General features: G+C 50.2%; 10 protein-coding genes and 1 pseudogene across 12 annotated transcripts in view; 5 read left to right on the top strand and 6 right to left on the bottom strand.

Annotated features, from left to right (window-relative positions):
- Positions 1-6,905, top strand: part of PAK4 (p21 (RAC1) activated kinase 4) — a gene marked incomplete at its 5' end in the record, with an annotated part of 10,065 nt that extends 3,160 nt beyond the window's left edge. Inside the window, 7 exons of one of the 2 annotated variants that reach the window (XM_079723599.1) lie at positions 1-260; positions 453-893; positions 2,206-2,339; positions 2,616-2,742; positions 3,884-4,009; positions 5,287-5,421; positions 5,942-6,905. The exon at positions 1-260 is cut by the window's left edge and continues 202 nt beyond it. In XM_079723599.1, the coding sequence (XP_079579725.1) occupies positions 1-260; positions 453-893; positions 2,206-2,339; positions 2,616-2,742; positions 3,884-4,009; positions 5,287-5,421; positions 5,942-6,097 (1,379 nt within the window). In that variant the 3' untranslated portion in view covers positions 6,098-6,905. The remainder of the gene's footprint in view (positions 261-452; positions 894-2,205; positions 2,340-2,615; positions 2,743-3,883; positions 4,010-5,286; positions 5,422-5,941) is intronic. The other variant, XM_079723600.1, reaches the window with a different exon arrangement.
- Positions 6,906-19,260: 12,355 nt separating this feature from the next.
- Positions 19,261-22,499, top strand: NCCRP1 (NCCRP1, F-box associated domain containing; the record flags this gene model as incomplete). Its single annotated transcript, XM_079723670.1, has 6 exons — positions 19,261-19,552; positions 20,159-20,221; positions 20,307-20,358; positions 21,003-21,098; positions 21,679-21,817; positions 21,944-22,499. The coding sequence occupies 6 exons, from the start codon at positions 19,261-19,263 to the stop codon at positions 22,082-22,084; spliced, it is 783 nt and encodes a 260-aa protein (XP_079579796.1). The 3' UTR covers positions 22,085-22,499.
- A 1,907-nt stretch (positions 22,500-24,406) lies between these two features.
- SYCN (syncollin) lies at positions 24,407-24,829 on the bottom strand (the record flags this gene model as incomplete). The annotated part of the gene is made up of 1 exon (XM_079724082.1): positions 24,407-24,829. The coding sequence occupies one exon, from the start codon at positions 24,827-24,829 to the stop codon at positions 24,407-24,409; it is 423 nt and encodes a 140-aa protein (XP_079580208.1).
- Positions 24,830-40,941: 16,112 nt separating this feature from the next.
- LOC307066858 (interferon lambda-3-like) lies at positions 40,942-43,088 on the bottom strand (the record flags this gene model as incomplete). Its single annotated transcript, XM_079724083.1, has 7 exons — positions 40,942-41,040; positions 41,129-41,212; positions 41,321-41,464; positions 41,734-41,811; positions 42,087-42,331; positions 42,905-42,986; positions 43,074-43,088. 7 exons carry the CDS (start codon positions 43,086-43,088, stop codon positions 40,942-40,944), a joined length of 747 nt encoding a protein of 248 aa, XP_079580209.1.
- Positions 43,089-45,870: 2,782 nt separating this feature from the next.
- LOC307066219 (interferon lambda-4-like) lies at positions 45,871-47,300 on the bottom strand (the record flags this gene model as incomplete). The annotated part of the gene is made up of 5 exons (XM_079723314.1): positions 45,871-45,969; positions 46,097-46,171; positions 46,403-46,546; positions 46,634-46,705; positions 47,133-47,300. 5 exons carry the CDS (start codon positions 47,298-47,300, stop codon positions 45,871-45,873), a joined length of 558 nt encoding a protein of 185 aa, XP_079579440.1.
- Positions 47,301-54,508: 7,208 nt separating this feature from the next.
- On the top strand, positions 54,509-55,938 carry LOC307066859 (interferon lambda-4-like; the record flags this gene model as incomplete). The annotated part of the gene is made up of 5 exons (XM_079724084.1): positions 54,509-54,676; positions 55,104-55,175; positions 55,263-55,406; positions 55,638-55,712; positions 55,840-55,938. The coding sequence occupies 5 exons, from the start codon at positions 54,509-54,511 to the stop codon at positions 55,936-55,938; spliced, it is 558 nt and encodes a 185-aa protein (XP_079580210.1).
- A 2,782-nt stretch (positions 55,939-58,720) lies between these two features.
- LOC307066861 (interferon lambda-3-like) lies at positions 58,721-60,867 on the top strand (the record flags this gene model as incomplete). The annotated part of the gene is made up of 7 exons (XM_079724085.1): positions 58,721-58,735; positions 58,823-58,904; positions 59,478-59,722; positions 59,998-60,075; positions 60,345-60,488; positions 60,597-60,680; positions 60,769-60,867. The coding sequence occupies 7 exons, from the start codon at positions 58,721-58,723 to the stop codon at positions 60,865-60,867; spliced, it is 747 nt and encodes a 248-aa protein (XP_079580211.1).
- Positions 60,868-64,468: 3,601 nt separating this feature from the next.
- LEUTX (leucine twenty homeobox) lies at positions 64,469-65,053 on the bottom strand (the record flags this gene model as incomplete). The annotated part of the gene is made up of 1 exon (XM_079724086.1): positions 64,469-65,053. One exon carries the CDS (start codon positions 65,051-65,053, stop codon positions 64,469-64,471), a length of 585 nt encoding a protein of 194 aa, XP_079580212.1.
- Positions 65,054-80,502: 15,449 nt separating this feature from the next.
- LOC307066863 (interferon lambda-3-like) lies at positions 80,503-92,905 on the top strand (annotated as a pseudogene). The gene is made up of 6 exons: positions 80,503-80,621; positions 81,615-81,666; positions 91,264-91,323; positions 92,382-92,520; positions 92,626-92,710; positions 92,807-92,905. The product of its transcript is annotated as an interferon lambda-3-like (transcript).
- Positions 92,906-98,941: 6,036 nt separating this feature from the next.
- Positions 98,942-105,231, bottom strand: LRFN1 (leucine rich repeat and fibronectin type III domain containing 1; the record flags this gene model as incomplete). Its single annotated transcript, XM_079723273.1, has 2 exons — positions 103,649-105,231; positions 98,942-99,854 (listed from the first exon to the last, which is right to left on the bottom strand). Exons 1-2 carry the CDS (start codon positions 105,052-105,054, stop codon positions 98,942-98,944), a joined length of 2,319 nt encoding a protein of 772 aa, XP_079579399.1. The 5' UTR covers positions 105,055-105,231.
- Positions 105,232-116,283: 11,052 nt separating this feature from the next.
- On the bottom strand, positions 116,284-120,983 carry GMFG (glia maturation factor gamma). Its single transcript, XM_079723363.1, has 7 exons — positions 120,939-120,983; positions 120,457-120,553; positions 120,310-120,359; positions 119,811-119,860; positions 117,133-117,215; positions 116,581-116,654; positions 116,284-116,407 (listed from the first exon to the last, which is right to left on the bottom strand). The coding sequence occupies exons 1-7, from the start codon at positions 120,939-120,941 to the stop codon at positions 116,336-116,338; spliced, it is 429 nt and encodes a 142-aa protein (XP_079579489.1). The 5' UTR covers positions 120,942-120,983; the 3' UTR covers positions 116,284-116,335.
- Positions 120,984-140,860: the final 19,877 nt, after the last annotated feature.

A 140,860-nucleotide genomic window follows, 5' to 3' on the forward strand; every position in this document is an offset into this window, starting at 1 on the left:
GCCGGGTCGCTGGTCGCAGCGAGGCGGGTGGCAGCAGTGGAGACAGGAGGCGGGTGGGGCCGGACAAGAGGCCCAAGTCTTCCAGGGAGGGCTCAGGGGGGCCCCAGGAGTCCTCCCGGGACAAGCGCCCCCTCTCTGGGCCCAACGTCGGCACCCCCCACCAGCCTGTCAGTCTGGCCAGCGGGGCGAAAGTGGCAGCTGGCCGGCCCTTTAACACGTACCCGCGGGCCGACACGGACCACCCATCCCGGGGCACCCAGGTAACTGCTCCCCCTGCCCCAGGACCGCCCCACTGTCCCCTTACCCGGAGCTTCCCCGTTGCCACCCACCGACTCCAACCCGTGCCCAGCCCACCGTCCATCTGCATCCTGACCACCATGTGTCTGTCCCACAGCCGGGGTCTCTGTCCCTCTGGCCCCTCCACTGACAGCCGCCTCTCTTTTCTGTTGCAGGGGGAGCCTCACAACGTGGCCCCCAATGGGCCATCGGTGGGGGGCCTGGCCATCCCCCAGTCCTCCTCCGCCTCCCGGCCCCCCGTTCGAGCCCACGGCCCCCCCAGCCCTGGAGTGCTGGGCCCCCACGCCTCCGAGCCCCAGCTGGCCCCTCCAACCCGCACCCTCACTGCACCCCCTGCACCCCCTGCCCCCGGACCCCCCGGACCCCGCTCGCCACAGCGGGAACCCCAGCGAGTGTCCCACGAGCAGTTCCGGGCTGCCCTGCAACTGGTGGTGGACCCCGGCGACCCTCGCTCCTACCTGGACAACTTCATCAAGATCGGCGAGGGCTCCACGGGCATCGTGTGCATCGCCACCGTGCGCAGCTCGGGCAGGCTGGTGGCCGTCAAGAAGATGGACCTGCGCAAGCAGCAGAGGCGCGAGCTGCTCTTCAATGAGGTGGGCCCGCTGCCCCTGCCCCCGCCCTTCACCTCTCCTCCTGGGGCTCCTCCGCCCCGTGGTTTTTGAGGGCATGTAGGGGTGAGGAGGGGAGAGGGCCTTTGGGGATGGGGTTCCCCAGGGCTGGGTTCTGGGCCCGGCTCCTGTCCTCACGCGTCACACCTCCCCAGGCTGTCTTCTCTGTCCCCACGGCCACGGCTGTCCTGTTCCTGGCTAGGCCCCGAGCCCCAGCTCCAGGCTCCCTCAGCCCCCTGAGCCCCACCCTCTGCGTGCCTTCCAGGCCCCTCATACCCACCAAGTCCCATTTTGGCCCCGAAACATGTACTCCAAACCTGCCTCTTCTGGTTCCCTGTCTCAGAGAGGCCCCGCCACTCCTGTCCCCAGGCCAGAGTGCTGGACCTCCCTGGCCCCCACCCCGGCTTGTCAGCCCTGAGCCCTTTCACTCCTTCCCCCATTTGCTGCTCGGCCCTGCCCCCTGGGCATTCCGCACACCGCAGCCAAAGGGCTGTCACACACCCCTTTACTACCCTTTGCAGCGCCCCCTGGTGCCCTCAAGACAAAGGCCTGGCCTCTTGGCCGTGCATCTGAGATCCGCCCCCATCTAGGCCTCGCTTCTGTCTGACCTCAGGCTTTGGCCCTTGGGGGGCTCATTACCAGTGAGCGTGTTGCAAAGGCAGACCCCTGGCTCCTTCCCGAGAGGAATCTGTTGGGAGCAGCCCCCGGCCTCTGATGCAGGAGTCCCAGGAGGATGTCACATCCCGGGTCGTCCGACTCTAGCTCTTGCCTCCTGACCTCTCCACACTCAGCTTTGCCCCAGTGTAACGTGGCCCCTGTGAGCATCGTGTTCCCCCAGCTCCGTGAGGCTTTGCCTTGCTAGGCCTTCCTGCCCCTGAAATCTCTTCCCCCACCCCCCACCACCGCCTTTTATCTGACCTGCCTAGTACCTGCTTGGCCTTCTGGTCTCAGCCCTGTGCTTAGACGCCCTTGTCCCAGCTCCCTCTCCCAACACCAGCCTGGCCATCAGCACCACTCGCGGCCCAGCTCAGGGCTGGTCAGAGACCAGCGTCAGAAGTGTGGGGTGTGTGCGGGGCGGGAGCACCCCTGGAATAGAGTGCAGACGTCAGGCCCACGCTGCCTTTGAGGTCTCTTGACTTTGGCCGTGGGAGGACAGCCCAGGGGGACCCCGATGAGCAGGAGTCGGACCCGCAGTGTGGCAGGGCCCACACCCAGGCTGAGAGGGAGGCGGGAGGGCTCCGGTGGCAGGGGCTGGCGGTCCTCCCTCCGCCACGCCGACCCGGCCTCCCACGCCCAGGTGGTGATCATGAGGGACTACCAGCATGAGAACGTGGTGGAGATGTACAACAGCTACCTGGTCGGGGACGAGCTCTGGGTGGTGATGGAGTTCCTGGAGGGAGGCGCCCTCACCGACATCGTCACCCACACCAGGTACTGCTGGACAGCTGGACCCTGTGACAGCCGGCCTGCTGTCTCCCCCGGCTCCCCAGGGTGGACCTGGGTCCCCTCAGACCTCTCCCACGATAGGACTGGCCCCCTCCAGACCCCTTGGGGTGGGGCCGTGTCTCAGAGCCAACGGGCTCTGTCCCCATCCGGCCCCCAGGGTGGCGCCATGTCCCCCTCAAAGCCCAGGGCAGTGTTGTGTCCCCCTTAAACCCCAGGGCGGGGCCCTGTCTGTCCCCGTCACTCACCCACCCACCCCCGCAGGATGAACGAGGAGCAGATCGCCGCCGTGTGCCTGGCCGTGCTGCAGGCCTTGTCCGTGCTCCACGCCCAGGGGGTCATCCACCGGGACATCAAGAGCGACTCCATCTTGCTGACCCACGATGGCAGGGTGAGGAACGGGGTGGCTTGGCCTTCCCCCGCCTCTGCCCAGCTCTCCCTCCGCTGGTAGGGGGCGCTCTGACCCCCGCGTTCAGTCTCATGAGGAGCAGTAAGTTCCTTCGTTCCTCGTGCAGCAGTCCAGAGTCGGGGGTCCACGCGAGTGGGGCCTCTGCCCCTGCGGTCAGGGGCTCAGGCTGGCGGGGGCTCTGCCGTCGTCACAGGCCGTTGGGAACTGTAGTCTAGCCCTGGGCCCAGAGAGGGGAGACTCCATTTGGGTGACCAGCCTCAGCTCTCGGCCACGTGAGAACCTGCTGCTAGCCTGGCATCCAGGCGTGGGCTGTGGACTCCAGTCCTGCCTCCCGTCTTCTGGACTGAAGTTCTGAGTCTGAGGTCCATGGATGAGCCTCACAATGACCAGAACCTGCATTTATATTCCAAGAGTGAACATGATTTTCAGTAGGAGGGGGCCCTTGACTTTCACCAAATTCTTGTTGGTGGTTTGCCCGCCCTCCCCCAGGAAAATTAAGCCAGTCAGCAGAGGCGGGGGGTGGGGGGAAGGCTCAGTTTCACCGGGAGTCTCCGTTGGGGTCCACAAACACCTAAAGATGTCTGCAGATGTGTTTGGGGGACTGTGTGAGCATGCTCTCTGGGGGTAGGAGGATCCATAGACATCCTCAAGAGTCCGAATAGGGCCCACGGTTCCAAAAAAGGTATAAATCCTTGGTCTGGGGACGTAGCTGTTGCAGAGGCAGGCTGTGTCCCCTTGTACCCACCTTGGACAGGGTTGCATCCCTCTCACACCTGCCAGCTGAAGGTGTGCTTCCTGCCGGGAAGCAGGGGCCCAGGGCACAGCATTGGGAGCCAGCCCCAGTCTGAGCCCCCGCCCAGCCTTTGGTACCCCTGGGACTCGGGCCACTTCCCCCGAGAGCCCCAGCACAGACCCTGTCACGGAGGCAGATGGTGCGACCTTGGGCAGGTGACACGGCTGAGGGCCCCAGCCAGGAGACGGCAGAGCTCCCCAGAGGCTCTAACCTCTGGGCAGCATCGTGGAGACCCAGGCGCGTCTGAGGCCGAGGGATCAAATAGGAAATGCCTCTGCTCAACCTGCCCCCACCAGCACCTCTGACCCTACTGCCTACGTCCTACTGCAGGTGAAGCTGTCGGACTTTGGGTTCTGTGCCCAGGTGAGCAAGGAGGTGCCGCGGAGGAAGTCCCTGGTCGGCACACCCTACTGGATGGCCCCGGAGCTCATCTCCCGCCTCCCCTACGGGCCAGAGGTGAGTCAGAGGCGGCCGGTCATCCCACTCTCGGCGCTGGTTTATGCTGTGACAGTCCGGAACAGCCAGAGTGCTGGGGGTGAGGGGGCTCGGTCCCTGGGGTCAGTTTGGGGGAGAAGTAGGCATGCCTGTGTGCACTCGTTGCTGACTGGGTTCTAGTTTGGAGCCAGGCCAGTGCTTAGCAATGGGAACAGAATGCTGAGCAGAAGTGGCCCTGGCCCTGGCCCTGGCCCTGCCTGTCAGCCTGGGGCAGAGGCCACAAACTGGCCGATGTGCTCTGAAGATGCTCTTGCAAGCATTTTAAAAAGAGAGCTCTCACGTGAAAGTCTGAATTTTATCCTCTGTCAGAAAACCAAGAGCTCTGGCCACGTGGAGGCCAAATTCCCACACGGCAACAGTCAGCAGGTGCTGAGGGGCTGCTCCACATTAGAAAGTGCAGGGGTGCCTTCGTCCTGGCCATAGTCCCCACCCATCTCTATTGCCTACACTGACCTGCTTCACTCCCTGCCGTTACCTGCCTGGTCTTTGAGCTGTGGCCTGTGGCCCTGAGGATTCCTCCACAGTCAGTCAACAAGGCTTGACCCAGGGCCTGGCCAAGGTACCCTTGGAAGCATATCTTGGGGGAACCTCAGGCAGGAGTGGGATCACACTGGGAGGGGAGGCTGGGAGGAGATTCTGAGGGACCGTCTCAGTCAGGACTGCCTGTGAGTGACAAAACCATCTCAAACGGATTTAGCAAAATGGAAAGCTGTGGGTCCCTAGAATTTTCCCCTTGTAGTCTTCAGTCAGGCAGGTGCTCCCCTGGTCAGAGCAGACATGACCCTGGCAACTCGAGGACACATCTCCCTGCCTATGAGCCCTACTGTTTTCCTGAATATTTTGGTTGAAGTCTCAGGGTTGACTGTGACTGGCTCAGCTTGGGTCCTGTGCCCGCTCCTGAACCAGTTACTGTGTCCGGACTCTTGCTGATGAGGCTACCTGGTCATGCTCCATGGACTGAAGTCGGGGAGAGGGGGTTCTCCAGAGGAGCCCAGGGGGAGGAGGGGGGTTAGCAAAAAAGAAGGGGGTAGATGCTGGGTGGGCAGAACCCTTCAGAGGGCTCCCTGGGTGAGGAGTGCATAGGGTCCGGCAGGCTGGGTATCAGCGAGGGTGTTCAGGGCCCAAGGATTCCAGGAGCGAAGAGGCAAAGACAGAAGCAGGGCCATCCCTCTGTGGGTGTCCCTCGAGCACTGGCCGTGCCTGCACAGCTCAGCCCTGCTGCCCCATCCCCACCGCAGGTGGACATCTGGTCTCTGGGGGTGATGGTGATCGAGATGGTGGATGGGGAGCCCCCCTACTTCAATGAGCCACCCCTCAAAGCCATGAAGATGATTCGGGACAACCTGCCACCCCGACTGAAGAACCTGCACAAGGTGGGCCCCTCCCGCAGGCGGCAGGCAGGTGGGGGTGGGGGGACAGGGCTCCACCCAGCCCCGAGCCCAAGCAGAGCGCTGGGTGCGGGCCGCACTGGGGTGTGGATGGCTCCCTCCCAAGGTGGCGCTTGCTGTGTGCTGGGTCACCCCTGTGTCCCCCAGGCCTCGAGTGTCTGTGTAAGCTCTGTGCCCTCACCACCCCACATCCTAGAGGTTGTGCTTAGGCTGGCCTGGCTAGACTCACACAGCATAGCCAGGTCCAGGAGAGGGGCCTTCGTGGTGGAGGAATTGCCTGGTGAGAAAGGGGCGCCTCCAGGGCCCAGTTGCTGCCAGGGTCCTGCCGAACCTTGGAAATGGGGAGGGAATGAGCCCCTGGGGCCAAGCTCCTGGGACCTCTTTGCCCTCTCCTTAGGCAGTAGATGTCAGCCCATTTGACAGAGGAGGAAACTGAGGCCCCACAGCGAGTGAGCAGTGGAGCTGGCTCTCAGACCCCCTGACCCTCTCGTCCTCCTCCTGACAGGTGTCGCCATCCCTGAAGGGCTTCCTGGACCGCCTGCTGGTGCGTGACCCGGCACAGCGGGCCACGGCGGCTGAGCTGCTCAAGCACCCATTCCTGGCCAAAGCGGGCCCGCCCGCCAGCATCGTGCCCCTCATGCGCCAGAACCGCACCAGATGAGGCCCAGCGCCTTGACCCTGAACCAAAGAGCCCCTTGGGTCACCCCTGCCCTGCCAGAGGCCAGTGGAGGGCCGGCCCCTGCCCCTCCCAGCCCAGGAGACACTCTGTATGGCACTGCCCTCCTTGCTGGGGGGTGTGCGGGACCCTACTACTGAACTGCCGTTTTGATTTTGTGACTTTTAAAAAAACGCAGGGACTTGTGGGAGCACACGAGGCTCCCAGGACCCGCCAACCCTCTGGGACAGGCCCGCCCCAGTGTTGTCCTGTCTCCAAGAAGGACGGGCGGCCTTCCCATCACTGGAAATCTGCAGTGGGGGCCGCCAGGGGTGGAGACAACACTACGAAAGAGGTGTGTGTGCGTGTGTGTGTGTGTGTGTGCGCGCGCGCACGTGTGTGTGTGTATACACGCATGTGTGCATGTAGAAGGTCCAGCTCCTCTGTCCTCCAGCCTGCGAGTGCGTGTCTCTGAGACCTCGCCTGATCCACAGCCCCTCCCCCCTGAGCCATTGCGGGGGTTGATCATGAATGTCTGAAGAGTGGCCTTTTCCCTTTGCCCCCCACCCCTCTCTGTGGCTGGATGCAGGGACGGGGTTCAGGGCTTCCCACCCACCCCCAGCCTCTGCAGAACATGACTACTGCACCTGGAACAGCCTCCTCTTTTCTAGAAGTCTATTTATATTGTCATTTTATAACACTCTAGCCCCCATCTGGGGACGGATGGTCCCTGTCCCGCGGGGTGGCACCAGGGACAGGACCACTGCTTGAAGAATCAGGTTCCTGCCCCCTCAGCGCAGCCCCGCCCGCCCCTCCCTCAACTTAGTTTTACAATTAAACCAGTTTCTTGTTTTGTGTGTGTGCAGTGTGCATAGAGGCCCCCCAACCCCCGTCCAGGCCGTCTTGGGGGGAGAATTGATGGGGAGGGGCTCTAGGGTTGGGAGGGAGGCCTGGCTGACCCCAGGATTCCAGCCCAGTTCAGGGCCAGGGCCGTGTCTGTGGGTGGGTGGGAGTTCCCGGTCCAAGCAGCCAGTTACAGGGCTGGATTGATGCCCCACAGGCCTGGAAGCGGCCAGTTTACCAGTCCATGTGCCATGATGACCAGTTTGCCAAATCTGCAGTTTGCTGGAAGCCTATTTTAAAGGTGGTCTGGAGTGCGTTCAGTGGGTAGGAACTGATCCTTGGTCAGCTGATGTTAGGAAACTGGTCAACAGGCAGATGGGCTGCTGGGGCATCGGCTAAGACAGATGGACCTGGAGCTGCCAGCCTCAGAAATATTCCACTGGCCATGTCCTGCCCTCCAGGCTGAGGCTGGGTCTCAGGGAGAGGAGAAAATCCGGCCGGCAGGAGACGGCACTGCTTCTGCATTTTGGGCAGTGACTGCCCCAGGCCAGTGTGGGCTCGGCGTGTGTCCTTCCCAGCACCCTGGGAGGTGTCAGGGCAGCAGCAGCCTCCTGGGGACACTGAGAGACCAAGGAGGGGACCCCCTTCCCAGAGCCCTCCGGAGTCCCCGGCATCAGGGACCTCAGTCTGGTTTGTGGGCTGGAAGTGTGTGGAGAGGAGCCAGAGAATCCGACCTAGTCCTGCCTCGTCCCCATTGTCAGCCCCCACCCCACAGCACCCCTCTCCACAGGCCCTGAGTCCCCCAGGGATCCGGGCACTGTTTCTGTGACAGCCTGGCCAAGTACACACATGATCTAGATGGATAAACACAGATTTAAAGCATAGTGCAGGACGTCCCTGGTGGCGCAGTGGTTAAGAATCTGCCTGCCAATGCAGGGGACACAGGTTTGAGCCCTGGTCCGGGAAGATGCCACATGCCGCGGAGCAACTAAGCAGGTGCGCCACGACTACTGAGCCTGCGCTCTAGAGCCCGTGCTCTGCAGCAAGAGAAGCCACCGCAGTGAGAAGCCTCATTCTGATGCCCCCTCAAGTTTGAGAACCACTGAGATCTATAGTTGCTCTCAGTAAGAGGCCAAGGAGTGGGGGACTCAGTCCTGCCCAGTTAGCAAGGTCCCAGCTTCCTTCCATCTTGCTGCTCCTCCATCCTAGGATTGTTACCTCTCCCACGTGAATAGGAGGACACACCCCTTCCTTTTAAAGGATGTGACCCCAAAGCTTTCACCATTGCCTCTTTGGCCTGAGCTTAGTCACGTGGCCACACCCAGCAGCAAAGGAGGTTGGGAAATGTAGTCTTTATTCTGGGCGACTCTGTGTCTACTTAAAACTTCTATTACTGGGACTTCCTTGGCGGTCCAGTGGTTAAGACTCCACGCTCCCAATGCAGGGGACACGGGTTCGATCCCTGGTCGGGGAACTAATATCCCACATGCTGCATGGAAAAGCCACAAAAACAAAAAAACACTTACGTAGAATCGTGATCCTCCATCCCTGCTATTCACTACATTCGCCAGGCTTCACCCCAGAGAACCCAGAGGCAGGCCCAAGTGTATGCAGGAGCAAATTGATGGGGGAAATAGATTGTTTAATAATAGTGTTGAGGAAATTGGTTCATTTTATGAAACAGAAAAAGAAAACAATCCCTACAGAATACAATGAAAGGGAACCCGAGATCAGTGCTGTGCAGGACAGTAGCCACTAGCCACATGTGCCTATTTACTTTTAAATTAAATGAAATAAAATTAAGCATTTGGTCCCACAGTTGCACTAGCCACGTTTCACACGTTCAATTGCTGCTTCTGGCCAGCGGCTGAGGATTAGACAGTAGAAATACGAAAACCTTCTATTATCTCAGTTCTGTTTTGACAGTGTTTTTCTCTAGCTGGATTAAATATCACCGTGGGGACTTCCCTGGTGGTCCAGTGGTCAAGAATCCGCCTTCCAATGCAGGGGACGTGGGTTTGTTCCATGATCGGGGTACTAAGATCCCACATGCCACGGGGCAACTAAGCCTGCACGCCGCAACTTAAGGTCCCGTATGCTGCAATGAAGATCCCGCGTGCCGCAACTAAGACCCGACACAGCCAAATAAATAAATAAACAAATATTAAAAAAAAAAAAAAAGCCGTGAAAGGTAAACTATACAGTTGATAGAGGAAAATAATTGATGAGCTAGGGGCAGAGAAGGACTTATGAAAACTCCCCCAAAGAAACAAATTATGAAGAAAAAAATCAATTTGATTATACCAAATTAAAAGGCCAACAGGGATGTGCGCAGGTGCTCAAACCCATTAGTAATCAGAGAAAAGCAAATTCAGCGATGAGCTGTCATATTAACAGTACAAATCTGGTAAAAATTAAAGTCTGGCTTAGTCAGATGAAGGGCTGCACATACGTATCTCTCAGTAATTCCGCTCCTGGGTGACTTCCCAAAGAAATTCTCCCTCTGGACCATGCAGTATTTATGCAGGATCTGAGGGTGGAAGGCAAGGGCTCCTGTGAAGCCATCAGGAGCCAGGTACCAAGTGTGCCCATGGGAATGTGGAGCCAAGCCAACCAAGTCTGTAAATCAAAACTGGTGGATGTAAAAGAATAGTCCTCATTTGGCAAGACCAAAAAAAGAGACTCATTTACGGAACAGAATGGCTCGCAGTGAGGAGAATGGAAGAAGGAGTGGGCTAAAGGGAAAGAATGAGAGAGGGGTCTTGGGAGGAATAAAGGCCTTGAAGGCCATGCTGAAGGTCTGTTCTGTGAGCAAAGGGCAACCCCCTTTGGTGCGGATTGGAGTCTGGTCATAGGTATATAAAATGAGAATTATCCAGGCAATTCTAACATGCAGCCAGGATTGAGAATGGCAGTTTATCTGCCACAGTAAGTCACTGGTGACCTCAAACTCGTGCCTGCCTCCTGCCAACGCCCCACAACGAGAAGGGCCCTGGAATCATCTCACACCTTCCCACATTTCACAGATGTGGAGACTGAGGTCCATGGAGGGGAAGGGCCTGCCCAGGGTCACACATCCTACGAGGGCCAGGCCTGAAGTCCGGGGTCCCTCACTGGCTTTCTGAGCCAGGCCTCAGGCTGGGCTGTGGGGCTGCAACAGTGAGCAGGACAGATCTGGTCCAGGAGGCTCCAACTCTGATGCCCCAGGGCCAGGCAGGTGACACTGGGGACTGGGGAAGTGGCCACACACACGCCCCTTCGAAGGTCAGTCACTTCTCAGGGCTCCTTGGCCTTGCGGGGGTTTGGTCCAATGATGCAAAATGTTCTGATTTTCCTCAAGAGATCCTCATTTTCATGTGAAAGCTCTTGAATCTCAAAGGTAGGCAACTTATGAAAAACATTTAACAATATCATGTGGGCCAAGCAAAATCAAGGGAATAGTTAACATTCATCAAAACCTTACTGTGTCCAGCGCTTTGCTGAGCTCCTACTTTTACCTCATTTAATCCTATAGTGGGTTAGTGTCCCCTCCCCACCCCCACCCCCCCAAAAAAACCAGACGTGTCCCCGTGGAACCTGTAACTGACCTTATTTGGAAAAAGGGTCTTTGCAGATGTGATTAAGGACCTTGAGGTGAGGTCATCCTGGCTTATCTGGGTGGGCCCTAAATCCAGTGACAAATGTCCTTATAAGAGAAAAGCAGAGGTAGACTTGACACCCAGAGAAGACCTTGTGAAGACAGGCAGAGATTAGAGTCCTGTGGCCACGAGCAAAACCGTACTGGGAGCCACTAGAAGCAGGAAGAGGCAAAGAAATCTTCTCCCTCTAACGCTCTAGAGGGAGCAAGTCCTTGCTGACACCTTGATTGCAGACTTCGGCTTCCAGAACTGTGAGAGAATACATTTCTGCTGTTTTAAGCAACCCAGTGTGTGACAATTCATTATGGCAGCCCCAGGAAACTAACACAACCCTCCTAGCAGCCCTCCGAGGAAGTACCTTCCTTGTCCCATTTTATAGCTGGGAGACTGAGGAACAGAGACTTGAAGTCACCAGCCTGAGGTCACACAGCAAGAAAGTGGTAGAGGCAGGGTTCAAAGCCATCACCATGCCACAGCCTCCTGAAGACTGAGCAGGACCTCCCTTTACAACCACACCTGAGGGACCACAGGTCTCAACAGGAAAGGGTCAACCTCTGTCTTCCAGGGCCACCAGTCAACTCAACTAGGCCAGACCCCAAAAAAGGAGACTCCGGAAGAGAGATGGCCACTCCAGGAGAAGACTGAGAGGTGTTAGACCTAGGGGGACAAAATGGGGCAGCAAATAGGGTCCTGGCCTGTCATTTGGGGAGGTCAGGACCCCTCACAGCCTTTCCCCGGATGACCAAAGGCATCTACAGAAGTTTGGGGACCACTGGATTAAACAGAGCTAAACTCTCTGTCCCTTTCTTCCTCCATCCCTGTCTTCCCCACAGCTTTATCCCCGACTTTCTGTCTCCCTCTGTCTTTCTTATTCTATCATTTAATCTTATTTAGTGTTTGAACAGGTAACTGAAGCCCATGGCACAAAATATAGAAGATTCCAAAGGGAATAAATTGCAAAGTCAACCTCCCTTCCTCTGCATCCCCAGCCTCTCGGTCCCCGTCCCCAGAGCCAGCCACTGATGCAAGTTTCTTGTATCTGCTTTCAGAAATGTATGCATATACCAGGAAATACCTACGTGCATATACTGATATATGTTCCACTTTGCGCAAATGTTAGCATACTGTACACATCCTTCTACACCTTGTTTTTTTGCGACCTAACAATGTATTCTAGTGGTTGATCCCAGTTGGTACATAAAAAGCAGCCTCGCTCCTGTTAATGGCTGGGTAGTATTCCGTGACGCATATGAACCTTGATTCACTGAAACAGCCTCTGTGGATGGATGAATTCAGGACGTTCAGCCTGCGGCTGTTTGCTGTTCTAAACAATGTCACAGGAGAGACCTCGCACGTACTTTCTATTTGGCAAATTTATGTGGTGTGCGCACGCCTCGTCTCCCCTGCCTGCCCCTGGACTCCCACCTGCCCTCTGTCCCAGGTAATGTTTTGTGGGTATCTCTGACCCTCTGGATCCTTCCCTGGATCTGATCAACTCCATCCCAGTCCCCATAAGCATCTCTCTTTTTGTCTGCCTGCTTCAGCCTCTCTAGATCTCTCTACCTCTCTTTCCTTCTGTCTTCATCTTCATCACTCTGTCTCGATGTCTCTTTGTTTTCCTCCTTACCAGCGTCCCTCCTCCGCCTCCTCTCCTCCCACCCCTTCTCATTTCCTTCCACCCCAACTCATCCCCACCTCTCTGTCGCCCCCTACAGGATGAAGCTGGCTCAACACATATCCCCTCCTCAGAGCCCAGTGGTTTATATTTGGGGGATGCGGCACCCAACCTAGCACACCTTTCTCCCACCCTCACCCCACACCTGACCTGGCTGGGCTCTCCCATCCCCTGCAGCCCTGGTGGAGAAGCCACCATCTGCTCCTCCAAGCCCTGATGCCCGCCCTCCAGGACATCCCCCCCCTTTCTTTCTCTGTACCAGCAGGACTGGGCCCTGGGATGCGCCGATGCTCCCGGGGGTGATACTGGTTTTGCAGCAGGAGCCGTGGGAGCTAGACTTGCGCAGGTTGGATGTGGTTCTTGGGCTGGACAGAGCTTCATCCTCCTGTTCGGGACCGGCCTTCTCGCCCTCCCTGCTCAGCACATAGAGCAACCAGTCAGTGTCAACCCTGAGCTGAGGACAAATAATAAACAAACCCACCCAAGGCCCTGCCCCGGTGAGGTTGACATTCTCACTGGGTGACACAGTTCATGACCAAGTGAACATACCCATGTACTCACAGGTATTTACAAACCACACTCAGTTCAAGAAAGAAAGAACAGGGTGTGGCAGGGGGTGGAAAATTGACCTGGTTGGGGAGGGCCCAAGTTGCTTTATATGAACCAATAGGGAACAATTACGGAGATGTATTGTTAGGTAGAATGAAGCAGGAAGGGTGTGTGCCTTATGAAGAGATGACATTTGAATGGAGATGAAGGCATCCACTGGAGGCGTGGAGTGGAAAGCCTTGTAGGCAGAAGGGGCAGCATGTGCAAAGGTCCTGAGGTGAGAAGGAAGTTGGAGGATCAAGGCCCACAAAAATATGGGACTCACAGTGGGTGAGGAGGAAAGCGTGGGCCACCTCAAGTAGCACTGTGGGGAGGAGAAGATAGCCCCATTTTATAGACTAAGCTTTGGAAAGAAGGAAAGTCCTTTGCCCAAGGACACACGGAGTAAGGGTGAGGACTGTTGAGCTCAGGCAGCCTTCTGCTTCTCACCACCAAGATCCCAGATCTGCAGCAGCATCACCTCGCGGGTGAGTGCAGGGGTGTGGAGCCCAGAAGCCTGCATTTAACAAGCCATCCAGAGGATTCCAACACACGATCTTTTTTTTTTTTTTTTTTCCTGTTCTGACACACAAACTTGAGAACCACTGAACCAGGCTCTCCTGCCTCCCCCAATTTTGCTCTTGCCCTATGAGGGATCCCTGTCCATTGTGTGTTGACCAATGGTCCCCCCAAAAGATATGTTCACATCCTAATCCCTGGAACCTGTGAGTGCTACCTTTTTTTGGAAAGAGGGTCTTTGTAGCTATAATTAGGTTGGGGACCTTGAGATGAGATCATCCTGGATTATCCGGAAGAGCCCTAAATTCAATAAGTGTCCTTATAAGAGTGAGACAGAGGGAAATTTGAGAGCAAAGGAGGCAATGTAACCACGGAGGCAGGGACTGGAGTGATTCGACCACAAACCAAGGAATGCCGGCTGCCACCAGGAGCTGGGAGAGGCGAGGAAGGCTTCTCTCCTAGAGCCTCTGGAGTGAGAGCTGCCTGCCAACTTGATATCAGACTTTTAGCTTCTAGAACCATGAGAGAGTACATTTCTGTTGTTTAAGCCACCAAGCGTGTGCTAATTAGTCACAGCAGCCCTAGGAGATGAATCCACTGCCTGATTGGCAGACTGAGCAGCAGACTCCAGCCTGACTTCCCACCTCGGGCGAAACACTGAGCCCACCCAGGCTTCCCTGTCACTGTGCCCGGCACTGGCTTCATCCTGTCATTTTCCCGAGAGCTCTGAGTCTTCTTATGAGTGGAATTCAGAGCTGCTGGGATGTAAAGAGAGGAGCAGGGGTGGGGTTGAGGTACACTGGGACCAGCTCGATGACTTAGAAATGGGGCTGCAAACTAGAATATGATCTGGGGGGGGTGGTCTGAGGAGCCGGGAGGGGTTTCAGGGAGAGCAGAGCCATGGTCAGATGGCTGGTGAAAAGGATCATGATGCTGGGAGTTGGACACTAGCATGAGGAGCTTGGACCCTAACCTGGGCCACCCTCCCCTCCCTGGGGATGCAGACTCTGGGGCCAGACAGCGGGGGTTCAAATCCCAGCTCTGCCACTTTCTGGCTGTGTGACCTTGGGCAGGACACGTCACCTCTCTGTGCCTCAGTTTCTTCATCTGTGAAATAGGTTTAATGATAATACCTACCTTAGAGGGTGCATTTGATTAACAGACATAGAGCACATAGTGCCAGGCACACAGTAAGTGCTCCATTATTGCTATTGTTTGTTTGTTTTGTTTTGTTGCGGCCTGTGGGATCTTTGTTTCCCAACCAGGGACTGAACCCCGGCCCTTGGCAGTGAGAGCTCGGAGTCCTAACCACTGGACCGCCAGGGAACTCACATCACCCCTTTAGATGTCCAGTATTGACACCTGAGACAGAATACTTGATTTCCTGCCCACTCTTCGCCCTCAATCTGTTCTGACCTCGTTTTCCCCTCTCTGCAAATGGTGCCACCTTCTTCTGCCCATTGCTCAACCCTCAAGTCCAATCAAGCCTTTCCTCTCTGTCAAACCAGCAAAGATATTAAATGTGTCCTCGACCAGTCACCCTATGGCCCCACCCTGGTCCTGCCCACCCCCATCTCCTTCCTCATTGTTTCCTTGCCCCCTCCCTGCCCTCACTCAGCCAGAGATCAATTAATTCATCACTTCCCAGCTAAATACTTCCCCATAGTTTCACTTTGCATTTATTACACTTAGATAAATCCTACAAAGCTGCCCCCCCATCCTCTCTCTGATCTCATCTCCCTGCATTCCCTCCATTCCAGCCACACTGGCCTCCCTCCTGTTCCCCAAATGCACCATGCCTGGTCCCACCTCAGGGCCTTTGCACTTGCTGTTCCCTCTTCTTCAGGTCTCTGCTCAAATGTCACCTCCTCCGAGAAGCCCTCCCTGACCACCTCAGCTAAAACAGGCTTCCCACCCACTGCTCTTCCCTGTCATCACAACCTTTTTCCACCATCAAAGCATTCCATGCTGCTTGTCAATTAGTTACTTGTTGAACTGTTGAAGCCTGTCCCTCCTCCCACGAGGAAGCTCCACGGGGACAGGAATCTATCTGTTCTTTCACCATTATGTCCCTAATGCAGAGGGCTCGGCCACTGTGGATGCTTAATAAGTATTTGTTAAAAGAATAAAAGGTAGAAAGGACAATGGGAAGTTATGGATCCTTGTTTTCTTCATATATATTTTTTGTTCACACAAATAGTAGCCTATGAGGTCCACTATTCTAGATCTGGCCTTTTTCACTCAATAGGCTTGTTGCTATTTCCTTGTTTGTACATGGTGAGAGTTACCATATCCTTTTTGCTTTGTTTCTTATTGAGGTATAATTTACACAGAAGAAAATACACCCATTTTAAAGGTACAGTTTGATGAGTTTTGGCAAATGTATACACCCATATAACTACCACCACAATTAAGATAGAACTTTTGGGAACTTCCCTGGTGGTCCAGTGGTTACGACTCTGCACCTCCACTGCAGGGGGCATGGGTTCGATCCCTGGTTGGGGAACTAAGATCCCTCATGCCCTGAGGTGCCACCAAAAAAAATTAAAAATAAAAAAAATAAATATACACACACAAAAGAAAGATAGGGCTTTTTTTCTCAATCCAGAAAGTCCATGCCCCTGCCCCGCAGCCCAGGAAACCGCCAACCTGTTTCTCTGATTCTAGATTACTGTTGCCTTGTCCAGAAATTTCTAGAAACAGAATCACACAGTACGTGCTCATTTCTGTGGGGCTTTTGTCAGTCTGTATGAGGATTTTTAGGTTCATCCATGTGGCTGCATGTTTGGCTAGTCATTCCATTTTCTTACTGAGAGCATCCCACAGTGTGGACATAGCACGGCTGGTTTATCCACTCGCCTGTCGACGGGCACTTGGGTGGGCTTGCTCTGGAGTCATCATGGGAAAGCTGCATTGGGTGTGGATCTTTTGGTGGCCATGGCTAAATCCCCAGGAGTGGGATGGCTGGGTTGTAGCGTGGGAGCATATCTGGTTTTATAAGAGGTTGCCAATTTGTTTTCCAAAGTGGTCACACCATTGCTTGTACTTTTTAATGTTTCATGACACATGAGAGGTGGCTGTGGGGAGGCGTGCTGTGTTGGTCATCCAGGCCTTGGCCCTTTTGAAAAACAGCCTTTCAGAGCTTGAGTCCCTACACTGGGACCTTTACCGCTCAGAAGGTGGAGAAAGGAGACGTTTGAGATCTAATGTTGAAGACACTTGGCTTTGTATGGCCCTGGTTGTGCCCCTGGATCCTGCAGATTTAAGTAAAAATGTTTCTCATAGTATGGAATGATGGGGTGGGTGCTTCTAAAATTTTAGATTCTGGGGCCCAGAGGGACTGAATTAGACTCCTGGGAGTGGGGCTTGAAAATACATATTTAAGGGCTTCCCTGGTGGCGCAGTGGTTGAGAGTCCGCCTGCTGATGCAGGGGACACGGGTTCGTGCCCCGGTCCGGGAAGATCCCACATGCCGCGGAGCGGCTGGGCCCGTGAGCCATGGCCGCTGAGCCTGCGCATCCGGAGCCTGTGCTCCGCAACGGGAGAGGCCACAACAGTGAGAGGCCTGCGTACCGCAAAAAAAAAAAAAAAAAACCATTTAAAATAAGCTCCCTGGGTGAAACTAATGAGCCCTAAAGTTTGGGAACCACTGAGTATGGGTATATGGGTGAGAAGGAAGGGCATTCTGGGTGGAAAGAACTTTCTGAGCAAAGTCCCTAAGACGGGGGAGAATAGGGAGCGGAAATCCAGGGTCTCTAATGCTGGCAAACAACTGGGATTTTTCTCCCGCACTGGGGAGCCATGGCAGGTTTAAGTGGGGGAGTGATTTCTTGGGTTTAAGCTTTCATAAGACCCCTCTGGCTGTGGCATGTGTGCGTGTGTGTGTGTGTGTGTGTGTGTGTGTGTGTAAGAGAAGGGGGTGAGGACCCCAGGAGGGAGATAATGTGGACACCATGGCAGGAGGGGTGCAGACAGAGGAGGGGTGTTGATCCCCATTCTATAGACTTGCTGCTTTTTTTTTAGGTTTCTGGCTCCAAGCCACTCCCTGCCCTGGATTCTGACCAGGGGACAGCTCTGAGTCCACTAGACAGACACTCCTCCTTCTCTCTCTGTCCTTTCCTCCTCCCCCTCCCCCTCCTCCCCCTCCCCATCCGCTCCCTCCTCCTCCTCCAATGAAGACAGGTGGTCAGGCAGCCCGACAAGGCTGTGGGTTTGTGTGCTTGTAGTGGCCAAGGGAGTATTTCCGGTTGTGCGTGTGTTGTGGGCTCTGCGCGTGTTTGTCTGGGTATCTCCTGGAGACGTCCAGGTGCAGTGGGGCTATTGCACATTAGTTGGTTTGCCCGCTTCCATGGGTCCTCCCTCCTCCCAGGGCCCTGGCTAATTCCCAAGTTTCCCAGGATAGGTCACTTCACCTCTCTTGCCTCAGTTCCCCAATCTGTCAATGGAGGTACTATTACCAGGGTTGTAAGATTTAATGAGTTAAAGACAGACAATAAACGTAACCCTTTTCTCCTGTCTGTTTCTGTGTTGAGCCAGTGTTTCTCTCTAGGGGCAGTATGAATCTGAATCCCCGTGTATCTCACTGAGACTCTGTGTCCAACTCACCACATACCAGCTGTGCAAACTTGGGTGAGTTACTAGACCTCTCTGAGTCTCAGTTTCCTCAAGCATCATCATTCCGGTGTGAGCTCAGTTCTGTATGTCTGCAGTATGTGTCTCTCAGGGTCTTGCGGGAATCTGAGGCAGGAAGCACCCGTGGAAGCATATGGGGGTATCTGGGGCAGTATGGGACCAGGCCTGTGAGGTGGGACTCTGTTCCCTCATCTGTGAAATGGGGATAACAACAGTTCCCCACTCAGGGTTGGTGTGCAGGCGGATGCTGGAGCGCTTGGGCCAACATGCAGCTCCACACACGTTCTCTATTCTTTCTTTTACCTATAAAATGCCCACAATAGTAGCACCTACATCGTTAGAGAATGAAATGAACTTGTAAGTGCTTAGGACAGCACCTAGCAAGCAGAAAGCGCTCACTGTGGCATTTGTTACTGGTAACCTGTGTGGGACTCTGAGCCTGTGCTTACCGGGGCCGGGTGTGGGAAGTGGCACGGGCAGAAAGTGGCTACAGGTTCCTCTGCCTCCCCACTTCCTCCACACCCCCACCTCCTACCCCTACCATCACTCCAGCCCTCACTCCAAACTCCCTATGGCCTCCGAGGGAGGAGGCTTTGGCAGCTGTGCCACCTGCCCCAGCCCCAGGAAGGGATGCAGGGCACCCTGATACCCAGGAGGGGTTGCTGCTTCCCTCTCTGGTACTATCTCAGTGTCTTCCTGATGTTCCCCATCTCTGTGACTCCCCATCTCAGGCTCCAGGTCTCTCTCTGACCTCCACTGCACTCCCACTATGTTTCCAGAACAGGAAATGTCAGGTCCCAAGGTTGTGTCCCATGTCAGGGCAGAGGAGGAACTGGCAGAGGCAGGACCTACCCTCCCACCCCCCACCCCTTACTGCCTAGCTGAGGGGGGTGGGAAGAGGGGGGCTTCATTAATTAACCTCTAATCCTGCCATGCGGAATCTTAAAGAGGTGGATGTGCCCCGGAGCCCTGGCATTAGCGCCTTGGTGCCACCCCTCTCCCAGGGCTGGTGTCTGGGTCCTCAACTGGCCCTGGGGAAACTGGGGCAGGAGGCTTGGGAAACGGAGCAGGGCGGGGACCCGGACTTCTACAGTCTGGGAAAAGGAGGCGCTGTGACCTGGACGGCTGGATCTGAGGGAGGAGGGCCTGGGGCCCCAGATCCTTCCCCCAACACACCCTTCGCTTAAATGCCAGCCGAGGCGCTCCGCCCTCTCCAGCCCTGGGTTAACCCCGAGCCCTGCAGAGGAGCCGGGACAGTCGCCCAGATCCGACGGATGGAGGAGGTGCAGGAAGGACCGGCGCTCGGTGGCGGGATGGAGGAACCCTCGAGCACCCAGGAGCTGCCGTCGCCGCCCCCGCCCCCGTCGCCGCCGTCGCCCGCGGCCCCCGAGACCCCCGGGCTCCCGGCGCCTGAGCAACCGACCGAGGCCTATGCACAGCAGCTGCTGCTACAGGAGTGGGCGCCGCCGGGAGGGAGCCTGGAGCTGCCCCCGCGCCTCACCTGGAAGCTTCTCTTACTGAAGCGGCCGCTCTACCGCAACCTGCTCCGCTCTCCCAACCCCGAAGGTGCGGGACAGAAGTCCGCGCGGGGCCGGAGACGTCTCCGTCTTCTTCCCCCAGGCTCGCTCACCCAGACCGTCTGTCTCTTCTTCTTTCCGTCTGTTTGCCTGTCTCTCTACTCTGTTTCTCCGTCTTTGTCTATTAGTGTGCCTCTGTCTTTTTATTCCTCTACATCCCTCTCTGTCCCTTTTTGTCATTGTGCCTCTCTCTGTCTCCTTGTGTCTCTTTGTCCCACCTGCATCTCTGTTTCTTTGTACGACGTCATGTGTCTCCATCTATCTCTCCCTGTGTCTCTTTGTCTCACCCTGTATCTCTCCCTCCCTCCCTCCGCCCATATTCTCTCTCTTTTTCTTGGTGCCTCTCTCTCTGTCCCTCTGTCTCTGTCTCACCACAACGCCCTCCCTCTCCGAGCATTGTCCCTCTGCCCCCAGGACATTCTCAGGGCTCTCCCAGGGCCATGACTCCCCACTCACCCCTGCCTGGCTGGTCTGGTCTGGCAGGCAGGGCACTGATTCCTGCTCTTCCAGCCCGCCCTGGGGTTAGAAAGTGGGGAGCATTCGGAAGGGGGGCAGCTTCAGCGCGCCTGAGGCTCTGCTTCCCTGCGCATTTCAGGCATCAACATTTATGAGCCAGCGCCCCCTACTGGTCCCACACAGCACCCCCTGGAGACTCTGGGTAAGCGCTTTGTGGCTAGTCCGGCGCTGAGGGGGTGGCCCTGGAGAATGGGCACATTCTAATCCTTTGCTTGTCCACCCGCCAGGCAATTTCCGCGGCTGGCACATTAAGACGGAGAAGCTCCAGCAGGGCCTCAGGTGAGTGGCCAGGACCCACAGTGGCATGCCTGTGATTCCTTGTTCTGGCCTTCCTCGCTGTGGGACCTGGAGAAACGGTCTTTGCCTCTCTGGGCCTTGTCTCCTGCTCTGTAAACAGGGTTAGTCATAAGAGCATGTCCATAAAACACACGCCATAGGGTCTGGCTGGGAGTAGCCTGCACATAGTAGGTGTTAAATAAATACAGTTAATATTGTTCCTATGTTCAGCCTCTTTCCGTGGGAGGGGGAGGGTCACCCAGGACACCAGCTATCTGCCATTAAACCAGGCCCTGCTTCTGAACGCTGGGTGGGATGGTGCAACTCAGAGGCTCAGAGTCACAGGCACCTGGGTTGGGATCCCAGCTCTGCCACTTCTTTGCTGCTCGATCTTGACAAGTCACTTCCCTTTGTGAGCCTCGATTTCCCCATCTGCAACACGGGGCTCAGGATGCATTACCCTCAGAGGAGTTCATGGGAACTGAGGCCGTGAGGTAGCTGAGTGAGCTCTCAGTGCCCTTATGCCGGTGCCCTTGACGTCACTTCCAGGGTGCAATGATCAGGGTGTCCTGCTTGCTGGGGCCAGGCTGGCCTGGGAGAATCCCGGCAGATGGCAGACCCCGCCTCCCCCGTGCTGTCTCTCACAGCTGGACCGTGAAGCAGCAGAGTGTGGACCTTCTGGCGGAGGGCTTGTGGGAGGAGCTCCTTGATGTTGAGCAGCCACACATCACGGTCATGGACTGGTATGTGCCTCTGCCCCACCGGCCTGCCCAGCCAGGTTGCACACAGGCGCTCCCCGTAGCGCAAGCCTCACGCCATCCTCCCAGAGACCCTCCTGCTACTGCAGGACCCAGCCCTGCCCACCTCTGTGGCCCCTTCTCTCTGAGTCTTTCCGTTCTTGCAGTGTGCCAGCCCAGAGGCTCTTCCTTCTTCCTTGGATGCTGGCCACCCTCTTTTCTTGAGGCAAAGTCCCCTCTCTCCTTCAGGAGTCGGTACATGTGGCTCCACCAGGAAGGCTTCCCCTGGCTGCCCCTAGGTTGGGTCAGATGCATTATCCTCCAGTGCCCTGGATTTCCCCCATCCCGGCCCTGACCATTCCTGTTTGTCACTGCCTGGTGACACGTCCACCTCCCCCACTGGATCGTGAATCCCATGAGGGCGGCGTGTGGGGCTGTCTTGGTCACTGCTGTGGTGCCAGCACCACCCAGCCCTGGTGCACAAAGTGGGTGCCAGTTAGTGTGTGTTGACTGGCGACTGAGCCAGGGTTAGGGGCTGGGAGGCAGGGGCAGTGGAGGCAGCTGAAGGCCTGGCCCCCACCCCCAGGTATGAGGACAGCCGACTGGACGTGTGTGTGTATGAGCTGCATGTCTGGCTGCTGGCAGCTGACCGCCGCACAGTCATCGCCCAGCACCACGTGGCCCCCCGGACCTCTCGGAAAGGCCCCCCCGGCCACTGGGTCCAGGTGAGACTCCCTACCCCGTGTGCCACCTGCACACATGCTTTCGCATCCCAAGACCTCACAGAGGGAGGAGAGCAGGGTTTATAGGTCCCTCATAAGAACTTCTTCCTGACCCCGGTGCTGCCCCAGGTGTCCCACGTATTCCGCCAGTACGGCCCTGGCGTCCGCTTTGTCCGCTTCCTGCACAAGACCAAGAACCGGATGGAGCGCGGTGGGCTGCTGCGGACGAGGGTGACCAACTCTTCTGTGTCTGTGCAGTTCAGGGAGTGATTGGCTGGCTCCGGGCCCATTCTGACCCCTTGTCACATCCATCCATCCCTTGACACCTCCCTGAGCCCTTAGCATCTTCTTGCTCCTTTATCACTTCTGACGTCTTAGCGTCTCTCTGACCCCACAGCAGCTCCCTGACCCTTAGAAGTCCCTAACCCTTGGCACCTCCTTGACCCTTAAGCTTCACCGTGTTCCCTGAGCACCTCCCTGCTCCCTCGAGACCTTCACGACCCCTCAGATGCTCTTGGATCACGTACCACCTCCTATGCCCCCGTAATCCTGCCTGACCCTTGGTTTCTCATTTGACATCTTCACACATCTTTGAACGTCTGACTCTCTGGCATTTTCCATGAGGGCAGTGGCCACTTCCTCCTGAGTCAGTGCTTGACAGACAGTAGGGGCTCAATAAATCTTTGCTGACTGAATGAATAAATACATGTGCCCAAGGATGCTGATTATTTCCGTGGTGTTTGATCCTTAGAACTTCACCAAGGGACTTCCCTGGCGGTCCAGTGTTTAAGACTCTGCGCTTCCACTGCAGGGGGCGCAGGTTCGAGCCCTGGTAGGGGAACTAAGATACCGCCTACCGTGCGTGGTGGCCAGAAAAAAAAAAAAAAACTTCACTGCGTTCATTTCCCACTTTCCAACTTGCACATCCTCTAATCCTTGATCCTCCAGTACCTCCCTTGACCTCTGATCTCTTCACATATCCCCGATTTATGGCCTCGTAGCCTCTTCACTTACCTCTTCTCCCATGTCTCTTAACTCAGAATCCCCCCAGATTCCCTTCCTCCTCCAATCCCAAGTTATCATCCCCCAGAGCTGTCCCCCTACTTCTTCTTCCCCCAAGACCCCTCATTTCTCTTCTCTCACTCCTCCAGAGCGCCCAAACCCAGGTACCCATCAAGGGCCCTTATCCTTGGGAATAGTAAATTGCAAATTCGAATTTTCAAAAATATACAAATTAGAACTAAAGTGTTCTCCATGTATTGGGTAGAGGGACACTGAAAGCACTTCACAACCCGTAAGTCCTGGGCTGTGGCCAGATTGCAAAACAGACCCTGGCCCTAGCCTGGAGCAGGGTCCTTGAAGGCCTCCTACTGTCCTATTCATAAATCCTGAGGGAGTCTGGAGGTCCTGGCAGGCCTGAACAGCTGGGGGGCATTCAGAGAAGTTCTATCCACCAAAAGGTGTGGGAAGCATTTCAATGTTTAACGATCACCCGGCAGTACCATGGCATGTCACCCAGATGTCCTGTGTGGGAGGGTGTGTCCACACTTAAATCCATGTCGGAATCTATGGGTGTGTCCCCATCCACGGCATTGTCCCAAGTATGGGCTGACCCAGGCCTGACCACCCTGCTCTCTCCTCCATCCTGACCCGCATCTGCATGGGCTTGGGTCCCAGGCACAAATAGATGGCAGACAGGGACAAGTTCATAACAGTTGTATTACAGGGAAGGCAGGGTGGTGGCGGCAGGCGGTGAGCTCTCTTCTGGGTCTTGCGGACTTCAGCAGACTCCACGGATAAGGCCAGGTGAGGGGCTCAGCACTTTGCAGGGGACGGAGATGAGGGATTGCTAAGGTATCAGTAGCACCTGCCACAGAATCAAAAATTATTACCAGGGGGTTCCAGGTGGGAGGGGTTCTAGAAGCCTGAGATGGGGTGGGGGTCCCGGGCTGGACTCCAAGTTCAGGAGCTAGGCATCCTGGCCTGGGAGTTTGGGGCTGGAGGCTCTTGGAGTTCTTGGGGGTAGAGGGACAGGTGGGGTGGTTTCAGAGGGTGCCCTGGCTACATTTAGGGCCCCCGGGTCTGTGAGCTTGGATATGTGAGTCCAGGGTGGGCTCAGGGGCCTCCAAAGTTGGGTCTGCAGGCTTCAGAACCTTAACAGGGGCTCTGGAACTGGTTTCTGGGGCCAAGGCTGATCTAGAGGTCTAGGAGAGTGGAGCATGGGGTATTCCTAGATAGGGTATTCCTAGAATTAGGTCTTGGGTCTTGAGGTCTGGGTCAGGTTTAGAATCTGGGAGTCACAGAGTTGGGTCTGAGAGCTCTGGGATCTGAGGTTGGAGAGGGTGCTCCCAGAACGGAGGCTGGATTACTGGGTCAGCTTCTGAGCCTGGGAATCCCAGAGTTGGGTCTGGGAGATCCAAGGGGCATGGGCTTGGGGGAGGGGGCGTGGGTGAGGAGAAGGGGGACCTTCGGGACTGGTTCTAAGGACGCCCAATTTGGGTCAGAGGCTCAGCGTTCTGGATCATGGGGCTGGAGCCCGGGTGCTCGGTTGGGAGCTAGGCAGGTGGATGTGCGGACTGGAGGGCCGGGTCCCTAGGGGCGCGGGCCGGCGGGCGGGCACCTGCAGTAGAGCGAGGAGATGCAGTTGGACCAGTCCCCGAAGATGCCGCGGCGGTACTCTTCCAGGCGCGGGTAGCTGCCGGACGAGAATTTGTGCGTCTTGCCGGCCTTGCCGCGAGAGGACCACACGGTGAGCTCGCAGCGAGGGGCCACCACGAGGGACGAGATGACGTTCGTCCAGCCAGAGGGCAGGTAGGGCAGGTCGGTGCCCGGCTCCAACGACAGCTCGGCGCCGCCGCAGCAGCGACTGTAGTAGGGGTCGCTCTTGTCGTAGACCTTGGCGCACGTGCGCGTCCCGTTGGCCTTCTTGAGGTCGGAGGGTTCCGGGCAGGCGCCTCGGACGCCGGGGACGGCCGCCAGGGCCAAGGCCAGCAGCAGTGAGCACAGAGGGAACATGTTGACACTGCAGGGCAGCGCCCTCCCGCCCTTTTATGCTCCTGACCCGTGGGAAGGGAAAAGCTGCAAGATAAGGACTTAGGGAGGGAAGAGGAGGGCGCTTAGGAGGGGGGCAGTCTTCCCAACCTAGGTCGGAAACCCACAACAGATGAATACAAGACGGACTTATTTGTATAAAACTCAGCAGCTTAAGATTTAATGTGGCAAATGACAGGACCAGTGGCTTGTAATACAGAGGGTAGCATAGAGTTAATAGTTATAGGGAGGGGCTTCCCTGGTGGCGCAGTGGTCGAGAGTCCGCTTGCTGATGCAGGGGACACGGGTTCGTGCCCCGGTCCGGGAAGATCCCACATGCCGCGGAGAGGCTGGGCCCGTGAGCCATGGCCACTGAGCCTGCGCGTCCGGAGCCTGTGCTCCGCAACGGGAGAGGCCACAACAGTGAGAGGCCCGCGTACCGCAAAAAAAAAAAAAAAATTACTATGTTATTTATAACTAATAGAATATTATTCAAAAACATTAGGAACAATTCACATAATTATTTATAAATAATACTTAATTGTGATATTGAATAAATACAACAATATAAATATAGTTATATTTATAAATGACAGTATAAATATAATATAAAAACAGTATAACTATAAAGCATGAAGTACAGTGCCTGGCACATGGTATGTGCACAATTAACAGGAGCTATTTGAACTATACTTACACTTTTTTTTTTTTTTTTTTTTGGCCACACCACATGGCATGCGGGATCTTAGTTCCTTGAACCAGGGATCGAACCCACACCCCCTGCAGTGGAAGCTCGGAGTATTAACCACTGGACTGCCAGGGAAGTCCCTAGAACTATTCTTATAATGATTCTGAGACCCTGGACTCTGGCCTGGCCCTGCCCCAGACCAAATCTGGATCCTTCTCCCTCCTTTCCTCTCATGACTGTGAAATCTTATCTCCAGCTGCTAACTTCCCAGTGGGCCTCCTTAACCTCAGGGACACAGAGTCCCCACCCTCCCAGCTCTGCAAGGGCCACCAGACTTGGGGATGGACACAACCACCTAGAGCCCCAGCCACATAGGAGGGCCATGAGCTTCAGATACAGAGAGCAACATGGAATGGTGAGGAGACCCTGACACGGAGGCAGACTAGGGACAGGAACACAGGATCCACTGAGCCACAGCACACAGCCAGCGTCAAAGAGAACCCACGGAGATCCGGGGCATGGGCACAGCATCCCCAGTCCAGAGACACACACATGGGTTCGGGGGGGTAGGGACACCCTTTCACACAGTCAGCCACTGATGGTCACTGATTCTCACCGGTGGATCCTAGAGGATTACAGGCATCAAGTATAGACACATGCTTGATACCACAGTGCCAGAGAAACACGGTCCCAGACAATATCCTGCCAACAGAATCTCACACCCACCATCATCAACAGAACCCCAGTTCTCAACCGCTCCCACCCTACGCCCCATGAAATCTCAAAATCACAAAACTCCATGCACACATCAAACATGCCCACGTGAGCACCCACCAGGCATCTTCCCCCAGAAACAGTTTCCTCGCTGTTGATAACACATAGTGGACAAATAGTAGAAAAATAAACATCTCCTTATTGCACATTTTTTTTTCTTCAAATGGAAGAATGTCCTGTCCTTGAGAAACCCATGAGCCCTTCAGAAAGTTAGATGGTAAATCAATAATTCGAACACAATGTGAAAAGAGCTATAACAGGGGCGTTGCAAAGGACTCTGGGAATGCAGTGGGAAGAACAACAGGTTTTTTAAAAAAACATCCACCGATGTATTTTGATTCATACAATGTGGGGGGAAAAATCCCCTTTTTAGATCTCACACCTTGATTTGACATTTTTCATCAGGCCATAAAAAAAGGAGGTGGGTATACACTTGAAAGTGCCACTAGAAGAAAAAAGAAAGTTTTTGTCTCAATCAGGGTAGAACCTGAACATAAATAACATTATAGGTGACACATAATTTAAATGAAAATGCTAAATCTGTGCATAAATACAGGAAAATTTTCAGATCAGTACTTAAATTTACACTGGATCATTGGAATAAATTACTCTTCTGTAATGACAGGTCACTGACTGGGATCATTTCTATATAATTCTCAAGGGCTAATACAACCCTCCAAAGCAGCCCTGACTCTGTGGTTTGGAAACAGTGGTTCTCAAAGCATGGTCTCTGGACTAACAGCATGAGTATCCCCTGGGAACTTGTGAGAAATACAGATTCTCAGCCTCACCCCAGTTCTATGAATCAGAAACTCTAGGGGTGGGGCCCAAGAGTCTGAGTTTTAAACGCCCTCCTGGTGACTTGATGCTAGAGTTTGAGAACCACTGGGTTAGGGCTTTGGTCTTCTAAGACTTCATATGTCACTGATTGTTTATCACATCTAGAATTTTCTGTATTGATACCTCAATTTGCTCAGCTCCTATAAAGTTTATTTCATATAATTTTCCAAACAAATTAAACAAAATTCCATTAGCAATAGAAAAAGGAACATCTCTTGGGGTCCACGATGGAGCCTTGTAAAACAGTGCCTGGAACCCAGATGCCTGGAATGCACTTGAATCTTCTCCAGCGCAGACACAAAATCAGTCACCGTCTAACTTCAGGACATGGCTGAAGACCATTTTCTCAGCTACACCTGCTCCCGGTGAGGGGCCTATCTGGAAGGCTCCCTGGGTCCCACGGTCCCCTTGTGGTCTAGGCCAGAGCTACTCAGCCTTCGCTGTGCCGCAAATTACTTGGGGGACGAGGTGGGGTGGGGAGGGTCAAGATACTGATCCTGATTCAGCAGGTCTGGGGTAGGATTTCGTTTCTGCATTTCCTACCAGCTCCCAGGTGATGTCAGGCTGCTGGGGGCCCTTGAGCAAGGCTGACACTCCCATCTGAGACAGATATAGCAATAATTCGGCTCCAAATAGGCAACCTGCCACCAGGAGGGCGTGGCAGGAATTCAGGTGATCAAGGCTGCAGGGTGGGGGCCACTGCAGGGGAGTGATTGAAACTGAAAGAGAAAATCAAATGAAATTTCAGAAGGAAGCCTGTGGAGTAAGCGGAGTCTGAACCTCCTAAGGGCTGCAACAACTTTGACCCGAGATTCCCGGCAGGTGGGCGGTAGAAACCCTAAACTAAATCCGGGGAGGGGGCGGAGTTTCGCGGGCTGCCGGCCGGGAAGGGGAGGCTGGACACTCTCGCGAGGTGGCGCCAAAGCACAGAGATTCGTGTAGCGGGCAGGTGAGTGCTGGAGCCTCAGGTTCAAATCCCGACGCTGCCAATTACCTGCTGCGTGAACTAGGGAAGATACTCAACCTCTGTGACCTTCAGTTTCCTCGTGTGTGAAGTGGAGACAATACACACAAAAGCTAGTTACCTCTTCTAGTTTTGAGACTTGTAAGGAACGTTTCCTTTCCTTTTATTTTACTTTTTATACAATTTTTAAGTTACACTCCTTTTACAGTTACTATAAAATATTGGCAATATTCCCCGTGTTGTACAATACATCCTTGTAGCCTACTTTACACCTCCCACCCTCCCACCTCTATATTGCCTCTACCCACTGGTAACGACTAGTTTGTTCTCTGTATCTGTGTCTACTTTATTTTTATTTTTTATTTTTTGGCTCCCAGGCTTGTGGGATCTTAGTTCCCCGACCAGGGATTGAACTCGATCTCCGGCCACGGCAGTGAAAGCACTGAATCCTAACCACTGGACCGCCAGGGAATTCCCTGCTTCTCACTTATTATACTCACTAGTTTGTTGTACTTTTTAGATTCCACATGTAAGTGATACCATACAGTATATGTCTTTCTCTGTCTGACTTATTTCACTGAGCATAATACCCTCTAGGTCCACCCATGTTGCTGCAAATGGCAAAATTTCGGAAGGTTTCCTTTTCTGTTGCTTATATTGGTCATTGATATATTCTCTATCTCCTTTTTTCTTTTTCCTTCTCTTTTCCAGTTTTATTGAGATATAATTGACATATAGTATTGTATATGTTTAAGGTGTACAACATAATGATATATGCATATATTGCAAAATGATGACCACAGTAAGTTTAGTTAACATCCATCCCCTCGAATAATTGCATTTTTTCCCTTGTGGTGAGAACCTTTAAGATGTCCTCTCTTAGCAACTTTCAAATATACAATACAGTATTGTTAACTATAGTCACCATGCTGTACATTACGTCCCCAGGACTTATCTATCTTATAACTGGAAATGTGTACATTTTGACCACCTTCATCCATCCACCAATCTGTTCTCTGTTTCTATGAGTTCAGTTTTTCATTTGTTTTTGGTTTTGTTTTTTTAGATTCCACATATAAGTGAGATCACACAGCATTTGTTTCTCTGTCTGACTTATTTCACTTAGCATAATGCCATCCATGCTCTCGCAAATTACAAGATTTCCTTCTTTTTTTAATGGCTGAATCTTTTTTTTCATCGATTTTGAGATATAATTGCAAGGGTTTTATTAGTCTTTTCAAATGACTAGTGATAACCAACATTTAGCTTTGTAGATCCTCTCTATTGCATATTTGGGCTTTTTCTTTCATTTGATCTTATTTCATTAATAATAATAAATAGCATTAGTTTCTATTGTGCATTTGGTTTTCATTCTTTCTTTGAGTTTATTGTGTTGTTCTTATCCTAACATTTGAGATTGATGTTTACCTTGCTAATTTTCAGTCTTATTTTTCTTTTCCCACATTTGTATTTAAGGCTTTCTACTTCCTTTGTAGGATTGTTGTGAGGCTTACATAAGATAATAAGTGTCATGTGCTGAGATTGTGTCAGGCACAGGAAAATGCTCAGTATGTTAACTATTAATGTTGGTGTTGGTTTTTTTTTTTTTTTTTTTTTTTTTTTTTGCGGTATGCGGGCCTCTCACTGCCGTGGCCTCTCCTGTTGCAGAGCACAGGCTCCGGACGCGCAGGCCCAGCGGCCATGGCTCACGGGCCCAGCCGCTCCGCGGCATGTGGGATCTTCCCAGACCGGGGAACGAACCCGTGTCCCCTGCATCGGCAGGCGGACTCTCAACCACTGCGCCACCAGGGAAGCCCTGGTGTTGGTTTTGATTATTATTTCTTTAAATTTTTTTTTTTTTTTTTTGCGGTACGCGGGCCTTTCACTGTTGTGGCCTCTCCCGTTGCGGAGCACAGGCTCCGGATGCACAGGTTCAGCGGCCATGGCCCACGGGCCCAGCCGCTCCGCGGCATGTGGGATCCTCCCGGACCGGGACACGAACCCACGTCCCCTGCATCGGCAGGCGGACTCTCAACCACTGCGCCACCAGGGAAGCCCTCTTTAAATTTATTTTTATTTATTTGGCTGCGTCAGGTCTTAGTTGCGGCACTCAGGATCTTCATTGCAGCATGCAGGATCGTTCATTGAGGTGTGCGGGCTCTTCGTTGTGGCACACGGGCTTCTCTCTAGTTGTGGCACACGGGCTCCGTAGTTGCGACGGGCAGGCATAGTTGCCCCGTGTCATTTGGGATGTTAGTTCCCCGACTAGGGATCGAGCCGGTGCCCCCTGCACTGGAAGGCGGATTCTTAACCACTGGACCACCAGGGAAGTCCCTTGATTATTATTATTAGTGATGGGCCTTAAAGACAGAAAGATTCAGGGGAAGAAGCCTGGATCAATTATATATTAGTTTTCTATTGCTGCCATAACAAATGATTACAAACTTAGTAGTTTAAAACAACACAGACATTATCTGACAGATCTGGAGGTCAGAAGTCTAAAGTGGATCTCACTGGGCTAAAATCAAGGTGTTGGCAGGGCTGCATTCCTTCTGGAGGCTCTAGGGGACAATCCATTTCCTTGCATTTTCTAGTTTCTAAAGGCTGCATACATTCCTTAGCTTGTGGCCCCCTCCTTCTTCAAAGCCAGCAACATAGCATCTTCAAATCTCTCTCTGAGTCTGACCTCCTCTTCTGCCCCTCTTCCATATTAAAGGATCTTTGTGATCACATTGGACTCACCCAGATAATGCAGGATAATTTCCTTATTTTAAGGTCAGCTGACTAACAGCTTTTATTCCATCTGCCACCTTATCTCCCCCTTGTCATAACTGGGGATTAGGACAGGGACATCTTTGGGGGGGGCCGTTATTCTGCCTATCACTAATTTGTATTTGATTTTACTGCAAGTGAGGAGTATTCTTCTCTCCTTCATGAAGAGAGGTGCCACCCAAGCTGTCTGGGGCTCCAGTGTCAGACTGTCTGGGGTTCCACAGTGCGAGAACCCAAGCTCCTTCTATGTTGTTGCTCCATCGTCAATATGTGGCTTCCTCTTCATGGTCCAAGATGATTGCTTGAACTCCATCCTTTGCGTCCATATCCCAGACAACAGGTGGAGAATAGGAGGAAGGGAAGAAGAAGAGAATGCCCCACCCTTTAAGAGTTCTTTCTGTCAGAACTTAACTACAGGTGAGCATATGATGCCATAAGAAGCTGAGTCATGACTCAGGTTAGCCATATGCCTAGTAAAAAATCAAGTTTCTTATTAATAAAGGAAGAATAGATATTAAGGTATTATCACAAAGCTTGGGTAAGAGGCAGGTTGAGGGATGATCAGAGAGTCAGATAGGACACAGATCTCTAGGGGAAAATAAAGGGAATTCAGTCTTTCCACAACCTGGGTACAGTAGAGGGAAGGCTGACTGTGGTAGGCTGATTGAAAATGGTCTCCTAAGATATCTAGGTCCTAATCCTGGAACCTATGAATGTGACCTTTTTTTGGCAGAAGAAACTTTGCAGATGTAATTGAATTAAGGATCTTGAGATGGGGAGATTGTCCTGGATTATCTGGATGAACCGTAAATGGAGACACAAGTGTCCTTATGAGAGGGAGATTTGACTACAGACGAGAAGGAGATGTGATGATGGGAGCAGAGACTGGGGTGATGTTCTATGAAGCTAGAGGAAGGGGCCACAAGCCCAGGAATCCAGGTGGCCACTAGAAGTTGAAAAAGGCAAGGAATCGTATTCTTCCCAGGATCCTCCCTAAGGAATCAGCCCTGCTGACACCTTGATTTTAGTCCTCTAAGACTCATTTTGATGCAAATGACCAATAACCACATGAAAATATGTTCACTGATCATTAAGGAAATGCAAATCCATTCCATTTCTTTCTTAGATCGACTGGTCAATTTTTCTTTGACATATATATCATTATTTTGTTTATTCATTCATTGGTCAGTGGATACTTACTGTGAGTGAGATGGAGCCAGGAGAGCACTCTGGGCAGGGGAGGGGACTGACCTGACTCAGGTGTTCACAGAGTCCCTCCGGCTGCATGTGGGGAACAGACTGTGGGCTCAGAGCAGGACTGGGGAGCACAGGGAAGAGGCTGCTGCCATGGTCCAGCTGGGAGAGGGTGGGGCCAGAGAGGGCGTGAGCAATGGTCCAATGCAGCATATTCTTTCAAGTAGCATCAACTGGACTTACTAACTGGATGTGGGAGATGACAAAAGAGAGGGGCCGAGGATGATTCCAAAGTCTTTGGCCTGTGGGTCTTGAAAGATGGAGCTGCCATTTACTAGGATGAGAAAAATAATAGAAGGAGAGGTTTAGGGTGGAGAAGGACAGAAGCTACATTTCCGGCACGATAAGTTTGAAAAGCCCATTAGACATCCAAATGAAGTTGTTCAGTAGTCAGTTTGATGTATGAGCCTGGAGTTCAGGAGTGAGGTCTGAAGAGCTAAATTTGGGAGGTGTATCAGTCAGTGTGTGCTGTGACTGATAAACAACCACAAAAATTTCAAAACCACAATAACCACTGACTTAGCTCAGCCATCCGCAGGTGAGCTGGGGATGGCTCTGCTGATCTCTGGGGCTGCGTGATGCAGGTCGGGTTCAGCTGGGTGGCTCTGATTCAAGCTGAGGGTCTGGCTGGCTCAGGTCTGAGGCCAGGCTGAAGGAGAGCAGCAAGCCAGGGGAGCTCTTCTCGTTGTCATGACAAAATCCCAGGAGGGCACAGGAAACCCATGAGGCCTCTTGAGGACTAGACTGAGAACAGGCACGTTATTGTATATCATTGCACATACATACCACTGGCTAAAAAAATGTCACATGGCGGGCTTCCCTGGTGGCGCAGTGGTTGAGAGTCCGCCTGCCGATGCAGGGGACGTGGGTTCATGCCCCGGTCTGGGAAGATCCTGCATGTCGCGGAGCGGCTGGGCCCGTGAGCCATGGCCGCTGAGACTGCGCGTCCGGGGCCTGTGCTCCACAACGGGAGAGGCCACAACAGTGAGAGGCCCGCATACCACACACACACACAAAAAAGTCACATGGCTAGGTCCAAAATCAAGGGGCAGGGAAGTAAACTCTGCCTTCAGTGAGGCCATAGGAAGGGTATAGATGCAGGGAGGGGGAAAATTGGCACCAAGAATTCAATCTGCCACAAGAGCCATGACTGTAGAGGTGGGATTGGGTTCTAAGCCATGAGAATAGATAAATGCATCACGGATAGATGAGAGATAAGGGCCAGGATGAGCCCTGGTATATTCGGGGGGAAGCAGAATCAGAAAAGAGAATGAGAAGGAACCACCAGAGAGGGAGGAAGAAAACCAGGAAAGTGGGAGCCAGCAAAGAATGTGCTTCATGGAGCAGAGGACGAACACCCATGTCAACTACTGCTGACAGATCAGGAAAAATTGGACTGAGACTCAACCGCTGGGTTTAGCAGCATGGAGGTCATTGGTGGTCTGAGCAAGAGCTGAATGTGGAGTGGTTGGGACAAAAGCCTTACTCAAAGGAGACACAGGGGAAGAGGAGACAATGACATAGACAACTCTTTTGACAAAGGTTGCTGAAAAGGGAGTGTGATGGTCAACTTTATGTGTCAACTCGATTGGGCCATTGGGTGCCCAGACATTTGGTCAAACGTTGTTCAGGGTGTGTCTGCGAGGGTGTTTCTGGATTAGATTACATTTGAACTGGTAGACTGAGTAAAGTATACTGCCTTCCCTACTGTGGATGGACCTCATCGAATCAACGACAGACCTGAATAGAAGGAAAAGGCTGAGTAAGAGAGAACACCACCTGCCTGACTGCTTTGAGCTGAGATTGTGTTCTTTTCTGGCTTTCAGATTCGAGCTGAGACATTGGCCCTTCCTGGGTCTCAAGCATCCTGGATTTTGGACTGGAACTTATACCATAGGCTCTCCTGGTTCTCAGGGCCTTGGAATTACACTGGAACTACACATTGCCTCTCCTGGGTCTCCAGATTGCCAACGGAAGATCTTGGGACTTGGCCTCCATAGTGCATGAGCCAACTCCTCGTAATAAATATATATGTATATACATATATATATATATATGGTATGTATCTATATCTGTATCCTGTTGGTTCTGTTTCTCTGGAGAAGCCTGACTAGTACAAGGAGGCAGATAAACGGGGTGGTAACTGGAGGGGGTGTGGGACTGAGATAGAATTTCTTTATGTTTTTATTTTTATGTATTTTTTTTGGCTACATCGCGGCATGTGGGATCTTAGTTCCCTGACCAGGGATCAAACCTGTGCCCCTGGCAATGGAAGCGTGCAGTCCTAACCACTGGACCACCAGGGAGTTCCCAAGACAGAATAAATAATAGAAATGGAAGGAATAGACAGGGGAAAACTGATGATGCAGGATAAGCGGTGAGGGGAGAATTATGAGTAAGAAACAGGTAGGATCCAGGGTCCAAGTGGAGAAGTTGGGCTTAGAAAGGAGGACAGCAGAGCATCCAGGCCCCGATGCTGGTAGGTAAGTGGATGTGGTAGTGGGAGCATATGGGATTTCTCTTCCACTGCTTCCATATTTTCAGTGGAAGAAGCAAAGCCATCTGTGAGAGTGAGAATGGGGGAGAGGAGTTGGAGTTTTAAGGAGAGGGGAGAAAATATGAAATAAGTATTGGAGGCTTGTAATAGATTATGGTGGCCTGAAATAACCCCCGTTTTGATCAGAAATCTACCATCTTTGCTGTGACCTGAGCTTTCAGGAGAAGTGGGCCCCAACCCCACTCTACAAAGCAGACCATCTTTGGTCTGGGCCAATTATAGTTGTCTCATGTCCCTTTCCAGTAAATCATTTGGGCTGAGGCATGTGACACAATGTGACAGTCATCCATTCTTTCAATAAGTATTGACTGAGCACCTACTCTGTGACTGTTTTGGGTGCTGGGACAGAGGTGAACAAAACAGACAATAACCTCTGAGTTGGTGGAGTTTATATTCTAGCAGAGAGAGACAGGTCATAAACAACAACATAATAAGTAACCACATTTCTTTTTTTTTTTTTTTGGCAGCGCCGCTTGTGGGATCTTAGTTCCCAGACAAAGGATCGAACCGGCACTCCCTGCAGTGCAAGCGTGAAGTCTTAACCACTGGACCACCAGGGAAGTCCCAATAAGTAAGTACATTCTTGGGACTTCCCTGCTAGTCCAGTGCTTAAGACTCCACACTCCCAATACAGGGGACCTGGGGTCGATCCCTGGTCAGGGAAGTAACTAAATCCCGCACGCAGCAACGAAGGTCCCATGTGCCACGACTAAGACCTGGCTCAGCCAAATAAATACATTTTTTTTAAGTAAGCACATTTATGGTGTGTTAGAAGGAGATATGTGTTATGGGGGGGGGAAGTTGAGCACTAGGATATCAGGAGCACTAGGGGGGGTTGCAATTATTAATGGGATGTTAGTGTGGGATTGAAGGAAAGTCTGCTAGGGGCTCCTGGGAAAAGTTTTCCTCAGTGATAAGAAAGATACATGGAAATGCTGTCCCTTTTCTTCCTCTGGACATTGCTCAGAGGATTTAATATCCGGAACTGCGGTAGCCACCGTGTGACCTGAGATGATCAAACTTGAGGATGAGGCTGAAATGCTGAGGACGGCAAGGCTGAAAGATGGAAAGGATTTGAATTATCAATAACATTAGTGTGATTTCCTGAATTAGCCAACTCCTTATCTATCTTCCCCTCAGGCTTCTTGGTATATGAGATTACAAATTCCTGACTGTTTAAGCAAGTTGAGTTGAAGTTTTCTGTTATTTAAGAAAAAATATCCCACAACCATATGTGATGTGACAATATTTCATTTAAAAAATCTGTAAGTGCTGAAGAAGTTAACAGGCATCCACCAAGGTCCCAGGGATGAAAGAAACCACCCTTCTGTAGCCAACAGTGGTGTTCAGAACCATGGAGAGTGGACAGTGGTCCTGCCTTCTCAGCACTGTGGACTAGCTCTTCTTAATGGGGGTTTCCACCAGCAAATCCCTTTCTACGGATCATTAGTCAGAAAATGGCATGGGAACTTTTAGGATCAGAGTCTTCATTGCTACTGGCTTATCAGCTAGTCCAGTTTGGATCTGAACTTGAGCTGGTTTCTACACACAATAATAAAGCTAATTTGTCTTTAAAGTCAGAGTTGGAGGGACTTCCCTGGTGGTCCAGTGGTTGAGAATCCGTCCTGCAATGCAGGGGATGCCGGTTCGATCCCTGGTGGGGGAACTAAGATCCCACATGCCGAGGGGCAACTAAGCCCGTGTGCTGCGACTACTGAGCCCACGTGCTCTAGAGCCCGTGCACCACAACTAGAGAGAAGCCCGCATGCCGCAATGAAAGATCTCACGTGTCACTACTGAGACCCTATGCAGCCAAAAAATAAATAAATAATAAAGTCAGAGTTGGAGATAAGAACTTAGGACGTGTTATACTGCCTTATCATTCCAAATACCTTCTTCCTTTCCAAAGTGAGGAATCCATTTCTTGGGGAAAATTATTAATCTCTGCCTTATTGACCTCAGGCTTGGCTATGTCACTTGTTTGGGCCAATGAAATGGGAATGGAAGTGGTGTGTATCATTTCTGAGCAGAAGTTCTAAGAGCCAGTGCATAGTACACCATGTACTCTTTTTTTTTTGTTTTTTTTTGTTGGCTGAGCCACAAGGCTTGTGGGATCTTATTTCCCCAACCAAGGATTGAACCTGGGCCCCAGCAGTGAAAGTGCCGAGTCCAAACCAGGGGATTCCCTCCATCATGTACTCTTACCTGTCTACTCTAAGACCAGAAATGTCCCAGATACAACTGCACCTTCATCCTGAATCCCAGTGAGGAGCTGAGAGTCAGCCTACTCAAGATGGTTGTGTTGCGGACTTCCCCCATGGCTCAGTGGTTAAGAATCCACCTGCCAATGCAGGAGCCATGGGTTCAAGCCCTGGTCCAGGAAGATCCCACATGCCACAGAGCAACTAAGCCTGTGCGCCGCAACTACTGAGCCTGTGCTCTAGAGCCCGCAAACCACAACTACTGAGCCCATGCGCCACAACTACTAAAGCCCGCATGCCTAGAGCCAGTGCTCCACAACAAGAGAAGCCACCACAATAAGAAGTCTGTGCACCACGATGAAGAGTAGCCCCCACTTGCCACAACTAGAGAAAGCCTGCATGCAGCAACAAAGACCCAATGCAAGCAAAAATGTAATTAATTAATTAATTAATTAATTAATTTAAAAAAGATGGCTGTGTTGCATAAGTGAGCAATAAACCTTTGTTGTTGTAAGCCACTGTAATTTGAGGGTCATTTGTTACTAAAGCATAACCCAGCCTAAGCAGACTGATACAAAAGTAGTCAGCGAGAAGGTAGTTGGTGAATCCATGAGGATATGTGAGATGACCCCAGAGAGAGTATAAAGACAGAAGAGAAATGAGAGTCCAGGATAGGACCCTGAGACACTCCAGTATTCAAGAGGTGGGAAGAAGAAAGAGAACCAGAAAATATAACTGAGAAGAACCAGACAGAAATTGAAGGAAGACAAAGAGAGGGTGGTATAACTATGGTCAAAGTAGGAGAGAGTTACAAGAAGGAGTTAGTGAGGAATGGGTTGGATGCTACTGAGAGGTCTTCTAGGGTGAGAACTGGAGAAGCAATTTCAGGATTTAGCTATAAGAAATTGTTGTTGTGGAGTGGAGTTCTGGGAACAGAAGCCAACTGTAAGGGCTATGGAGCCTGGATTAGGTAAGGAAATGGAGCCAGTGGAAAAGAGAGATGGAGAAATAGTTGAAGAGAAGAGGACAGATTAAGAAAGGGGTTTTATAAAAGGGGAGACCACTGATGGGCAGGCACTTGTAGAAAGGAAGTTTTGAAAAATGGAGGATAAGAGAAGGATAATTTATGGAGGAACGACATAAGAGGGGCCAGGATCAGGCACTGGCCCCTCTCATGTCATTAAGAGAAAGACAGCTCATTGATCTTGACAGGAGAGCAAAAGGACGGTGGAGACAGGTAGGAGAGTGGTATAGATGACGTGGAATTTCTACCTGGTAGCTTCTGTGAGGGAGAGGGCAAAGTAATCCATTTGGAGAGAGAGAGGACATGATGGAGTAGTGGATAAGAGGACGCAGAGAAGATTTGAAAGAGTTGGAGTGAAACTTTCAAGAAACAGAGGTAAGAAATAGTAATGTCATAGAGACAGGAGTAGGCAGAAGAGCATGTTTCCCCAGATTGCAGCCCCAGATTATTCATATTCTTGCCCTCCTTCCATGGATACTGAATACAAGGACTCTTTGCAGCTTTGTATCAATGACAGTCTTGGGGATGGCAGAGGCAGAACAATCCCATGCAGCTAGAATTCTTCAACTCTGAGGGAAACTCACCTTTCATTTCCATGTGTATCCTTAAGGATGCTTTTGGCTGCAAGTGACAGTAAGTTTTAACTCAACTGGCTAAAAAAATAATGTGAACTTGTTATCTCACACAAAATAAGGTAATGAATATAGACACAAAAATCCTTAACAATATATCGGCATATAGAATTCAGCAGTAGATCAAAAAAATTATACACCATGACCTAAAGGATTCATTCCAAGGTTGCAAGATTGGTTCAACTTTTTTTTTTTTTTTTTTTGTGGTACGCGGGCCTCTCACTGTTGTGGCCTTTCCTGTTGCGGAGCACAGGCTCCGGACACATAGGCTCAGCGGCCATGGCTCATGGGCCTAGCCGCTCTGCGACATGTGGGATCCTCCCAGACCGGGGCACGAACCCGCGTCCCCTTCATCGGCTGGTGGAGTCTCAACCACTGCGCCATCAGGGAAGCCTGGTTGGTTCAATATTTGAAAACCAATCAATACAATCCACCAAGACAGGCTAAAGAAAAAAAAATCACATGATCATATCAATCAATGAAGAAAAGACATTTGCCAAATTTCAACATCCATTCATGATTTTTTTTTTTATTGGGTTGCATCAGGTCTTAGTTGTGGCATGTGGGATCTTTCACTGCAGCACACGGGCTCTTTGTTGCAGTGTGCAGGCTTCTCTCTAGTTGTGGCACGCAGACTCCAGAGCACACAGGCTTCTCTAGTTGTGGTGCACGGGCTCCAGAGTTCACAAGCTCAGTAGTTGCAGCACACAGGCTCTCTAGTTCTGGCACACAGGCTCAGTAGTTGCGGCACATGGACTCTCTAGTTGTGGCGCACAGGCTCTAGAGTACATGGGCTCAGTAGTTGTGGCGCACGGGCTTATTTGCCCCATGGCCTGTGGGGTCTTAGTTCCCTGATCGGGGATTGAACCCATGTCCCCTGCATTGAAAGGCAGATTTTTAACCACTGGACCACCAGGGAAGTCCCCAATTATGGTTTTTAAAAACTCTGAGAAAAATAGGAATGGAAAGGAACTTCCTCAACTTGAAAAAGAGCATCTACAAAAAACCTACAGCTGACATTTACACTTAATGGTGAAACTGAATGTTTTCCCCCTAAGATCAGGAAGAAGGCAAAGATGCCCTCTTTCACCCTTCTTATTCAACATAGTACTACAGTTCTATCCAGTGCGATAAGGCAAGAAAAGGAAATAAAAGACATACAGGGCTTCCCTGGTGGCGCAGTGGTTGAGAGTCTGCCTGCCGATGCAGGGGACGCGGGTTCGTGCCCCAGTCCGGGAGGATTCCACATGCCACGGAGCAGCTGGGCCTGTGAGCCATGGCCGCTGGGCCTGCGTGTCCGGAGCCTGTGCTCCGCAACGGGAGAGGCCACAACAGTGAGAGGCCCACGTACCACAAAAAAAAAAAAAAAAAAACCATACTGATCAGACAAGAAAATTAGTTGCAGTCAACACCATTGTCTACATAGAATAATGCCCACAGTGGAACTTAAATTTTTGGTGACAACTCTCTCTGTGAAATTTCTCCCAGCATATCGCCACCCTGACAATAGTCATCCCAGGTTTAGAACCACAGGAGGTTGGGGTGAATGTAACACAAACACAATTTTAACATATATCCTTAGAAATACTAACAGTTATAGACCGTAGGTCCATGATAAAGCCATGGTCCCGCTGATCTGACCCAGACACAGCCTCCTCTAGACATCTTATTACTTAATGTAATGATAGCTTGTGATGCAATGAAATCTCCCATTGTTGTGGCTGAAAACATCCTCAGTGATTCTTTCACTCCTCATTCATTTATTCTTTCATAGTCTCTTCATCTCTCACTTCGCCTTCCCACTGTAATACACACACACTCAGGGCCACAGTCATATACGCAGCTGTGCAGTCACTTATACAGTCACATATAAACAAGGTCAATGTCATAGACAAATTGTTTATTTTCACACATTTTACAAAAAGTACAAGAATAAATATCTTTTAGGGGCTTCAAAAATAAATAGGGATCTGGAAGCAATAATCCAGTGGAGGTAGTTTGTGCATAAATAATATCTAAGATGCTGAGACAGGGCTTCCCTGGTGGCACAGTGGTTAAGAATCCACCTGCCAATGCAGGGGACACGGCTTAGGGCGCTGGTCTGGGAAGATCCCACATGCCGTGGAACAACTAAGCCCGTGCGCTACTACTACTGAGCCTGCGCTCTAGAGCCTGTGAGCCACAATTACTGAAGCCCACACGCCTAGAGCCGGTGATCCGCAACAAGAGAAGCCACCGCAATGAGAAGCCCACGCACAGCAATGAAGAGTAGCCCGTGCTTGCCGCAACTGGAGAAAGCCCGTGCACAGCAACAAAGACCCAATGCAGCTAGAAATAAATTAATTTAAAAAAAAAAAAAAAAAAGATGCTGAGACAGGTGGGTCTCCGGGTTCAGACACACTGGTCTCCACTGGCAACACATTTCAGGTCCTGGGTGAGGAGGCGGAAGAGATTGAACACGACAGAGGCTTCAAGGCAGTCCCGGGACTCCTGGGGGCAGAGGGGGATGGCTCAGTAGCTCCCACGTCTGGGCTCCCAGCTGAGCCCAGCCATCGGTTTCCCCTCCCCGGTCACTCACCTTCTTCGGGGCCTCCTGGAGTCGGTGTAGCCAGTGCTGGAGGCGGCCCCGGGGCCTGGGGCCTGCTGTGGGCCGAGCTGGGACCTGTGGGCAGAGGAGGGTGGTGTTGAGGGTGTGAGACAGGGCCTGGGACAGAGGGGGACGTACAGGTGGCCAGAGCCCAGACACGGCCCGGGTGCCCCGAGTGCTCACACAGGCCTGGAGCTTGGAGTGGATGTGGTGCAGCATGTGAAGGGGCTGGTCCAGGATGTGATCCAGGGGTGAGTTAGCCGTGGCCTCCAGGACATACAGTGTCAGGGCCAGCTCCGCCTCCAAGGCCACGGGGCGCTCCCACACCTGAGGAGGAGACAGAAGACAGGTGAGAGTTGCACGTGAGAGAGAACAGGCGAGGAGGCACAGGTGAGGGGGACAGAGGAAGGGAGAGTGGAAGGTGAAAGTCGGGGTCAGGTGAGAGCCAATGTGGCTGGCTGAGGGGAAGGGGTCAGGGGCCGGGTGGGGGGGTGCAGGGAGAGAAGGACGTGAGGGAAGGAGGAGGTGAGGGGCCACCTGCAGAGCCGGAGCGGGCGGGCAGGTGAGGGCAGGCGGGCCTGACTCTCCCGACTCACCTGCAGCTGCCTCAGGTCCCAGGTCCTGGGGAAGAGGCGGGAGCTGCAGTTCCAGTCCTTCTGCAAGAGCGACTCTTCCTAGAGAGCAAGGGCAAGGTCAGCCCCCAGGGGGAGGGACAGAGGGAGGAGCCCAGGGAGGCTGGAGGAGGGCCAGCAACAGGACGGGAGGTTAGCTTCCAAAAGACCGCAGAGGCACGTCCACCGCAGGAGGACAGGAGATCGCCCACCGCGGGGAGGTTGGAGGTCAGCCCAGTGCGGGGAGGGCAGGCCCACCTTCAGCCCAGGTAGCCCGGGAGCGCACAGAGGGAGGGGTGGAGGGTCGCCCACTGCAGGAGGGGTCGGGGGAGACTCACAAAGGCATCCTTGGCCGTCTTGAAGGCCTGCAGCTCTTGTGGGGACAGAGACTTGAACTGGGCCATGTGGCAGCCCCTTGCACCTGGGAGGGCCCCGAGGGGTGAGGGCACAGGAACTGCCCCTGTCCTGCTTGGCGCCACGGTCATCAGCATCAGCACCAGCGTGCAGCCGGGGGCCATGTCTGTGTTAGGGAAGGACAGCAAGATGAGGCGAGGGAGGGCGTCAGGGGGTGAGGGCGGGGGCTCTGGGGAGTGAGGGTCCCGGACAAGGATGTAGGGGCTGACCCAGCTTCATTCCTGCGCTCTGGTCTCTGTCAGCAGATGGGGGATCAAGTGTCCTCTCTGAGGCCGCCGCCTGGGGTCTCTCGGTCTCGTCTGGCGTCTCTGACTTCAGCCTCCTCTTCTGGTTCTCAGCTCGTTGCTCTGTCCGTGTCTCTGAACTTCCAGCTCCGTCTGAGGTGTGATTCCTGCCTGAGCTCCATGGCGCAGCTTTTAGCCTGTGCAGCTGGGCAATCCCAGCTGATGTAGGAAAAGTGAAAACACAGCTAGAGGCTGACACTGGCACCAGGTGAGGCGAGGGCTGGGAAAGCCCAGAGCAGGGCGGGGCCTGTGAGCCATGTGAGCCGCCGAGGGAAAAAGAAACTGACATCGATTCATGTCCCATTTCACCTCCGAGAAAGTGAGTAAGGAAGTCAAAATCAGGGCTGGGGCAGCTTCAGCCCCACACGGCGGGTCTCCTGCGCCGGTGCCCAGGCTGATCTAGGACTGGGGTGGGAGGGGACAGCGGCCCCAGTACAGGGAGTAGAGGGAAAAGGCACCTGTCGGAGGTGCTGCCATGAAGAACCTGGAACTTCCAAGAGGGAGGCTGTTTAGGAGGTGGCAGAAGGTCCAGGACTGCTGCTGCGGGTGGGAGAGAGAGTGAGAAAGGCAAAACCTCGTGAATTCAGAGAGGACACCAGCTGCTCCCCACCCTTCCCCACCTGGTACCCACAGAGACCGCATGGGGGAGGTCTGGAGCCTGCACCGACCTGCTCTCTGTCAGGCTCAGAAGGACCCAGGAATAGGAGGATGTGCTATGAAATTGAGCTGTGACCAATACTTCAGGGAAATCAGGTGGGGTTGAGAAAAACGCCTTGAATCACCAAGTACCTATTTGCCCTCCCACCCCCACTTTGGGTCAGACCCTGTTCAAGGTGCCAGGAAGAGAGCATTGAAAAAAGAAAAGACACGAAACAATCCTTCATGGGGCTTTTTACTAGAGAGAGGTACCAGATAGTACCTCTCTGGGATACGGGGATTAGGCATGTGGTATGTATTATGTTAGGTAAAGTCAGATCATGGAAAATGAAAGAAATGAAGCAGGGACGAGACAGAGTGCGAGAGGAAGTCTGTATTAAATAAGGTAATGAAATGACATTTGAGGGAAGACCTAAAGGAAGTGAGGGAGGGAGCTCTGTGGAGATCTGAGGGGGAGCCTTCCAGGAAAAGGGAACAGTCAGTGAAAAAGGAAAACAGAGACACCCCCTCCTTCTGTGAGCCTGTATATGTCTCACCCTGTTCGCGGAGGCTCTGCCACAATGTGGTTTGTTTTCTTTGTTGTTGTTGTTGTTGTTTTTGGCCATGCCGCTTGCAGGATCTCAGTTCCCCGACCAGGGATTGAACCGGGTGCTCAGCAGTGAAAGCGCAGCGTCCTGACCACTCGAATGGCAGGGAATTCCCTCACAGTGTGCTACTGGATACTCATGGTAGCACCAAGGACATCCTGTGCTTTGCCTACATTTCAAAGACAGAGGAAACTGCAGGGACTCAGAGGGGTTAAGAGACTTGTCCAAGGTCATACAGCAAATAAGTGGTGAGGGCAGGATATTAACTGAGTTCTGTCTGACACCAGAGAGTAACCACTGCACTCAACAGCCCCAGTGTAGCTACATCTCCTGACTTGGAGGTAATGGACGTCTCGAACAGAAGGTGTGGAGTCCTTTTGACTATTACTCCCACCCCCTCTTTCCCTCATTCATAATTCCAGGGAGAGGGTGGACCCAAGTCCTCAGTTGGGAATGTCTTTGAGCTCTGATATGTAACGTTTCTTAGAAATTTTTTCATCAGAGTATAATTGCTTTACAACGTTGTATTAGTTTCTGCTGTGCAATGAAGTGAATCAGCTATATGTATGCCTATATCCCCTCCGTCCTGGACCTCCTTCCCACGCCCCCATCCCACCCATCTAGGTCGTCACAGAGCACCGGCTGAGCTGAGCTTCCTGTGCTTTATAGCATGTTCCCACTAGCTATCTATTTTACGCATGATAGTGTATATATGTCAGTCTTACCCTCCCACTTCATCCCACCCTCCCCTGCCCCCACTCTGTCCACATGTCCATTCTCTAGGTCCACGTCTCTATTCCTGCCCTGCAGATAGGTTCACCTGTAAGAGCAGGTGGACTTCCCTAGGGGTCCAGTGGGTAAGACTCTGTGCAGGGGACCCAGGTTCGATCCCTGGTAGGGGAACTAGATCCTGCCTGCATGCCGCAACTCAGACCCAGAGCAGCCAAAATAAATAAACATTAAAAAAAATAAAATAAAAGCAACAGCAGGGATGTGCCCAAGTCACCTACCAGTGTTCTGGTCAGTTTCTATTAATTGCATCGGCCTTATATCAGGGGAGGACACATTGCAACAACTGTGAATCCTGGAAATTGACAAATTATCTCAAAATCCCTCAACAGCATACTGTTTCTCTTAGAGAGGAAGTTCAGGGGAGTGGTTAGGAGCATGGGAACTGGAGCTAGACTCTGGGGCTCAAACCTGGCTCCGACCCTCTCTAGCTGTGTGACCTTGGGAAACAGGCTTTGCAGTTGGCCACGAAGATTGCCCATCCACAGACGCAGACAAATTTTCAAAGTACAATTGTTCTGCATTTATGTGTGTGATTATTTAGTGGAGACCAATTATTAAGGCCATTCTGTGGCTTCAGCTGGAAGCTTCAGAAACATTATTTCAATGTATAGTACTCACTGCAAGGGAAGTGTAACAATGCCATGGCATAAATGAGTAAACTGAGGCTCAGAGAGAAGGAATTTGCCCAGACACGCAACACTTAAGTGGCAGGGCAGAACTGAAACTCAGCTCACCTGATTTCCCTGTCTCAGCATTTTGTGCTGAACAGCCCCCCTCAAAATGACCACGGAATAAACAACCCGCAGAAATGCAAAAATATTTAATAATTGGCAATAAATTAACAACAGAAGACAGAACAGCAAATACACACAGGAACTTCATAAATACAAAACACACTTAAGGAACGGAATTCAAAAAACTACTTATCCAGAGGACAAGTAGTCCTTTGGCCTTATCACTACCCAGTCCCTCTGGGAATGAGGTCTCCCCAGCGGGGAGGTCCAAGAGTCACATATTCATGGAATCGCAAAGCGGGCACTGAAGGTTCAAAGCACGGGGTGGGAACTGTCATGAGACAGGGCTGTTCCTGTAACCACAGAAGTAGAAACTGGTCCATGGTACGTGGTGGTCAGCGACCAAGGCGGACACGGACTCCAGTCTTTTCCTGCCAGCCCGGGCCCTGGAAGATCTTAGGGCAACGCATCCCGCGGAAATATCGCTGCTTCCGGGGGAACTCGTTGTGGTCTTTGGGAAAAGGGCGCCTCTGGCACCAGCGCCGGCGGGTCCAGGCTGAGAGACCCGCCTGGTCCGAGGGCGCCACGGAGGAGGGCAGCGTCCGCAACCAGGCGCCCCCAGAGCTTCGGGTCCCAGGCGGAGCCGCGGCGGGATCACAGACAAGGACCCGAGTGCGCCACCAGCCGCAGGTCCCACGCGAGCAGGCGCAGGAGATTGAAGATGACGGTGGCTTCGTGGCACCGAGGCGAGCCCTGCAGCCCGGGAAGGAGGCGGAGCGGGGCTGAGCCAGGGATCTCCTTCCCCGAGAGACCCCCCTCCAGACCCTCACGGCTCCAAGCCGGGCTCCCGTCTAGCCGCTTTCCCGCCTGCTCCACTCACAGCTGTGCGAGTTTGGGGACGCCTCCGGGGACGCCGCATGGACTTCCTCCGGGAGCCTGGCCGGACCAGCTCGAGCTGGAGGGAGAACAGGAGGTTAATGAAGGCGGCGGGGAACCGACCCTCCCCTCCTCCTCCCCCTCCAGCCGCAGACCAAAGCCCGGATTTGGGGACATCGAGAGGACGTGAATCGTGTCTGCGCCCGTTTCTGGCCTCATGGGACAGATTCGCAGTCGGGGGGCCTGGCCTTGAGACCAGGGGCGCAGAGCGAGCCGGGAGGGGTGCGGGGCCAGGGCGCGGCGCACTCACGCAGGCCGCCACGTCCCGCCCCGCGGCCGCCAGCAGTTCCAGGGTCGGTAAGACGCCGGGGAACAGCTCGGGGCTCGGCAGGCTGCTCAGCACGTCTTGGGCGTCGGCGAGGCCGCGGGCCACCTGGTGGAGCAGCGCACGGGACTGCGGGGACCCGGCGGGAGTTAGACGGGGCCGCGCGCCAGCCCGCGCTCCCCCACCCCCACCCCGCCCGCCGGCCTCGGGCCTCACGGAAGGCCGCGGAGGGTCCCTCCTCCGGCGGAACGAGCAGTTGCGCGGCCTCCAGCTCAGCGTCTCTTCTTCCTGCGGGGCAAGGGCTGGGGTGACGCGGAGTCTCCTGGCAAGGGCCCCTGAAGCGCTGGGACGTCGGAGATCCCTGGACGTGGTTCGGGACTGGCCCGGACGGTTGTGCTTATCGTGTCCCGAACCAGGCAGCGCTCCGATGGCTGAGCGGGGCTGAAAGGTACCCGCGCTCTCCATGCGGAGCCCGCGCCCCGATGTGGAGCCGAGTCCGCCTGGAGGGGGCGCCCCTCTGTGACCCGCACCAAGGCCTTGCATGAGCTGACCACCGGGGCCTCCGGGAAGATGTCGTGGTCACAATTCTGGACCCTGAAATCTGAGATGTGCCTGCTGGACGCTAGGACGCGAGGGCCCCTCGGGACAAAGACTGGTGTCTCCGAGCCCAGCGGGCCCGGGGTCCAGGGGGCGGGGGCGTCTGAGCATCACTCACATAGCGGTCCCTCAGTGCCTTGATGGCCAGCAGCGCCCGGGGGTCCAGGGAGCGGTAGTGTGAGAGGAGGCAGCGCGGAGGTTCCACCACTTCGGGGTCCGCCGCCACGCCCACCGTCACCAAGACCCACAGCCCCACGGCCACCGCAGCTGCGCCACTCGGCCCCATCTCTGCTCCTGCGGGACGCGACGGACGTCAGCGAGCTCAAGGAGAAGGCCCCGAGTCCAAGCCCCTGCCTGTGGTTAGACTTGCAGAGGGACTGATGCTCAGAGCGTGGGCTGTGGACACACGCAGGGGAAGAGACAGGATGGGCCCCCTCCTACCCTCAGCCTCTCTCCTCTCACTCCTCACCTACAATGTGTCTCTGGTGCCTGGTGCTGCAGCAGGGCCTGCCTTCCACTGTCCTCTGGGTGGTGTCCAGAGTGGTGTCCACCTGGGACAGCGGTGCCTGCACCCTCCATGGTGGCTTTTAAGTGTCCAGCTGAGAATGGTGAGCAACCGGGCTTCCCCGTGCAGGGTAAGCTTTCCCAACGTCATTGCTGGCCATTGATTAGCCCAGAGGGTTGCAGGCAGGGGTTTGAGGACTTTACCCACCTGTGGGCCAGTGCCAGTGGTGTATCTGCTCAACCCTCTCTCCTGAGCCAATTGCTACGTTTTGTTTTCTGCACCTTTTGTCTTTTCTGTGTGTTGGTCTTTCTTTTGCGCTCTAGGAATGAACTCAAAACACACCTTTTCCTTTGGCTGGAAGCTGCAAGCTTGGCAGAGGTACCCGTACAAGTGCCTGCTGTCAGGAGTTCATACTCGGGTTTCTTTCTTTCTTTCTTTTTAAAGATTTTTTTTGATATGGACCATTTTTGAAAAAGTCTTTATTGAATTTGTTACAATATTGCTTCTGTTTTAAGTTTTGACTTTTAGGGCCAGGAGGCTTGTCAGATCGTAGCTTCCCAACCAGGGACTGAACCCACACCCTCTGCATTGGAAGGTAAAGTCCTAACCCCTGGACTGCCAGGGAAGTCCCCATACTAGGGTTTCTAATGCTTGCTCTTCAGTCACTCTCTTGTCATTATATCCTTTCTCTCCCTGTCTTTTTTTCCCTCTTTCTCTGCACAAATATCCTTCCCTTCTGTTTTCTCAGCTTCTTTCCTCATCTGGGACTTAGACAAACTCTCTCTGGCTTCCTTAGTCTGTTATTAAATGGTATGTATTCCAGGCTTCCCTGGTGGTGCAGTGGTTGAGAGTCCGCCTGCCGATGCAGGGGACACGGGTTCGTGCCCCGGTTTGGGAAGATCCCACATGCCGCGGAGCGGCTTGGCCCATGAGCCATGGCCTTTGAGCCTGCGTGTCCGGAGCCTGTGCTCCGCAACGGGAGAGGCCACAACAGTGAGAGGCCCACATACCGCAAAAAAAAAAAAAAAAAAAAAGATATGTATTCCTTTACCCATTATAAAACCATTCTCTGTTTGCTGTTGAAAATTGGAATTGCAAACATGTTTTTCTCAACCACTGTTAATAATAATTATAGTTGATACATACTGAGCACTTCCTGTATGCTTGGCTCCACTTTAAGCTCTTCTCATGTATTTACTGCTTTATTCTCCCCAGCAAGTCTGTGAGGTAGGTCCTCTCACTGGCTGATGTTTTAGAAGATGAGGAAACTGAGGTACCGAGGCTGTGAGTCTGTCCGAGCTCACACAGCTTGTAGACGTGATCCCAGGCTGTCTGGGTTATTACTGGTGATGCTCTGCCACTTCTCACCTATATAGACAGATCTATTCATGTGCAGAATAGTTAAGGTATGTTTTGGGCAAGTAAAGCAAAGTTTCCTACATAAGACCACCTTTAATTAGTTGTAAAGTTTATTAATAAATATTGATAATTACAGGCAAGTAATGGCTGTTTTCCCATGTATGTCTTCCTCAGCATTAATATGAAAAAATTATTTTGTCTTTCAGTGTATATTTTCCTTATTGAAAGGCATAGAGCTTTTAAAAAACATCAAAGTGGTTGAAACAGAAGTACTCTGAAAAAAACATGAGAGAAATTCTACTGAAACACTAGACGAGATCAGCCAATGTGTCCATGCGCAAACTTTCCAGGCTTCCATTACTTCTCCCCAAGTCATCCCAGCATCCCCCCATTTCAGCTGGAGATCCAAATGGTTTGGGGAAGGTGACTTGACCCCCCATCTCTGGGTTGGCGTATGTGACTTGGCTGCAGCCGTTTACCTCAGTTAGCCTCCCTGGCCACAGTGATTGCATTTAGGGGTGGGCATATGACCTAAGCCAATGTAATCAGAATGAATCTCAATGCTGGACATCTTATCTCCAGATAGTTTTGTGTATCAAGTTTGTTCCTTTTTATTGCTAAATGGTATTCCGTGGTATGAATGTACTACAGTTTTGGGTTTTCTTAAACAGTTACCTGTTAAAGAACATCTGGGTTGTTTTTTGGCTGTTTTAAATAAAGCTGCTATAAACAATCATGTGCAAGATATTGTATGAATGTAAGTCTTCATTTCTCTGGGAAAATGCCCAGGAATGCAATTGCTAGGTCATATAGTAGTTGCATGTTTAGTTTTTTTAAAAAAACTACAAACCCTATTTTCCAGAGGGGCTGTACCATTTTGCATTTACACCAGCAATAAGCGATCAGTTTCTCCATATCCTCGTTAGCATTTTATTTATTTATTTGTTTGTTTTTAGGCATTCGGATGGCTGTATAATGATATCTCGTGGTGGTTTTAATGTGCATCTCTTTGTTGGCTAATAACATTGAACATCTTTTCATGGACTTATTTCCCATCTTTCACTCTTTAGTGAAATGTCTCTTCATGTCTTTCACCCATTCCCAAACGGATTGTTTAATTTTTGTACTGTTGGTTTTTGAGAGTTCTTTATCTATTCTAGATACTAGTCCTTCATCAGATAGGTGGTTTGCAAGTATTCTCTCCCAGTCTTTAGCTCGTTTTTCTATCTTCTTAACATGGTCTTTTACATAGCAAAAGTTTTGGATCAAATTCAGTTGATCGATTTTCCCTTTATGGATTAAGCCCTTGGTGTCAAGTCTAAGAACCCTTTGCCTTGCTCTAGATCCTGAAGATGTTCTTCATAACTTTTTCAAAAAGTTTTATAGCTTTATATTTTACATTTAAGTCCATGATCCATATTGAGTTAATTTTTATTTTAGTGTGAAGTTTAGGTCAAGGTTCATTTTTTGGCCTATGGAAGTCCAGTTACTCCAGCACTATTTTTTGAAAAGGCTATTTTTCTCCACTGAATTGCTTTAGTATGTATGAGTATTTCTAAATGCAAGGAGTGTCACACCATGTATATTATTCAGCAATTTACTTTTTTCACTGTATGATATGTCTTGAAGATTTTTCCATGTCAGTGCCTATAGATCTGCTTCATTCTATTTAACTGCTGCAGGTCTAGCTTAACCTGGAGTTCATGGACAATAGGATTCAGGGGAGGGTGAACTTGCATGGGAAAAAGCTGCATCTCCATCTTCACTGACCTCAAACTGAAATTTAGCATTTCTTTCCATTATGAATGTAAGCAACAAACCACAATAATATTAGCAGAAACTGTGACTTTGTCACTAAAAGAAGCCACAGATATTTCCTAACACATTACAGATGTGGCACATATCTTTTTTTTTTAATTTATTTATTTTTAAAATTTTTGGCTACCTTAGGTCTTTGTTGCTGCGCATGGGCTTTCTATAGTTGCGGTTCGCGGGGCCTACTCTTCTTTGCAGTTCACGGGCTTCTCATTGGGTGGCTTCTCTTGTTGCAGAGCACAGGCTTTAGGCGCGTGGGCTTCAGTAGTTGTGGCACTCGGCCTCAGTAGTTGTGGCTCGCAGGCTCTAGAGCGCAGGCTCCGTAGTTGTGGCGCACGGGCTTAGTTGCTCCGTGGCATGTGGGATCTTCCCGGACCAGAGCTCGAACTCGTGTCCCCTGCACTGGCAGGTGGATTCTTAACCACTGCGCCACCAGGGAAGTCCTGTGGCACATATCTTGAAAAATCATTTACTCCCTCAACAGTATAGTAGTTATTAAACCTACTGCTATGTCTTGTACTTAGTTCATTAATAAAGAGACATATGTATTACTTATCACAAAGTTACTTTAATATTTTGGTAACTGTGTTTCAAAATAATTGGTTTTCTTAATAGACCTGTGTATTTAACTTTATTTATTTTAAAACACATTTCTGAACCAATAAGTGATTATAGCAAGGTTGCAGGATACAAGATTAATATGAAAAAGTACACTGCTTTCTTGTTTAACATCAGTGAACAGTTTGTAGTTGAAATTTAAAATTCCATTTACATCAGTACCCCCAAAAATGAAATATTTAAGTACAAATACAACAAAATATAAATAAAATCTGTGTGAGGAAAACTATAAAACTTTGATGAAAGAAATAAAAGTACATCTAAAAATGGAAATATTCTATGAATATGGATAGGAAGACTCAATATTGTCAAGATGTTGGTTCTTCCCAACTTAATCTATAGATTCAATGCAATCCAATCAAAATCCCAGCAAGTTAATTTGTGGATATTGACAAAGTGAAAGTTTATATAGAGATTCAAAAGACCCAGAGTAACTTTCACAATATTAAAAGAGAAGAACAAAGTTGGAGGACTGACATTCTCTCACATCAAGACTTACTATAAAGCTACAGTAATGAAGACAGTGTGATATTAGTAGAAGGATAGACAAATCAATGGAACAGAATAGAGAGCCCAGGAATAGACCCACACAAATATAGTCAACTGATCTTTGAGAAAAGAGCAAACGCAATTCAATGAAGAAAGAATAGACTTCCAACAAATGGTATTGAAACAACTGGACATTCACATGTGAATAAATAAAAAAATAAACAAACCAAGCTAGATGCAGACCTTGAACATTTCACAAAAATTAACTTAAAATGTATCATAGACCTACACGTAAAGTGCAGAATTATAAAACTCCTAGAATATAGTTTAGGAGAAAATCTAGGGAACCATGGTGATGATTTTTTATATACACTGAAAGCACGATCCATGGAAGAAAAAAAATTGATGAATTGGAAACATTTTAAACTTCAGCCCTATGAAAGACACAATTAAAAGAATGAAAAAATTACTCCCTTTCTCTCCCACAGTCTTGAGATCCATGATTTTAACAAAAGACTGGAAAGAATATCAATGCCCACCAATAGGGGATTGGTTATTCAATAATCCTGTTACAATGGAAGCCTTACCAGTGGTATATGCAGGATGTCTTCCATTTGCCCCTCCAAGTTCACTCTTCCCACTTCTCCACCCTCCTCTGGGCCCCAGGAAGCTGGCCTTTGGCTTCTGTTGGGTGCAGCCAATGGGGAGCCTAGCAGTAGGGCCAGAGAGTGGGGAAGGAGAGTAAAGTCAGAGTATTTATTCCCCAGGCTTCCTCCCTGCAGGGGCATCATGACTTCTCTGCCCCTCCCCCTGTGTACATGACTCCCTCTTTCCCAGGTAAGGTAACCACTCCCTCCCTTCTCCCATTCCTCCAGGCCTAGGGATGACAGACCCTCACCCAGGTGGGCCCCAAGGCCTTGCATTACTCCTCCTCTGTTCTCTTCACCATCCAATCCCTTTGTAAACACCCTTGATATTAAACCACCACAAATTATCCTACATTGATTAGGCCATCTGTTTCCTGCAGGGGACCTCACTGATACAGTATAATTAAAGATGTGGGGGAATGCAAATGAGAGGTAATGGTAAGACACACAAAGCAGGCTACCAAACTGTATACAGACTCGTTCCAATTTAGGAGAAGTTGCTCAAAGAAAGAGAAAAAGAAAAAAAAAGAAAGAGGAGAACTAGCAACTAACTGCTAAAAAGATTACCTCCAGGAAGTGGGATTAAAGACTTTCTTTAACTCTCTAAGTTGTATTTTTTTCTTAATATTTATCTATTTATTTTGTTGCACCGGGTCTTAGTTGCAGCAGGCTCCTTAGTTGCGGCATGCATGTGGGATCTAGTTCCCTGACCAGGGATCGAACCCAGGCCCCTGCATTGGGAACATAGAGTCTTAGCCACTGTGCAACCATGGAAGTCCCAATGGTATTTTTTTAGTGACTGAATCTTTATAACAAATGTGTTACTTCAATAATCAGAAAACATATGTACAAATAAATATATGTAACATTTCTACTCATTGGAAAAATTGTTCCAGAGCTGGGGTGACGGAAGACAGTTGGGTGGTGAAATTATAAGTGGGGTTGTTTTCCTCTCTTATGCATGTCTCTATTTTTCCAGCTTTATCCAATGACCTTGGCTTGCTAATTTTATCAGGAAAAGTAATAGATTTTATTTTTAAAGCAAAACAAAGAGACTGATTGAGACACATGGAGACAGAGAGACACTGGCCTGAATGTTTGCTAGAAAAAGGAATGATAGACAGATGGAGTTATCGACAGAGACAAAAACAGGACCAGAGAGACAGAGACAAAAGAGGAGGCAAACAGAGAGAGAAGAAAGAGAAACAGAATGAAATGAGGACAGAAATGGAGAGAGAGAAGGAGGCACTGAATCAGATATTTAGGGGTAGTTGTGGCTTGGAGATCAAGCTTTGGAGCTGGATTGAGTGTAGGTTCAAATTCTGCCTCAATTACTGACTGGTGTCTTGGAAAAGTTCCTTCACTTTACTGTGCCTCGGTTATCCCATCTATAAATTGGACGTGGAACAATTCTTGCACTGTCATTTTTTGAGCATTAAATGAGACATGTACGTATCAGTTACTTAGAACAGGGCCCAGTAACACTAAGCACTGTATAACGGCTGGCTGTTATTATACAACAGAGATAAGGACACCCAGGGTGATGAAAAGAAAGCGAGAGGATACAGGAAGGGACAGAGACCAGAACTGGTGGCAGAGAGCAGGGGTAGAGTCATCGCTGGCACTGGCCCACAGGTGGGTAAAGTCCTCAAACCCCTGCCTGCAACCCTCTGGGCTAATCAATGGCCAGCAATGACGTTGGGAAAGCTTACCCTGCACAGGGAAGCCCGGTTGCTCACCATTCTCAGCTGGGCACTTAAAAGCCACCATGGAGGGTGCAGGCACCGCTGTCCCAGGTGGACACCACTCTGGACACCACCCAGAGGACAGTGGAAGGCAGGCCCTGCTGCAGCACCAGGCACCAGAGACACATTGTAGGTGAGGAGTGAGAGGAGAGAGGCTGAGGGTAGGAGGGGGCCCATCCTGTCTCTTCCCCTGCGTGTGTCCACAGCCCACGCTCTGAGCATCAGTCCCTCTGCAAGTCTAACCACAGGCAGGGGCTTGGACTCGGGGCCTTCTCCTTGAGCTCGCTGACGTCCGTCGCGTCCCGCAGGAGCAGAGATGGGGCCGAGTGGCGCAGCTGCGGTGGCCGTGGGGCTGTGGGTCTTGGTGACGGTGGGCGTGGCGGCGGACCCCGAAGTGGTGGAACCTCCGCGCCGCCTCCTCTCACACTACCGCTCCCTGGACCCCCGGGCGCTGCTGGCCATCAAGGCACTGAGGGACCGCTATGTGAGTGATGCTCAGACGCCCCCGCCCCCTGGACCCCGGGCCCGCTGGGCTCGGAGACACCAGTCTTTGTCCCGAGGGGCCCTCGCGTCCTAGCGTCCAGCAGGCACATCTCAGATTTCAGGGTCCAGAATTGTGACCACGACATCTTCCCGGAGGCCCCGGTGGTCAGCTCATGCAAGGCCTTGGTGCGGGTCACAGAGGGGCGCCCCCTCCAGGCGGACTCGGCTCCACATCGGGGCGCGGGCTCCGCATGGAGAGCGCGGGTACCTTTCAGCCCCGCTCAGCCATCGGAGCGCTGCCTGGTTCGGGACACGATAAGCACAACCGTCCGGGCCAGTCCCGAACCACGTCCAGGGATCTCCGACGTCCCAGCGCTTCAGGGGCCCTTGCCAGGAGACTCCGCGTCACCCCAGCCCTTGCCCCGCAGGAAGAAGAGACGCTGAGCTGGAGGCCGCGCAACTGCTCGTTCCGCCGGAGGAGGGACCCTCCGCGGCCTTCCGTGAGGCCCGAGGCCGGCGGGCGGGGTGGGGGTGGGGGAGCGCGGGCTGGCGCGCGGCCCCGTCTAACTCCCGCCGGGTCCCCGCAGTCCCGTGCGCTGCTCCACCAGGTGGCCCGCGGCCTCGCCGACGCCCAAGACGTGCTGAGCAGCCTGCCGAGCCCCGAGCTGTTCCCCGGCGTCTTACCGACCCTGGAACTGCTGGCGGCCGCGGGGCGGGACGTGGCGGCCTGCGTGAGTGCGCCGCGCCCTGGCCCCGCACCCCTCCCGGCTCGCTCTGCGCCCCTGGTCTCAAGGCCAGGCCCCCCGACTGCGAATCTGTCCCATGAGGCCAGAAACGGGCGCAGACACGATTCACGTCCTCTCGATGTCCCCAAATCCGGGCTTTGGTCTGCGGCTGGAGGGGGAGGAGGAGGGGAGGGTCGGTTCCCCGCCGCCTTCATTAACCTCCTGTTCTCCCTCCAGCTCGAGCTGGTCCGGCCAGGCTCCCGGAGGAAGTCCATGCGGCGTCCCCGGAGGCGTCCCCAAACTCGCACAGCTGTGAGTGGAGCAGGCGGGAAAGCGGCTAGACGGGAGCCCGGCTTGGAGCCGTGAGGGTCTGGAGGGGGGTCTCTCGGGGAAGGAGATCCCTGGCTCAGCCCCGCTCCGCCTCCTTCCCGGGCTGCAGGGCTCGCCTCGGTGCCACGAAGCCACCGTCATCTTCAATCTCCTGCGCCTGCTCGCGTGGGACCTGCGGCTGGTGGCGCACTCGGGTCCTTGTCTGTGATCCCGCCGCGGCTCCGCCTGGGACCCGAAGCTCTGGGGGCGCCTGGTTGCGGACGCTGCCCTCCTCCGTGGCGCCCTCGGACCAGGCGGGTCTCTCAGCCTGGACCCGCCGGCGCTGGTGCCAGAGGCGCCCTTTTCCCAAAGACCACAACGAGTTCCCCCGGAAGCAGCGATATTTCCGCGGGATGCGTTGCCCTAAGATCTTCCAGGGCCCGGGCTGGCAGGAAAAGACTGGAGTCCGTGTCCGCCTTGGTCGCTGACCACCACGTACCATGGACCAGTTTCTACTTCTGTGGTTACAGGAACAGCCCTGTCTCATGACAGTTCCCACCCCGTGCTTTGAACCTTCAGTGCCCGCTTTGCGATTCCATGAATATGTGACTCTTGGACCTCCCCGCTGGGGAGACCTCATTCCCAGAGGGACTGGGTAGTGATAAGGCCAAAGGACTACTTGTCCTCTGGATAAGTAGTTTTTTGAATTCCGTTCCTTAAGTGTGTTTTGTATTTATGAAGTTCCTGTGTGTATTTGCTGTTCTGTCTTCTGTTGTTAATTTATTGCCAATTATTAAATATTTTTGCATTTCTGCGGGTTGTTTATTCCGTGGTCATTTTGAGGGGGGCTGTTCAGCACAAAATGCTGAGACAGGGAAATCAGGTGAGCTGAGTTTCAGTTCTGCCCTGCCACTTAAGTGTTGCGTGTCTGGGCAAATTCCTTCTCTCTGAGCCTCAGTTTACTCATTTATGCCATGGCATTGTTACACTTCCCTTGCAGTGAGTACTATACATTGAAATAATGTTTCTGAAGCTTCCAGCTGAAGCCACAGAATGGCCTTAATAATTGGTCTCCACTAAATAATCACACACATAAATGCAGAACAATTGTACTTTGAAAATTTGTCTGCGTCTGTGGATGGGCAATCTTCGTGGCCAACTGCAAAGCCTGTTTCCCAAGGTCACACAGCTAGAGAGGGTCGGAGCCAGGTTTGAGCCCCAGAGTCTAGCTCCAGTTCCCATGCTCCTAACCACTCCCCTGAACTTCCTCTCTAAGAGAAACAGTATGCTGTTGAGGGATTTTGAGATAATTTGTCAATTTCCAGGATTCACAGTTGTTGCAATGTGTCCTCCCCTGATATAAGGCCGATGCAATTAATAGAAACTGACCAGAACACTGGTAGGTGACTTGGGCACATCCCTGCTGTTGCTTTTATTTTATTTTTTTTAATGTTTATTTATTTTGGCTGCTCTGGGTCTGAGTTGCGGCATGCAGGCAGGATCTAGTTCCCCTACCAGGGATCGAACCTGGGTCCCCTGCACAGAGTCTTACCCACTGGACCCCTAGGGAAGTCCACCTGCTCTTACAGGTGAACCTATCTGCAGGGCAGGAATAGAGACGTGGACCTAGAGAATGGACATGTGGACAGAGTGGGGGCAGGGGAGGGTGGGATGAAGTGGGAGGGTAAGACTGACATATATACACTATCATGCGTAAAATAGATAGCTAGTGGGAACATGCTATAAAGCACAGGAAGCTCAGCTCAGCCGGTGCTCTGTGACGACCTAGATGGGTGGGATGGGGGCGTGGGAAGGAGGTCCAGGACGGAGGGGATATAGGCATACATATAGCTGATTCACTTCATTGCACAGCAGAAACTAATACAACGTTGTAAAGCAATTATACTCTGATGAAAAAATTTCTAAGAAACGTTACATATCAGAGCTCAAAGACATTCCCAACTGAGGACTTGGGTCCACCCTCTCCCTGGAATTATGAATGAGGGAAAGAGGGGGTGGGAGTAATAGTCAAAAGGACTCCACACCTTCTGTTCGAGACGTCCATTACCTCCAAGTCAGGAGATGTAGCTACACTGGGGCTGTTGAGTGCAGTGGTTACTCTCTGGTGTCAGACAGAACTCAGTTAATATCCTGCCCTCACCACTTATTTGCTGTATGACCTTGGACAAGTCTCTTAACCCCTCTGAGTCCCTGCAGTTTCCTCTGTCTTTGAAATGTAGGCAAAGCACAGGATGTCCTTGGTGCTACCATGAGTATCCAGTAGCACACTGTGAGGGAATTCCCTGCCATTCGAGTGGTCAGGACGCTGCGCTTTCACTGCTGAGCACCCGGTTCAATCCCTGGTCGGGGAACTGAGATCCTGCAAGCGGCATGGCCAAAAACAACAACAACAACAACAAAGAAAACAAACCACATTGTGGCAGAGCCTCCGCGAACAGGGTGAGACATATACAGGCTCACAGAAGGAGGGGGTGTCTCTGTTTTCCTTTTTCACTGACTGTTCCCTTTTCCTGGAAGGCTCCCCCTCAGATCTCCACAGAGCTCCCTCCCTCACTTCCTTTAGGTCTTCCCTCAAATGTCATTTCATTACCTTATTTAATACAGACTTCCTCTCGCACTCTGTCTCGTCCCTGCTTCATTTCTTTCATTTTCCATGATCTGACTTTACCTAACATAATACATACCACATGCCTAATCCCCGTATCCCAGAGAGGTACTATCTGGTACCTCTCTCTAGTAAAAAGCCCCATGAAGGATTGTTTCGTGTCTTTTCTTTTTTCAATGCTCTCTTCCTGGCACCTTGAACAGGGTCTGACCCAAAGTGGGGGTGGGAGGGCAAATAGGTACTTGGTGATTCAAGGCGTTTTTCTCAACCCCACCTGATTTCCCTGAAGTATTGGTCACAGCTCAATTTCATAGCACATCCTCCTATTCCTGGGTCCTTCTGAGCCTGACAGAGAGCAGGTCGGTGCAGGCTCCAGACCTCCCCCATGAGGTCTCTGTGGGTACCAGGTGGGGAAGGGTGGGGAGCAGCTGGTGTCCTCTCTGAATTCACGAGGTTTTGCCTTTCTCACTCTCTCTCCCACCCGCAGCAGCAGTCCTGGACCTTCTGCCACCTCCTAAACAGCCTCCCTCTTGGAAGTTCCAGGTTCTTCATGGCAGCACCTCCGACAGGTGCCTTTTCCCTCTACTCCCTGTACTGGGGCCGCTGTCCCCTCCCACCCCAGTCCTAGATCAGCCTGGGCACCGGCGCAGGAGACCCGCCGTGTGGGGCTGAAGCTGCCCCAGCCCTGATTTTGACTTCCTTACTCACTTTCTCGGAGGTGAAATGGGACATGAATCGATGTCAGTTTCTTTTTCCCTCGGCGGCTCACATGGCTCACAGGCCCCGCCCTGCTCTGGGCTTTCCCAGCCCTCGCCTCACCTGGTGCCAGTGTCAGCCTCTAGCTGTGTTTTCACTTTTCCTACATCAGCTGGGATTGCCCAGCTGCACAGGCTAAAAGCTGCGCCATGGAGCTCAGGCAGGAATCACACCTCAGACGGAGCTGGAAGTTCAGAGACACGGACAGAGCAACGAGCTGAGAACCAGAAGAGGAGGCTGAAGTCAGAGACGCCAGACGAGACCGAGAGACCCCAGGCGGCGGCCTCAGAGAGGACACTTGATCCCCCATCTGCTGACAGAGACCAGAGCGCAGGAATGAAGCTGGGTCAGCCCCTACATCCTTGTCCGGGACCCTCACTCCCCAGAGCCCCCGCCCTCACCCCCTGACGCCCTCCCTCGCCTCATCTTGCTGTCCTTCCCTAACACAGACATGGCCCCCGGCTGCACGCTGGTGCTGATGCTGATGACCGTGGCGCCAAGCAGGACAGGGGCAGTTCCTGTGCCCTCACCCCTCGGGGCCCTCCCAGGTGCAAGGGGCTGCCACATGGCCCAGTTCAAGTCTCTGTCCCCACAAGAGCTGCAGGCCTTCAAGACGGCCAAGGATGCCTTTGTGAGTCTCCCCCGACCCCTCCTGCAGTGGGCGACCCTCCACCCCTCCCTCTGTGCGCTCCCGGGCTACCTGGGCTGAAGGTGGGCCTGCCCTCCCCGCACTGGGCTGACCTCCAACCTCCCCGCGGTGGGCGATCTCCTGTCCTCCTGCGGTGGACGTGCCTCTGCGGTCTTTTGGAAGCTAACCTCCCGTCCTGTTGCTGGCCCTCCTCCAGCCTCCCTGGGCTCCTCCCTCTGTCCCTCCCCCTGGGGGCTGACCTTGCCCTTGCTCTCTAGGAAGAGTCGCTCTTGCAGAAGGACTGGAACTGCAGCTCCCGCCTCTTCCCCAGGACCCGGGACCTGAGGCAGCTGCAGGTGAGTCGGGAGAGTCAGGCCCGCCTGCCCTCACCTGCCCGCCCGCTCCGGCTCTGCAGGTGGCCCCTCACCTCCTCCTTCCCTCACGTCCTTCTCTCCCTGCACCCCCCCACCCGGCCCCTGACCCCTTCCCCTCAGCCAGCCACATTGGCTCTCACCTGACCCCGACTTTCACCTTCCACTCTCCCTTCCTCTGTCCCCCTCACCTGTGCCTCCTCGCCTGTTCTCTCTCACGTGCAACTCTCACCTGTCTTCTGTCTCCTCCTCAGGTGTGGGAGCGCCCCGTGGCCTTGGAGGCGGAGCTGGCCCTGACACTGTATGTCCTGGAGGCCACGGCTAACTCACCCCTGGATCACATCCTGGACCAGCCCCTTCACATGCTGCACCACATCCACTCCAAGCTCCAGGCCTGTGTGAGCACTCGGGGCACCCGGGCCGTGTCTGGGCTCTGGCCACCTGTACGTCCCCCTCTGTCCCAGGCCCTGTCTCACACCCTCAACACCACCCTCCTCTGCCCACAGGTCCCAGCTCGGCCCACAGCAGGCCCCAGGCCCCGGGGCCGCCTCCAGCACTGGCTACACCGACTCCAGGAGGCCCCGAAGAAGGTGAGTGACCGGGGAGGGGAAACCGATGGCTGGGCTCAGCTGGGAGCCCAGACGTGGGAGCTACTGAGCCATCCCCCTCTGCCCCCAGGAGTCCTGGGACTGCCTTGAAGCCTCTGTCGTGTTCAACCTCTTCCGCCTCCTCACCCGGGACCTGAAATGTGTTGCCAGTGGAGACCAGTGTGTCTGACCCCAGAGACCCACCTGCAACTTGTCTCAGCATCTTTGATATTATTTATACATCAAAACCCCTTTTTTAAATTTATTGCCTCCTAATGACTATTTTTATATTTATGTGTGTGATTTCTCAAGCTCAGACCCCATAAAATGTTTATTTTTCTACTTTTTATAAAACCTGTACAAATAAACAATGAAGAAAAGATGCTCTTTGTGGTGTGGACTCTGTGTGTGTGTGTGTGTGTGTGTGTGTGTGTGTTGGTTTTTCTTTGCTGCTGTAACAAATTCTCACAAACTGAGCATCTCAACACAATACAGATTCATTATCTTACATTTCTGCAGGTCAGAAATCCGGGTGGGCTCAGCTAATTTCCCTGCTGTGGGTCTCACAAGGCTGATCAAAGTGTGGCTGGCTGGATTGTTTCAGAGGCTCTGTGCAGGATCCTCTCCCAAACTCATTTAAGTTGTTGGAAGAATTCTGTTCCTTGCGGTTGTCACACTGAGATCCTTTTTCCTTGCTGGCTGTGAGGGCCCATCCTTAGCTCTTTGCAACTTCTTTCTGGTCCCTGCACGTTGACCCTACATCCCAGAGTCAAATCCTTCTCATGCTTGGAATCCCTCTCATTTCTCCTTTTGCCACATTTCTCTTTTACCTCCAGCCTGAGAAAGTTCGCTGCTCTTAAGAACTCGTGTGTTTAGACTGGCTCCACTCAGGGAATCCAGGATAATCTCTCTCTTTTAGAGTCCATAAATCTTAATTACATCTGCAAAGTCCCTTTGGCATGTAACAGGGGATATTCATAGGTCTGAGATTGCGGGTTGGCATCTTTGGGGGCCATAATTCATCCTCCCACGGTATGTATGTGATGGTATGATGGCGTCATTAGATTGCATCCTGTTATAAGTAAAGTAATATTAACTCAAAGTGCCTTAATAATGAGAACATTTATTATTGTACAGGATGAGAAATCTCAAACAGCAGGGTCCATTTAAGCTGAGCTGTCCAGTATGGCTCCCAGATCACATGTAGCCACTGTGCACTTGAAAGGTAACTAGTACAAGCCGAGCTGTGCTCTAAGTATAAAATATCCTCCAGAATTTAATGACTTCTTATTTTTCTTATTTTTCTTTTTTCAGATGTTGCCTGCCAAAGTTTTCTCTTTGTAGTTAATAAGGATGTGGAGAGAGTTTGAGACCATGTAAATTCCTATTACTTCTCAAACTCTGACCCATTCATTTTAGCATCCATTGATCAAACTCCATTGATGGAGTTTGCCTTACAGTTACTATTATGACCATTACCAAATAGTGAGCCTCTAATGTCATCATTCTTTCTACATTTCTTAGTCGACATTCTACTCTTAGGAAGAGCTTTCCTCCCCTTCCTGATTCATGTATTTACCAATGGCTTTATATCAACATGGACTCATGAGTTATTATTTTATAATTGTAGTTCTTTACTATCATTTATCATGACGCTCAAGTTGTCCCAGATGAGGCCAATGGGAACCTTTTCAAGAGGGCTCATGTCCTTTTGATGTGTTCCCATCATTTGTTGAGCACCTCCTCGCTTTCTGGTATCAGATTCCCAGGCTCCTTTTGTAATTTTCCTGCCTCATCTCTGTAACTCTGGTCATTTCCCCAAGGAGTTCTCGTTCCTTTTAGTGGAGAACAGTATTTAGAAACCAACACCTGGGTGAACTGATTGCTACAAGGATATCATTGCTTCTACACTCTCTCAGTGGATAGAGCTAGGAAACAGATGTGTGTACATACAGAATTTTTATTTACTGTTTAAAAGATTTAAAATCATTAATAATTTTACATTGATTATATATTTAAATTATATTTTGGGTATAGTGGGTCAAATAAAGTATATTTTAAATTAATTTCATATATATTTTTTAACTTTTTAAGCATGGTTACTGAAAATTTTAAATGGTATGCATGGCTCACATAATATTTATACTGAATTGTGCCAGTTTAGAGAGCATGATGTCATAGTAGAGCCAGGGTTTTTCCATCTGGCTGCTCCTCCATCCTCAGTGTATCAGTACTGTCTCCCCTCATGGTCATAATGTGGCTGCCACAGCTCCAGCCATCACACAACCACATAATTGTCTATAAAGCTGGATGACAGAGACTCCAGCTAGCTGTCCCTATATCTGTTATCCCTTCTTCCTTTACCTAGTGGATTTAAGAGTGTTCTACTAAAGACAACATTTTCCAGCTTTCCCTGCACCTATGGCACTATGTTTTGGCCAATGCAAATGACTGAAAGCAATCTGAGCACCTTATGAGTTGGTCCTTTAAAGGAAATGGTAATGCCCTCCTCCTTTCCTGTCTCCACTCTTGCTGAATGACAGAAATGAGAGCAGCCATCTTATTTTGCCAATTTTCTAGGATATTTACAGTGGATATAGAATTCTGTGTTGACAGCTTTCTTTTTATTTCAGTACATTAAAGATTCAAGGGTAATTTATATACGGACTTAGGTCCTCTTTGTCTGGGGCTCCCTCCATATTAGGATTTCTCCTGTCAGTTTCCAACTACTCTTGCTGCCCTGAACTCTAGGGTCTGATACTTCAAGTCAATGACTGGTTTTCTGGGCTTCCCTGGTGGCGCAGTGGTTGAGAGTCCGCCTGCCGATGCAGGGGACACGGGTTTGTGCCCTGGTCCGGGAGGATCCCACATGCCGCAGAGCGGCCAAGCCTGTGAGCCATGGCCGCTGAGCCTGCGCGTCCAGAGCCTGTGCTCCGCAATGGGAGAGGCCACAACAGTCAGAGGCCCACGTACCGCAAAAAAAAAAAGACTGGTTTTCTGCTTGAGTTCAAGCTGTCCCTTGCCACATGAATGGAGGTGCGTCCTCAGAGGAAAAGCCATATGGACTTGATCTCACATAGTGTGTTCCATTCTTGTTTTTTTCCTTCAGCTTTAATGAGATATGATTGACACATAACTTCACATAAGTTTAAGGTATACTACATGTTGATTTTATACATTTATATGTGGCAAAATGATTACCACCATAGCATTAGCTAACACCTCCATCCATCCCATCACATAATTCTCATTCCTTTTTTGTGGGGAGAACATTTAAGATCCAGTCTCTTGCAACTTTCAAGTACATAATGTAGTGCTCTGATGAATTTTACACCTAGGTAACTGACATTTTAAGACGTGAGAGGAATTCCCTCTCCGTCTAGTGGTTAGGACTCAGCGCTTTCACAGCTGTGGGCCAGGTTCAGGGAAATAAGATCCTGCAAGCCATACAGAGTGGCCAAAAAAAAAAAAGACATGAAACCTTTACATCATCCTGTGCCTTTTTCAACTCAATTCTTTCTACGACATAGACAGTCACTAGTCTGCTTCTGGCTGCTGTATATTAGTTTTTCCTGCCTGCTCTACAAATTCGTGTAGTGGGAATTATACAGAATTATACACTATGTACTCTGTTGTGTGGGTTCTTTTTTCTTTCACTCAACATAATGGTCTTGAACTGCATCCATGTTGTGTATATCTTGTTTTTTCCTTTCACTGCTGAAAAGTATTCCCTTGTATGGGAATCATTACAAATCATATATGACTTTCTGTGTCTAGCTTCTCTAAGATCTTTATGGCAAAAAAGATCCAAAAGAATTAGAATTGAAGCTTGTGGAGAGAGCTTGGGATTCCAAAATGAGATAGAGGCAGTATATATTAGGGTCTTGGCAGTAGCCAAAATGGACCATTTTGTGGCCAAGAGAATGGTCTGTGACAGCCTTCAAATTGCGCCACCTGCTGAGTTGGAAGGAAGGTATTGGACGATCCATATAATCTAGAGATGCAGGGGAGGTACCATTAGGGGACCTGGGAGGTGTATCCATATTTCCCTTGGAAGAGCTGATCTTTCCTCCTGCCTCGGATAATTGCTGTTGAGCTTCTTGCTGTTCTGACTGAAAATCCTCGTATTTGGCTTTCTTGAGTTTCGCTCTACGATTCTTGAACCAAACCTGCAGGACTGTTGGATGTATGTCCATTTTTGAGGCCATTTCTCGCTGAAGGCTAGGGGTGGGGTATGGGTTTTTATTGAAAAGGAAGTTCAAATCTGCCAAATGTTTCTTCATGAACATAGTTCGTTTCCTTTTTGGATGCTTCTGGTACTTTGCTTTTGAAAGGTCGTCTGGATCTGACACCCTGAAATCTAGATGTGCTTCCATGCTGTGGTCTAGTAATAAGTGAAAAAATACATTCTTTATTTTATTTTTGGCCATGCCGCTCAGCTTGCAGGATCTTAGTTCCCCAACCAGGGATCGAATCCGTGCCCCCTGCAGTAGAGGGCACAGTCCCAACCACTTGACCACCAGGGAATTCCCAGTGTCTTCCATTCCTTAAAAGGCTGAATCCCCTCCATCTTCTGCCTGTGTCTGGTTTCTCTCCAGTGCCTTCAAATAGTTGGGTTTTTGTTTTGTTTTGTTTTGTTTTTGCAGTACGCGGGCCTCTCACTGTTGTGGCCTCTCCTGTTGCGGAGCACAGGCTCCGGACGCACAGTCTCAGTGGCCATGGCTCACGGGCCCAGCCGCTCCACGGCATGTGGGATCCTCCCGGACCAGGACACAAACCCGTGTCCCCTGCATCGGCAGGCGGACTCTCAACCACTGCGCCACCAGGGAAGGCCTGTTTTTTTTTTTAATATTTTGTTCAGAGTTGGCAATTGCTGTCTGTGGCGAAGTAAGACAGTACCCTCTCACCTGTCCATGTTGTGCCTTTCTCCTCCTCCTGTTCTCCCTCAGGTGAGTGATTTTTCACTTGGGGTCTCTCCCATGGTTGCAGTTGGATGTCAGCTAGGATTTGATTGATCTGAAGGCTTGACGGGGCTGGAGGCAGTTGATGGCTCACCCACAGGGCAGCTGTTGGTTGGGAGTTCAGCTGGGCATGCTGAGCAGAGCGCTTACAGGTGGCTTCTCTGCCACCATTGGCTGAACCTTGACCCACACACACTGGGTGCAAGAGGCATGGATTCTTTCCCAAGACCAGAACGAGTTCCCTGGATGCAGTGACATTTCCGTGGGATGCATGGCCAGAATATCTTTCCAGGTGGTCAGTAGAAGACTTGGTTCCTGGGTTGCTTTGGTCACTGACCCCCACATACCATGAACCAGTCTGACATAATTGCCTGGGTTCCTCTGACCATTACAGAGCTGGTCCTCTAATGTGAACCCCCAACACCTTTTGGGGATTTTATAAATCTGTCACTCTTGGACCTCCCCACCTGAGCAGGTCTCGTTCCCTGAGGGATTTGGGGATCACAGATGTCAAAGTTCCCAGTTATGATACTTTGGGTCCTGCTATTTATGTGTCCTCGTGTTTGCAAACCCTGTACCTCTGGTGTCAATCTTTTCTCCTGGTGTCAATTCATTTTCATTATCAAATGGTGTTGCACTTACTAGTGGGTGCAGCCATTTTGAGACAGTGTGAGTAGAGGAAGCCCAACTCTGAACTCAGACCTGAATTTGATACCCAGATGGAACATTTATCTGCCGAGTGACATTTAGTAACATACTTGCCTTTCCTGGCCTCTAGATTTCTTCATCTGAAAATAACTTAGGGATACCTCTCTTTGAAAGGTTCATTTATTCATCCATGCAGCCATTCAGTCATCCATTCATTATATACATGGACAGTATTTCCTAGCTGCCTGTTATTTGCCAGTATTGGGAATACAGAGCCACAGGCCCCTGTCCTCGGGGAGCTTCAGACTGGGGAGGGAGTTGGTCATTAAAATTTGAAGAACAGAAAGGAGGCCAGTGTGCTGCAGTCCAGAACTCCACGAAGAGGTGGTTAGGAGTGAAGTTAGACAGGTAGATAGGGACCAGGGCCTTGGACGTCTGTGAGATCCTTAAGCACTTGGATTTTTCTGGAAGATACATAGGCAGTCACTGCAGAGTTTTAAGCAAAGAAGCAACTACTCCAGTTTATGTTTCTAAAAGTTCAGGCCTCATAAGAGGAGAGCATCCAGGAATGCCTAAGAGTAGAGGAGGGAGTTTGGGTGTGAGATGATGGTGACATGTATTCACGTAGACAGGTTCTTCTATAAATTAGAAACAATATACGTAAAGCAATTAGCATCTCACCTGGTGGATAGAAGTATCTCAAGTATGATAAAGGAGACAGTATGGTTGTAGTGGTTAAAAATGCAAGCTCTGAGGTCACAGAGATCTTAGAATCCCAACTTCTGCTCGCTTAGTTACTGCATGACATTAGGCAAGTCAGTTAAATTTTTAGTTTCCAATCAGTAAGCTATATTATAATATCCTTCGTCACTGGGTGGTAGTGGGAATTAAATGTGTTCAATCATGTCAAGTACCAAGGCACAGTCCCTGGCACAACCTAAGGACTCATTATTAAATCAATATATCACCATTAAAAATTTTTTCTAACATGTGAACTGTCAAAGAAGAGATGAAGCTTTATCCTAGGGCCCTAATCTCTAAAATGGATAAAGGAGACACAGTCGTTGCCAGCCCAGCAAAAATTTCTCATGTCATTCTTTGTGGCACAGCCCTTCCCCCACGTCATTCTTTTTTTTTTTTTTTTTTTTGTTTTGTTTTGTTTTGTTTTTTTTTGTTTTTGTTTTTGTTTTTTGCGTTACGCGGGCCTCTCACTGTTGTGGCCTCTCCCGTTGCGGAGCACAGCCTCCGGACGCGCAGGCCCAGTGGCCATGGCTCACAGGTCCAGCCGCTCCACGGCATGTGGGATCTTCCCGGACCGGGGCAGGAACCCGTGTCCCCTGCATCGGCAGGCGGACCCCCAACCACTGCGCCACCAGGGAAGCCCCCACGTCATTCTTGATTGACCTAAACCGACCTACACGAGCCCTCTTGCTAAAGACTCGTGTAGGCTTGGCTCTGTGACTGCGTCAGCCAGGATCCCCGCAGGAGACCAAATGGTCAAATGGGGTAAGGGAGTTATTTAAGCAACAACGTACAGATGCGGGGTATGGTTAGGGGAAACCAACACAGGGCAGCACCTGGGCCCACCCAACAGCCGGAAGCTATCACTGTTCCTAAACCACCAGAAGGGACCTGGGAGGGAGCGGTTACCAGTCCCCTGACAGAGATTCTGGAACATCACTGCTGCCAGCCCACAGCCCAGCAGGGAAGTAGGAGAGTAAACACCCACCTGCTCTCTTTTCCTCTCTCCAATTTTCTGCTCACACCTCCCATTGCCGAACCCAGCTGGAAGACAGAAGGCAAGGGAGTCCCAACTGATGTAATCTACATTCCCGGACCTAGAGCAGAGTGGAGAGTGAATCCAGAGGGAAAAGAGAGGACATGTTTTCGGACTTCCCTGGCGGTCCAGTGGTTAAGACTCAGTGTATCCACTGCAGGGGGCACGGGTTTGAACCCTGGTCAGGGAACCAAGATCCCCTCGTGACGCACGGCGTGGTCAAAAAACGGAAGGAGAGAGGACGTGATTCACAGTGATCCAGTTGGCCCATGATTAGGGGAATTTGGCTTGCGGGGAGGTGGATGCTCTAAGAAAGGTTTTGTTTTTGTTTTCTTTCTTTCTTTCTTTTGGCTCTGTTGGGTCTTTGTTGCTGCATGCAGGCTCTCTCTAGTTGCAGTGAACGGGGGCTATTCTTCATGGCGGTGCGCAGGTTTCTCGGTGCGGTGGCTCTCTTGTTGCGGAGCACGGGCTCTAGGCCCGTGGGCTGCAGTAATTGTGGCTCGTGGGCTCTAGAGCACAGGCTCAGTAATTGTTGCACACGGGCTTAGTTGCTCCACGGCATGTGAGATCTTCCTGAACCAGGGATCGAACCTCTGTCCCCTGCATTGGCAGGCGGATTCTTAACCACTGCGCCACCAGGGAAGCCCTCTAAGAAAGGTTTTATGGTGTTTCATGCGGTAGGCTGAAAAATGGCTCTCCCAAAAGATATCCATGTCCCAATCCCTGGGACCTGTAAATGTGACCTTATTTGGGGGAAAAAAAAAGAGATGTTTAAAGATGTGATTAAATTAAGTTTTTGAGATGGGATTATCCTGGATTATCAGGGTGAGACTGAAATGCTATGGCAGGCATCATGAAAGGAGAGACACAAAGGGAGGGAATTCCCTGGTGGTCCAGTGGTTAGGATTTCGTGCTTTCACTGACAAGGGCCCAGGTTCGATCCCTGGTATGGGAACTAAGATCCCTCAAGCTTCATGGCCAAAAAAAAAAAAAAAGAAAGAAAGAAAAGAGAGAGAGAGACAGAGGGAGATTACACACACAGAAGAGGAGGAGGGAACATGACCAGGGAGGCAGACATGGAGAGATGCAGCCACAAGCCAAGGAGTGCCGGCAGCCACCAGAAGCTGGAAGAGGCAAGGAACAGATTCTCCCCTAGAGCTGCCAGAAGGAGCATGGCTCTGCTAACACATTGATTTTGGCCCGTGGTCCTGATTATAGCCTTCTGGCCTCACAAAGGTGAGAGAATAAATTTCTGTTGTTTTATGCCACAAAATTGGATGTAATTTGTTACAGTAGCCATGGCAAACTTATACAGTTCATTACAGAGACCAGGACCAATTCTGGTTAATGTCGGCAGTAAAGGATTTATTATAGGGTAATAAGTGGCTCACAGAAGTGTCAGGAATGTTGAACAAATAGATTCTGTGTTGACCATTCAGGTATAACTTTAAGAGCCAAACCATAAACCAGAGCTTTTCAAAGGCCCACTTCCTTTCTAGGATCAGGATCCTGACTGCTTAATTAGGAATTGGCTTCCACTGCCATGATCAGGAAGGCCACAGGCCACACATCAGGGATCTGTCATAGTTATGGGACAACTGCCATCTGGAAACTGCTATGATCAGAAAGACCACCACAAAAAAGCAGACACCTCCATGGGGGTAGAGCCAGCAGAAGAATGGCCTCCACCCCTCGTCCATCATTCAAATCTTGTCTGAGTGCATCTGGTTGGAAGAACCCAAATGTAAGGCAGATCCCAGCAACACCAGAGTCAGAGAAGTTGTTTTAAACCTTTCAGCCCCTGCAGGCAGGATGGTGTACAAGAGGGAAGTTGAAGTGAATGCAGAGCATCAACCTACATATTCAAGACAGGTTTCCTGGTTGATAATAGGACCAGGAGATCCTTCCATCCCCTTCTTACCCTAGATGTTGCTGTGTCTCCATGTGATGCCTGGAGCTGCAGCAGCCATCTTGGGACCATAAGGATCTGAGGACAAGTCAATTGTCTAAGACTAGCAGATCAGAGAGAAGGAAGGAATCTAAGCCTTCCATACTTCCTTCATCTTTTAAAATTCATTAACTACCCTCCAGAGCCACCTATATTTAGATTCCTTAATTGTGATGAAATACATTCTCCTTAATGCTTAAGCCCAGGTGAGACAGTGTTTCCAGTTAATTGCAGCCAATGCATCCTGGTGACCTCACACAGGCAATCTTTCTCTGTGGAAATAGAGGGCCTCATATAAAACAGCAGCATTCTTTTATGTAAATATTTACCAGTTTGTATCTGCCCATGTACTAGTCACTGGAGTTTTAGTAATGATAAGACAGACCCTTCCTTGTCCTTGTGGAGTTTCAGACATTCTTCTTTATCCTTTAAGGTCTAACGAGATCCCCTCTTCCTCTGACAAGCCTTCATTGGCTCCATCAGTAAGTCACATTCACCTTTCTTCCTACACACTTTGCACATGACACATACTGAGTGTATGAGCTCTTTCTTAATGTGGCCTCTGAGTCCTCAGAGGGCTGAGACGGTGGGCCACACTGGATTCCAGTATCGAGGACAAAGTCCTGGACTCTGCAGATGCCAGAAATACAGATGTCAGAAATATGTGATTCTTGGGCTTCCCTGGTGGCGCAGTGGTTGGGAGTCCGCCTGCCAATGCAGGGGACACGGGTTCGTGCCCCGGTCCAGGAGGATCCCACATGCTGCGGAGTGGCTGGGCCCATGAGCCATGGCCGCTGAGCCTGCGCGTCCGGAGCCTGTGCTCCGCAACAGGAGAGGCCACAATAGTGAAAAGCCTGTGTACCGCAAAAAAAAAAAAAAAAAAAGAAAAGAAATATGTGATTCTTATATGTGGAATCTAAAATATGATACGAATGAACTTATTTACAAAACAGAAACAGACTCACAGACATAGAGAACAAACTTATGGTTACCAAAAGGGAAATGGGGGTGGGAGGAGGGATAAATTAGGAGTCTGGGATTACCAGATACAAACTACTATATATGAAATAGATAAACAACAGAGTCCTACTGTATACTAGAGGGAACTATATTCAATATCTTATAATAATATAATATAATGGAACAGAATATGAAAAAGAATATATACATGTGTATATATATGTACATATGTATATGTACATATATATATAACTGAATCAATTTGCTGTACACCAGAAACTAACATTGTAAATCAACTGTACTTCAGTAAATAAGTACATAAATACATAAATAAGTAAAAGAAATACGTGATTAATGAATGAAGGAATGAACCAACAACTATAGTGAAAGTCCTCACCCCTGAGGTGGGACATTACCTCAGGGGAGCCCCTAGGAGAGAAAGTCCAATTGCTCTGGGACCCCAGAAATCATCAAGAAATGTCCTCCCAAAGAATTTTGTCCACTTACTCAATAAATATCTACTGAGTACCTACCCTGTGACAGGCCCTGAACTAGGTGACGACTGGACACTGTGATGACCAAGAGAGCCCAGGTTCTTCCCTCACAGAGTTCCCAGGCCAGTTACTCTCAAACTCCTCAGCACTTGGTATTTTTAGTCCTTCTATTTAAAACCATTCAGGTGAGTGAGTAGTGGTGTCTCATTGTGATTTTAACTTGCATTTCCCTAATGACTAATAATGATGAGCATGGTTTCATACTGTTATTTACAATCTATATATATTTGTTGGTGAAGTGTCTGTTCAAAATTTTTGCTCATTTTTATTGGATTCTTTGGCTTATTATTGAGTTGCAAGTTTTCAAAAATATATTCTGGATAAAAAGCCTTTATCTAATCACTGTTTTGCAAATATCTTCTCCCCATCCATGGCTTGTCTTTTCCTGTCTTAACCTTGTCTATTTTTTTTTTTTGAAATGAGGAGTGACTTTTTTTTTTAATCAGTTTACTGTTTTTATTTATTTATTTATTTATTTATTTATTTTGGCCACGTTGGGTCTTCGATGCTGTGTATGGGCTTTCTCTAGTTGCGGCAAGCGGTGCAGTGGGCGGGCTTCTCATTGCGGTGGCTTCTCTTGCTGCGGAGCACGGGCTTCTAGGCGTGTGGGCTTCAGTAGTTGCAGCACGTGGGCTCAGTTGTTGTGGCTCGCAGGTTTAGTTGCTCCATGGCATGTGGGATCTTCCCGGACCAGGGCTCGAACCCATGTCCTCTGCATTGGCAGGCAGATTCTTAACCACTGAGCCACCAGGGAAGTCCCTATTTTTTATATATAGTTTTTCTGAGATATAATTGACATACAATAAACTGCACATATTTAAGTTTACAATTTGATCAATTTTGACATATGAAAATGTCTGTGGAACCATCACCACAATCAAGATAATAGATCACCAACTGCTAAAGTTTTCTCCTGCTACTTTGTAATTCTTCCCTTCCTTGCACTCCTGAAATAAGCCAGAAAAGGGCCACATACTGGGTGATTCATTTATAGACCCTGGCCTCAGAAACCACTCAGGCTGGGCTGCTCCTTCCTCTGCAGCCTGATGAGGACACACATGGAGATCATCAGGCAGGGTAAATGCTCATCTGGGGGCTCTTTCTCTCTTATTTTATTTTATTTTTTTAGTATTTTTTATGGCTGCCATAATAACTTACCACAAATTTTGCAGTTTAAAACAACACACATTTATTATTTTACAGTTTCTGTAGATAAGAATTATTTATTTATTTTTTTTCCTGGTACGCGGGCCTCTCACTGTTGTGGCCTCTCCCGCTGCGGAACACAGGCTCCAGACGCGCAGGCTCAGTGGCCATGGCTCACGGGCCCAGCCGCTCCGCGGCACGTGGGATCCTCCTGGACCGGGGCACGAACCCGTGTCCCCTGCATTGGCAGGCGGACTCCCAACCACTGCGCCACCAGGGAAGCCCCAGGATGTGTTCTTGAAGTCATCTGTTCCAGTGATAACCTCGTGATTTCCCATCTTCAGCTATTTGTGGCAGAGGGATCAGTCAGGGTCCAGTCAGGAAAAGAGAACAACTCTAGGTTATTTCAAGCAAGAGGGTTTTAAATTCAGATATCTGTGCAACTAGAGATTATCATACTAAGTGAAGTAAGTCAGAAGGAGAAAGACAAATACCATATGATATCACCTATATGTGGAATCTAAAATGTGGCACAAAGGAACCTATCTACAAAACAGAAACAGAATCAGGGACATAGAGAATAGACTGGTGGTTGCCAAGGGGGATGGGGGTGGGAGAGGATTGGATTGGGAGTTTGGGATTAGTAGATGCAAATTGGTGTATGTAGAATGGATAAACAGCAAGGTCCTACTGTATACCACAGGGAACTATATTCAATATCTTGTGATAAGCCATAATCGGAAAGAATATGAAAAAGAATATATATATATGTATAACTGACTCACATTGCTGTACAGCAGTAATTAACACAACATTGTAATTCAACTATACTTCAATAAAAATAAATATATAAATAAATAAATAATTCAGATATTCGGTTGCACAGAGGTTTGGAAGCCTGAATAAGCAAAAAAAAAGGATGTCGGAGTAACTGGAAGATTGTAATGGAATAAATTCACTGTCACCTCTGGGACCGAAGGAACAAAAGAAGACAGGTGGTACTCCCAGAATCTAGGGTCTGAGAGATGAGGCCACACTTGGTAGAGTCCCAGATTACCAAGAGCTGGGGCTGGAACCTCCAAGGAGGCACAAAGGCAGCTCATGCTCTGGCCTCTGAAGGGAGCCTCCTGCATCAGGTGCACAGGCTCTGAATGGAGAACTGTGAAGCTGATTTTCTGATCATCAAATCTAGGTTCCCTGCAGCTGGTTCTTTGATCATCCATGGTGCATGGCATATTGGCCTACTAGAATATTTTAGGGACGGTACAGAGTATGGGAATACTGCAGTATTCCAGCTGAAAATAGTTATCCACTGTGTGGTAGATGCTACAATAAATGACCCAGACTCCCATTCAGGAATGAAGAACTTCTCCAGGTGCTGGCATTGCTTAGCTGTCAGCTCTCTTTAGGAATTGCCTGAGTTGAAGGAAACTGCTTTGCCTAAATTCACACCCCACTCCAGGGCAGCCTGCATCCAATAACTGATGAACATGGAGGTATAAAGACCCATATCCTTCACCCCAACTCAAGACAATTCTGAAGAGCCATCCAGAGGTCCCACAAGGTCGGGAGAGATCTTTATTGGGAATGCATCACAGCTCAACTTCCCCTCTGCCCTGTGCTGATTCAGTTCCCTCTTTCACAGGTGTGAAGAAGCCCTCCCTAGTGCTCTCCCTGGGAACCCCAGCCATGACACACAGCGACTGAGAGGATGCCGATCTGAGCTAGAAGCAGGAAGAAAGTTCCTGATCCCTTCTGCCCTCATTGGCAGAACTTAATCAGAAGATGGCAAAGGAGTCTAGGAACATGTAGTTTGTAGGCTTTCAGCCCTATAATCATAGAGCAGAGTGGAGACAAATGAGCTGGAGGCTGAGACTACAGATGAATAATCAGTTCTCCCAATTTGCTCCTGAATTCAACAGTCCCGCTATAGTCTTTTGAACTCCCATCTTCTGTTTGTGGCAGAAATAGTAAGTTCTGGGTAAGTTCTGCAGCATTGTTTGAGAGTCATTTCTGGAGGCCAAGCCTACAGCTTTCTCCTCTGAGCCTTTAAGTGATTTTATATGTGTATTAGTCGGGGTTCTCCAGAGAAGCAGAACCAATAGGAGATATAGATATAGATTTAGATATATAGAGAGAGAGAGTCAGAAAGAGAGAGACAGACAGAGGTTTATGATTATGGAAGTTGGCAAGTCCAAAATCTGCAGGGTGCACTGAAAAGCTGGATATCCTGGAAAGAAGGGAGGTGGCAGTTCAAGTCCTAAGACTTTCTGCTGGCAGAACTTCCCCTTGCTCAGAGGAGGCCAGTTCTTTGTTCTATTCAGGCTTTCAACTGATTGGATGAGGCCCACCCACATGGTGGAGGAAAATCTGCTTTACTCCAAGTCCACTGATTTAAATGTTAACCTCATCCAAAAACACACTCACGGAAACATACAGGATAATGTTTGACCAAATACCTGGTCACAATGGCCTAGTCAACTTGACACATAAAATTAACCATCACAGTAAGTGCCTAATACTTACTATTAAACTCCTTTCTGTTTAGAATAGCTAGAGTGGTTTATTTCTTCTAGAAATGAACCCTGACTGATATCAATATCAGTCTTTTTGCAAGATACGTGGGAGCTGCTTCAAAGTCTTCCTCTTTACAAAGTCTCTTTGTTAAAGTTGAGGTGAGTCAGAGAGATAATCTCAGGTGAGATCACTGGATTCAGGTCCCAGATCTGCCACTTACTAGGTATGTGCCTTTGATCAAATCGTCTAACCTCTCTGTACCTCACTTTCCTCTGAAATAAGAATAAAAATGGGGGCCTCCCTGGTGGCGCAGTGGTTGAGAGTCCGCCTGCCGATGCAGGGGATACGGGTTCGTGCCCCGGTCTGGGAGGATCCCATATGCCGCGGAGCGGCTGGGCCCGTGAGCCATGGCTGCTGGGCCTGCGCATCCGGAGCCTGTGCTCCGCAACGGGAGAGGCCACGACAGTGAGAGGCCCGCATACCACAAAAAAAAAAAAAAAAAAAAAAAAAAAAAAAAAAAAGAATAAAAATGACACCTAACTCATAAGGTTATTGAAAATCTAAAGTTATTTAATGCATATAAATCACAGAATAATTCTCAGCACATCATCTGTATTCAATAAATGTTAGTTAGCATCATCATGATCATCATCACCTATCCGTGCTCCTGAAGCTTCATTGCCCACTTGAGTTTAATGATTTCTCCACAAACACTAGAATATAGGGACGTTTGGCCAGTCTTTCCAAGAAATTCTAAACCAGGACAGGTAAAAAAATCAATAAGGACAGGAAGAGAAGCAGACAAATAGATTCAGGCTGTGCGGGAATCGAGCTACAAAAAGATTTCAAGAAAAAAGCAAGAAAAACTTGTTTCCACGTTGTTGTCAAAGAATGCCAGACTGCTAAAAAATTTTTCCCTCTTGATGGAAAATCCGAACTGTTTATGCTAGAACAAAAATTGATATTTCAAAATCTTCAAGGCATTTTGTAACCATCAGTGGAATAAATGATTCAGATGAGGATCATCCATGGATGCTAAAACCTTTGGGTGAAAAGTTGTTGGAGCACAGGATATTCACACAATCTCCAGTATCCTCCCACAGATGACTTATTCACTAGAAGGAAGCAAAGAAACCTTTTATGATGGAGAAATTTGGCAGACTCCACCTTAACCCAATCACCAAAAAGGAGATAAACTGACAGCATTTTCCTCGGGATGTGACACACTGAGGACACAATGTCATCTCTGAATTACTCTTGGCCAAACTTTTAACTTGAATTTAAATCATGAATAAAGAATCAAACAGGGCTTCCCTGGTGGAGCAGTGGTTGAGAGTCCACCTGCCGATGCAGCGGACACAGGTTCGTGCCCCAGTCCAGGAAGATCCCACATGCCACGGAGCGGCTGGGCCCATGAGCCATGGCCGCTGAGCCTGCGCGTCCGGAGCCTGTGCTCCGCAGCAGAAGAGGCCACAACAGTGAGAGGCCTGCGTACCACAAAAAAAAAAGAAAAAGAAAAAGAAAAGAGTGGATATATGTATATGTATAACTGATTCACTTTGCTGTACAGCAAAAACTAACACATTATTTATTTTTTTAAGATTTTTTTTGATGTGGGCCATTTTTAAACTCTTTATTGAATTTGTTACAATATTGCTTCTATTTTATGTTTTGATTTTTTGGCTGCGAGGCATGTGGGATCTTAGCTCCCCGACCAGGGATCAAACCCACACCCCTTGCACTGGAAGGCGAAGTCTTAACCACTGGACCATCAGGGAAGTCCCCTAACACAACATTTTTAAATCAACTATACTTCAGTAAAATTTAAAAAAACAAAAAAGCCTCTGGTTCTTTGGGGAGGGCTGTTCCTGGAGCCTGGTTCTGACCTTTAGAGATTCTAAGCCTCAGGTACAGGGTTTTTCTCCCCAGAGAGGCCCTTATGGTGTGGCTGGGGATTATTCCAGGCTTTTGGCTCCATAAGCTGCCACTCTGCCCTCTCTGGTAATCTATGAGCTTCCCAATGTCTTTAATTGAATGTCTTTACTGCTCTAGACAGTGTGGATTCTGTTGTTTGCAACTAAGAGTCCTGACAGATACAGGCAGGAAGGGGCTTGCTGAAAGGACAGCAGTAAGGTCATGTGGTGGAGGAGAGCGGGTGAAGAGGGAGATGAGGTTGGAAGACCTGGAGGGCCAGCCCTCAACGGGCTTTGTAAAGCATGGCAGGGAGTTTGGATTTGATTCTGAGTGAAATGGGAGCCATGAGAGGGTCTTGAATAGAAGGGGGACATAATCGCTGACTGTATGTGGGAGACAGACTAGGGTGGGGGTGAGGGACCAGGGAGGAGGCTGCTGTGATCATCCAGGCAGGAGGTGAACATAACAGGACCAGCTGGGGGTGTGGAGAGGATGAGAAGTGGGTGAATTTGGAAACACTTTGAAAGTACAGCCAGCAGAATTTGCTGATAAATTGAGAATAGTACGGACTATGTGTGAGAGAGACAGACAGACAGAGGGAGAAAGAAAAATCAAGTATGACTTGATGGTTACAATGGAGCCTCAATTTCATCGACAGGAAAAGGAAAGCAATACTTACTGCACAGGGTCATCCCAGGGAGTCTCTATAACAATGGGTATAGAACACTTCTTACATTTCATATACCACTGTCATCACTATTTATTATGGGGTGTGTTTGAGACAACTCATCTAAACCCATCATCTTTATTCTGGCACCCCCAAACCCTACATGTGTCCATTGAGATTCCAAGAAAGCCCTCCACCATGCCCCAATTTCTTCAAAAACATTTGCCCCCTTATTTTGTGTCCCTCACAAGGAAAATAGGGGTGACTCAGGGCAACTTCCTCCCCTCCCACCATTCCATGGGTTCTAAGGATTTGCCTGTCCAGGAGTCTCTTGGAAGGATTCCAGTCTCCCTGTTCTAGCCTCCTTTCTGGTACTCTTCCTAATTCAGTTTCCCATTTGTCATCTCCTGGTCACTGCCCACCTGGGCTTCCCCAGGCCTGCCCAAACCCTGTCAGCAAATTCCAATTCAGCTAGTGTGTTCATTTATTTACATAAACTAGGATTGCCCCTCCAGCTAATCTGGTGGTTCAGGGTCTTTGCTTGCTTTACAATTACCTGGGGAACTGTAAAGACACCAATGTCTGGGCTGCAGTCCCAGAGATTTGACTGGTCTTAATTGTCACACTCAATCAGTGGTTCTCAAACTTTAATGTGCATCAGAATCAGCTGGAGGTCTTACTAAACCTGACTGCTGGACTCCACACCCAGAATTTCTGATTCAGTGTAGCTCAGAGAATTTGCATTTCTAAGAAGTTCCCAGTGGACTTCCCTGGTGGCTCAGTGGTTAAGAATCCGCCTGCCAATGCAGGGGACACGGGTTCGAGCCCTGGTCCGGGAAGATTCCCACATGCTGCGGAGCAACTAAGCCCATGCATCACAACTACTGAGCCTGCACTCTAGAGCCCACACACCACAACTACTGAAGCCCGTGTGCCTAGAGCCCGTGCTCCGCAACAAGAGAAGCCACCACGATGAAAAGCCTGTGCACTGCAACAAAGAGTTGCCCCCACTCGCCGAAACTAGAGAAAGCCCACGCACAGCAACGAAGACCCAATGCGGCCAAAAAATAAAGTAATTAAAAAAAAAAGATTAAAAAAAAAGTTCCCAGGTGAAGCTGATGCTGCTGGTCCAAGGACCACACTTTGAGAAGCACTGCCCTATACCAAGTGGTGGTAACTGGAAATGGTTAAAACTCTTGCTCCTCAAGTGTGATCTACAGACCATTGGCATCACCTTGGGAGAATGCTAGAAATGCAGAATCGCAGGCCTGACCCCACCCCCACCTACTGAATCAGAAATCTGCATTTTAACAATAACTTCAAGTGGTTCATACATAGGTTAAAGTTTAAGGAGTACCAGGTTCAATCCCAGTTCTGCCTATCATTAACTATGAGATTTGGAAGTGGATTCTTGAGGTCTCAGTTTTCTCATCTGTAAAATGGGGGTAATAATAATACCTATCTCATAAGGGCATAGTCAGGATTAAATGAGTTAACATAAGTATAACAGTGCCTAGCATAGGATATGCACCAAATAAATATTTGCTATTTTTGTTATGAGTATTATCAACTCCCCAGGTGTTTCTAATGTGCAGCAGAGGCTGAAAAACACTGAGCAAGGCTGAAAGCAGCCCCCTGGGGCCCCAGGAGCCATGGAAATATTGATAAAATATGAAAACAGACTGAAATAGAGATGCAGACACCAAGATAGAGGCTAGAGCCAGAAAACAGACAGCGGCAAAGCACCAGAGACTGAGACCCGAGAAATCAAAAGCTGAACCCCAGACTCACGCAACGGGGGAGACAGAGACTCCAGGAGAAATACACCCACAAAGAAGAAGTACCAACACTTTCCACAGCCAGAAGTTAGAGGCAAAGCTAGGTGAGGCAGACCTCCCTCCCCTGATCAATGCCCATCCATCTGTCCATCTATCCGTCTGCCCAATCCATGCCCCAGCCGTGACTCCCTTCTCCCTTCCATGTCTTTATCCCTTCAGCCTGTCCATCCAACAGGTAGGGCCATAGGTCCAGCCCTGTCCAAGTGGCACCTTTGGGGGCACACACCTGGGAGAGACTGCTGTGTTGCGAGGTTCTAGTCGGCAGGCATCCAAGAGAGCAGAGGCCACCACCTTTGTAAGCCTCCCCTATGAGTGTTAAGAAGCTCTCAAGTCAGGCAGACCTTGGATTGAATCTGACTCCACCACCTACAAACTGTGTAGCCTAGGGCAGATTACTTTACTTCTCTGCGCCTCAGTTTCCTCATCTGGAAAATGGGAAATATAAATAATATGTCTGAGTTAGGTCCTAAGACTATTCTGAGGATTAAGGGGGACAACACAAGTGACATATCTGGAACAGTGCCTAGTATAGGGTAAGCATTCAAACATCACCACTGTCACCAATCATAAAGCTGGGGGAGCTTTATGATTTCCCACTTGTCCTGCTAAAGGCTCACCTCTGGGGCTCTCACTCCTGGCACTGTTCTCTCAGGTCGTCTGTGGACTCACATTTTCCTTCGTTGGGTGATGACAGTGGTAGCTCTTACTATTGAGGTCTATTCCCCCATCCCTCGTGCTCTGGGCTGAGACCCCCTCCCGCCCTGCTGCTGTCCTCAGACCCACTCCTCTCTGAGGGACCAAGGCAGTAAACATTGGATCACCCAGGGCACACACTGGGGGCTCATTAATATATGATGAGAAAACAGATGAGAGAATCCTTAGGGACTTGGTGGGCATGGCTCCTGCCCCTCCGGAGGACCTGAAAGCTGGGACCTGCTGTAGCAAGCGAGGAGCTGGGGGAGCTGAAAGATGGGTACATGTGAGGGGCAAAGCTGAGCAGGACAGTGGGGACAGGTGATCAGTGAGAAGGAGACCCACAAAGTCAGGGTGAAGAGAGAGAGGTGAGGAGACACATTTGAGTGGCACAGGTGGCGGGCACAGGCAAGGGGCAAGTCAGAGAGAAGGAGGAGAGTCCAATGGGCTTTTTAACTCTCCTGCCTCACCTGGCCGCCTCACCTGGCCTTTTCATCCGGCTCCCCTCCCCAGCCTCTATAACCTGTCTCCCCTCACCTTTCTCCCTCTCCTAACTTCCCTTCAACTCTCTCACTGTCCCAACTCCCTGCCCCCTTCACTCAACCTTCTCAACTGTTCTAATCCAATTGTGGCTTTCCTCGCCTGCCTTGCCCACCTGTCTCCTCTCAGACACTCCTCACAGACCTCCCCCCTCACCTTTAACCTTCTGCCTCTGTCTTTTTCATCATTCCCCCTTCGCTTATTCCCCACTTGTCTCCTCTTCTGTATCCTTTTTGCTAGCAAGGGCTTCCTGTTTCCCACCCAGGGTGCCCCAAAGGCTCTCGGGGATTCTGGGCACCCTAGGCAGGGTTGGGCAGGGCTGTGGACCTCAGGGCTGGGAAGGACTGTAGGGGCCGGGGAACTTTTCAGACCTGCGCAGGAGGGATAAGCAAGAGGTGGAGAGGAGCGTGCAGAAAAGGCTGAGTAGGAGATGGAGGTTCCCTTGGGTTGCAACCTCGGGGTGGCATCCGACGTTCTGCAGGGCAAGCCTGTGCAGCCCGTCCACCTCCTCAACCCCCGGGGAACCGAAGTGCCCCTTTCTGCCGTCTCCCAGCCTCTGCCCTTGAAAACGCGCCCCCTGTGTTTGCCCCTTGGGTCCCCTACACACCTGCAGTGGGGCTCCTGAGAGATGCACCAGAGATTTCAAGGTGGCCCGGCAGGCACTGTGGGAGTGATGTGCAGTGGGAGGGGGGCTGAGACCCCAATCAGGGTCCCCTGACAGCCCCTCCTACCCCCACCTGGGAACTCGTGCCTCCCCTTTACTCCTTCCCGCAGACCTACCCTGACCACCCAGGAAAACGCTGGCCAGTTCCAGGAGCACTGCAAAGTGAGAAAAGCAAACTGCAGAAAAACATATGACTGATGCCACTTTTGTAAAACCAAAACGAGAATATGTGCATGAATCTGCATTTGATATAAGTGTATAGGAAAAGCTGTGAGTTAACAATGGTTATCTAAGGCGATTGGAGTAGGGCAGGGAGGGGCAGAAAGGGAGGTAAGAACGAAAGGGGAAAAGGAGCATAAGCTGAACGGAAAAAGGCGCATGGAATCGTTTTTTTCTTTTAGTACATTTACTGCATAGTACATAAAAAAAAATAAAAATTTTACAATACTAGAGACTTACAAGAAGTTGCAAAAATACTACAGAGAAGCTCCCTGTATCCATTATTACATAACTATAGCACTGTCTCAAAACTAGGAAATTGACATTGTCACAATGCAATTAACTAGACCACAGACCTTACTGGGACTGGGACTTCCCCAGCTTTCCAATGCACTCTTTTTTTTGTTTGTTTGTTTTTGGACTTTTGTGTATAATTCGATGACATTTTATCATATGTATAAGTACCACAATCAAAATACAGAATTATCTTCTCGCCACAGAGGAATGCCCAAGTGCCACCCGTTTATACAGTCATACCTTCCCTCCTCTTCTGTTACCCTTGACAACTACGAAGTTGTTCTCTATCTCTATAATTTGTCATTTCAAGAATATTATATAAATGGAGTCCTATAGCATGTAACCTTTTGAGATTGGCTTTTTTCATTCAGCACAGTGCCCTTAAAATTCATCCAATTTGTGTATCACTAGTTCCTTCCTTTTTATTGCTCAGTACTCTTCCATTGCATGGATGTGACAACAAAGGAATATTAACCATTCAGCAGTTGAAGGACATACAGATTGTTTCTAGTCTGGGGCTACTACAAACTAATAATATTAACCAGGTTAGCTAGTATTAAATAGTTTAATGGGCTATTGAAGCTGCTATGAATATTCATATCTGATTTTTGTGTGAACATGAATTTTTATTTCTCTAGGATAAATGCCCAGGAGCGTGACTGCTGAGTCATGCAGTGTAAGTGTATGCTTTACTTTTTAAGAAATCTCCAACTGTTTTCTAGAATGGCTGTGCCATTTTACATTCCCATTAGCAATGTATGAGAGTTCCAGTTTCTTCTAACGTTCAGCAGCATTTGGTCCTATCAGTATTATTATTATTATTAGCCAGGCTAGTAGGTGTGTAGTGAATGATGAATCATCATTTCATCACGATTTCAATTTGCATAATTTTAATTTGCATTTTCCTAACGGCAAGTGATGCTGACATCTTTTCTTGTGTTCATTTGCCACCTGAATATACTGTTTGGTGAAATGTCAATGTTTTCTGCCCATTTTCTAATTGGATTTTTTGACTTTTCAAAATTGATGACTTCTGAGGTTTTTAAAATATATTCTAGATACTAGTCCTTGTCAGATATGTGGTTTGCAAATATTTTCTTCCAGTCAGCTACTTATTTTCTCATCCTTTTAAATGAGCCTTTCACAGAATAAAAGTTTTTAATTTTGATGAAGTCCAATTGATCCTTTTGTTTTTTTAAAGGATCATGCTTTTGGTGTCAAGTCTAAGAACTCTGCCTAATCCCGTGTCATGAAGGTGCTCTCCTATGTTCTCTTCTAAAAGTTTACAGTTTTACATTTTACATGAAGATATATGACCTATTTTGAGTTAATTTGTGTATAAGGTGTGAAGTTTAGGTCAAGGTTCATATTTTTGCCTACTAATGTCCAGTTGTTCCAGCACCATTTGTTAAAAAGACTATCCTTTCTTTTTGAATTGTTTTTCAATTTTTGTCAAAATTCATTTGGGCATACTTATGTGGCCCCATTTTTAGGTTCCCTACTCTGGTCCATTGATTAATGTGTCTATGCTTCCCCCTGTACCACACTGTCTTGATTACTGTCACTATCTAATAAGTCTTGAGATCAGGTAGTGTGATTCCTCTAACATTTTTTTTCTTCTTTAATATTGTTTTAACTGTTCTGGTTCTTTCCCATATAAATTTAAATATAATAATCCATGTAAATAGAAATTTTAAGATAAGCTTGTGTATATATACTAAAAAAAATCTTGTTGGCATTTTGATAGGAGTTGCATTGAATTACAAATCAGTTTGGGGAGAATTGACATCTTTACAACATTGAGCATTCCTGTTCACTGTATGTCTCTACCTTTATTTATTTCTCCTTTGATGCCTTTCTGTAAAAAGAGAAGAACAAACCTGATTCCATATCCGACCTATTCCTTTAGCTCTAACCCTTTGTGCTCTGTTGCCTCTGCTTAGTAATTCTGCCTCTACACCTTTGTAAAAGAATGTTGCCTATAGCCTGAAATATACATGATAGCCCATCTGACCTTTAAATATATAACACTTTTCCATTCATATAGAGATAAAAAGTTGCAGGATAGAGAATAACATTTGTCTTGTTGGAGATTTATAGGAATATTGCAACCAGCCCTACAGTGAATAGCTGAGAGAACAAAGGATTTCCCCACCAAGAAGCTTGCAACGATGAACCACACCCCCTCCCTTTTTAGCATGAAAGGAGCCTGAATTCTAACTCGGGTAAGATGGTTCTTTGGGACACGAGTCCACCACGCTCTCGGTCTGCTGGCTTTCCAAATAAAGCCCCTATGCCTTGCCCCAACTCATCTCTCGATTTATTGGCCTGTTGTGCAGCAAGCCATATGAGCTTGGACTCGGTAACATTTCATCAGAATTTTGTAACTTTTAACATACAGATTCTATCTATATTTTGTTGACTTATATCTAAGTGGGTTTTTTTTAGCAATTGTAAGAGGTATCCTATTTTTAATTTTGTTTGTTGTTGTTGTTGTTTTTTGCGGTATGCAGGCCTCTCACTGTTGTGGCCTCTCCCACTGCAGAGCACAGGCTCCGGACGTGCAGGCTCAGTGGCCATGGCTCACGGGCCCAGCCGCTCCGCGGCATGTGGGATCTTCCCGGACCGGGGCACAAAGCCATGTCCCCTACATCGGCAGGCGGACTCTCAACCACTGTGCCACCAGGGAAGCCCTGGTGTATACACTTTTAAGATTGTTTTGTCTCCTTGGTACATTGACCCTATTATCATTATGTAATGTCCTACTCTGTCTCTGATAATTTCCTAAAGCCTACTTTATCTAGTATTTCTATTGGCACTCCAGCTTTCTATTGATTGCTATATCTTTTTCCAACCATTTACTTTTTTCTTTTTTTTGGCTGTGTTGGGTCTTTGTTGCTGTGCATGGGCTTTCTCTAGTTTCAGCAAGTGGGGGCTACTCTTCATTGTGGTGCGTGGGCTTCTCATGTTGTGGAGCACGGGCTCTAGGCATGCGGGCTTCAGTAGTTGTGGCACACAGGCTCAGTAGTTGTGGCTCGCAGGCTCTAGAGCACAGGTTCAGTAGTTGTGGCACATGGGCTTAGCTCCTCCACGGCATGTGGGATCTTCCCAGACCAGGGCTCGAACCCGTGTCCCCTGCATTGGCAGACGGATTCTTAACCACTGCACCACCAGGGAAGTCCCATATTCTTTCTTAAAGAATATTTTTCACTGGATAAAGAAATCTTGGTTGACAGTTCTTTTATTACAGCGTTTGAAAAATGGGTCACTTTCTCCTGGCCTCTATGGTTTCTGAAGAGCAATCCATTGTCAATCAAATTATTGTCCCCCTATAAAATGTAATGCATCTTTTCTCTCTGGTTCCTTTCAAGTTTCTTTCTTTGTCCTTAGTTTTCAGAAGTGTTTTTATGATGTTCCTAGATTTGTATTTCTTTTATTTATCCTGTTTAAGGGTTATTCAGCTTCTTGAATTTGTAGGTTTATATAGTTTGCTAACTATGGGATATTTTTAGCCATTATTTCTTCAAAACTTTCTTTCAGACACAGTTTCTTTCTGTTTTTCTTCTGGAACTTCAATGATATGAATATTAGATCATTTTTTATTGTCCCAAAGGTCCCTGAGGCTCCCTTTGTCCCAAAAGCTCCCTTTTAATTTTTAAAAATCTACTTCTCTTTTGTTTAGACTTCAGTCTGTTTACTCTCTGTTGTGCAGAGTGGATAATTTCTATTGGTCTATTATGAAGATCACTGATTCTTCTCTCTCTCATCTTCATTCTTCTATTTACCCCTTCCAGTGAGTTTTATTTCAAGTATTGTATTTTTCAATTCAAAAATTTCCATTCAGTTCTTTATGTCTTCTATTTCTTTGCTGAGACTTTCTATTTTTTAATTTGTTTCAAGAGCGTTCATGATTGCTCCTTGAAGCATTTTTACAATAGTTACTTTAAAATTCTTGTCAAATAATTCTAATATCTGCATCATCTTGGTGTTGGTATCTACTTATTGGCTTTTCCCATTCTGTTTAAGATTTTCCTGATTCTTGAGACATCAAGTATAATGAATTATTTTCTTTTGTATCCTGGATATTTGGAGTATTATAATATGAGGCTCTAATTCCTTTCTTAAAATGTTACTGCCAGAACAATAATCAGAGCTCTGTTTATACATTCCCAGTGCTGGTCACCTTGTACAGTAGCGTACAGTGGCTGAATCACATTTTTTGGAGTTTTGGATAATTTGTTTCATAGTAATTGTAACCAGATATGTATGTATGTATGTATGCATGTATGTATATGTGTGTGTGTGTGTGTATATATATATATATATATACCCATTTGTATATAAAAGGGGAGATTGTATATGTATGAATGTATGTGTGCATATATAATTATTTTGTTATTTGGGCCACAGAGGCCTGGGAGCGGTAGAGTAAAAATGGCTGTGTAGAGTCCTTGGTGGGGTGGGGATTAGAGATGATAGAGCCCCAACCATAGTCTGGGGGTTCTGAGAGCTGGGCTGGATGTCTGAGATGTCTCATTCACATGGCTGGCAGTTGATGCTGAGTCAGGGTGGGAGCATGGTGGTCTTGGGTTATTCATCCTTTTCACATGGCAGCAGGCCTTCCCCAGAGAGAGATTCTCAAGAGAAACATGCAGAGACTTCCCTGGTGGTCCAGTGGTTAAGACTCTGCATTTCCACTGCAGGGGGCATGGGTTTTATCCCTGGTTGGGGAATTAAGATCCCACATGCCCTGCAGCATGGCAAAAAAAAAAAAAAGAGAGAGAGAGAGAACGACACAGACACTGCCTAAGTCTTTTCTGACTTAGACCCAGAGGTCATGTAGCACCTATGGTTACACGTGAGCCACTAGGTTGTATGATAAGGCCACCCAAGATGGCTGTTCTCTTGCTCTCTGTACATCCCCTGCTTGACCAGTCCCTGCTTCACCTACACCCTACTCACATGACTGACCCTTCCTCTAAATCATAGAGCTTAATCAGTAAACACCTACAGACTTGCCTCCAGCCCCAGCTAGTGATTGTTCTAATCTTAAATCAGAATGTCTCCACCAAGACAGCATATCCGAGGGGTGGTGAGGGGCCATGCTCCTCTGCTGGTTTCCCTGGTAACCAGCGAGCCAACCTGACATCAGCTCCCCCCTCTAACTGGTAACCTCCCTCCCAAACCCCCGTAGCAAATACTGCTACCACCATGTCCTGCCCGCTGTCTGCCACACCCAGTGGGGTGCCACTCCAAGACCTTGCTTCAGAAATGTAAGATCCCCCCATCCATTAAACCATTGATGCCTCTGTCACTGACTCTGGGCTCTTTCTTTGACCTTGAGGCTGGGCAAGTACAGGGCTTGCAGGCCTTCAGGGTACAGCCCAACAAAGGTCAACCCAGATTGAAGGGAAGGGGACAGACCCACTTCTCGGTAGGGAAAGGGTCAAAGTTTTTGAAGACATGTTTTGAAACTACTACAGACTGCTTTCTGGCCATGAGATATTTACATTCCTTCCACATGCAAAATTCACTCACCTCTGTCCTCAACCTCAAAAGTCTCATCTATGTTGCAGCAGGCTCATAGTCAAAGTCTAGGACCTCATCGTCTAAGTCAGAGCCAGGTGTTGAGGAGGCCACCCTATTGCAGGGATACAGGATCTCTCGAGCACCTCCAAAGGGAGTGAAGTAGGTGCAACTATTTGGGAGAACAAGATGAGTATTTAGAACTGCACTGCCCATTATGGAAGCCACCAGCCACATATAGCAATTAGATTTAAATTAAGGGAAAAAAAGAAATTGAAAATTCAGTTCCTCCAACACACTAGCCAAATTTTAAGTACTCAACAGCCACATGTGGCTAGTAACTCCTGTATTGGACATTACAGATATAGAACCCTTCCATCGTTGCAGAAAGTTCTACGGAATGGTGCTAACTAGACAATATAAGCACAGGTATGCCCTGTGCCTCAGAAATCTTACTCCTGAATAGGGATCAGGATTTAGTTTGGGATCTCCCCAAAGCATGCCCTGAGCAAAGGGTATAGGTAGTTTATCTGGGAGGTATCCCCAGGAAATACAAGTGAGTGGGAAAATTGGGACTGAAAGAGAAAAAAGCTGGGAGTTCCCTGGTGGCCTAGTGGTTGGGATTTGGTGCTGTCACTGCCATGGCCCCGGGTTCAATCCCTGGTCGGGGGCCTGAGATACCACAAGCTGTGAGGCACAGCCCACAATTTTTTTTTTTTTAAGGAAAGAGGGGAAAAGCCAATAAATGGTGCAGAGTGTGGACTAGAGTGAAGCAAGTGAGGCACCTAGGGCGCTTACCTGAACCTGAGGGGGGCTGGCTCCTTAAATTTTGCACCCTAGACACCTTGCTTCCTCACCCTAGTCCCAGCCCCGAAAGGGTGACTACTGTGAACAACTAGAGCTATTGGTACCCAGGACCCTCTAAGGAGTTGAGAAATCATGTAGAACATACCTCAGAATTGACTCACTGAGGAAAAGGGAAGCAAAAGTGTTTAATCACAAGCTCCTGACCCTCACTGGTTGAAGATTGCCCATGGGGAATTAATCCTGGCACTCCCAGTCTGTTCTGCATGCCCACAGGAGAAAGACTCAGATAGAGAAGCAGATAGATACGGACACATGAGGTGGGAAGCTGTCAGCGCGTGTGGGAACCAGATGTACAAGTGAGAGAGAAAATGAGCTGAAGTGATATGGTGGGGGCACCCGCTTGGGGCTACAGCAGCCTAGAAAACCTCCCACAGAGAGGATGTGTGTGAGCCTTATGGTGATAGGGAGCTGGAGGCAACCTAAATGTCCGTCACTGGAGGAATAAATAAGTGAAGGAGTGCTGTTGGCACACCATGGAATACAACACAGCAGTTAGAAACAGAGAGCTTGGGGGCTTCCCTTCCCTGGTGGCGCAGTGGTTGGGAATCCGCCTGCCAATGCAGGGGACACGGGTTCGAGCCCTGGTCCGGGAAGATCCCACATGCCACAGAGCTACTAAGCCCATGCGCCACAACTATTGAGCCTGCGCTCTAGAGCCCGTGAGCCGCAACTACTGAGCCTGCGTGCTGCAACTACTGAAGCCTGCGAGCCTAGAGCCCATGCTTTGCAACAAGAGAAGCCACTTCAATGAGAAGCCCGCGCACTGCAATGAAGATTACCCCTGTTCGCCACAACCAGAGAGAGCCCACACGCAGCAACGGAGACCCAACGCAGCCAAAAATAAAATAAATAAATTTATTAAAAAAAAAAAAAGAAACAGAGGGATTGATGTACACCACTACATGGACCTCAGAAACATACTGTTAAGTTTAAAAAAAGAGGGGGAAGAAACAGAACAAGATTTATGGCCCAATCCCATTTATGTAAATTGGAGACATATACACACACAAAATCACAAAGTATAAAGATATATCTTCGCAGCTATGTATCAAGCACATTAAAGTGGGTGTCTGTGAAGGGGAGGGATGGGATAGGGCTTGGGCATGAGGCTGGGGGTAAAAGCTTAGAGGGTCTTTCATGGGCCAATTGTGATTCTATATTATGATCCGAAGAGTATGATTAGTATCTTTCTGCACCTAAGGGCCAAGAAAAAAATAAAGGAATGAAAAATGTGAAGTGCCTGTACATCAGAGCAATTCCCTTCTCGCTACACAATGATTATCGCCGCAGGGGATGATGATAGCAAAGCAACCAGACTCTGCCTGCCTTCTGGAAGCCCGACTCACTGCCTTCTTTTCAGGCAGCCCCTCCAGTCCCCAGCACGTGCTCTTGCCCCGCAAATGAGGAACTTCCTAGCCTTTCATGCTACCCAGAGGGAGAGAAAGGAAAGCTGGACGTCTGTGGGTCCCAGAGGTTCCCATCTTCTGCTTTGGCTGTACACAGAATAGGGAGTAATTGCATGGGATTCCATTCAAACCCCAGCTCTGCCATTAAACACCTGTGGGACCTTAGGTTAAGTCACTTTACCCTCCTGTGCCCTAGTTCCTTCACTGGTAAAATGGGGGGTGATGATAAAAATAACTACTCACAGGAATGTTCGGAGCCTAATATGAATGAGTTAGCGGAACACGCTTAAACCAGTGGAGGAAGCTCCCTCTCTGCTGCTCCAGCAGCCCCGCCCACACACACCCCGCCCCAGCCCCTGCCTTGCTGACAGCTTCCCATTTCTCTTCCTGCCTCAGCCTCAGTCAGGGGCTCCCCAACATCCCAGGGTTTCCTAAACTAGGTTCAGGAACTTCTCAGGCTCCCTCCTGGGATTTCAGTTTCTCTTTCCTTCTGGGCATAGCTCTGAGCTCACCTGGTCCCGCCCATACCTGTCAACTCACCTGGCTTAGCAGCTGGTCCCATCCACTCATGCCTTTTAAAGTCAAAGCCGGGCCTCCCTGGTGGCGCAGTGGTTGAGAGTCCGCCTGCCGATGCAGGGGATACGGGTTCGTGCCCCGGTCTGGGAGGATCCCATATGCCGCGGAGCGGCTGGGCCCGTGAGCCATGGCTGCTGAGCCTGCGCATCCGGAGCCTGTGCTCCGCAACGGGGGAGGCCACAGCAGTGAGAGGCCCGCGTACCACAAAAAAAAAAAAAAAAAAAAAAAAAAAAAAGTCAAAGCCCTCAGCCAGGGTTGCGCATTTAGCTTGGCTAAAAAGCCGAGCCAAGCAGCTGGGGAAGCAGTTTGCGATTTGGCCATGGCTGCAGACTTGACGCTAGTTCTGGTGACGACCATGGGGCTGGGCTTGGCTAGAGCATGTCCTGTCCCCACCACAGCCAGGAAGGGTTGCGACACTGGCATGTTCAAATCTCTGCTGCCAAGAGAGCTGGTGGCCTTCAAGAAAGCCAAGGATGGGAATTCCTTGGCGGTCCAGTGGTTAGGGTTCCACGCTCTCACTGCCGGGCCCGGGTTCAATCCCTGGTCAGGGAACTAAGATCCCACAAGCCGCGGGGTGCAGCCATAAAAAAAAAGAAAAAGCCAAAGATGCCTTGGTAAGTCCCTGTTGTGGGCTAACCTCTACCCTTTCTACCATAGCCAAGCTGCTACCCTGCTACTGTTGGCCTAACCTCTAACGTCCTGCTACATGGGCTAGCCTCTAGCTTTTCGGCTGTGACTAACATCTATTCTCTCTGCTGTGGATTAAACTCAAGCCCTCCTGCTAGACCTTCATCCTTGCTGCTAGCCTCTGTCCCTCCCATTGTGGGCTGACCTTGCCCTTGCTCTCTGGGAAGTGTCTCTCTTGCAGAAGGACTGTAACTGCAGCTCCCACCTCTTCCCCAGGACCCGGGACCTGAGGCAGCTGCAGGTGAGTCGGGAGAGTCAAGCCCGCCTGCCCTCACCTGCCCGCCCCGCTCCTCTGGCTTTGCAGGCGGCCCCTGATGTCCTTTATCTTACCTGTGCTTCCCTCTCTCTGGTCTCTCCTCCTCTGTCCTGGGCCCCTGTGCCTCCCCAGCTGCTCCCTTGACCCTGTCCCTCCCCTGGGTTCCTTTTTTTTTTTTTTTGCGGTACGCGGGCCTCTCACTGTTGTGGCCTCTCCCGTTGAGGAGCACAGGCTCCGGACGCGCAGGCTCAGCGGCCATGGCTCACAGGCCCAGCCGCTCTGCGGCATGTGGGATCTTCCCGGACCGGGGCACGAACCCGTATCCCCTGCATCGGCAGGCGGACTCTCAACCACTGCGCCACCAGGGAGGCCCCCTGGGTTCCTTTTTATCATCTCTCTGCCTGTCCTCACTTCCCTATCTCCCCCACCTCTCCCTCTCACCTGCACTCCTACCTTGTTCCTTCTCACTTCTCTCTTCTCTCCCGGCTCTGGCCTCAGCCTGTGTCCCTTGCCCTGCCCACCTTGTCACCATCTACTCTCAACACTGATTCCCTCATCCCCTCTCACCTGCCCTCCCCGCGCTCTCACCTCTGTCCCTTGTCATCTTCCTCCGCTGATCTTTTCCCAGCGAACACTTCTCCTTCCTCCACGCTTCTCACCTATGCAGCCAACTGTCCCGTGCTCACCTACCTCCCCAAACTGTTCTCTTCTCACCCGTTCCCAGCCCCGTTCTTCAGACCCCGGTGACCTCCCTCATGAGTCACTTTTCATTTGTCCCCATTTCACTTTTTCACCTGTTCCCTCACTTTCCTCTTCCCTTATCATTCTGCCTCACCTGTATCCCCTTCATCTGCCGCCTTCCTCATGTGTTCCCCTCTCCTGTCTCCCCTTACCTGTCCCATCACCTGTCCCCCTCATATGTCTCATATCACCTGCCCTCCTCCCCTGTTCTTCCTACCTGTCCCCACTTAACTGGGCCTTCTTGCCTATCCTTCCTCACCTTTCCACCTCACCTGTTCTCTCTCACCTCTCCTCAGGTGTAGGAGCACCCCACAGCCTTGGAGGCGGAGCTGGCCCTGACACTGAAGGGTCCTGGGGATGGTGGCTAACTCATCCCTGGATCACATCCTGGACCAGCCACTTCACACGCTGCACCACATCCACTCCAAGCTCCAGGCCTGTGTGAGCGCTCGGGACACCCGGGCCATATCTGTGGCTTCTGGGAAGGTGGGACCTCACCCCTCTCTCCCAAGCCCTGTCTCACACACCACCTTCCTCTGTTCTCAGGTGCAGGCTCAGCCCACAGCAGGGTCCAGGCCCCAGGAGCCGCTTCCAGTACTGGCTGCATCGGCTCCAGGAGGCCCCAAAGAAGGTGAGTGACCCGGGAAGAGGGTGGATGCCTGGGTCCTGGGTAAGGAGGAGGCTGATGCCTGGGCAATGGGAAACCACCTTCTCGTCTCTCCCACAGGAGTTTCAAGATGGCCTCAAGGCCTCTGTCACATTCATCCTCTTCCACCTCCTCACTTGGGACCTGAATTGTGCTGCCAGAGGAGACCTGTGCATCTGAGAACTGGGACCTACCCCAGCCCATCTGGGAGCCCAGACCTTATTTATGCACTAACCCCAGCCCTGCCTTAAGTTATTTCTTCTCACCCCTGCAGCCCTGACTAAGACCTGAAAGAAATGTTTCTTTTTCTACATTTATATAATATGCAGAAATAAACAGTAAGGAATTGGAATCTTCTGTGATAAGTGAATCTTTGAGTGTGTGTGTGTGACTGTGGGTCTGTGACTGAGTGTGGATGTCTGTGTAGTGCAGGCAAAATTCATGACAGGTTGCGTATATTTGTGTGTGCCTGACTTCTGTGACTGAGTATGTACAGGCATCCAAGTGAGTATCTGCCCGAACCTGAGTCCAACTGAAGACGTATAACAGCATATTCATGCCCACGTGTGTGTAAGTGTGTGTGTATTTATGCACGTTTATATATCTCTCCCTGTGTGAACTGTATATCTCTCTTTTCCATATGTACCTAGGACAGATGGAAGTCTATATCAGTCAGGATGCTTTATCCTATAATGTGTCAGAAACCCAACTCAAATGGGTAGAACAAAAATGAATTTATTATGTCACAGTAAAAAGTGCATTGGCAGGGCAGTTCCAAAACTCATTCATTCATTCATTCAACAATGTCTTTGGGGAACCAGGTTCTTTCCATTTCTGTTGACTGATTCTTACTCTGGCTACCTCACAGTCTCAAGACAGCAGCCGTGGCTCCAGCTTTCACACAAACAATATCCTCCAAGTCATAACAAACACCCCAAACTTAGTGGAGTAAAACAACTATCTTATTATGCTCACAGATTCTGTGGGTCACAAAACTGGACAAGGCCCAGTGTGGATCACTTGCCTCTCCAGTTTGGAGTGGCCATGAGACTGAAGGGCTTCTTAAGTGAGTTAATTTATGTAAAGAATTGAAAACAATTCTTGGCCCAGGTTAAGTCCCATATATGCGTTTATTGCTGTCATTTTTATTATTTTCGGATTTTTTTCTTCCTTAACACAAAGAAAGCTTTTCCATTTGTTCCCTTCCTTCCTGCTTAGTTCATTGGTATAAGGATGAGAGACCTGGAGCTGTGGTGGCCAATGAGGCAGCAAGCCTAGAATATGAAACTATTCTTCTAAGGAAGGTGGAACAAAATAGTAGGAGAATGGGTCATTGGTGATATCAATAAGCTGTTGCATTAACAGCTCCAAACATATTAAATGAGATAACCAAATATCTTGAGTCATGTTAATTGGGTTTTGTTTCTTCAGCCAAATGTATCCTCAAAAATCCATCTCTGTATGCCCAGCAAAGAACCCAGAGAAAGAGACCAATTATTTGATAATAAAAATTTGAATCATGTAGGACATGTCTGAGTTCAGGCATATACCCCTTTTCAATATGAGTGATGTAATTGAAACAAGGTTGCAAACCTCTGCTTGGAGATGCCAAGGCCTAACAAAGAAATTTTGAACTGGATATATTTTGGTTTGCCTGCCCAGCGTCCATTTCACCTGGTAAAGCTTCTCAATTTTCCTCTGGGGCGTGACCCCCCTTTTCCATTCCCTCATTGGTTGGACACAAGACTCAGGTGTGCCCAGTCAGAGCACCCCATCTCCAGAGTAAAGTGACCAGTCTTCCCTTGCCTCCCTCATGACAGCCTTTGCATAAGCTGTTCCCTCTGCTTGGGACATGTCCCCACTACTCTCCCGCCACTACCACGTCTTCATCTAATTTCCACTCATTCCCTATGTCTCAGTAATATCACTTCCTCCACCAAAATTCCTTCTAAGTGGGCTTCCCTGGTGGCGCGGTGGTTGGGAGTCCACCTACCGATGCAGGGGACGCGGGTTCGTGCCCCGGTCTGGGAGGATCCCACGTGCCGCGGAGCGGCTGGGCCTGTGAGCCATGGCCGCTGAGCCTGCGCGTCCGGAGCCTGTGCTCCGCAATGGGAGAGGCCACAACAGTGAGAGGCCCGCGTACCACAAAAAAAAAAAAAAAAAAAAAAAAATCCTTCTGAGTGGAGCACTGGGGTTTCTATTGCTTTTATATGCCCAATAAGTTTTCCCATCCTACTTTTCCAGTGACTATTTAGGTTCAACCATATGAAATTGCCAATGTTCTGCCATTTCTAACCTACAAAACTGGCAATTTCATATGGCTCACCCAAATATTTTTAGCACCTCCCTCGTCCCTCGACCAAACGATCTGGACATGTGACCCCAACCTGGCCAGTCAAAGCATTCCATTCCTTTGGATATCACAATCAATGCAGGGGTGGCATGTGTCCCCAGTCAGGCCAATCAGAGCCCTTCCCTGGGATTTTTGTTTTTCATTTAGGACTGGAGATTTTGCCATTTTACCTCTGGGCTATGGTGCTAGAAGGATTGAGTCTGTGTCTGTAAATAAATGGCCATTTTCCCTACTACATGCAGTTGAAGGGGATACATCTGAGCTGAGACAAGCGGAGAAGAGAAATGAATGGGAAGACTGTCATGATGGAGTTGAGCCTGGGTTCCAGTCTCTAAGGCCAAGTTCCTGGTAGCTTTACCCTTGACTGTCTCCTTCCTAGCTACATGAGCCAACAAATGCACACTTTTTACACTTAATCCAGTTAAGCTGACTTCCTGTCACTTGCTACCCTGAACCTCCAGGCAGGGTCAGGCAGCTCTTCTGGGCTCTGATAGGCTTTATGTTTCTCCCACCTATTGTCATCTGTCTGCCTGAGCTCCAAGAGGGCAGGAACTGGAGCTGTCTTGGTCAGTCGGTCACTGTTGACCAATTGGTCACTGCTGGGTCACCAGTGCCCATCACAGGACCAGGGCACAGAGCAGATCTTCCAATACTCCCCTCGAATGATACCATGCCCTCTCTCACCTAATGTACCTGTTCTTGGGTTTAAATCTCTCAATTTTGGGAAAAAGCAAAACCAAGCATGTCATTGGCATTGATAAATACTTCTCTGTTAAAATGAAAGACCTGAAGTTACAGGGGAAGGAAGGTGATGGTTGTCATCCAAAGGGCTGAACCGGGGACCACGTAGGCCCCAAATATGCTGATGGGTGGATGCCAAGTTCTGAGGTGGCCGTTCCTGATTTTGTTTTGAAGACAGGCACGCCCTGCTCAAAGCTGGATTCTCCATGGAAATCAGGCCATATACTGCCCCAGCTGAAAACACTCCACTGGCTTCCCACAGCTCTGAGAATAAAATCTTTACTCTTGACCACAGCCCACAGGGCTCTGCAGAACCTGCTCCCTGCCTGCCTCTCCCACTTGCTCTCCTCTCACTCTCCCCCTTATTCCATTCCAGACACGCTATACCTCCAACACACCAAGCACACTCCTGCCTCAGGGGCTTCGTACATGCTGTTCTCTTTGCCAGGAATGCTCTTCCCTGGCTCTTCCCACAATGGATTTCTTCAGCTCCAACATCACCTTCCTTGACCTTCTAACCTAAGGTAAGCCTCTCAGTCATCCCATCTCAGCATCCTGTTTTCATTCTCAACGTGACACTTATTCACTACCAGACACCCATTATTTACTTGCTTGATTACTGTCTCCTCACTCCATGGGGCAGGGGTCTCTTGTTTTGTCTATTTTGTTCACTGTTGTAGCCCCTGCACAGGGCCAGGTACATAGCACATGCTCAAGAAAGCTTTATCAGGTGGATCAGAGACAACATAGTCAGATGGTTAGGTGTGCAGGATTTGGAGGCAGTAAACTTTCCAATCATGGCTCTGCCGTTTACTGCCTGCATGATCTTGGGCAAGTCCTCACCTCTCTGAACTTGTTTCCTTATCTAAAAAAAGAGGGTACACAAGGCCTCTTGCCTTCTGAGATGGCCCACACTCTGTCTGTGGAGTGTGTTTCTAAGTAAATCCACTTCTTACCTATCCAAAAATAAATAAATAAGAGGGTGCACACAGCGCACACATCTGTTGCAGAGTATAGATGTAATCACGCTTACTATCTTAAGTCCATTTTGTGAGTGCTATGTGCCAGAGGCTGAGCTGCACACTCTCTATTCATGCATCAGGGAGGGTTTGTGAGCACAGTGCCTGGTGCGTGGGAAGCCCTCAGTACCCAGGAGTCGTGATGACTGAGATAGATAAGTGTGGCTAGGCCACTGGGTGATTCTGGCCTGTGATTCTCTGGTGCCTCTGTCCTTGCTGCCTCCCATCCTGTCTGCCCAGATCCATTCCCCTCCCTCCTGCTCTGTTTCTATTTCTGTCTTTCTCTCCTCCTCCCCAGGCCTCAGGAGGCCCCTGGCTGGCATGAGGCCTTCTTCCTCCTTCCCCAGGACTGGGAAAGAGTTTTCACTGCAGGGCCCACCAGCCAAAATGACTTCCCTTCCCCAGCCACAGCCCACACCCTCACCTGAGAAACTCCCCTCCCCACACCAAGCCCTGCGCCCTAAGCAGACCCCTTCTCTACCTAAGAGCCCTCAGATTCCAGACAGCATGACCATGAGCCCTTTCCCTCGTCCCCTCCCCCACCAGGCTGGCTTTGGATACCCAGGCTCAGCTAACTTAAGGTCCTTGGGGCCATTCTCTAGCCTCCAGACACAGACATCAGAGGCTACATTTGGTAGTGGTGAGGAACAGATACTGAGGTCAAACGGCCAGCTCTGCAATTTCTTCACCAGGGGAGCCTCGGGTACATGACTTCACCGCTCTTGGGTGCAGATTCCTGTCTGTAAAATGGGGCCAAATGCATCTGCCTCCAACAGCCATCCGACCTTGGAGAGATGAGCTGTGCTTAGCACAATGCCTATGTGTAGAATGAACATTTCCTAGCTGCTCAGCACTAAAGTCTCAGAAGCCTGCCTGCCTTTTTAAATCCCAATTTTGCCACCTTCTGGTTATGTGACCTGGGGCAAGTTACTTTACTTCTGGGCCTCAATTTACTCATCTATAAAATGGGATAATGGTACTGATGTCCTAGGGCTGTTGTGAGGATTAAACGAATTAAGTGCTTGGCACACAGCAAGCACTCACTAAACCTTAGCTATTGTTTGTGCCTTTGGGGTTTTGTTTGTTTGTTTTGTTTTTGACATATTATTCCCCACCTCTAAGTCTCTCAGAGGGTAGGAAACTGTCTGCAAATCTCCCTGGGCCCAGTTAGCTGTCCTACCTTCAGTCTCACTTAAGAGCCCTTATGCTGTAATCTAGGTCACCCTCCCCCTCAACCTCCCCAAGACACATGGACACACACAGAGGTCAGCAGAGTGGCCTCAGACACAGAAAATAGTTTAATTCTCCTGCGGCGGAGGGTCCCGGCTCCGGTAGGGAGGGGGATTTGGTTTTGGATTTTGTTCATGTGGGGATTTATTTGGGGGTTAAGAGGAAGGAATAGGGGAGAGTCTGGTCCTTCCAGTGGGACCTGCCCGGGAGAATGTGTACTGGGGAGATATAATCTGGAGAGACAAGGAGGCTGGACGCAATACGGGAGCGCAGAGGGAGAAGAGATGAGAGACAAACAGGGAAGGACGTAAGACAGAGACGACAGAGGGCGGGACAGAGACAAACGAAGGGAACAGAGAAAGGGGCACCCCAAGCCAGACCCGACGGGACCAGGGAATTGAATGGGGTGGGGGTGGGGGCTTTGGAAGCCGCCGCGGGACAGAATAGGATCTAGTCCAGCCAGATACAAGAAATGGGTCCCTCGCCCCTGCCCCGGGTCCCGGGCGGGGGGAGGGGGCTCGTGTCTCAGTGCTGCAGTGTCGGGGGGCCCTGCCCCTCCCCGCGCTTCGCTGTGTAAGGCACCGGCTCCAGCGAGGTCCGCGAGCGCGCGGGGGGAGGGGCAGGAGGGGGGCTTAAAGTCCGTGGGGGAGAGGAGCTCGGCGGCCCACCCTCAAACCCCCCTGAGCGCGGGGGCGTGACTTCGAGCCGCAGCCCAGGCCGCCCACCCCCTCCAGGGAGGAGAAGGGCACGCCTCCCCTGCAGTCCGACGTCGTGGCTCGGCGCTTTGTCCCCCGAGTCCTGCCCCGGCGTCCGGCGTCCGGGCGGCTGGGCGTTTGTCCGCGGCACCCAGGCGTCCCGGCGCCCGCCAGCCGCTCACACGGTACTCTCCAGCATCCACTCGGTGCTGGTAAAGGCCAGGCGCGCCCTGGCGGAGCCCAGCCCCAGGTCTCCGTCCTCCCCGGCCGCGCCCCCTCCGGCCCCGTCCAGGTGCGGCGTGGACCGGTGGCGCTTTGTCCGCCGGGCGCGGCGCGGGTAACTGTGGCTCTGGAAGAGCGCCCCGTAGTCCCCGTCAAACGAATAGCGCTGCTGCGGTCTCGGCCGGGCCGGGGCTTCCCCAGGAACCAGAGCTAAAGTGGGGGGAGCCGAAGCCAGCGGTCCCAGGGCCCCAGAACGGCTCCTCCGAGGGCCCATCGCGGCCCGGGACTCCATCCCGGAGGTTTCCTCGGACGGCAGCAGGCACAACGAGGTGGCTGAGCCGCCCAGGGAGCGTCCAAGGACCGCCTCCGGTTCCGCGGAAGCCGTGTCGGCAGCCACGGCCTTTGCCTCGATGGCCACCGCCGCAGCAGCCGGAGCTGGCACCTCGCGCAGCGCCTCGTAGCGGTCTTGCGCCGGCGGGGGCGGGGCTTGCGTTGCGCCTGCGCCGGCGCCGTTGGTCTGAGAGCACACGTGGCTGACCCGCGGAGGCGACCTGGAGGTGCCCTTGACTCGGCGGCCATCCCCATCGCCGTAGACTTTGTAGCGGATCATGAGCAGAACTATGAAAACGAGGACGGAGGCGACAATGACACCCCCGATGGCGATGATCATGGTGCCGCCCAAGAAATGGGCCCTCAGTGGGCGACAGGGCGCGGGATCCCCCGCCGTGGTAAACTGCACGCAGCCCACCACTCGGGTGGCGGGCAGCGCCGTGGCCCCATCGTCGTAGACGGCCAGCACGCACAAGTCGTAGGCGCGGCCCGCTGCCAGATCATTCACCAGGAAGGTCTGGCTGGTGGATGGGATCATCCTGCGGGAGGGGGCGGGATCAGCGCGGGGTTAGCTCCACTCTGAACCACGATGCTTCAGTTGCATGTCCCACCCGGGGGGACCAAACGATACATCCCTACCAGTGTCTCACCCTCTACTGGGACAACAGCAGCCATTCAAGCAACAAATTCTCACCCTCTCAGGACCTTTGATACAGCCCATGCCCCTTATCTGCATGCCCCACCCTCAGACCCACCTCTGGTCCGTGTCTCATCACCTACTAGGATAATTTTAGCCATTCATCTACCCTCATCTACATATCCTGGCCCCTGCCAGGGAGGAATGCTACAGTTTTTATGCCCTGCCCTCAAGGGGCGTGCTCCCTAGCAGTGTCTCATTCCTACTAGGACAAATGCCGTTCAAACGTTCTTATCTACATATTCCCACCTTTAAGGGGATGGATGCTACAAGCCACGCCCCCTTACCTGCATGCCCCACCCTCACTCAAGTGGACAATGAGGTCACCTCACACCCCGTCTTACTCCTACTGGGGCAATGGGTGCTCTTCTAGTTCCTCTCTTCTACACATTCCTGTCCTTTCGGGGAAACCATGATACAGACCACTCCCCCTCATCTGTACATCCCTGGGTATACACATCTCGTAGCTGCATCTATCTTCTGGGACAATTTCCAAGCCCCTCAACTACATATTTCCGCCTACTAAGGGGCCAGGGCTAAAGGCCACTTCCCTTCTGATTGACAGGTGCCTTCCAAGCCACACCCCACAACGGTCCACTGGAGATGGTTCCCCTACTGTGCCTAGGACCATGTCCACTCTTTGCATGTCCTGCACGTGTCCAGGTAACAAAGGCAACCACTCTGTGCATGCCCTGCCCCTATACTGCCTGAAGTCACTAAATCATGCCCCCTGGTAAGTTTCATCCATAACTGGGGCAAATGTAGCCAAGAAAGCATGCTTCTTTCTTGCTATGGGCCCCTGCCCTCAAATGAGCAGCAGTGTAGAGAAGTGGTTAAGCTGACAAAGTCTGAGAGCCATGATGCCAGGGTTTGAGTTCTCTTCTGCTCCTTGCTAGCTCTGTGACCTCAGGCAAGTTTCTTAACCTCTCTGTGTCTCATTTCCCCCAAATGGGGGTATTAACAATTCCCACTCCATAGAGATGGCGTGAAGTATGATGAGTTAACATACCCAAAGCCTGGCACTTAATAATTTCACTAACAGCTTGCGTCCCACACGATGCTGGTCAGTAACCCTTGCTGTGGCTCACACTCTCCTGCCAGCTGTGCTCCTCCGCATCTATAAGGCCATTCCCACTAGGCCTTGCCCCTCTTCTGTTGGGCACATCCCTTCCATGTCCAGCCTCGGCTAACCTGGGACTGCCACATCCACATAGATTTGCATGCACTCAATCTCGCAAGCTCTCCTCTCCCACAAAGTTCTTAGTGGGTCACCAGAGACAAGAACCGCCTCTTCATCTGCGTGGGGACGATGCTGCAGGTGCGCCACCTCCTCTAAAGGCCATGCCCCCATCTCTACAGGCCACCTTCTGGTCCTGAAACCCACCTCAGTTCCTCCATCTCCAGAAGGTTCCACCACCACCAAGAGCCATCCTCCCACCGAAAGACTTCAAGTAAGGCCCTCACCACCTCATAAAGGCCAACCACCTCTCCGGCTCTCCCCCTGCCTGCCATTTCACAGACCACTGCCCCCCCCCCATCCAACCTTGGGCCCCTGGCTGTAAGTCTTCCTCTTCCTTTCATCATCCCTTCTCAAAGAGCCTTGGATTCCTTTTGCTCCTTCCCCCAAAATAACCAGTTGCTAGGGGCTCCCCCCTTTTCAAGGACAGAGGCTGGCTCCTTAAGAAAGCTTGAGCCCATGTGTCTCTAATTGGCTGTAAGACCCAAGCAAGCAGCAGAGCAGGCTTCTGGTTGGTTGTCACCTCCGCCCATGGCGGCAGTGAGGAAGTTAACCCCTGCAGTGCTGTAGCACAGGCGCCTGCAATGGGGGACAGAGGATTGGAACTGTGGCCCTACAGGGAATGGAAGAGTCCCAGGGTCTGTTGCCCAGCTGGAGACAGAGGGCCACCAATGTCGGCATACATGCAGGGTCTGGGGACCTGTAAACCTCCCTCCACTCCATCATGTAGTGACCATGGGTTAGAGATAGAAGGAAAAGAAAAAGAGAGAGGTGGAGAATCACAGAAACCAAGAGCTGTTTACAGAAATGTATTATCCATCTCCCCTAATCCCTGCCTGGCAAACAGGAGGTGCTCGATAAACATGTGTTCAGTGTAAAAAGGGCAGAATTAGGTGTTAGAAGGGTAAGAACTGGAATCCTGGCTCTGCCTCTTTCTGTGTGACCTTGAGCAAGTGACTTCTCCCAACTGAGCCTCATTTTCCCTATCTGTAAAATGGGAGGGGGACCATGGCTGCCTCACAGCGGAGTTGGGAAGGTCGAATGGAGTAGAATCCTTGGTAGTACGTTATAAAAGTTTTTGTTTTGTTCATTTGTTTGCCCTAATGTTTGTAAGACTGGGCCGGTGTTTGATCCATCTCGGTAGGCCCGGGCCCAGCATGGAAACTGGCATGCAGTTGGCATTTATTCAGTGTTTGGTGACCAGATTCAAAAAGAGAGGAAAATGAGGATGACAGAGACAAGAGAAAAGGGAGGCAGCTACTCATTCAACCAACAATGGGAAAGTGCCTACTGTGTGCCAGGACCGTGGCCAAGAGAACACTGGGCAAGGTGAAGATGGAGCCCAAGAGGCAGACTTCTCATGCAGGTCTGAGCACCCCCAAGATCTGGGGTTGCCCACAGGTGGGGAAATGGCTCCACCCCCTCTGGCGCCCCCAAGTGAAGTCAAACGCAGGATTAAGCATTCAGCGGGCACTCTACAGTGTGCCCAAGGGAGGCACAGCCAGGATGAAGGAGAGATGTCCACAGAGACCACAACCACCTATCAAACTCTCCCACTGTGTGCCAGGTCTGTGGCTGTGAGCCACACTCAAAAACTACCCAGCTGGAGAGGCAACGCAAGGCCAAGGCTGTTAATTCATTGTGTACTGCCTCCTCCCTCTGGGCTGTGAGCTCCCTGAGGGCAGGGACTGCTCTCTTGGTCTCCCTGTGTCCCCTGCACCCAGCTCAGGGCCTAGCAGAGAGCAGGGGCTTAGTGCCTCATGAGGGCAGGAGGGAGAGAAGGTACAGACAGACAGAGACATGGCAAGAACAAGAGAAAAAGAGATGATGGGGGAAAGCAACTCTTTAACATCTGTCTACACCATACGTGTCTGTCCTCACGGGGGCAATGGCTTCTAACCCAATGGATGGTGGAAATAATTTGTATTTATATCTTTTTCTCATACTTTTCTGTTTCTATAATGTACCCAATGTATTGATACAGTAGCACTGGTATATAATTTCCAAATATAAATGTAACTGTAAATATATATGTGTGAGTATATTTCATGCTCTAGAATGTTTAACTGACAAGGTAGACAATCAGACACCTTTGGCGAGCAGTGATGTAGACCCTGAGCCCCATGAGAGCAGGGATCATGCTGGGCGCATTCACAGTTATAACTCCAGTGCCCAGCCCTGGTCTGGCTCATGTGGGTGCTAAACGAAGATATGCAAAATGCATGAAACACAAAGACAGTGAGACAGAAAGAGAGAGAGAAGGAAATATGGCAAATGAGAGCCGGAGACCACTCTACGTACCCATCTAGAACCCCAGCTGAGCAAGAAGGCCTAGTGAGCCGGCGGATGGGAGGGAGGGCCCCTGGGGTGAGAGGAGGTCCTGGGACTGCAGCACCCACCTGTAGACAAGGGAGTCATCTGCGGAGCTGTTGTACTGGACCTGGTACATGCGGATGCCAGGCACGGGCCTCTGGGCTGGCCAGCGGATGAGCACAGAGCTGGAGGTGAGCTCGGCAGCCACAAGCCGGCGCTCAGCCCCAGATTCATTGGCACCAGGTCGGCCAGGTGTGGCGATGTCCGAGGAGCCAGGCTCGGTGAGAGGTGGTGGGGCGGCCGGTGGGGGCGCCATCAGAGGCAGAGGCACCACGCACACCTCCACCGGTGCCGTGGCTTCCCCGGCGGCGTTGGAGGCGATGCAGGTGAACGTGCCACTGTCCCGCAAGGTGGTGATGGTTACATCCAGTGTCCCATCCCCCCGGACCCGGGTCCGGCTCGAGTTCCCCAGCAACCGCCCGTCAGGTGCCACCCAATGCACCACTGGCTCAGGGTCACCCACAGCGCGGCACCGCAGGCTGACCGCCTGGCCCTCCACCACCAGGGCCCGGCCGCCTGCCTGCCGAGTGATCAGTGGAGGTTCACACAGGAACTCCTCCTCGGGGATGGACCAGAAGTAGCGGTCGGTGAGGTGCTCAGGGGTGGCGCACGTCTCCAGGTCATCCTCCCTCGTCAGCCGCCGCAGCCAGAGCAGCTCGCAGTTGCAGTGCAGGGGGTTGCCGCCGAAGCTGACCGTGAGCGGCGTGGGTGGCTTTGGCCCGGGGCCTTGGGACCTCAGGAAGAGCCCATCAGGGGGCAGTTTATGCAGGCGGTTGGAGGTCATGTCCAGGCGAACCAGTTTGTGAAGCTGCACGAAGGTACCTTCGGCGATGTGGTCGATCAGGTTGTGGTCCAGCGTGAGGGTGTTCAGGTTCACCATCTGGCCGACGGCCTCCCACGGCAGGGCCTCCAAGTTGTTGTAGGACAGATCCAGGTCCTCCACGGTGGAGAGAAAGGCATCGAAGGCGGCCGACTCCACCCGGCGGATCTGGTTGTTGCCGAGGATCAGGTGGCGGAGGTTGCCCAAGCCGCGGAGCTGGTCGCCCCGGACCTCCGCCAAGCGGTTGCTGTCGAGGTGCAGGGCGCGGAGGGCGCGGAGGTCTGCAAAGGCGCCAGCCGCCACCTGGCCGATGGTGTTCCGGGAGAGGGTGAGGTGCACCAGGCTGGTCATGTTGGCGAAGTCTCGGCGGCGGACGGCCGCGATGAAGTTGTCGGTGAGCCGCAGCTCCACCACGCGCCGGTCGATGGCCGGCGGCACAAAGAGCAAGCCGGTCTTGGCGCACAGCATGGTCAGCGTGGGCGCCACGTTCTGGCAGATGCAGCGGCCGGGGCAGGGCTGGCCTCGAGATGCCCCCGCCCAGAGAAGCAGCAGAAAGGGCAGGGCAGCAGGCGGCAGCGAGAGGAGCGCCGAGGAGAAGGGGCCCGGAGCCATGGTGCAGGGGGAAGACGGGAGGAGTGGGAGGTGAGATCTGCAAGGAGGGAGGAGGGTCACCCAGGCGTAGGGCTTGACCACCAGCCTGGCCACCCTGGGATTTCCTGCTAGGAGTCCGACCCAGATCCCTCCCTTCCTGACAAGCGGGTCCTATAGGACAGTGACAAGACTGATCATCAGCTGGCATGCACTTGTTAACAGATAACAGTATTTCCATGGCTGCTTGGTAAATTACCACTGCCCCACCTCTGAGTGTCCTACCCCCACCTCTGCCCCTCTTCTAGGAGCTCCCAGACCTCTTATAATCTCACAACCAGAGGGATGTCATCTGGCCCAGCCTGTGTCTTCCACTACCCATGATATAGGTTGAAAAATCACTGCTGACTAGGGCTTAAAGTCATGGATTTCAAAGCCATACTCCCTGGGTTCAAATTCCAGCTCTGCCACTTACTAGCTGTGTGACCTCGGGCAAGTGTCTGAACCTCTCTGAATCTCGGTTTCTTCATCTGTAAAATGGAGATAAAAACAGGCCTTACCTCTGTGAGGATTAAATGGATTAATGAGCATGGTATACTCAGAACAGTGCCCAGCACATAAAATGTGTTCAATACATGTAAGTGGATAATTATTATTGTTATCATCATGTCCAATATGTGCCAGAGATAGAAATGTGCACTATTATTAAGAGCAAGGGCTTTAGATCAAATAGACTCAGGTTCAAGTCCTGGCTTCCCCAACTTCATAGCTCTGTGACCCCAAACCAATGATTTTCCCTAACTAGGCCATAATTTCCTGATTTGTAAAATGGTCTGATAATTGTACTGTCTTCATTGGGTTGCTGCAAGAGTTCAGTGAACTCATTCATAGGGGTCACTGAGCACGGGGCCTGGCACACAGTAAGTATTCAGTACATGTTAAGGGTAATACACCCCCCCGCAATCTCTGGCTGTAGCAGAGGGGGTCTGAAGGTGGGAGAGGCTGAGAAAAACACGTCAGTCTCCCTGCTCAGTCTTGAGAAGTCTTTCTCTGAGCCTGGTTTCATCCTGGGCTCTGCTGAGCTCCCACACAGGGGGCAGACTTTCATGCTCACATTAATGGGCACAACACAAGACTCCATATATGCCTACACACACACACACACACACACACTCACACACACACACACACACACAAAATCAGGCTGTGCCTCTGCTCCAGGCAAAACCTTCCGGCAGGGATTCCCCCTGCGGCAGCTGCAGCCCACGACATGTCAGCTCCCATCACAACACAGGGTGGGTGGGGGGTGAAGAGAAAAGGATGGGAAGGGGGGGTCCCTGAAACTGTTTTCACCCCACCCCATGCCCCAGTCCCTGCTGGCCCACCTCCCAGGAATCTGCATTTGGGGCCTGGGGCCTGATGTGGCCTTGATCCTTCGGCCCATGGGGAGGGGGACTGTGGACACAGAGAAGGGACCAAGAGACAGACAGAGATGAGAGGGAGAAAGAGATGGACTCGCAGTTACAGAGAGACAGATTCAGAGAGAGAGACAAAGAGACAACAAGAGAAAGAATCTGAAAGAAAGGTGGAGAGACAGTAAGATTGAAGCAAAGAGAGACAGAAAAACTGGGTGGAGGAGACACACACAGAAAAGAGAGACTGAGACACAGAGATGGAGAGGGGGAGAGACAGGAAGAGAAAGTAAGAGTGTTATAGAGACAGATAAAGACGGGAAGAAAGAGAGAGACTGAGGGAGACGGTGATGGGGCTGAAGAGAGAAAAAGGCAAAGTCAGGGCATCCCACCATCTCTGAGGCCCCCCACTAATTTGTCTTGCACTCCCTCCAGGACACTGCTCTACATCAGACAGAAAACCCTGGCCTGGGAGGTGGCGCTCCCAAGGTAGGAGGCCCAGCTCTGTACCTGCTTGGCAGTAGGGTCTCTAGGGCTCAGAAACAGTCTATGCAACGGGAAGTCCCACAGCTTGGGTTGGACTCAAGTTGAAACTGTAATAATAACACTGAAAATAGCTAACATTCATTGAGAGGCGGTGCAGCTTTGCTGAACAGAATCTGGCCCCAACCTTTCCAGGTTCACACCCCAATTCCCTACTGTGTGACTTTAATCAGGTGACTTCCTCTTTTTGTGCCTCAGTGTGTTCATCTGTAAAACAAGGATGACAGCACCTGCCTCATAGGATTATTGTGAGGATTAGATGAGATAATACACTGTAACATGCTTAGAGTAGTTTCTGACAGAGTAAACACTATATAAATGTTAGCTGCTATTAGCATTAAATTATCATTTTCTCTGGCTTTTTCTCAGCCACCAGCAGGTCTGAGTATCAGGAGATTTTCCCATGTACATGCACATACACACACACAATGGTAAACCATATCCATGCCACTCTCCAAATGCAGGGTCATATCACGTCAGGAAACTCTTTTGCATCCTTTACAGATATGCGGAAACTTCCCTTTTCCGACCACTTGACTCGTCCTGAAAGGGGATGTCTCCAGGTCTGAGACCACCACCTACCACCCATGCCATGGTTCTTTCGAGCCCTTACCCAAACACGATGTTCCTGACCTTGTCACTACCCACCCCCCGCCTGGGGGGCACCTGGTCCCTGCCATACCCGCCACTAAAACCCATACAAGGCAGTGCTCCAGGCCTCCAGCTGGCTCAGAACGAGCCCAGTCACTCCACATCTCTCTCCCCAGCCTGTGGGACCCCCACTCACCTCTCTTCAGGGAATCAGGGCCTGGGCCAGTACCTGCAAAGGAACAAAACCGCACTGTTAACATTCTTCTGGCTCCTCTCCGGAGACCTGCCTCAGAGACCATCTCAGCCAAGGAAGTCCCTGGTGTGATCACTCTCTCAGCTCTCCTGCTGAAGATTCTGCATAGTCTCAGGTGGACCCAGAAAGTCATCTCTGGAAACCAAGGAGTCTGGGCCTAAGACTGTTCACCCTCCAAAACCCAAGAGTCTAGGACTTTTGTCCTTTGTCCTCTGGGGGCTCAAGAGGCTAAGAACCCCATCCTCCCCTTCCCTCAGATTCAAGAGTCCAGGTCTCAGTTCCTTCCTTTCTCAAGACACAGGACTCTGGCCCCCCAGCCCTCTTCTCCTTCAAACCCAGGATTCTAGGCTCCCAGCCTCCTCCTTCCAGAATCCACATCCCAGTCCCCCAACTTCAAAGACCTGAACAGTACCAGGAGCTGGGGGAGGACCAGAGATTCTCATCTTCACCGTCACACCAACATGTGTGGACATGCCAAAACCCACATGGGCCCACAACCCACGACTCTCCATCTGGATTTCCATGGACACAGCAGCATGATCTGTGTGCCCCCTGCCTACAATAGGCTCTTGGTCCAGGATGTGGGCACACTTGTATCCTTGGATTCCCAGCATACCACAGGTCATGCCACATGGGCCCCAATTCACTGGGCCCATAAGTGGGGTCAGCCTTGTGTCAAGGACACAGGCACATGTGCGTATATCATCCTGAATGTATGTATTTGAACATACACAACCCCACCCCCAGAGACCAACGTGAACACAAAAATGGACTCACAGTTAGACACATATCCTCAAGGTTGACACACTGACACACAACCACACATACAATATTGCCTTTTCCCTTGTATACTCACACACAGATGCACACACACTACAGTGAAACCCACGTGTCCCCAGGTGCGTGCACCTATAACAGATCTACCCTTGCACACTCACCAACACACAGGGGCACACACATATCACTCGCACAAAGATACACAGGTGCATGCTCTTAAATGCCCAAACACACTCATGCAACTTCACATATCCCCATGATGCATGGTCACAAAGCTGATACATTACTTCACCAACAGATGCACAAATGCACACACTTGCAAATACACACCTCACACACATACACAGAACCACAACGTTCACAGACACTTACAAGGCTGATACATACTCAAACAAGCACACAGGTACAGAAAGATCCACCTTTGCACAGACACTCCCAGATGTTCACTCATAACAGACATGCTCACACAACTGCCCTGGGAGGGATTTACACACTTACAAATACACACAAAATATTGAACCACAGTGGCACAGTCAACAGATAAGCAGAGAATCCCACTCACACACAGTCACGGACACACATGCCTCCCAGCCCTGAGGCACCCCCGCCCCACCTACTTCCCAGGCCAAAGAAATCCTAACATTCCTCCCTCCCAGCACAACCCCTCCCCAGCCAGGTCAGAGTTCAGCAGGTCGAATCTCAGAGGGTTGGGGGCCTGAGTCGTAGAGCATTGGTCCAAGGCAATCCTCCCACCAGCAGCCCAAAGGTCCCTCAGCCTGGCTATCTGGATGCAGGCAACTCCGGCCCCATCTGCGGAGATCTGGCCGGTGGGGGAGTGGGGTGGGATGGGTGGGAAAGGGCCAGGTCTGCGTCCCTCCCCTAGGGCCCATCTGTCCATCCCTCGGCCTCTCATCCCTCCATCTGTCCACCTACCGGCTGCCCATCGCCCCCACCCAGCCACCGGGAAGGGGAAGACATGGCCGTCTCCCCCAAGGACCGCCGAGGACCCCCTCCCCGGAGTTGACATGGACCGAGGAAGCGGCAAACTCCCCTCCCCCAAACCCACACAGAGGCCTGGTCCCACGAGGCGCTGAGCCCCAGCCCCCCGCCGGGAACCTGACATGGACGCACAGACACACACCCTCGGAGACATACAACCCGCAGACACACACACACACACACACGCACAAATGGACACCCAAGCGGGCACACCCGGCTACACAGATCCTGGGATGGACATCCAACCCGGACACAAACACCCCACGCAGCTAGCCGCGCGAACACACTAGCTGCGGGGGGGTAGGGTGGGGGACCCACACCTGGGCACACAACCCACGCGCACACACCTGCACACAGCCCCTCCGATGGGCGCGCGACAGCCCCCCAGACACACAGCAGGAGGGGCAGCCACCCGAGGGGACACACACGCACGGCAGGACACAGCACCTCGGCTCGACACCCGGCACACACCCGGATGGCCACACAAGCAGGGCGCCGCATACGCCGGCGCCGGGCACACAGAGGGCCGCGCGAGCGCACGCCGGGCCCGCCGCAGCGCCGCGGACACACACTCACACGCTCGCACGCTCACACCGGCGCTCACACCGGCGCCCCCGCCCGCCGCCTCCCTGGCCGCTGCGGGCCGCGCTCACCCAGTCGTGGGGGGGCCCGGGCCCGGCCCCGCCGCCGCTGCCTTGCTCCGCGCCATGGTGGGGGGAGGGCCGGGGGAGGGGGCGCGGGGCCGCGGGGCCGCCTCCCTCCCGCCTCCCGCCCTCCCTCCCGAGCCGCCGCCGAGCTCCGCCCTCCGCACCGCCCGCCGCCAGAGCCCCGCTGCCGCCACCGCCGCAAGCGGGGAGGAGACGCCGACCGGAGGGGCCGGGCGGGGCGGCCACACGCCCCCGCCCCCCGCCCCGGGGCCCGCCGCAGACCCCTCTCCCCTGCGGAGCTGCCGGCCCGCCCCCAACCCCTCCCCAGCCCCACCTCCAGCCCTGCCGGCTTCCCCGGAGACCACCAGACCACGCCCCGACTGGCATGGGGAACCCTTGAAGCCCCAGTGGAGACCTCGGATCGTGTCCCAATACCCAGGGGGACTCCAGATCATGCCTTACCTCCTTTGAGAACCCAGACCATGTTCCTCAGCCACCCAGGACCACAAATCATGTCCTACTCTCCTTGGTGACCTCAGACTCTGCCCCAAACCCATCAGGGACCTTAGTCTGTACCCCCAAATCTAAGGGGACCCCAGATCACATCCCAACATCCAAGGGGATCCACAGCACCCCCATCAGGGACCTTAAGTCATACCCCAACATTCAGGTGGACCCCAGACCACACCCCATCACTCAGGGCCCCCAGATCACACCCCAACATCCAGAGAGGATTCAGACCATATGTCAACATCCAGGGAGACCCCAGATCGCGCCTTACTCCCTTTGGGGACCCAAACCATGTTCTACAGCCACTCAGGACCACAAACCGTATCCCACTCCTTCCTGGGGACCCTCTATGCCCTTCTAACCTCTTGACCTCAAACCATTCCCTGCCCCCCAATAGGAACTCCAGACCACGTCTAACATCTAGGAGGCTCAAATATGTCTCTTACCCCCATGACCCTAAACGTTCCTGATTACCCCCATTAGATCCCAGGTCATCCTCCCCTCCAAGGCACCCCTTGGTTTACAGAATGCCCAATTTGCTCCAGATTCTTGATCACCCTCTCCACTGTGCTGCCCTCCTGAGGACCCAGCCTCCTCCCCATTCCTATTCCCTCTCTTGAACCCTGAAGACCTTTCCCCCTCCCTGTGACTTCTGTGGAGTACAGAATGCCTTGTTCCTTCCTTGTTCAGACCCCTTTGCCCAACTCCTATCAAATAGCTGACCCCCAGCCCTTCTCCCACTGAGTATCTCAGGCCACTTTCCACCTCTTTTTGAGATATTCACTGGCCCCTAAGCGCAGCAAGTCCTCCCCTCAAAATCTGTCTTATTGCAATTCTCCAGCTTCCTGGTGGCCCAAATCCCTCCCATTTTGAATCCCATTTGGATTCCAAGGTCTTCCCCTAAACCCCTTCCCTAAATTCTTCCTAGCCACATCATCACATGGAGCTTGCCCTGCCCCCCAGATCAAGGGCATCTCTGCAGAGCTTCCCTCTAGTGAACCTCCCTCTAGTGAAGCTCTAGTGAACGACGCACAACCATTAGATCCCCCTGGGGGCACTCACAATCCCACCTCCCACCCCCTAGTCTTTAGATTTCATCATCACCACCACCATTACCACCACCACCCAGGCACCATCCCCACCTCTCACCCTGGTATTTGGTGCTCCCTGCCAGGATGTGGAGGACCAGGGCTGGGAGGACAGATGTGGGAGAATAATAACAGCAACAGCAAAAGTGGACACGTGTCCAACACTACTATGTACCAGAAGTGGATCTAAGGGCTTCACATATATGACTCCATTCACTCTTCATAGCAGCCAGATAAGGAAGTCGCATTATTATCCCCATTTCACAGATGAAGAAAACTGAGCCACAGAGAGGTTTAGTCACTTGCCTAAGGTCACACAGATGGTAAATGTCAGAACAAGGTGGAGGCAAAGGGGAAAGAGGGTGAGGGCAGGCCTGGGATGGACGGCAGTGGAAGGGGGCGGGGCAGTGAGAAGTTAATAGTAAGAGAGACAAAGGTATACAGAGATGGAGAAACAAAGAACCTGAACCCAGGCAGAGACAGCCTCACTCACAGAGCATATCTGGCCCTGTAAGCTCTGGCCCCTGCCCACCTCTTGACATCATCCCTCACCATGCTTGTCTTTTAGCCTCAATAATGAATTTTCTCTTCCTCCAACATACCACCTCATTCCAGCCCCTTGGCCTTTGCACTGTTTTCCCCTTCCATGGCTGATCCCATCTTTTCATTCAATTCTTAATTCAAATGTAATCTCTTCAGAGATCTCTTTCCCATGACCAATTTACATCCCCACCACCACCAATTCTCCTGATGTCTGCAGATTACTTTGAAATACTTTAAAAGTAAAAATGGATTAATGGATGGATAGATGGATGGCTATGTGATAAAGCAAGTACAGTCAAAACATTAATGGTAGGGAATTCCCTGCCGGTCCAGTGGTTAAGACTCCAAGCTTCCAATGCAGGGAGCACAGGTTCAATCCCAGGTCAGGGAACTAAGATCCCACATGGCACATGGCGCAGCCAAAAAAAGTTAATGGTAGAATCTAGGTGATGGATATATGGGTGTTCACTGTAAAATTATTTCAACTTTGCTGTATGTTTGAAATGCTTCATGATAAATGTTGGTGGGGAAAAAACCAGAAGACTCTTCTAGAGACTAAAGAGGCAGCAATAAAAGAAAAAACTCAGATGGGTCCCACCATTTCTATCATCCCAGCACCTCATTTTATTTCCTTCATAGCCCAATCACTCTTGCTAATACTCTTGTTTGCTTGTTTGTTTACCTATTTATTGTTTACTTATTTGTTTATTGCTTATTGTCTAGTCATTGGAATGTAAGCCACCTGAGGGAGGTGGCATGGGCACCAATTTTCTCCAGTGTCCAGAGTAGTAATTGGCACCCAGTAGGTGCTTGGTAAACATGTGTTCTTGAACGCCTCTTAGGAGAGGGTCTGGAAGCTAGATCTGCTGCAGACTCACTGGAGAGCACACACTGAGGAATAAACAGGATCTCCCAGCCTGGGGTCCCTGCAAGGGGAGAGATATACCCCAGAGGCAGGGGAATGCCCCATGAGGTCAGGGAATGTGAGATGGCCTGAAAAACAGGGCAACAGGTGGAAGCTGATAGTGTGATTAATTCCCTGGGGCCCTAATTCCTGACCTAGACCAGCTAATAGAGATCCAATCTAGTTCTTCAGCAACTTAGGCCCTGCCCCCAAGCATAGGCTCCACCCTCTGTCTCTAAGGGCCCACCCCACAGCAAAATCCCTGCCCTATCTGACCTAAATAAATAACACCCCTCGGGATATCTCTGGTGGTCCAGTGGTTAAGAATCCCCCTTCCAATGCCTGGGACACGGGTTCTATCCCTGGTTGGGGAACTAAGATCTCACATGCTGTGGGGCAACTAAGCCCACACGCCACAACTAGAGAGTGCATGTGCCACAACTACAGAGCCCACGCACTCTGGAGCCCGCAGACCACAACTACAGAGCCCTCATGCCACAACTACAGAGCCCACGCGGCCAGAGCCCACGAGCCACTAGAGAGAAACCCACGCACCACCCCCCACAAGGAAAGATCCCGCATGCCGCAACTAAGACCCGAGGCAGCCAAAAATAAATAAATAAATATTTTAAATAACACCCCTCAAGCCTAGGTCCCACCCTCACAGCCCAAGCCCCACCCCTTTACCTTAGTCACCACCCTAAAATTTATAACATTCATACTTCTTCAGTCTGGGCCCTGCCCCCACCTAAGCCCCACCCCTCCACCTTAGGCTCCACTCCAAAAGCATCAAGCTTTCAACCTAGGCACTGGCCCTTCAGGCCTAGCTTGGGTACCCCATCCTCAGCTCCGACCTAACGTCCAGTCTTCACCTGTTCAACATAAGCCCTGCTCACATTCAAGGTTAGCAGGGAGAAGTGCCCCAGGAAAAGCCTAAGGAGCCTGGATCTGTGGGAACCTAGAGGGGAGGTTGGTGGAAAGAGAGGAGGTGGCTCCCAGTTGGTACCGCCCCTCAAAGGCCTGGCCCCAAACCAAAAGCAACGCCCCATTGAGCCCACTTTGCATTGTACAGCGGTATTCTGTTCTGACCTCTTTGATTGGTCCCTCCACAAGCCCTCTACTCAAACCTACTCTGCATTGGACTGCCCCTCAGAGTCACCCTCTCTGATTGGTCCCTGCTTTCCAAACTCCTTGCTCCTGATTGGGCAAGTCCTTGCACATGCCTCTTTCTGATTGGATCGTTTGCAATCATGAACCTGGAGGCAGACAGTTCAACTGTGGTGTGGGGGGTAGTGGAAGGAGAAAGAGGAGGTAGAGGAAGAGGAGCGGGTTCCCTGAATCCCCTGCCTAAGAGAGGGAGTGGCCGTGGACCACAGGATAGCTTTGGGTTAAAGTTCTAACTGTACAGACCACTAGCTGTGTGGCTTTGAGCAACTATTTTTGACTTCTGTGCCTCAGTTTCTTCATTTGTAAATTGGGGATAATACTGGTACCTTCTTCACGGGTTACTGTAGGAATTAAATTAGTTAATACCTGTAAAGTGCTTATAGAAGTACCTGGCACATAGGAAGCCCTCAATCAAAGAATTGCTATTATTACCCATTTGATCATGTAAGTTCATGACCTTGGACAAGTCCTTCTGCCTCTCTGATCCCTGCAGACCAGGAGTTGCTGACCTCTTCATTGAGTGACACGTCCTATCTCCTCACCTCTAGCCTTCAGGAACTGAGGCTGTGCAGAGGGATGTGTAGAGACATCCCTAGCAAGAGAAATGGGATAGGGGCACCAGCATGGGTGAAAGAGAGGAGAGGCGCTCAACCCAACCCTCTCCCCCCAGAAAACTGAGGGCAGTGGGGATCTCTCTACAGTCCAGTGTAGAGCGATTCTATCCTGAATCCCTCATGCAAAGGGCTTGTCCTGACTGGGGACAAGGGGCAAGGGATGGGACAGAGTGGGGTGATGAGGACAGGGCATGTTAAGGCTGGGAAGGAAGGGGAAGGGTTGGAGCTGGGCTTGTGGACCCTCCCCCAGGAATGACAGGGCCGGGGGAGGGGCAGCCAGGGCCCAAGGTCACTCTGTCATTGTTACCATGGCAACAGCCACCTCTCAACTGGGAACCTGGAAAAGGGTGGGAGGAGGGAGTTCCAAGGTCCCTGAATCTAGGGACACAGAGAGGAACAATCAGAGACCTGGAGGAGAGGCAGAGAGAGACAGTGATTTAACTCTGTGAAGACCTGCCCATCTCAGAATCCTCAGATCCTGGTACACTGTGGGTGCTCAATGAATGTCCCTCAAACAGAAAGCCTGAGAGAGTCAAATACCCAGAGATGACAGAGAAAGAAAGAAGAATCTCCAGACAGGGGCAGGCAGTGTCCCTTTCCTGCCTCCTCAACCTCATACTCCTCGGGGGTCCACTGAGAGTCCTGGCTCCTCTTAATCTTTCCCAGACCTGGGCCCTCAGGCCTACCCAACTGCACAAACCACCCACCCCCAGCAACTCCCCAGCCCCTGAAGCTGTTATATTTCACTTTTATAGCAACTTCAACAACTTTTCTGCCTTTAAAATCTTCCTGCCTGGGGGCTCACTGAGAAAATTAGCATAGGTACAAGCTAATGCCTGCTAGGGTGGGATGGTGAGAGGTGGGGAGACAGGCACTCTGCCTTCTTTACTCTCAGGGACACAGGTGTCCTTGTCCCCCTTGGGAGTGGCCCCTCCACAGATTCAGATGTCCCCCCAATCCCTCTAGGAGACCAGGCCTCCCTCATTTCTCCCTAGGAAATCCTGCAGGCCCCTCCCTTTCTTTCAGAGGAACAGGTACTGTACCCTCCTTTACTCCCAGGCCTCAGCAGGCATCCACTGGATCTGCCTGCCCTCTACTGGCCTAAGGCTGGTACTGCAGGACTGCCACCTACGGCCCACAGTGAGGAACAGAAACTGAGCCAGAACTGAGGGTCTCTGAGTTCTTGCATTTTAATTTCTTTAAGGTCTCAGATGTTCAGGTCCTAGGGGGCCTGAGTTCAGGTCCCCCGCCCAGAGGTCAGCGAAAGAAAGACAACTTCTCCTGGAGCCAGGCCTCTGTGAGGTCATCAGTGGTGCGGATTTCAAACACCTGGGCAGAGAGAGGGCTCAGTATTATAATGCACTCAGGAACCAAAAACAGTGAGGGCCCTGACCCCCTCCTCCTTCAGATCCAGGAACCCAGATCCCCAGCCCCCTCCTGCCTCAGACCAGGAGTCCAGACTCTCCCTCTCACACTCGGGAGCCTCAGCCCCAGGCCCAGACCTTTGTGAGCTCTGCCGTCTGCACCAGTCTGTTCTTGCTTCCTGCGTACATCATCTGTTGTTCAGGCTTGCAGCCTGTGTGGAAAAGAGAAGGAAGAAGCATAACTGGGGAATGCCAGAGTGTTCTCTAAGGCCCTAGTAATGTCCTGCAGACCCTGGAGTTTTCTAAGAGTCCCAGGAACTGTTCTAAGGAGGTCCCTGGAGGCTATAGTCAGAGTCTCCAGGTTTGTTTGGGGGCTTGAAGTTATTTTAGGGTCCCTGGAGATGGTTTGGGGCCAGACAGGGGTTTCTAGGTAAAAGGAAGAAGTGAGTTTGCTTATACGCCTCAGGACTAAGGAGGATGGGGGCTCTGTGCCTCCACCTCCACCCAATGCCCTCTCAGGACTCACATCACACACACCACACTCTCACACAGGCACCTACACACATGCACACAGTCACACAGTCACCAGTCACAGGCATGCACACACACTTGCACTCAAACACACACGCTTACACACCCTCACACAGAATCTAAGACCACTTTCTCAGGATGCGTAGAGCTGTGTCTTACCCACAGGGCTGGAGAAGATGAAACACAAGGGGTAGGACACTCGGCCATCGGCGTGCGTGTACTTGTAGCTGTAGACCACGAACCTACAGCAGCAAGAGGGAATCCAAACTCAGGACTTGGCCTGGAGCCCAGGCCCCAGTGCCCATTACCTGAGACCACAACCTTGAAATCTTGACTGAGTCTGAGAACCTAGGGTTAACAACTGAGACGCAGGGTACTGGCCTCAAACACAATAAATGATTTATTAAATAATAATAAAAATGGATAACTAATAAGAACCTGCTGTATTAAAATTAATTAATTAATTAAATTTTTTTAAAAAAGATAACATAGACCTATACACACAGTATATAAATGTCAGTTTCCCAGTTTTGATACTGCACTATAGTTAGGTAAGATGTAACCATTGGGGGAAACTGGATAAGGGTATTATATTTGCAACTCTCTGTGAATCTATAATAATTTCAAAAAGTCTTTTTAATAATTAAAATAATAATAATAATAGTAAATGCTAAATAGAACTACCATGTGATCCAGCAATTCCACTGCTAGGTATTTATCAAAGAAAATGAAAACAGTAATTCGAAAAGATATATGCACCCCCATGTTTATTGCAGCATTATTTATAATAGCCAAGATATGGAAAAAACCTAAGTGTCCATTGATGGATGAATGGATAAAGAAGATGCAGTATACACACACACACACACACACACACACACACACACAATGGAATACTATTCAGCCATAAAAATGAACGAAATCTTGCCATATGCAACATGGATGGATGTTGAGGGCATTACGCTAAGTGAAATAAGTCAGAGAAGGATAAATGTCTTATGATCTCACTTATATGTGGAATTTTAAAAATAAAAACAAAGAAACAAGCCACCAGGTTCATAAATACAGAGAACAGATTAGTGGTTGCCGAAGGTGGAGGTGGGCGAAATGGGTGAAGGGAGTCAAAATGTACAAATTTCCAGTTATTTTATTTCCCATTATTTATTTTAAATAAGTCCTAGGGATGTGACGTACAGCATGGTAAGTATAGTTAACAGTGTGGTATTGTACATTTGAAAGTTGCTAAAAGAGTAGATATTAAAAGTCCTCATCGTAAGAAAAAAATTTTTTTTAAACTATGTATGATGACAGATGTTAACTAAATTATGGTGGTGAACAGTTTGTAATACAGTATATACAAATATCAAATCATTATGTTGTACACCTGAAACTAGTATAATATGTCAAATATATCTCAATAAAAAATTTTTTTAAGAAAAAATGGCTTAGGGACTTCCCTTGTGGTCCAGTGGTTAAGACTCTGCCCATCCACTGCAGGGGTGCGGGTTCCATCCCTGGTCAGGGAACTAAGATCTCACATGCCAAGTGGTGTGGCCAAAATAAATAAATAAATAAATAAATAAGTGCTTATTTGATTCACAACAACCCTATGATGTAAGTACTATTATTATCCCCATACTACAGATGGGAAAATTGAGGCCCAGATAGGTGCAGTCACTTGCCCAAGTTTCTATGGATAGACTTGAACCCAGGAAGTTGGCTGGTAGAGTATAAGTGCTCAACCACTATGTTTTACTATACAGAGGACTAGAATCAGGGGCTGAGACTAGAGCCAGCTACATAATTTCCCAAGCCCGGTGCAAAATGAAAATGCAGGACCCCTTGTTATAAACACAGGAGAAAGGCTTTTTTCCTTTCTTCTGCAGTCTCTCTCCAGATTGATCTTTTAAAATTTCCTATTTAAAATCACGCTGTCTTGGGCGTGGGGACACTCACAGAGGGAGTGGAAATGCTCAAAGGCACACCCTGGAACTTGTGATGCAGGGGGTGAGTGCCGACCCTGACCCTGACACTCCCTGGATCTGTAATCAGGTCCCCTGCCTGGGACAGAGGGCAGCAGCCATTGCTGGGCAATGCGGGGAATGGGTAGCTGAGAACCCATCCAGGTTGGAGATATGAGCTGAGGGAGGCTCCAAGCCCCCAGCACATGCTCCATTGTTCCATCACACTTCACACAAAACACGGATTCAAAGATATAACTATAAAGAATTTCAAGACAGCAGGCAGTCGTAGAGCATCAAGCCCTGCATTCAAGGCTCCCTTCTGGGTACAGGACCCTGTGTGACTGCACTTGTCAGACGCCCAGGATGCTGGTCCTGGCTGAGATCTAGAGCCTGGGATTGAGGCTCAGAGTTGTAGGGCACCCAAAATTCACCCCAGTCGAGATGAAAAATCTAAAGAGACCAGTTTTCACAGAAGTGTCAAAAAGCTCCTCCACACACAAAAGCAACAGGCTCCTCTGGCTTCACACAGGATTCTCCCCAATCATTAAAGGTCAAATAAATCCTTTGCTACTCAAAGTATTCCCAAGTATTGAAAAATAAGGAAATTAAAAAAAATTTTTTTTAAAGAAGCAAGTGCAATGTTGAGACCAAAAAAAAAGCAAACTCTAACATTACATATGACTATTAGTGTAAAATTCTGCAATAAAATTTTGGTAAACAAACCAAAAAGTCCTAGGACAGGAACATTTGACTTCAAAGACATAGATCCTGAGTCCATGAATAGGACTGGAACCCAAGCAGTCCCTCAGTCTGTATCCCTATCATCACCCCTCTCCCCATGGCCTAACCTTCCCCTTCCTTCCCCCAGGATACCTGGGCTGTCTCTCTGGCAACTCCATTTTTAGTTCTTCTGGAGAAATATTCTGGGGATGAGGGGAGAGAAAAAAAAAAGACTGCCATTAAATGAACACTTACTGTGTGCCAAGGCACTAGTCCAAGAAATACACGTGGATTAACTCATTGACCTCTCCCAAATCCCAGAGGGGTGGGTCTTATTGTTATCCCCATTTTACAGATGAGCAAACTGAAGCCCAGAGGTGTTAAGACACTTTTCTTCTAAACTCACTACAAGGATTAAATCATTGAATCCACAGACAACCCTAAGAGGTAGGGACTGCTATCGCCATTTCACAGATGAGGAAAGAGAGACCCATACAGGTGAAGTCTCTCGCCTAGGGTCACAGCTAAGTTGGGACTTGACCTCCGGGTCTTTCTGGCCCCCAGTGCCAGGCTCTTAGCATCAGTCACAGTCGCTTGGGTCTCCCAGTCCCACCCTGCCCTTCTTGGAGGTCCCATCCCCCGATCCCCTCACCTGAAATTCTTCCTCCAGCACCACCATCTGCCGGTCTTTGTCCACCTTCACTGAGGAGGGAGGGCACATGGGGGTTAGAGGCCCCTCCCATCTTCCCCCACTCTTGTCCCCATACCCCATCCTTCCAGGAGGGAAGATGACACTCACTTATTATGGCCGCATTGTCCGTCTCTTTTCGGAAGCGAAATTTCCTCAGCTTTTCCTTTAGCTCTGGGTCCACCTCGCACACCACCAGGGAGTCAGACTGTCAGAGGAGCCCAGCAAGAGCTGAGTCGCCTGGCCTCAGCCCCGCTCCCTTGCCCAAACCTCAGTTTCTCCATCTACTAATGAAGAGGAAGACCCAATAGCCCATAGATTGCCTTTGTGAACATTAGGAAAAGGCTCCTTTCCCTCAGGGCAGATGCTGCCCCTTGCAGAGCAGAGGCTGGACTCGAGTCCTCTCAGCAGGTGCCCTTGGGCAACGCCCAGGGTGGCCCAGGGATTTGCTTGCCTGGGGCTAAACCCGGAACCACAGTCTCTCTTCCCCCCAGCCTTGACCTCCCTTCCACAGCCTGACCTTCACCCTGGCGTCCTCCTAGCCCCAGCCCCACTCCAGCCCCTAGCCCTTTCCATACGACCCTGGCCCCAACCATGACTTTTCTGTCCACAGGCCTCTTCTTTCCTGGGTTCCGCTGTCCTCTAGGGGTGGAGACCAGGGCTACAGGGGGCAGGGTGTGGGGTAGGGGAAAGGTTTCATCTAACACCACATCCTGTTTATGCCCATTCTGGAACAACTGTCACAGATGACTCCTCCCCCTCTTTCCTTCCCCTCATCTGCTGGGACCTCCCAGGCTTTGCAGTCACCCAGACCGGGTTCGAATGCTGCCTTACTCTGTAGCCCTAGCTAAGTAACTTCACGCCTCTGATTCAGGATTGTTATGAGGATAAAATAGTTTCACATATCTCCCAGCATGGTGGACACACTCAATACACAGTAGGTAATGATGAGCTTTCTTTTTTTAAAATTTTTATTGGAGTATAGTTGATTTACAATGTTGTGTTAGTTTCAGGGGTATAGCAAAGTGAATCAGTTATACATATACATATATCCACTCTTTTTTAGATTCTTTTCCCGTATAGGTCATTACAGAGTACTGAATAGAGTTCCTTGTGCTTTACAGTAGATCCTTATTACTTATCTATTTTATGTATAGTAGTGTATATATGTCAATCCCAATTTCCCAGTTTATCCCTTCCCCTCCTTTTCCTCACTGGTAACCATAAGTTTGTTTTCTACATCTGTGACTCTATTTCTGTTTTGTAAATAAGGTCATTTGTACCATTTTTTTAGATTCCACCTATAAGTGATATATATTTGTCTTTCTCTGTCTGACTTACTTCACTCAGTATGACAATCTCTAGGTCCATCCATGTTGCTGCAAATGACATTATTTTGTTCTTTTTTATGGCTGAGTAATATTCCATTGTATCTATGTACCACATCTTCTTTACCTACTCATCTGTCAATGGACATTAGGTTGCTTCAATGACTTGGCTATTGTAAATAGTGCTGCAATGAACATTGGGGTGCATGTATCTTTTTTTAAAATAAATTTATTTATTTTAGGCTGCATTGGGTCTTCATTGCTGTGCACGGGCTTTCTGTAGTTGCAGCGAGTGGGGGTTACTCTTCGTTGCAGTGCATGGGCTTCTCACTGTGGTGGCTTCTCTTGTTGCAGAGCACAGGCTCTAGGCATGTGGGCTCAGTAGTTGTGGCTCACAGGCTCTAGAGAGCAGGCTCAGTAGTTGTGGCGCACGGTCTTAGTTGCTCTGCAGCATGTGGGATCTTCCCAGACCAGGGCTCGAACCTGTGTCCCTTGCATTGGCAAGTGGATTCTTAACCACTGCACCACCAGAGAAGTCCCTGGGGTGCATGTATCTTTTTGAATTATGTTTTTCTTCGGATATATGTGCAGGGATTGCTGGATCATATGGTAGTTCTATATTTAGTTTTTTAAGGAACCTCCATACTGTTCTCCATAATGGTTGTACCAATTTACAGTCCCACCAGCAGTGTAGGAGGGTTCCCTTTTCTCCACACCCTCTCTAGCATTTATTATCTGTAGATTTTTTGATAATGGAATAATGAGCTCTTTAGCCCCTCCTCCAGGAAGTCTTCCTGGATTCCCCCCCCCCAATCTGTAATATTTTAATTCCAGAGCTGAAAGGGGGAACTTAGAGATGTTTGCTGGTCAAACTGCCACTTAGTAGGTTAATGGGGAAATGGAGAATAGAGAGAAGACTCCACAGCACCCAAGTAATGGTGAATTTTTTCCTGCAATTATTCAACCTCATGGGCCTTATAATGGCACTACAACAATGGTGTTCCATCCTATCAGTCCAATACCTCCTTTTTTATTAAGAGCATTTTGTATTGCCCCCCCCAGTTCCCATCCTGAAATGAAATTCCTATATAATGCAACATATACACATAAGTTCTCCCCCAAATCAATATAATGTCCTAATTGTCATATAAAGGAGAAATAAAAGGGAAGTAATTGATCAGAAACCTGTGCATTTCCGTGAGAAAATATAAGCAAACAATAGAGAATTGTTAAAGGATCCAGCCCCATGATGTCTGGCCCACTGTACCGACTTCCCTCCATAGCAGTGGGCAGATCCCACCCTCTCTCACCTCCTCAAGGGCACTGCTGCAGCTGCTCTCCTCCCTGCATCATCAATGTCTTCACCTCTACTGGATCTTTCCCCTCAGCGTACATGCCGTGTTATGTCTTCCATCTAAAAAACTAAAAACCCTGTCTCCCGTCCAGCCATTGCCCATTCATTTCCTTCCCTTTTCAGCAAGACTTCTTGAAAGAACTGTCCACACTCACTGCCTCCAATTTCTCCTCCCAATTCACTCTTCAACTCTCTCCCAGCAGACTCACTCCTGTCTCTCTCCAATGACATACCCTTGTCAGGGCCACCAAGGACATCTGTGGTGCTGGACCTAATGGTCAATTCTCAGTCTTCATCTGCTGTGCCCTGTCAGCCGCAGCTGACACCATCCATCACTCCCCATGCCCAAAACACTTTCTTCACTTGGCTTCCTGGACACCACCCTGGCCTGGTTTTCCTTTGGCTCTTCAGGCTGTGCCTGCTCAGACCTTCTTTTTTTTTTTTTTTTTTTTTTTTTTTTTTGCGGTACGCGGGCCTCTCACTGCTGTGGCCTCTCCCACTGCGGAGCACAGGCTCCGGACACGCAGGCTCAGCGGCCATGGCTCACGGGCCCAGCCGCTCCGCGGCATGTGGGATCCTCCCGGACTGGGGCACGAACCCGTGTCCCCTGCATCGGCAGGCGGACTCTCAACCACTGCGTCACCAGGGAAGCCCCAGACCTTTTTATTTTTAAATTTTATTGAAGTATAGTTGATTTACAATGTTGTGTTAATTTCTGCTGTACAGCAAAGTGATTCCATTATACACGTACATACTTTTTTTACATATTCTTTTCCATTTTGGTTATCACAGGATATTGAATATAGTTCCCTGCACTATACAGTAGGAACTTGTTATTTATCCATTCTATGTATAATAGTTTGCATCTGCTAACCCCAAACTCCCAATCCATCCCTCTCCCACACCCCTCCAACCACAAGCCTGTTCTCTATGTCTGCGAGTCTGTTTCTGCTTCATAGATAAGTTCATTTGTGTCACATTTTAGATTCCTCATATAAGTGATAACATATGGTATTTGTCTTTCTCTTTCTGACTTAGTATGATAATCTCTAGGTCCATCCATTCATTTGTCGATGGACATTTAGGTTGTCTCCATGCCTTGGCTATTGTAAATAGTGCTGCAAGGGACATTGCAGTGCATGTATCTTCTCGAATTATAGTTTTCTCTAGATATGTGCTTAGGAGTGCGATTGCAGGATCATATGTCAGCCTCCTTTTAACAGTCAGGTGTCCCAGGGGTCAGTCCTCGGTCCCCTTCTCTTTTCCATCCATCTTCCTGTCTTCCTGATAGCATCAGTTTCTTGGTTTTCAAAGGGGATACCTTAATTATTTCTCCAGCTGGGCCTCTCCCTGAACTCTAGGCGCTTATATCCAACTGCCAGTGTGACATATCCATCTGCATGTCTCAGAGTCATCCTTGACCCGTCTGTTTCCTCTGACAATGTACCTCAGAAATTGTCAGCTCTGAACTTCAAAATATAACCAGAACTGGTCCACTGCTCCCCTCCACAGCCCATATTCTTCTGCCTGAAATCTCACAGCAGCCTCCTCACTGTTTCTCTGCTCCTGCCCCCCTCTCAACACTCTGTTCTTCATAGGACTGTCAGAGACATCCTAAAACAACCCAAGCCAGGAATTCCCTGGCTGTCCAGTGTTCGATCCCTGGTCAGGGGAACTAAGATCCCGCATGCTGCACGGCGTGGCCAAAAAAAAAAAAAAACCAAGCCAAATGACATGCCTGCCCTCTCAAAAACCCTCTCATGGCTCCACTATTATTTGGGTGAAAGCAAAAGTCCTTATAGTGGCCCTAAAAACTCTAAATCATCTGCCACGACCCCTCCTCCATTACCTCTTGGACCTTGTCTTTCGATACTCTCCTCTTTGCTCACTCCTCTCCACCCACACTAGCCCCTTTTTGGTTCTGTGAATGATCCTGTCACTGGGCTTTTGCACGTGCTGGCTCCTCTTTCTGGAACCCTCCTTCCTTCATGGTTCGCCCCTTCACTCCTTCAGATTTCTGTTCAAATGTCACCTGATCAAAGGTGCTTTTCCCCATCTAAAACAGTGCCAACCCCATCTCTCAATCCCCTTACCTTGCTTTTTCTCCATAGGACTTATTACCAAGTTACATTGTAAGTATTTATTTGTTTCTGTCCCCCCAACTAGAAGGTAAGCCTCATGAAGAGAGGGATTTTTGCCTGCCTCGTTCATTGCTGAATTTTTAGCACTTCGAGTAGTGCCTGGCACATTTTAGGTACTCAAGAAATCTTATTGAATGAATAAATGAACCAGCATCCTTAGAGCACAACCATTCTATATGGTGTGAAAGTTGTTGCTTAAATGGAGGGGGTAATGCTTAGGGTTTGTGATATCCCCCCCCCACTCTGTTTTAAAATGGCCTTTCCAGGCTTTCCTGGTGGCGCAGTGGTTAAGAATCCACCTGCCAACGCAGGGAACACGGGTTCGAGCCCTGGTCTGGGAAAATTCCCACATGCTGCGGAGCAACGAAGCTCGTGCACCACAACTACTGAGCCTGCGCTCTAGAGCCCGCAAGCCACAACTACTGAGCCCTTGTGCCACAACTACTGAAGCCTGAGCGCCTAGAGCCCGTGCTCCGCGACAAGAGAAGCCACTGCAATGAGAAGTCCGCGCCCTGCAACGAAGAGTAGCCCGCGCTCGCCACAACTAGAGAAAGCCCGCGAGCAGCAACGAAGACCCAACGCAGCCAAAAATAAATAAATAAATAAATTTTTTAACTAAAAAAAATTTTTTAAATAACAATAAATAAAATGGCCTTTCCTCACAGCGTCTGAGATGCCATGTTTTCCTGGTTTTCTTCCTCCTCTCTCTGTGGCTGTTCCTTCTCAATCTTTGTTGAGAGTGTCAATTCCTTTGCTCAAACCTTATACGTCTCCTCTTCTCAAGGTTCTGTCCAGTCCTTGTCTCCATTCATCCTTCATACCCTCCGCAGGCTAGGTCACTAACTCCCACAGCTTCAATTACCATCTTTGATTATCCTCAGATCTTGGTTTCCAGCCCCAATTTTTCTCTTAAGCCCCAGACCCAGGGGTGTGGAGCCACCTAAATCCTCATGCTGGGTGGCGCACACTGGGCTCAGCATCTTCCTAACCTGCTTCTCCTCTGGGTCTCCTTCTCAGGGAAGCCCCCAATCCCCCCAACCTTCTAGCCAGAGGGCCTCGTCTTGGACTTTTCCCTCCCTACCCCTCTGCGGCCACTCAGTCCCAGAGCAGGTTCCCCGGGGCCTCCTGGGCATCCAGCCCTGCCACCCACTCCTCCTCCCCTCCCCACAGTCCCACCCTGGTGCAAACACCCCTCTCCTACCCCAGCTGCCTCCCTGGACCCTCAGCTCCAGTTCTATTTCCTCCAATCCATCTTCCACATAAAAGCCAGAGACATCTTTGCAAACCCCCACTGACTCGCCTTGGCTTGAAGCCCTTCCATGGCTCCTCAGCGTCCTCGGTACAAATCCAAACTCTCTCAAGTGGCCAAACTTTTGGCCGCGGTGAATTCTATGTTCCACTCCGACTGCCTTTCTTTGGGTTCCTCTAACAACCACGCCTCTGTCACCTGACAGCCTTCTGAGTGAGTGCCCCGCTTAGTTCACGCTGATCACGCTGATCCAGGACAGTGTGCGGAATGAATAGGTTACAACAGTCAGAGCAACAACTCCCACTTATTGAGCTTTGCGCCCAGCGCTTTATCAACAATTTTTTAAAATTTTATTTATTTTTGCCTGCATTGGGTCTTCCGTTGCAGTGCGCGGGCTTCTCACTGCGGTGGCTTCTCTTGTTGTGCAGCACAGGCGCTAGGAGCGCGGGCTTCAGTAGTTGTAGCACGCGGGCTCAGTAGTTGTGGCACGTGGGCTCTAGAGCGCAGGCTCAGTAGTTGTGGCACACAGGCTTAGCTGCTCGCGGACCAGGGCTCGAACCATTACCCCCTGCATTGGCAGGCAGATTCTTAACCACTGCGCCACCAGGGAAGCCCTGCCCAGCGCTTTTAAATGCTTCCTCTCTTTCAATTCCTATCTGAGAGAAGAAGCAACAGGCTCAGAGACGGTTGCGGTGGGAAAGCTGAGACTCCAGCAGCCGGAGCGGTTACTCGCAACCTAGACAGTCACGTAGTGGCGGGGCCCAGGCTTAGCGCGGAGCGTGCAGGCGGGGCGCACAGCCGGGCCTTGAACGCCAGAATCAGGACTTGTGACTTAGCTCGAGGCCGCTGAGGTAGACGCGCGCGAGACTGCCCCCTGCAGGCCGGGAGGCCCAAGACCAGGCTCCGCCGAGCTCCGCAGGGCCCGTTGCCCGTGGCAACGCCGCGCGCGCCCCGCCCCTTCCCCGCCCGCCGGGCCGACTGCTCGTCAGCCGCGCAGCAGGCCAATCCCACTGAGCGGGGGGCGGGCCTCGTGGGCCTCGTTCAACCCCCGCGGCCCCTTCTCCGCTGGGACCCCGCCTTTCTCCGCGCACACCTCCCGCCCTTTGGGCTGCCCTCGCAGCCCGTTGGCGGGCGCACCGTTCCTCTCCGCGGCGTCAGCTAATGCCGGCGCGCGGCAGTCCCGTCGGGGCGGGGCCAGGGGCGGTGACGCACGGCGCGATGACGCAGCTCGACGGCGGCGGTGGCGGCGGCGGTGGTCGGTGCGGGAGGAGGGAGGGGAGCTCGCGGGCCGGAGAGGGGGCGACGGCAGTGGCGGAGGCCTGAGGAGGCCCGGGCGGCGGCGGCGGCGGCGGCGGCGGAGGCCGAGGCGGTGAGTGGTGGGCAGGGTCGAGCGGACGCGGGGCGGCGGCGGGTCAGAGCGCGCGGGGCTCACCTCGGGGCGCCCCAGGCCGCGGGCGGCCCCGCCCCCTCAGGGACCCCGGGAGGCGGCAGGCGCGGAGCGCGGGCCTCCGGGGTCCCGACCCTCGAGAGAATCTCCCACACCCATCCCCCGAGTCGCCCTCACAGGCCGCTTCTCGAGCTTCTCTCCGAAATTCTCGCCCCTCGGGGTGGCCGGGGGGCCCGGCAGCAGCCTATCTCGTGACCCCCCAGGTGTACCTCAGACACCTCCCTGGAGGGCACGCCCACAGACCCCCCGAATCCGCCCGAAGCCCTCTGTACCCTCTCGCGGTGCGAAAGGCTTCCCGAGAGGCCACCCCTGATATTTCCACGTCTGCTCCAGACCCCGTCCTACGCCCCAAAAATCTTCCTCAGAGAACCCCCGTCTGGTCCCAGATCCCCGAACCTCCTCGTCCGTCCAGAAATATTCTCCCGGGGCCACTCCTCATATTCCAACGATATGTGTCAGATATCTTCTCCAGGAACCTCCCTCGTAAGCCCTAAAAATCTCCTTCAGATCAGAGATTCCCCGAAATCCTCTCCAGACCCTGTACATTCCAGAAATCTCCCCCAGCGACCTACTTCGCACATCCCAACAGTCTCCCCCAGACTTCCTTCTCACACATCCCAAGAATTTTCCCTCCCACCTACCCCCATACCAGAAATCGCCTTGGAGATTTTCCACTCATAGCCCCCAAATCTCAGAGCCCCTCCCCTTGGAATCCTCCAGAATGCCCCTGATGTCCCCTGAAAATCTTCCTCAGAGACTCTCTGAAATGGCCTCGGATCCTCAAAACTCACTTGGAGCGCCCCCCCGCCGCCGCCAGTCCATCTCCCATATACACTCCCCCTTGACATATCCCAAAAGTCATCCATTTGGCCCCTCCCACGGGTCCCAAAAATCTCTCCCAAAGACCTCCTCATGTTTCTCAAATCTCACCACCCTGAAATGCCCTAGAGATCACCCTCAGATACCCCAGAAATCTTCCCCTGAGACCCTCCTCACTTATCCCAAAAATCTCCTCCAGAGATTCCCTGAAATCTCTGGAGAACTCTTCTTCCACATTCCACAAGTCTCTTCCAAAACCCTTTTTATGTATCCCAAATCTCCTAGTAACCCACACAAAATGTTCCAGAAATTGCTTCCTCAGGATTCCAAAACGTTTCCTCATAGTTTCTCTCTGATATTTTCTAGAATTGCTCATCGAATCCCCCTTTCAAAATCTCTCCTTCTAGACCTACTTTCAGATGAACTTTCCTCCTCACAACCCCTGTAAACCCTAAGACCCTCTCTTTCTTCACGACCCCTCTGAGATGCAGCTTTTCAAGACCTCCTCCTGTCTTCACAGAGACCCCAGCCACCTCCTTGAGCCCTCTGAGATACGCCCTTGAAATCCCTCCCAGAGACCCTTCCAGCACATAGACCCTTGAATCAGCACTTAGAGACCTCCTGCCTTACTAAGAGACTTTTCCTAGATAATTCCCTCCCTGAACTCACCCTCACAGCTTCCCTCAAATCCTCTAGAACCATCTGTAGAAGACCCCCAGCACCAACCGGCTCCTTTTCTTAGAAAGCCCCAGAATTTTTTTTGAAAAACCCTCTACTCTGATGTTCCCATACTCCCCCACCCCAAGACCCACCTTCCCCGTATATCCTATTGAGACCTTTACGCAGAGATTTCTCATCTGAGCTCTTTGAGAGCTGTTCCTAAAAAGACCTCTGTCATCCTGCTCCAGTAAATCTAAGATCTCTCACAGAAGACCACACCTCCACAGACTCCCTTTAGAGAATTCTCTCCAAAATTGCTGTGCATCAACAACTCCAGCACTTTGTAAGACTTCCTCAGAACACTCTCTCTCAGGTTCTCCCTCTGACATCCCCAAGAAACCTTATTCAGGGCCCTATCAGATATACCCCTTTTAGAACCCCCATTTACACCCTCTCGTCTCCTCCATTCTCTCTCCTCTGCAATCAACTTAGAGATCCTTCTCAGATCTGAGCCTCCTTCCCCCATTGTCCCACCATAGGCCCCCAGCATCCTACAGACTCCCCCTCTCAAGAGCCTCTATGTCCCCTTTTATTAAACAGATCCTCAAGAGATACCCTCACCTCTTGAAATCCCAACCCTCAGAGAGCTTTCTCTCAGACCATTTTTCTTAGGTTCAATCTTCATAGACCCCTTCTCCCTTTAGATCTCCCCTTCAGAGAGATGGAGAGACCCTTAACACCTTCCTTAGACTCTTTTTTTTTTTTTTTAAGGTTTTTATTTTTTTGGCCACGCTGCAGTGCTTGTGGGATTTTAGTTCCCTGACCAGAGATTGAACCCAGGCCCTCGGCATTGAGCGCATGGAGTCCTAACCACTGAACCGCCAGGGAATTCCCACCCTCCTTAGACTCTCCTTGAAGACTCCCCCAGTTTTCCTCTCTGAAGCCTTCTCCTTCCTTTTTCCACTTTGAGGGCCTCCTCACAAAAGAATGCCTCCCCCTATAGTAGTGGCTCTCAAAGTGTTGTCCCTGGACCGGCAACATCAGCATCACCTGAGAACTTGTTAGAATGCAAATTCTTAGGTCCCAACCCAGACCTGCTGAATCAGAAAACCTAGGAGTAGGGCCCAGCTGTTTTTAGGAACCTTCCTGGTGATTCTGATGCATGCTCAAGTTTGAGAATCACTGCCCTCTAAGAGGATTTCCCTTTCCCCACAGAAAGTCCCCCTGAAAGATACCTCAGCCTATGCCTCTGTGCCCTACTGCCCACCCCCATTTTCCTGGCAGTCCCCTTTGTGAAGTACCTACCCTCCAGAAGATTCCTTACCCTCTTTGAAAGGTTTCTGGCTTCTCCACAAGGTTACCCCACCCTCTGAGCAATTACTTCATATTCCGCCTTTGAATGGTTCCCTTTCAGATCTCCCTCAGCATTTTCTCCTTCTGGCTTCCCCTCCACCCCTCCATACCATCCCCTTTCTGTGCTTCTGCTTCAGGTTGCTCCCCTCTTGAACACACAGGTCCATCTCTTCTCCTTATCTATTCCTCATCTGTTCTCCACATAGGCACCCTTGCCTTAAGGCACCTTCCAGTCTTTTCATTCTCTGTGTCTTACTGCCCAGAGCCTTCCATTGTACTTCTTAGAGCACCGCTCATCTTCTTCCTTGTAGTTTTTCATGTACTTGTCCACTCACCCTCACTGGACTGGGAGTGTGGAACGTACCAGGATGTAACTTGTTCTTCTCTGAATCCCACAAGCTGGGATCCTTCCCTCTGTAAGTTATTAGGAATCATTGGCTCATGGGCAGCCCTTCCTGCATTTGGTCAGAAATCTCTGAGCTCCTTACTCTCACTCCCCATTCAGGTTCAACACACCTTATCCACCCCCTCCTGTCCTCTCACCTCTTTTATTCTCTCTACCCAGCTCCTTTTGCCACTCCTCCTAGGAGAGGCTGCCTTCCCCACCTTCTCTCACCTGGAACTTTTCTTTGTGCTGTTTCCTGATTCTTAGCTACCCCATGTCCTCTTCCTGGGGATCTGCCTCACCCCATCCTGGTTGGCTTCTCAGCCCTCCTCAGCCTTTGTAGGTCTGGGGCCTCCACAGGGCTCTCAACTTTCTCCAAGGGTTTTTGTTTCTCTCTAAGTTTGAGAAGAATAAACAGATCATGAGGTAAATACTGGGGCCGGCCTTCAGGGAGCTCACAGTACAGTAGAGAGGTTGGGCAGGTACACGGGGCAGGACGTGAGGTACAAATTATATACTGTGGAAATTTGGCAGTGAGAGAAGGCACCCTCTATCTGGAAAGACTTCATAGAAGAGGTGGTATTTGTTCTGGGTGCTGTTCCACAAGAGTTGGGACAAGGATGAGTGGCCTTCCAGGCAGAGGAAGCAGCTTATGCAGTGGGTGAAAGACAAGAAAGACGCTTCATCTCTAACCCGTGGCATCTCTTCTCTTCACCTAAAGGACAGAGGTGAAAGAAAACAGATCTCTTCCATCTGCATTGTATTTGCCAGTTGCACTTTAGTGACCCACAGAGTAATAATGTTAACGACCACTGTTGATTGAGTAATTATTATCTGCCAGTCACTGTTTAAGTGCTTCACATATATTGTCTCATCTCATATTCACAAGAACTCTCTGAGGTAGGTAAACTGTGATTATCCTCATTTTACAAAGGATGAAATTGAGGACAGGTGGCACAAATAGAAGGTCCTGGGCTCTGTCCGTCCCAGGATGATAGTGTCTGGGGTCAGAGAGTTGGATTTTCTGTTCAGATAGGGTTGGGTGCAGTGAGGCATTGTAGTGTAGTGATCAAGTACGCAGACTCTGGGGCCAGACAGGATTTGCATCCCACATCATTGCTTACCCCCTGTTTTGTGACCTAGGACAAGTTATTGAACGTCTCTGGTCCTTAGTTTCCAGAGTTGAAAAATGAAGGTAATAATAATATCTTACTTCATAGAACTATTATAAGGATTAAATAAGTTAATATGTATAAAGTATTTAGAACAATGCCCTGTATATAAGTGCTCAGTTTTAGCAAAAAAAAAAAAAAAAAGTTCATATCAACCAAGACACTAAGATATAGGTGACAGTGCGTTAGCTCAAACTGGTTTAATAAAAATAAAGAGAATTAATTGGCTCATGTTACTGAAAAGTCCAGAACTAGGATGACTCTAGACCTACCTGCATCCAGGAGTTCATTCTTCCTAGTAATCTCTCCCCATTTCTCCACTGACTTAGCTTCATCCTCAACTGGTTTCTGCTTTGTGACGACAAAGATGACCCTCAGCAACTGTAGGCTTAAACCCTACCTTCTTAGCAGACTCACTGGAAAGAGAACTCTTTCCTGAGAGCCCCAGTTTGAAAACAGTTTCCTCTCTGAATAAGTGTGAAATGGTGACAGAAGATCCTTTGAGACATGTTTAGGTGAGCGGCGCTCTTAGAGACTCTCTTGCTTGCTAAACCGGATAGGACTGTGATTCCATCCCATGACCTTTCTGAGGGTTGATGGTAGTCCCTCTCTTCACTGCTCCCCAGCCCCAATCATTCTCTTCTCTATGGTCATTTGGATCCAGAGAGAGTTTATGGCTGGTCTGACCCCACCAGACTTTCCTTTGGGATCTCACTGGGAGAAACAGGAATGAGATAACTGGCCTGGTTTGGTTATAGCCTTGGGGTAGTGGAATCCAGGAGTACTCATGTTCAGTTCCTTACCTCAGCTTTGGGTTTCTAGGGCTCAGAGCTTTAGAAGAAGGTTAAGTAGATTACTGTGAGTAGAGTTTTGTTTTGTTTGTTTTAGGGTAAATTTGTTGAATAGAATCTGGTCAAGGGCAAGTAACAGAACAGCAGTGTAGAGTGTGCACATCTCAAACGTCTCCAGCAATTAAAGAATTTATGAAAGCACTTTTCGGGGTACAGGAGATACAGCAGTGAATGAAACAGTCAAGGTCTTAGAGCTCTTGGGTCTTATATTCTGATGGAGGGAAGATATATAAACAAAAGAAATCAGATAGTGATATGTGCTATGAAGGAATTAAAACAGTGTGAAGGGGGTGGGAGGTTAGCCACTGTACACAGGGTGGTCAGAATTGGCCTCTTTGAGGAGGTGACAGTTGAGCCTGATAACCTGAAAGATGAGAAGGCACCAGTTGGGGGAAGATCTAAGAGCTGGGCATTCTAATCTAAGCATTGTTACATGTGGAGGAAGGACTGCTACAAGGTGGGGAAATTTTTCACAGATGCTTACTGAGGGTCTGTTATGTGCCAGGTACTATTCTAGGAATTGAAAATGTAGCCGTGAATAATAAAGCCACAGTCTTCCTTTCCCTCGTGGATCTTACAGTCTAGGTGTTTCCGGAAGAGCTGCAGCCTTTGAAGAAACACTTTTTGACAACGATATCAGACCAAAGACTCCTTCCTACTGGGGAGATGAGGAAGATTGGGGCACACATGAACCCAGATCTGATTGATGAGAAGGAACCAGCCATGTGATGATCTGGGGAAGAACATTTCGGGTAGAGGGGTCAGCCAGTGCAAAACCCCTGAGATGTGTTCAAGGAACATCAAGGAGATCGGTGTGGCTGAAGCATAAGTGAAGCAGAAGGGGCAAGGGCTTGGAGTGGTTGACAGAGGCCAGATCATTTGGGGCCTTGTGGGCCATGGTAAGGAGTTTACATTTTCACGTAAGAGCATTGTGAAGCTGTTAGAGGTGTGTTTTTTTTTTTTTTTTTTGGCCGCGTTGGGTCTGTTGCTGTGCGCGGGCTTTCTCTAGTTGCGGCGAGTGGGGGCTACTCTTCGTTGTGGTGCGTGGGCTTCTCATTGCAGTGGCTTCTCTTGTTGCGGAGCACAGGCTCTAGGCTCACGGGCTTCAGTAGTTGTGGCACGTGGGCTCAGTAGTTGTGGCTCGCGGGCTCCAGAGTGCAGGCTCAGTAGTCGTGACACACGGGCTTAGTTGCTCCGCGGCATGTGGGATCTTCCCAGACCAGGGATCGAACCTGTGTCTGCTGCATTGGCAGGCGGATTCTTAACCACTGTGCCACCAGGGAAGTCCCTTTTAGAGGATTTGTAAAGCAAGACAGTGACATGATTTGTTTGCATGTTTGTTTCTTTGTAAAGAAAGTTCACTGGTTTCTGCAAGGAAAACGGGCAAGAATGGAAGCAGGAGGCAATACATTTGTCCAGATGAGAAAGGATGATGACTTGAATATGGTGGTGGTAGTAGAAATGGAGAGATACAGATACATGTTCCATGTTGAGAAAACAGGACTTAATGATGGGATTAGAGAAAGAGGAATCCAGGATGATGATACTAGGTAACAACTCTGTGAGGGTATTTATGCCTCACAGCACTATGAGAGTAGGTACTATTATTAAACCCATTTTACAGATGAGAAAACAGACACTGCAAGGTAAAATCATTTGCCCCAAATTATGCAGGTTTCCCAGAGCTCCCCAGGCTCTATTATCTTCCAGGAGGCCCTGCCTGGCTTCTCCCCTCCTCTCCTTCCCTTCTCCAGGACCATTCATACAAAAGCCTCATTCTTGGCTGAGGCAATAATATACATATTTTGTATACATATTTCACGAGTTTCTGAAAATAATGGTTGGTTTTCACAAGAGAGAAGTTGGGCTCCCTTGGCTTCTGACATTCTCCTGTTCTTCTCAAGTTGGGACAGTGAGTTAACCTTAGGTAACTAGCCTATTACTTTACTCATGAAGTGAACAAGTTCCTCCAAGGCCTATGTGGATGCTGTAGAAAGGCTAGGGATAGGTGGGAAGGCTAATAGGACCCTCCCGTTATTTGTCCAGAGATGTTGGCGTTAAAGGGTGTATGCTTTGGTCCAGCTTTCTAGGCAGTGGAAGGGAACTTATAAATATATATAAATATATAATATATAAACTTATAAATATATATATAAACTTACATATATTTATAAGTTTACATAATTAAATATAAATAAATACGCTGTAGCATTATTTGCAGGAAGAAGCAAGAGCTCTAAAGCCAGACTGCTTGGCCTTAAAAATCTCAGCTTAGCTGTGTGCAGTCTTGGGTAAGTGACTTGACCTTCTCTGTGCCTCAGTGTCTTCATCTGTAAAATGAGAATACTATTATATACATATGTATATTTATATTTATAGTTTTTGAGATCAAATGAGCTCATCCATGGAAAGCTATTAGCATAAGGCCTGGCACATGATACAATAATATATGATGTGAAGACATTAGAAGCATCATGCTAGGTGTTTTTATATATATTCTTTCATTTCATTCTTACAACAAGCTTCACTGAGGAAGAAACTGAGTTACTTGCCAAAGGTCAACACAGCAAGTTAGTATCAGTAGGAGAGCTCTGGTTCAGCCAGGTCTCACTCCACGGTGCTGCTTGTGGATGAGGAGAGCTGACCTCCAGAGGCGCCTCCTGTATGTGGGCTGCTTTTCACTGGGGCCAAAGAAAGAGTCCAGTGGACAGTTTTTCCTGGAACCTCTTAGCCAATTTTTGACTCCATTTCTCACCCTCCAGGGTTAGAAGATGCTTCTTAAGAAGGTTACTTGGTCTCTTAGAGACCAAGTATGGCAGCCATATTGTTGGACTATTTGAAAGACTTTACCATAGGGGTTCCCCTCTAGTGTCTTTTCTCAAAGGCAGGGAGTCATTTTTGGTCACATAAGGATAGAGATTAGAGCAGTGGTGAATTCTCTTGTATGGGAGCAGTCAAGGCTTAAAGTTGAAACTTTAAGTGGTAGAAACCCAGCTCAAACTGACCTCAACACAAAAGGAATTTATTGGTCCATGTAACTGAAAAGTCTGGGATGAGGAGGTGGGATGGGGGGCTTCAGGCTAACTGGAGACAGGTCTTCAAATGATGTGAACAGGTCTCTCTTTTTCTCCCCTCTTTTGACTCTGCTTTCATCTGTATTGGCTTCATTCTGAGGTAGGCCCTCACTGTGAGGTAGCAGAAGTGGCAACCAGGAATATCAGGAGATGTTGTATAATCTGAGCAACCCTAACCAAGAATTTATTTTCCCCAATATTTCCAGCAAACGTCCAAGGAGGCCTTTCCTTGGCCAGGCTTTACTCCATGTATGCTCCTAGATCCAAGAAATACAGTTAATTCTCCAAAGGGAATTTAGGGGCCTGGTACCAGAAGATGGGCATGGATGTTTGGCAGACAAATCCACCAGAGTGTATCATGGTAATTTGCTACCACAGTAAGATGTCTTCAAATAGTCAGGGCTGATGCCTCTTCCCTGGCCAATCTCACCAAGCCAGGCCTTCCTTTCTCACTGTTGCCAAGCACGCAGGAGAGGAGGTAGCTGGGGGCCTCTGGCTTTTTGATGGAAGAAAGCCATCCAGTTCTCCTCTCCAGTCACCATCCAGACCAAACACCCAGCATTCTTCTCCTGTCCAAAACATAGAAACACTTCCTTTAGGGATGATTTTTATTGAAGTATAGTTGATTTACAATGTTGTGTTAGTTTCTGGTGTACGGCAAAGCGAATCAGTTAAGTGTGTGTGCGTCTGTGTGTGTGTGTGTGTATTCTTTTTCATATTCTTTTCCATTAGGGTTTATTACAAGATAATATAGTTCCCTGTGCTATACAGTAGGACCTTGTTGTTTTATCTGTTTTGTATATAGTAGTTCGTATCTGCTAATCCCAAACTCCTGATTTGTTCCTCCCCTAATAGTATATTCTTAAAAGTGACTGTTTGTTACCTAAAGCCCCAGTGTTTCCTGAGGACTGTCCAAGCCATACTTGGGCACACTAGATCCTCTCTGCCAATCATGTATCTTGAGCAGTGGGGTGGCTTAAACGTGTAGGACCTTTTCTAGGCCCTCGAGGGGGATAGTTATCAGACTTTTGGTTTTATCACAGTTTGTGTCTATCTGGTCTAAGGACTGCAGGCCACAGACTTTGTTTGTTCTGTATAGTGGTTCATTGTTGCTCTTTTAATATGAATTATTTTCCAACATTTAAAAATAGGGGAATTTTATTTAAAAATCCAGATTTCTGGCTCCTCTTTAAAAATATATATAATAATCTAAAATCTAACAATACTGGACCCAAATTCCTACATGGCAGCAGTTGATTAGAGCTAAATAGTAACTTCTCCCTTTAGACAGGGTGTGTGCTTTCCAGCTCACCATAGTCCTCACCAGCCTGCTTCATTCAAAACCTGGCCTGTAAGCATCATGTTTGAGATCCTGCTGTGTCCCAAGGCTTTGCTTCTAGCATTTGGCTCAGGGGAAGAAACTAGATTAATGTTCAGTCAACAGTTTATTTGGGGGGCACAGTGCTGTTGCTTGGGAAAAGTAACAACCCAGTAAAAGTGTTTATAGGAAAGAGTGTGCACAACTTTGGTCTGTTTGTGGATTTGGTCATCTTTTTGCCGTAAACGCTGTTGGCATAGCAAACCTCCCATCACAGTTGTTCCCTCTGAAATAGTAACATGTCCTTCTATCTTATGAGTTGCCACCCAGTGAAGGAATCCCTCCCACTCCCAAGGGATATTCATCCAGCCTCTGCTTGACCACTTCCAGCAGCCAGGGAGCTTATTACCTCCTCATATGGCAGCCAGTTCCATTCTTGGACAGATACATTATTTTAAAATTCTTCCTTATGTTGAGGCAGCTGCTGTCTCCTTGGGACTGAAAGCCACAAAATGCTGGAGCTGGGAAGGGAAACTGATTTTTTAGGCACATGAGCTACCACTCATCCATCCAGTATCCAGGGCAAACATTGATAATCAATCACATTACTCTTTCTCACTGAGCCAGAAAGTAAAATGCAGCCTTAACTTTTTAAAATTAAATTTATCTTTAAGAATTACAAAAGTAATATATGTTCATTTGCAACTAGTGAAATAGTACAAAGTTATATAAAGAGAGTGTTAATAATTCCTCCTTCTCTCCAAGGTAACCAATATGAACAGCATACACATTTCTCTACATACATACATACATAGACATGGACATATGAGATATAAGGGCTTTTGTATATGGCTCTTTTTTTTTTCATTTTACAAAAATGGCATCATTGTACATATTACTATGTACTTATGGACATCCCTCCATCTTGGTAGTTAAAGATCAAACACTATACTTAGATATAAATATATTGTTTGTGTGCTGCTATCAAGATCAAGCATATTTTTAATTATTACATAACATCCCCTTATATGAGGTATGCTCCAATTTATTAGTCATTCTCCATTGATGGGTATTGCCATTGCTTCATTTCTTCAGGACCCTTCTCACTGCAGTGTTCCGGGCAGCCACTACCAATCGATTGGAGTTAGCCTGTGAGGTAAAACCCATTTGTCATGTCTGATCCAGTCTCGCTCCTTATCTCACACATTCTAGAGAAGGGAAGCAGACTAGCTCAAAGATTAAAGTGACAGAGTGGCTGGGGCAAGACTAGAACTGAATTTTCTTGACTTTCAACATTTCCCATATCTCATGTTGCCTCTCACTTAGAGCCATCTACCCTGTTTCTCCTCTGGAGTAAATAAACAAATCTAATTCTTCTGTGTGCTACCCCTTCAGGTATTTGAAGTCAGTTATGCCATTCCTCCTGAGTCTTCTCTTCCCCAGGGGAAATTTCCCCGGTGCCTTCAAATTTTTCTCTTAGGGCAAGGTTTCCAAATCCCTTTACCATCCTTTGGGCCATTCCTTCTATCACCTCCCCAGGGGCTGTAGAAGTCCCAAGTGTGGCTTCCATGCTCACTTTCACTTATTCATTCAATAAATATATATTGAGCACCTTCTAAGTCCTAGTCACTGTCCTGGGCACTGCGCAACTATATAGCTTGCATTTGTTGGAAAGAGAGAAACAACAAACAAAAATATGATGATATCTGAGGGTGCCAAATTATATAGAATAAATGAAATAGCATTAATATAATAGAGTGACAGAGAGACACTCCTTAGATTGGATGGTCAGGGAAGATCTCTCTGAGGAAATGACACTGAGCTGAGACCTGAGTGACAGGTAGAAGCCAGCCATGCATAGGTCTGGGGGAAGCCATGGATAGGTCCAAGTGAACAAGAACTTGGTACACAGGGAGGGTGGAGGGGCCACCAGAGTCTTGCAGGGAGCCCTGTAGGCATTTTATTTAAATGCAGTAGAAAGTCATTGGAGGATTTTAAGCCAGGGAGGCAACATTTGATTTGTCTTTTGAAAAGATTTCTGGGAGCAAGGTTTCATTCCCCCCTTACACACTTTCTCTTGTTTCTTATATCCAAAGGGATTGACAGCCAGACCAGTTCTCTCTGTTCAGCTGTCCCACTGAGGATCTATTGAGGTGAGTCACAGCCATTGTCAGTCATACCTCACAGCCCTCCTCAGCAGGAGCATGGACATTCAGGGAGATGGCAATAGCTCCCTAAAACCTAGCCCAGCAGGTTCAATGGGTCTTTGTATGGAGCTCTCAGTCCTCTTGGCAGCCAGAGGGAGATGGAGCCAAGTGGTTTGGGGATGGAGCCAAGAGCACTGGTTGCAAGAGAGACAGGGGGGAAATGTGAGTGGAGACCTGGAGCAGGAGACACTTAGAAAAAGCCTTACGAGTAGTGTCCAGAAACCAGTCAACTGAAGAATAGGCCTGTTGTCTGCCCAGTTGACACAGCTCCTGTGTAGTTCCTGCCTGCAAAAGGAATTTGGACACTTTCTTGCTTGGGAGTTTTTAGCATCTGATGTGTCGCCTTCTCAGGTTGGTATCCTCTTGGCTCTTAGGCGTCTGAGTGACAAGCTGCCATCTCTGGGAGCCAAGGGGACATCCCAACCCAGAGGACCTGGGTCAGGAGTAACCTTCAAGGGAATGAAGAAGAAGGGAGAGATTCACTTCAGAACAGGGATAGGTGGGATCTTAGAGATCAGAGTGGGAGAGCTGGGTTGGAACAGATGAGATCCCCCCAGCATGTCGGAGATCTTTGAAAAGGACCTCTGCCCCTACCCTTAGGCACCCAGTTACTGATCAGTTAGCTATCCACATACCTGAGTTCTCCACCAGGGTCACCACCCACCTATATCCTAGCCTTGTGGGTCTTAGCTTGAAATAATACAAAGAGTCCATAGGGTCCTTTTAGGAAGCGAGCAGTCACTCTGCCCAGCTCCCTGAAGGAGGTGATCAGAGACCAGCAAGGAAAGGGCATGTGCTCAGCATCACATGTCTGCTTAGTCATGTCACCTGGGGCCAGGTCTCCCATTAATTCAGATATTTTGCCACAGTGTGCATTGTCTCCTATTTCCCATCTAGAATATCTTGCCAACTTACTCTCTGCTTTAAATCCACTTCCTTTGGCCCTGTGACAGCCAGACCTGAGGGGCAGCATCTTCTCCTTTGTCTGGGTCTCTGAGTCCCAATCAAGCCTTTTATCTGGATCTGGAGATTGGAGGGAGAGTTGGTTTAGTATCTGGTTAGCTTCATCTTTCTCCCAGTAGCTCAGCAGAGTAGGTACCCTGAAAGAGGAAGGCATGAGGCCTCCTTACCCCTTCAGCCCATACTCACCAGGCCAC

The sequence above is a fragment of the Hyperoodon ampullatus genome (genome assembly GCF_949752795.1).
Source record: "Hyperoodon ampullatus genome assembly, chromosome: 18".
Lineage (NCBI taxonomy): Eukaryota > Metazoa > Chordata > Mammalia > Artiodactyla > Ziphiidae > Hyperoodon > Hyperoodon ampullatus.

What these genes read in the sequence shown, in the direction of transcription:
- GMFG (XM_079723363.1), bottom strand. An exon ending in TGCTGGAGGAAGAATTTCAG is followed by an intron (nt 119,861 to 120,309) that starts GTGAGGGGATCG and finishes CCTCATCCCCAG; the next exon opens with AATATTTCTCCAGAAGAACT. An exon ending in AGACGGCAGAGCTCACAAAG is followed by an intron (nt 116,408 to 116,580) that starts GTCTGGGCCTGG and finishes CTCTCTGCCCAG; the next exon opens with GTGTTTGAAATCCGCACCAC.